Here is a 126,425-nt window from a genome sequence, read left to right on the forward strand (position 1 = left end):
CTGTGAGCTAGAGAGAAGAGGAAGAAGAGTTGATTTTTATACTCTACTTTTCTCAGACTGGCTCACAATTGCCTTCCCTTCCTAGATTCCTCCAAACTAACTGTTGGATTAATTATCTGCTTACAAGGCTGCAATTTTCTGCCTACTCACCTGGGAGTAAATCCTGTGGAATGCAATGGAATTTACTTCTGAGTAGATTAGGCTTTTACTCAATGTCTTCCCCCAAATTGCAAGTAGCTGTGATGGTCTATGGGGGAGGGGGACCGAAGGCATCAGCAGAAATGCGTGTGGAATATGTTGGACAAATTATCAGATTAGATTAGCAAGAAAAACCAAGTGACTGCAGATGCTTTTTACACTGTTTGGAATCTATTTATATCTTTTGCCAGCCAACACTCCACAAACTCTTCATCTTCCATTTAATACTAGGAATTTATAGAAAGATGTGATCTAATAAAGAATCCAGGCATAGGCAATTAAGTTGTAAAAACATCTTCCATAACTCTAAAACAAAATGCATTGCAGTAACTGTAAATGTTTAATTTTTGTTCTTTCGTTTCTCTCTGTTTAATGATTTTGTTTTGCGCTGGCGTTTTTTGGGGGGTTTATCTTTTCCCTTTGGTTAACGTGATTATGCGTAACTGAATAATAAAATTTAAATTAAAAATCTCACAAATTGTGAGCAAATGCTGTGGTCCTCAGAACTATTATACAGCTTAGATATGAAGCATAAAGGGGGAGAGAGAGGATGGAAAAGCCCTCAAACTCTGTAACAGTTTGAAGAGGGAGGTGATGCAGATTTCATTAGATTAGATGCTGCTGGGTGCAAAATAGATTTTAGGTTGCACCAAGGCCTGATAGGGACAGAGAAGCAAGAAATGATGGCTTCCTTTGAGAAATATAAAACCCAGCAGTACTTCAGATCTGTCTCCAGCACCTAATCGACCATATGAATCCTTCAAAAAGCGGAGAGGAGACAAAGAAAACGGTGACACTCCTGAGCTGGTGTAGTACTGAATAAGCGGCTGACTGAGCTATAATCCAGGAGGTCCCAGGTTCAAATGTTACCTCTGTTACAAACTTGCTGGGTGATCTTAGGCAAGGTTTTCTTTTTAAAAAATTCCAAGCCTCCTAATTTCTAATATTATTTGCCTCTCTTATACATAAATACTGAAACAAGATAAGGTGTGTAAAGTGAACACTAAAAGTGCCATATAAATGCTATATATTTCTTTTTATTTGCAGAACTGGAGGTTGATTTTATATGCACCAGGTAAGAAGAAAAGCCAATCTGGGTAGCATTACCTAGTTCCCAGAGAGCCTATAACCCCCATAACCAAAGTCCCATCACCCTACATCTCCATTTCTTTGAACACATGAAGCTGTCTTCTACTGACTCTTGGTCCATCAAAGTCAGTATTGTCTACTCAGACCGGCAGCGGCTCTCCAGGGTCTCAGGCAGGGGTCTTTCACATCACCTACTCACCTAGTCCCTTTAACTGGAGATGCTGGGGATTGAACCTGGGACCTTCTGCATGCCAAACAGATGCTCTACCACTGAGCCACGGCCCCTCCTCTTCCTTCTGCCTTACAGAGGACCCATGTATCCCAGTCTTCTAGCATCTGTAGCATACACCGGCATTGATTCATTGGCACTGATAGAAGGCAAATATAAAAAGATCCCTTTTCAGGAACTTGGGTGCATTTGCCAGGATGGTAGTGTAGAGACAATAGAACATGAGATATTTGATTGCAGGATTTACAATCCAATTTGGCAAGAACTGATACTACCCATTTTGGCTGGCCTTCCAACTAGTCAAAGATCCACCCAAATAAAGATAATACTTTCAGCCAGGAATACTGAGACAATTCATAAAGTTGCCAAATATGCAAGGTTAGGAATTAAGTTCAGGAGTACTTGGTCAACTCTGATAATGGAAATGGAATATACCTCTGAATGGGTAATATTAATGTAAATATTTAATTTTATTGCAAACATTTTATTCTAATTGATGTTTTACATACAGATATGTTGTTATGTTTTCACCTTTTAATCAGTGTTAATCCCTTGGTGGTGTAGTGGTTAAGAGTGGTGGACTCTGATCTGGAGAACCGGGTTTGATTCCCCACTCCTCCATGTGAGCGGCGGAGGCTAATCTGGTGAACTGGATTTGTTTCCCCACTCCTACACATGAAGCCAGCCACCTTGGGCTATTCACAGCTCTCTTAGAGCTCTCTCAGCCCCACCAACCTCACAGGGTGTCTGTTGTGGGGAGGGGGAGGGAAGGAGATTGTAAGCCGGTTTGATTCTTCCTTAAGTGGTAGAGAAAGTTGGCATATAAAAACCAACTCTTCTTTTTCTTCTGCTTTTTCTTCTGCTTCTACTTCTTCTTTGAATATCTTACGACACATATATTGTTACATTTTACCTTTTTAATCAGTGTTAATTCCTTGAATATTTGCTTTGCTGGTCAATGATCGTAATAAATTGAATTTATTAACTGATCTGCTGAGTGGTGCTGTCAAGGCTGGATTGGGGGAGTGGAAGGACCGGGCCTCTGCTCATGGGCTGGGATTAGGCTGGAGTTTTGCACGTTAAGTCTAAATTACCATCTAAAGCGAGGCCCCCATAACACCATCAGTCCAGAGTCCAAAATTAGCTAACTGCGTGGATCTGCTGCAGGCCCCCGTGTGTAAAAAGGAGACCTCAAAGTCCATCAGCAGGGCAGCGAGCCTCTTTTTCACATCGCATCTCTCTTTTTTTAAACAAGTTTTATTAATTCTACATATAAACGGTAATACAAAGAAAAAAAGACGACAAAAAAATAAAAAAAATAAAAAATAAAAAAGGGGGAAGGGTAAGGGGGAAGGGATACCCCCACTTTTTCTAACATCCTAATTGAGTTACAGATATATTCCCTTTTTCTGGTCATAGTTAATCTAAATACATTTATGCATACATATTTGCTTGAGTTTAAGGTTAACCTCCATCAAACATTGATTTAATTAACATTTATTCCCCATTAAACCAGTTTTGTGTTGTTCAAGAACTCCCCCCCTCCTATAGTTACTTATGAGTTTTTCTTACTCTTTTTTATTCCCTTGTTCTCCCTTATCCTCTCTGGTTTCTGCGTAATATTATATATCAAGGGTTTATCGTTTCATTGTTCACAACCTTTCAGGAATATATAAAAGGGTTCCCAATGTTTTTGATGGTATTCGTATGTTCAGTCTTTTAGAAGATTGGTGAATCTCGCCATATTTGCATATTCACTCGATTTTTCCAGCCAGGTTGTAGTGTCTGGGATACAATCAGATTTCCAAGTTGTCGCTATTACTATTCTTGCCGCTGTTACTAGATATTTAATCATGATGTGATTAAATCATGATGTAATCTCCATCCTTAAAGGGAATCATTTACTTTCTTCCACAGATGCTAGACAAGCAGCAAAGAGTGGCTTACCGTTCAAGTCTACGGTTGCCAGTTCCGGGTTGGGAAAGTCCTGGAGATTCGGGGGGTAGAGCTTGGTGAGGGTGAGGTTTGGGTAGGGGAGAGACTTCAGTGGGGTATAATGCCATAAAGTCCACCCTCCAAAGCTGCCATTTTCTCCAGGAAGATTAACGGATCCCTGTTTGCCTCCACTCTTGATACAGGTCAAAGGAACCCAAAAACAACATCATATGTCCAAGGACGCAGGCTACATAGCAAGCTGGTGGATTGCTCTGAAGGCAAACAAATTATACAAAACAAATTATTACCTAAAAGGACTGTTTACCTTGGACACTTTTGTACTTTGCATATAAGCTGTACAACTTTTGTACTTTGTATATAAGCTGTACTTTCTTTCTTATAATCCTGCACTTTATTGTTGATATACTTGTTGATAAGTCTGATAACCACGCTCATTTTTGGCATACTTTTTGTCGTTTTGCCCTTCTGTTGTTTATTATCCATTTTCTCCAAGGGAGCTGATCACTGGTCTTTTATGGATGGCTGTTTCCCTCGCTGTCACCCCTCTGACGACTTTGTGTCTTTGTTCTGATTATGCATGCCATTTCCGACCGTCAGAGGTCGCCTCGCTCCCCCCACTGCGTTTCCCCGCGTTTTGTCTGCGTTTTCAGGGACCTGTTTTATTCTGAACTTGAAAAATGCAGGCAAAACGTGGGGAAATGCAGGGGGAGAGCGAGGACACCTCTGACGCTCGGAAACGGCAGGCCTAATCAGAACAAAGACCCTAAGTCGTTGGAGGGGTGACAGCGAGGGAAACAGCCAGGCATAAAAGGCTGCTGTCATTTGAAGATCATTTGTAATTCCAGGAGATTTCCAGGCCCCACCTGAAGGTTGGCGACCCTCCTCAAGTCACAAGGTACAAGCCACGCCTTACACTTCCATTCTGCTTCCTTTGAGAGCCAGCATGGTGTAGTGATTAAGAGCGGTGGTTTGGAGCAGTGGACTCTGATCTGGAGAACTGGGTTTGATTCCCCACTCCTCCACATGAGCGGCGGAGGGTAATCTGGTGAACCGGGTGGGTTCCCCACTCCTCCACATGAAGCCAGCTGGCTGACCTTGGGCTAGTCACACTTTCTCAGCCCCACCTACCTCACAGAGTGTCTGTTGTGGGGAGGGGAAGGTGATTGTAAGCTGGTTTGAGTCTTCCTTAAGTGGTGGAGAAAGTTGGCATGTAAAAAACCAAGTCTTCTCTTCTTCTCTTTCGTTAAGCTCTGTGATGAGACCCTCCAATCAGACAAGTGTCCGAGAGTTTGTGTTTCTGGGATTCTCCCGAGTGCGAGGGACCAACCTGTGGCTCTTTGCCGTGGTCTTCTCCATGTACCTCATCACCCTGACAGGCAACGTGCTCATCATTACAGTCATCCGCATCGACCCCCGGCTCAACGGCCCCATGTACTTCTTCCTGAGCAACCTCTCCTTCCTGGACATCTGCTACACCACGAGCGTGGTGCCCCAGTTGCTGGCCCACTTCCTGACTATCCACAAGACCATCTCCTTTGACCGATGCATGGCTCAGCTCTACATCTCTCTGTTCCTGGGCAGCACAGAGTTCATCCTGTTGGCGGCCATGGCCTATGACAGGTACGTCGCCGTTTGCCACCCCTTGCATTACAAGGTCGTCATGAGCCCGAGAGTGTGCGCCCAGCTGGCGGTGGCTTCCTGGTCCGTCGGCTTCCTCAACGCGGGGGTGCAGACGGCGTTCACCATGTGCCTTCACTTCTGCAACCTCTACACCATCAATCACTTTGCATGCGAAGTCCTGGCTGTGGTCAAGCTGTCATGCTCGGACACTTTTGTCAATGACATTTCACTGATGGTGGCTGGCGTCCTTGTGCTGTTGATCCCCTGCATTCTAGTCGTGCTTTCCTACGTGTACATCATCAGCGCCATCTTGCGCATCCGCTCATCGGAAGGCCGGCACCGAGCCTTCTCCACGTGCACCTCTCACCTGACCGTGGTCACCCTCTGCTACGGCACAGCCATCTTCGCTTACCTGAGTCCCAAAGACAACTCTGCGCCTAACCAGGACAAGATGCTTGCTTTCTTCTACGCAGTGGTGACGCCCATGCTCAACCCCATCATTTACAGCCTACGGAACAAGGAAGTCAAAGGAGCCTTGTCAAAAGTCAGAAGGAAGCGGCAATGAAAGGCAATGGAAGGCAGTGAGAGGCAATGGAAGGCAGTGAAAGGCAATGATCCACCTGTGCTTTCGTATCACTGTGACTGGGTGGCAAAGGGGACATACTGATTTTGGGAGAGTCGGTTGGTGTCATCCTAAACAGAGGGTTACCCTTCTAAGCCTGCTGATGTCAGTGGCCTCAAAACACAATCAATCTTCTCTTCCCAAGCCTTATATGCCTGTATGTCTAGCTGACTTGACAGCAAAAAAAAAAAAAAAAAAGTCTTCCTAGCTGTGGTTCTGGTTTTCACTGGTTCTGCTTTGTGGTACTATGGCTTTTTTTTACTGTTGCTAAATGTGACCCTAGACGCTAAAATGACTAAACTGAGGCTATCCTACTTTGGTCACATTATGAGAAGACAAGAGTCACTGGAAAAGATGATCATGCTAGGAAAAGTTGAGGGCAGCAGGAAAAGAGGAAGACCCAACAAGAGATGGGTTGACTCAATAAAGAAAGCCACAGCCCTCAATATGCAAGATCTGAGCAAGGCTGTTAAAGATAGGATGTTTTGGAGGACACTGATTCAGAGGGTTGCCATGAGTCGGAAGCTACTTGATGGCACTTAACACACACAAATGTGAGTCTGTTTATTTATACTCTTTTACCCCAGGTTTTTTTTTTAATACCATTATTTATATCCCACCTTTCTGCCCTACTCTCTCCCTGACAAGGGCCACCAAAGTGGCCAAGAAATTAAAACATATATAGCAAAATCACATTTTAAAACCAATAAAACTAACCCCAGCCTCTAAAACAATTCAAAACAGAGCTAGAATAGATACAGACATAAAATCGATTAATTAAAACGTTGGTCAGGAAGCGGGAATCACTGAGGGAATGCCCAACGAAACAAAAGGAAGTCTTCACCCACGGGCAGAAGATGGCAATAGGAGGGGGCAGACAAGTCTCCCAGGGGAGACAGTTCCAGAGTTTTGGTGCCACGATAGAGAAGGCCCTCAGCTGGGTTGCCTTGCCACCCACTTAACCTCAGAAGGCGGGGGCACCTGAAGCAGGGCCTCTGAAGATGATTGTAGTGGTTGGCTGGGTTTATGGCGGTCCTTCAGGTAAGCTGGCCCCAAGCTGTATAGGGCTTTAAAGGTCAGTACCAGCACCTTGAATTGTGCCTGGAAGCAAATTAGGATCCAGAGCAGATGAGCCAAGACTGGAGTGATATGGTCCCCGTAACCCATTGTTTTCATACAGGCTGTTGTTAGCTCCTTTGGCTTTATTGATTGTGAATCTGTAAATTTTTTGCATGCCACCTCGAGAACTGTACAATTGTGAGGCAGCATAGAAATGAATCCAGCTTTAAAAACAAAACACAAAAGCCAATCTTTGAAATGTATGGGGAAGTGGATTTAGGAATGGCGTAAGGACTGGCCAATGAGTATTGTGCAAGTCCGGTTTCTGCACTAAACCGAAAGAACAGCCCTAAACCAAAAGAACACCAATCGGGAACTGCAGAAGACTGAATGTATGCAGACAGAGAACCTCCACAGCGGGCACACTAATGAAATGATGTACTACTTCTCCCCACTGTCTTGTTGGCCCAGAATGTCCATGTCTTGTTGGCCCAGAATGTCTATATCAAAAGAAGACAAACTCTGAGTCTACACAACAGCTCTAAGTGGGATCATGAGATTGGGAGGCCTGTAGGTACTCTATGCTTTGTATTTCAGATGAATTTCATATTAATTAATTCAGGGTAACCTATTACTTGCTGACTTTATACCCATAGTGCCCTGTTCTCCAGAGTGCTAATGTCATAGTTCTCCAGTAGGGTTGCCAGGTCCCTCTTCGCCTCCCTCTTCGTGGGAGGTTTTTTGGGCGGAGCCTGAGGAGGGTGGGATTTGGGGAAGGGAGGGACTTCAGTGCCATGGAGTCCAATTGCTGAAGTGGCTATTTTCTCCAGGTGAACTGATCTCTATCGGCTGGAGATTGGTTGTAATAGCAGAAGATCTCCAGCTAGTACCTGGAGGCATTGTATTTGTAAAGGCATTGTATTTGTTGGAGCCGGTTGGCCAATGAACTATTCTTGAGCCTCTTACGGCTTGGTCTTAAGCCCTGCGAGGCTATTACGTTTTTGGTTGGTTTGGAATGAATATAATTCTTATACCAAGACACTTTTGTTTTTAATATTATTGTACTTTATTATTATATTTTGAGCCACATGCTGCCTCTCTATACAGTTGCCACTATTTTCAGCATAGGTTCTTTAATCTCTATAGTACCTGGAGGTCGGCAACCCTATTCTCCAGGGCAAGATCCCATACAACTGCCTAAATATATAAATACTGGAAGTGCGTGGGTAGGAATTATCACGGAGGCCCTTAAAACCTTCAGCTCACTCATAAACATTTATTAAAGGGCATGGAGGGGAATTTACCGTTCTTAAGCCACCCTAGCCCTGACCTAGATAGCCCCAGGCTAGCCTGATCTTGTCAGTTCTCAGAAGCTAAGCAGGGTCGGCCTTGGTTAGAATTTGGATGGGAGACCTCTAAGGAATACCAGGGTGGTGGCGCAGAGGCAGGCAATGGCAAACCACCTCCAAATGTCTCTTGCCTTGAAAACCCTACGGGGCCACCCTAAGTCAGCTGTGCCTTGACGGCACAAAAAAACAAAAGCCACCCTAAGTTAACATATGACGGGATAGCTAAGGGGGGGAAAAGGCAAGCACCAGGTCATTACTGACCCATAGGGTGACATCACATCCTGACGTTTACTAGGCAGACTACATTGATGGGGTGGTTTGCCATCGCCTTCCGCAGTCATCTACACTTTACCCCCAGCAAGCTGGGTACTCATTTTACCGACCTCGGAAGGATGGAAGGCTGAGTCAACCATGAGCCGGCTACCCAGAACTGACTTCCGTCGGGATTGAACTCAGGTTGTGAGCAGAGCTTTTGACTGCAGTACTGCAGCTGACCACTCTGCACCATGGGGCTCACCTAGCTAAGGGAAAGGGGAAGATAAATTATCTTGAGTATGTCGTCCCTAGGAATCACTGGAGCAGATCTGCAAGGGGATCTCTGTATCCCAGACCTCAAAAAAGGGGAAAATCCTCTCGGAAAACGGATGGTTGAAGCTAAAGAGGTGCTCCATGGAGTCACCGTCGTAAAAGGAGAGGATGCCACGGTCATAGTTCAGGCACACTCTGATTTTCTGGGGTGACTTCCACAGGAAAAGGTTGGTGAAAGGGGTCGTCGAGACCCTGTACTCTCCTTCCGTCAGCCGTAGTACCCAAAACCCCTGTTCAGCTGTTATGTAGAGGTACCATTTTCTGTCAATTGATTCCCGGACAGCGCCGATGGACCAGCTCTTGGCCTTGCCCACGTTCACCACCCATTCCAGAGTCCCGGAGGTGATGCCTTCCGCTCCCAGAACGCACGGTGAAAAATTGAATCGCTCAGGGTTATCAGGCAGAGGCTGGGCCCTTTCTCCCAGATGGACACTCTTCCGGTCTTCGGAAAGGATAAGCGTGGGGAAGGCTGTTTTGGGATCCAGCGTTACCTCCACTGAAGAGACGGGGGAAAAGACAGTGTTTGAACACACATGAACACATGAAGCTGCCTTATACTGCCTTATACTGCCTTATATACTATATACCGTTGGTCCATCAAAGTCAGTATTGTCTACTCAGACTGGAAGCGGCTCTCCAGGGTCTCAGGTTTCCATGGTCATTAGCTGAAGAAACTATTGTTCACACATTTTCAACTCAGACCAGGAGACAAATGTACTATTTTAAGAGTGGTGGAGGTGTTTGATAATGCCAATGTTATCTTCAAAACATATCTTCAAATACCATCTTCAAGGCTATCTTCAAAACACTTTGTCTTTTTAAGCACGGCTGTTTCCCTCGCCATCACCCCTCCGACGACTTTGGGTCTTTGTGTCGATTATGCATGCCGTTTCCGACTGTCAGAGATCGCCTCGCTCTTCCCCTGCGTTTCCCCGTGTTTTGCCTGCATTTTCAGAGGCCTGTTTTGCTCTATGGAGGACTGGCATGGTTTCAAAATGGACCTGTTTTATCTCGAATTTGAAAACGCGGGCAAAACGCGGGGGAACGCAGGGAAAGAGTGAGGCGATCTCTGGTGGTCAGAAATGGCATGCATAAACAAAACAAAGACCCAGAGTTGTCAGATGGGTGACCGCGAGGGAAACAACCGTGCATAAAAGGCCATAGTCTACCTAGTAAACATTGGGATGTGATGTCACCCCATGGGTCAGTAATGACCTGGTGCTTGCACAGGGGACTACCTTTACCTGGTGCTTACACAGGGGACTACCTTTACCTTTACATTCAGAGCCTCTTCTGAACAGGGTCAGGTCATACCTAGAACACATTTTGACCTCTTGACAGTAGGAAACGGCATGCATAATCAAAATGAAGACCCGAAGTCGTTGGCGGGGTGACTGCGAGGGAAACAGCCATTCAGAAAAGGCCTTTCTCTCTTTCTGGAGGAAGCCTTAAAAAAAGCTTGTTGTATGGAGGATTGGCATGGTTTCAAAAGGGACCTGGGGAAAATGGACACCTCCGTTGTCGTTTGTAGAGTGGACATAATGAGCATTACTTGGCTAGCGTCAGTGCCATCACTAGCCCTCACACGCACTCCCCGCTCCATGAAGCAGATGTTTAAAAAAATCTTCTTGTAAGGTGGAGGAGGAATGTATATTTGCATAAATGTATATATGCACCTTTTAGCAGTGTGAATAGCCCTGAGTAGCGCAATCTCGTCAGAAGTTGGAAGCTTACACAGGGTTAGCCATGTTTAGTACTTGGATAGGAGGCCACTGAGGAAGAATGGGGTTGCCTTGCAGAGGAAGGTAATGGCAAGCCCCACCTCTGCTCATCTCTTGCCTTAAAAACCCCATAGTCCTGGGGTCGCCATGAGTTGGTTGCAACTTTATGCACCTTTAAAAAAATGTTCTTCCTCACATACTGAAGCATTTTAAATGCTGGCCATTTTGGAGGGAAAACATTTGTTTTTCTTTGTTGCTTGCTTGGAGGCATTGTGCTTGTATGGAACGGGGGCTTTTCTATGGTGGCAGCACTCTTCCCACCATTATACACCTGAGACCCCCACTGCTGTTTTAGGTGCCAAACACCATCAATCTTCTTTTCCCAGGCCTTAATGTTCTTGTATGTCTGGCTGACTCTGCTTCTGGCTTTCACTGGTTCTGCTTTGTGGTTTTACTGCTTGATTTTTTTTTTACTGTTGCTAAATTCAACTTTACTTGAGAGCCAGTGTGGTGTAGTGGTTCAGAGTGGTGGTTTGGACTGGTGGACTCTAATCTAGAGAACCGGGTTTGATTCCCTACTCCTACACATGAAGCCAGCTGGGTGACCTTGGGCTAGTCCCAGCTTTCGTAGGGCTCTCTCAGCCCCACCTACCTCACAGGGTGTCTGTTGTGTGGAGGGGAAGGGAAGGTGACTGTAAGTCAGTTTGATTCTTCCTTAAGTGGTAGAGAAAGTCGTCATATAAAAACCAACTCTTCTTCGTAATGTTCCTGTATGTCTGGCTGGCTCTGCTTCTGGCTTTCACTGGTTCTGCTTTGTGGTTTTACTGCTTGATTTTTTTTTTTTTTTTTACTGTTGCTAAATGCTTCAGCAAGATGTCCAGCAACCTGTCTTTTTCTCAGCTCCACCATGAGATTCGGATTGTGTGTGTAAAGTGCATGCAAGTCGTAGCTGACTTCGGGTGACCTCAGCAAGGGGCTTTCAAGGCAAGTGAGAAGTAGAGATAGCTTGCCACTGCCTTCTTCTGCAGAGCCTTCCTTGATGGTCTCCCATCCAAATACCAACCTTGCTTAGCTTCCAAGATCTGATGAGATCGGGCTATCTGATTCTCATAATGGATGGCTAACAGCGGTGCATTTGGAAGGACAAGCTGCCTGTAGCCTTCCCACAGTGGCCAGCAGACCTCCACCTAGAAGCATCTGAATTTCCCCCTGGAAACAGACCTTTCTTTGAAGTTCCAAAGAACCGGTTGTACATATCTGACTCTATCTTCTCTTTCTGTTTTTGTTTTTCTTCCTTGGTCAAAGGCACTGGTTTTGCAGGCTGGAAGAAACCTGTCAGAAACAAATGGCTGTGCTTGTTAATGCAATAAATATAATACATAGGGTTGCCAACCTCCAGGTACTAACTGGAGATCTCCTGCTGTTACAACTGATCTCCAGCCGATAAAGATCAGTTCCCCTCGAGAAAATGGCTGCTTTGGCAATCGGACATTATGGCATTGAAGTCCCTCCCCTCCCCAAACCCGCCTTCCTCAGGCTCCACCCCAAAAACCTCCTGCCAGTGGTGAAGAGGGACCTGGCAACCCTAACAATATACAAATAATATAAAAATATAAACGCTGGCGCTTTGGAAGTTTGAGTGCTACAGTGGCCATGGTGATGCGGAGCTTCCTGGGGTAAACCCAGAAGTGACGTAATCGTGCCGCGCGCACCTGGGCATGCGATACCCACTTCAGAACAGCCTGGTGGATTGGCGGGCACCCACCTGGCAACCCTAGCGACCGGGCTCCTTCTACTTACGTGCTGGCATCTCCTGTTTGATTTTCGCTGACAGATCCTTCTTGTTTATCCTGTCCAAGATTTTGACTGTCATCTGCAAGGCCATGGCCTCCTCATACGCTCTGACCATGAGCCGGGCAATCTCGATGGCATCAGCCTGCTCGGTCTTACAGCGCCGTATGGGCTTGTAGCCTTCATCGAGCGGATATTCTTCAAGGTGCATCTTAAATTTCTTGAATTCCTCCTCCATCAGTTCTTCCAAGTAGTCCACCAGTTTGCAGCAAATGCTGTCTGCCATCTTGGGCCCTGGCAGATGCTTCTGGAATGGAGAAAGGCACCAATGAGTGCTCCAAAAAACTGGATTCAGTGATACTGGGAAATGTTTTTAGAGGAATGCCTGCTACCTCATTGTTGGAGTCGTCCTTGGGGGCAAGAACAAAAGAATGAGTACCCCAAACTCACAGGGTCAATTGTAATGATGGTTAATTTGCAGGGCTAGGGCTGCTTCCACATCCCCCCTCTGCATGAATGGCAGGAAGCCCCTCAAGCCTTTTTTTTTTTTTGCTTTTAAAAATGTATATAAAACTCTAATAATACCTCTTCAGCATTTCAGGCAGAAGCTCTGTTTAACAGGATGCCTTTTAATCTGCACAGCTGACCATTCATTTCATTTATTACGGTCATTTGACCAGCATTATAAAAATACACTAAGGAGCCCCGTGGCGCAGAGTGGTAAGCTGCAGTATTGCAGTCCAAAGCTCTGCTCACGACCTGAGTTCGATCCCGATGGAAGTCGGTTTCAGGTAGCTGGCTCAAGGTCGACTCAGCCTTCCATCCTTCCGAGGTCGGTGAAATGAGTACCCAGCTTGCTGGGGGTAAAGGGAAGATGACTGAGGAAGGCACTGGCAAAACACCTTGTAAAACAAAGTCTGCCTAGGAAACATCGGGATCTGACGTTACCCCATGGGTCAGGAAAGACCCAGTGCTTGCACAGGGGACCTTTATCTTATAAAAATACAGCAATGCATACCATAAGCCCTATCAACAAAAACAAGGCAGATTTAAGGACAAACCAGGTAACGCTATTAGAATAAAATATGACAGTTAATAAAATAGATAAGTTAAAAATTGTTGCTGTGATTTCCAAGCCCTACTTATTACCATGCAGTATCTAGCAACATATTTCGAGATCTAGGGATTATTGCCTTCTAACAGGTGGTCCAATTTGGTTTTGTCAGATTCTCCCGAGTATTTCTTTAGCAAAGGATCTGCACAGCCGATCAGAAGCCCCATCTAGCCCCACCCACTTTCTCAAAGCACTTGGCGGGCCCCAATTAGGGTTGCCAGGTTCCCTCTTTGCCACCAGCGGGAGGTTTTTGGGGCAGGGCCTGAGGAGGGCAGGGTTTGGGGAGGGGAGGGACTTCGATGCCATAGAGTCCAATGGCCAAAGCGGCCCTTTTCTCCAGGGGAACTGATCTCTATCGGCTGGAGATCAGTGGTAATAGCGGGAGATCTCCAGCTAGTAGCTGGAGGTTGGCAACCCTAGCCCCAAGAAAGATGTTGGCAGGCACCATGGCACCCATGGGTGTCAAATTGGGGACCCCTGGTCTATTCCATTGTTCAGTGAATGTACGGTTCTTACCGCATTGTTTTCTATTTTTGTGATACCATTTCCCCCAGTGTTTCCTGTTTCTTATGTCTTATGCAGTTTTCGTTTTCATCCCCCCCCCCCAGTTTGTAATCCTCATCCAATTGCTTCGTGCATTGGATGCCTTATGCCGTCTGGTTGTGTTGTTTTAAAATTGTGTAATTTGTCATGAATCTCAGTGAGAATGCTGGGATGTCAATAAGATAAACAGGAGAGTTTCTGTGAAGTGCTAAAGTGGAGCAGGGGGTTGGTGTGTACAAAGCTGGAAGGGTTTTACCATAGTCTGAGAGTCAAAGGGGGATACTGCTTGGGCATAAACTACTGCTAGAGAGCCAGCATGGTGTAGTGGTTAAGAGCGGACGGAGGACTCTAATCTAGACCAAAGCTTCTTAAACTGTGGGTCATGACCCCTTATGGGGTCGCGTAACTGGATGTTAAATTTGGCAACAGTATACATTTCTTTATGATTTAGTATCAGTAAATGTTTGATTTGTATACCTATTTTATATACCTATAAAATATAAAATGCAACCCGGGGTTGCATACAAATTTCTTGGGCGCAAGTGGGTCGCGAGTGGAAAAAGTTTAAGAAGCCCTGTTCTAGAGAACCGGGCTTGATTTTCCTCTCCTTTACATGAGCAGCGGACTCTAATCTGGTGAACCGGGTTGGTTTCCCCACTCCTCCCCATGCAGCCTGCTGGGTGCCCTTAGGCCAGTCGCAGTTTTCTCCGAACTCTCTCAGCCCCACTTACCTCCCAAGGTGTCTGTTGTGGGGAGAGGAAGGGAAGTTGACTGTAAATTGCTTTGAGACTCCTTAAAAGCAGAGAAAACCAGGTTATAAAAAACCCCTTTGTGAGAGAGAGCCAGCAAGGTGTAGTGTTTAAGAGTGAGGGTTTGGAGCGGTGGACTCTGATCTGGAGAACCGGGTTTGATTCCCCACTCCTCCATATGAGCGGCGGCGGCTAATCTGGTGAACTGGATTTGTTTCCCCACTCCTACACATGAAGCTAGCTGGGTGACCTTGGGCTAGTCACAGCTCTCTCAGCCCCACCTACCTCACAGGGAGTCTGTTGTGGGGAGGAGAAGGGAAGGTGATTGTAAGCCAGTTCGATTCTGCCTTAAGTGGTAGAGAAAGTCGGCATATAAAAATCAACTCTTCTTCTTCTTCTTGGCAGACAAGAGCGTCAAACAAGGGAGTCTCCTAGTGAGTGTGGGAGGAAGGAAGCTTTCGCCCCCCTCCCCCATGCACTCCTTTTCACGCCCTAAAGAGATGTCCCACCGCCCATTGTATATGTGAACAGAGAAGATGTGAGAAATCCACCCACAGGATGTGAGAATCCACCCACATCCACCAAGCATGGCTGAGTTCATAAAAAAGCAGCATTGGTTTTTATACCCTGCTTTCCTCTACCTTTAAGGAGTCTCAAAGCAGCTTACAGTCGCCTTCCCCTCCTCGCAACAGACACCTTGAGAGGTAGGTGGGGCTGAGAGAGTTCAGAGAGAACTGTGACTACACTAAAAATAACTTTAAAGGTAGAAGAGTGTTTTTATATCCCGCTTTTCTCTACCTTGAAGGGGTCTCAAAGCGGCTTACAATCGCCTTCTCCTCCCCTCCTTGCAACAGACACCTTGGTAAATACGTCTGAGAGAGTTTGGAGAGAACTGTGACTACACTAAAAATATCTTTAGAGGAGGAAGAAGAAGACTTGGTTTTTATACCCAGCTTTTCTCTACCTTTAAGGAGTCTCAAAGCTTAATGCAGGATCAGCCTAAAGCATCCCTGACAAGTGTTTGTCCAGCCTCTGCTTGAGGACCACCGGTGAGCAGGAGCTCCCCACTTCCCTAGGTAGCTGATTCCACTATCGAACAACCCTTACTGTAAAAAAATTTTTTCCCTAATATCCAGCTGGTACCTTTCTGTCCGCAATTTAAACCCATTATTGCGAATTTCAACAGCAGCACATTATTCCTCCCGCAATTTAAACCCAGTATTACCCCCAGTGAGCTGGGTACTCATTTTACTGACGTCGGAAGGATGGGAGCCTGAGTCAACCTTGAGCCGGCTACCTGGAACCGACTTCCGTCAGGATCGAACTCAGGTCGTGAGCAGAGTTTGGACTGCAGTATTGCAGCTGACCACTCTGCGCCATGGGGCTCCTGATCCTTATAAAGGTAAAGGTCCCCTGTGCAAGCACCGGGTCATTCCTGACCCATGGGGTGATGTCACATCACGATGTTTCCTAGGCAGACTTTGTTTTACAGGATGGTTTGCCAGTGCCTTCCCCAGTCATCTTCCCTTTACCCCCAGCAAGCTGGGTACTCATTTGACCGACCTCGGAAGGATGGAAGGCTGAGTCGACCTTGAGCCGGCTACCTGAAACTGACTTCCGTTGGGATCGAACTCAGGTCGTGAGCAGAGCCTGGACTGCAGCACTGCAGCTGACCACTCTGCGCCACGGGGCTCCTAGATCCCCACAAACTGGACATGCTGGGCATTGAACTTGGGGAATCTTCTGCACGCCAAGCAGATGTTCCGCCACTGAACCAGGGCCCCCCTCTTTTAAAATGCTCTCCAGCCCAAGTTTGGAAGAAGCCTGGGGAAAGTCTGGGATTTGGGGGACACTCACCGCTCCCTTAGTGCTGTCCTTCTCCCTCGGCTGCGCTCAGAGAGTGAAAGTGAAATTCCCATGAACTGGAAAAGGGAGGGAGGAGGGAATCGCTTTCTCTTCCCCCCCCCCCCCGCCTTCCTTGCCAAGCGAGAGACTGAAAGCAGAATATCTTTATCGCACAGAAGTGAAAGCAGTTGACAGATTAGTGGAGGGGGGCAGCTCTGCCAATTCCTCACCGTACAGGATGTTGGTAGAGGTTGCAAAGAGTTGTGTCTGTCCAAAGAAAATTAAAACAAACAAACAAACAAAAAACCCAGAAGAGGTCTTTTTGTTAGGACCAACCGAAAGAACACAAAACAGGATGTAAGCTTTTGATGTGAAAAGGAAGGGGTGTTGAAAAGGGTTCAGGTCCTGATCTTAACATCCACAGAAAACTCGGGGTTGTTGTTTTTTTTTGGGGGGGGGTGAATGTTACACACCGCAAGCAAACCGTTTCCTACCGGTTCTTCAAAATGGTATGCACTTGAAAAGTGAAAGAGAAAAAAAAAATGACCTTTGCAAATAATGGCACTCCCTTTGGACGGACTAACAGCTCGGAACGCCTAATCGGCTTGACTGGGCTCCACTGAAACACCAGAAAAGATGCCATTAAATCAATGAAAGTCTCAAGGGAAACGGTGGAATGGATCGATCGCATGGTGTAGTGGTTAAGAGCAGTAGTTTGGAGCAGTGGACTATAATTTGGTTACTGGGTTGGTTTCCCACTCCTCCACATGAAGCCCGCTGGGTGATCTTGGGCTAGTCACAGCTCTCTTAGAGCTCTCTCAGCCCCACCTACCTCACAGGGTGTCTGTTGTAGGGAGGGGAAGGGAAGGGGGTTGTAAGCCGGTTTGAGTCTCCCCTAAGTGGTAGAGAAAGTCGGCATATAAAAACCAACCCTTCTTCTTCTCCTCCCCTCTGCTTTTCTCCCCAGTGGAGACCCAAAGGGCCTTACAAAGTTCCTCCCTTTGCCTTGTTACCCACACAACAACCCTGTGAGGTAGGTTAGGCGGAGAGTGTGTGACTGGCCAAGGTCACCCAGCAGGCTTCCGTAGCCGAGCGGAGATTCAAACCTGGGTCTCCTGGCCCCTGAGAGTGGAACAAAAAAGAAAAAAAAAAGCTTCAAAAAACACACACACCCTCTCTCCAGCCTTGTCTACTTTGCACCCCCAGCATGGTTTGGGTGTTCAAAGCACTGCACATAGCAAGCGCATTGGGTGGTCACATAGGTTAAATCCCATCCATCCAAGAATTGTTAACAGTAAAGGGACCTGGGTCATATACCCTTTAAAGGCAGTGACGGGAATACATGAAGAGCCGGCCTCCCTCCTTCCCTTCCCCCTAGCCCTTTCCTTAAATTCCTTCCCTGACGTTTCCTTCCTTCCCCTCTTTCCCCTTCCTTGTGTGACATCGCCTCGTTTTAATGTCTTTTCTGCTTCCATCCTCTCAAGGATTGTAAGGCATGATAAGAGGCATGGGTGCACAGACACCTGCAAATAACATCCCCCCTAATGTGGAGTAGCCGGCTCAAGGTTGACTCAGCCTTCCATCTTTCCGAGGTCGGTCAAATGAGTACCCGGCTTGCTGGGGGTAAAGGGAAGATGACTGGGGAAGGCACTGGCAAACCACCCCGCAAACAAAGTCTGCCTAGGAAACGTCATGATGTGATGTCACCCCATGGGTCAGGAATGACCCGGTGCTTGCACAGGGGACCTTTACCTTTTTTAATGTGGAGTAATTAGGAGCCATTGGAGTGGGATTGATATTTAGTTCTAATTTTAGACTGTTTAAATTCTAATGTATTATAATTTTGTAATTATGTGTATTTTACATGAAGTTGACTGCCCCGAGGCCAGCTCACCAAGGGATGGCAGGATACAAATAACATTATCATGATTATTAGCTGTACCCCAGGCCCCATTACTGGGGCATTGGTTTTATTCCCCTAATCTGTCCTTTGGATCAACTGCCTTTGGATAGTGAAAACAAGTGGTCCCATGGGACCTTAAAGGCTTAGGTCTTCTGGGACCTAAGCAGGGCTTCTCAGAAGCCCCAATTTATTCAAATACCTTTACTTTCAGGAAAGTCCCCCCCCCCCGATATAGATATATCCTGCCCTTTACCCTCAGTGAGACCCCAAAACAGCTTACAACATAATTCTCCTCTCTTTCGTTTGAACTAACAATAACCCTGTGAGGTAGGCTATGCAGAGGGGGTCACCAGTGAGGATTGCTGCCCGGTTGTTTGTAGCTCAAGTAGGAACCCATTGTTTTTTCTCTTTTTTTTTTGCTGCTATGCTGTGGCCAAGGGAACAGAGGAGTCAGGAGGCTATGGGAGGAAGCCAGGCTGTTTCGTAGCAAGAACCCCATCGCAGCCTTATCTGGATTCTCTAATACAGTGGATGCCAATCTTTTTTCACTTGTGTTGGCAGCCTGTCCCCATAAATTGAACCCCTCATATTAGCAAAGTGTTCGTAATTAATATAGCTGCTGCCATTTCAAATGCCTTTTCTTGCCATCATTCCATTACTTTGCATACCCCTAAACGTCCTGGTCTAAAAGAACAATTAAAACTCAGGAAATCTATTGCTAGAGAAGCAACTTCTGTGCCTTCTGAAAAGAGTTCTGCTTTCCCCGTTCTCGTCCGTTTCTGGCTCGCCTTGTCAGTATTTACCGTACCCCACCTCGCCACCATCAGTACTAGTACACACAATCCCGCTTCACGGATTGACTGAACAAAGGCACAGGCCTCGCCTTACACTTCTGGATTGCCCAAAACACTATCAACGTAAGCCAAGCCTCCCTTTCCCATTTCCTATGTTATGTTGCCCTCTCGTGGGTATTTCTTGTCATTATGTTTAGGCTCTTTCGTTGGTTTTTCGATTCCATTATTTGCTATTAAGGCTGCCAGTCATCTGGGGTGGACGGAGTTTCTGGTCCTTGAAGAGCTGCCCAGCAGGCAGAAATGTAGCTGCTTTCCCATTGTTTCTCCTCTGTGCCAGGAAAAGTTATCCGCACACTAAATTATCCGCACACCAGGTAGTTCTGAAAGGCACTGGAATCCTGTCGCTCCTCACATGAACACATGAAGCTGCCTTCTACTGAATCAGACCCTTGGTCCATCAAAGTCAGTATTGTCTAGTCAGACTGGCAGCAGCTTTCCTGGGTCTCAGGTGGAGGTTTTTCACACCACCTACTTTCCTAGTCCCTTTAACTGGAGATGCCGGGGATTGAACCTGGGACCTTCTGCATGCCGAGCAGATGCTCTAACACTGAGCCACAGCCCCTCCCACACACACACACCAGCTGGCAACCTGAATTTCCATCATGAATAGGCTGGTTAACTGCCTGGAGGGAGGGGAAATATGTCCAGTCTCTTTAATAGAGGCTTGATGGAAGTTATGTACCTGGTGATGCTATGTACCTCCATGCCCTGAAAAGCTTCAGCTGCAAACTTCCACACATTAAGCCTCTGTTAAAGGGACAGGACATTTTTCTCCAGGCTTGTTGGCAGTCCTAAGTAGAGATTAGGCACATCAATGATGAAATGCAACCTCCATGTTCAGAGGCAGTGTACCTTGGAATGCCAGTTTCTGGGGGCAGGGGGTTGAAAGAATAGGAAAGTTTTGGCATCTGTGCCCTGCTTGTTAACAGGTATTTGGTTGGTGCTGGCTTAGGTGGACCATTGGTCTGAGGGGGATTCTTATTATGTTAAAGTTCTTATGTATCACAAACATATAGAAGGTGCGCTGTGTGTATCTTCACTTATGTAATTTAAATATTTTCATTTATTATTTGTACTCCACCTATCTGCACAATGGAGACCCAAAGAGGAGTTGGTTTTTATGTGCTGACTTTACCACTTAAGGATCAGATCGGATTACAATCACCTTCCCTTCCCCTCCCCACAACATGTCACCCAGCTGAATTTTGCCTCCTCGCTCTTCCCTAGGAACGCCCAGGCCTGACTCCCTCCATGGAGTACATTTTGCTTCACCACCAATTCCATTTAAGCACGGCTTACAGCTTTGTCGCTTAAAACCGCCTGACCTGATTTACTGAGACTGCTTGCCAGAGGGCACTGCCACCTCTCAGGCACCTCTGCTCTTGCCCAGCCCGTCTGGATGACGCAGATCGAGGAGCCAGTGTTCACCGGCGTTCTATGGATGCGTCTTCGTATGGGGAAGAGGATCTCCGAGAAGGAAGTGGCTTCATAGAGCCTCTGTCGCAAAAGGAAGGTTCTTTTCAGGCCCTTACAGATAAGGTTGAGCAGCTGGAATTAAGAGGCAGAGGACAGGAACTACAGGCCCAGGGAAAAGGACCTGCTGGCTGCTTCTCTCTCCCCCTTGCTTGCTTTGGCAACCAGTTTCCTTGCAAAATTAGGAGGGAAAAGGAAGGACAAAAATGATCTGCTAAAAAGAGAAAGGGAACAGATACAGCAAGGCAGCCAGCTGCTTCTTTGGCACCGGACACCTGTGATTTCCATCCCCCTTGATGGAAGACCCTTCAGAAGTCTCACCAGGCTGAGGATGCTGGAGCTGCTCACACACGGCAAATGTAACACATAGAACATAAGGCCATGCTGGATCAGACCAAGGTCCACCAAGTCCAGCAGTCTATTCACACGGTGGCCAACCACATGCCTCTAGGAAGCCCACAAACAAGACTGCAGCATCATCATCCTGCCTGTGTTCCACAGCACCCAAGATAATAGGCATGCTCTTCTGATCCTGGAGAGAATAGGAATGCATCAAGACTAATATCTATTTTTACTAGTAGCCATGAATAGCCATCTCATCCATGAAAATGTCCACTCCCCTCTTAAAGCCTTCCAAGTTGGCAGCCATCATCACATCCTGGGGCAGGGAGTTCCACAACTGAACTATGTGTTGTGTAAAGAGATACTTCATCTGTTTTGAATCTCTCACCCTCTAGCTCCAGCAGTTGACCCCACGTTCTGGAATTATGACAGAGGGAGAAAAGCTTCTCCCTGTCCCCTTTCCATACCATGCACGTAGATAGGCTCGAAGCACCGTGGCTTTCTTGCCCACAGTCTGCCCATCACAGCTAACCTGGATTCATCAGCAACCGAAACGGTCTTTCCTCCTGGGCCGAGAGCAGCCAGTCATACAAAACAATCTTTATTTACAGACACCAAAGAAACAGAAATGGTGACGGGGGAAGAGGAGGGCGGGTGCCAAGCAGCGGGCGGGCTTGGAGGGCCTCAAAGCCGCCCAGCACGCCGTTTGGCCGAGGGAAACCGTCGTGTAGCCAGCGGCTGAGACGGCTCCCAATGGGGGAGGGGGGGAAGGGGGGCTAGCCCCCCCATCCAGAGTCACTCTATGTCGTCGAGTAGCTGCAGCTCGAAGACCTGCAGGTGTTCCTTCAGCCGCCGGTGGGCGTCGGCCCCTTGTGGCTGCTGGTCGCGCTGCAACTCGCAGATGCGCAGGCGGAGCCGCTGCTCTCGGCGCCGGCAGGCCTGCAGCTGCCTCTGGGCTTTGCCCAGCGCGTCGAGGGCCGCCTCTGCGCGCCGCTTCCACAGCAGGGCGCTGCCCACCTGGTAGCTGTGCTCGTTCTGGATGTAGGCCCCGGCCGGGGGAGGGAGGCGCAGCATGTAGAGGGAGAGGGAGTCGGGGTGGGCGGGGTGCCCCACGGGTTCGGGGAGCGCCGGAGAGGGAGAGGCTTCCTCTTGGCCCGTGGCGGCTGGCGACTGGTCTGGGGAAATGTCTGAGAGGGGGGCCAGGCTTTCCGGCTCCGGCCCGGGAAGGACGGGCTGGCTTCGGGGTTCCCTGCTGGTGGGTGCCGCCACAGGGCTCGGGAGCTCTTGCGTGGGGAAGCACGAGATGTCCATGGGCAACGGGGTCGGGTCCTCCTCAGGGCAAGGGCCGCAGCTGCAAGGAAGGGAAGAAGGAGAAGAGTTGGTTTTCGTATTCCGACTTTCTCCACCACTTAAAAGGAAATTCAAACCAGCTTACAATCACTCTCCCCAACCCGCAACAGACACCCTGTGAAGTAGGTGGGGCTGAGAGAGTTGTGACTGGCCCAAGGTCACCCAGCTGGCTTCGTGTCTAGGAGCAGGGAAACAAATCCAGTTCACCAGATTAGCCTCCGCCGCTCATGCGGAGGAGCGGGGAATCAAACTCGGTTCTCCAGATCAGAGTCCACCACTCCAAACCACCGCTCTAAACCACAACACCATGCTGGCTCTCGGAGAATACAACCAGGGTCAGGCGGGAAGGCAGAGGGGGCGATTTGCTCCACGCAGAAAAGCAGCGATGCGTGCGGACCAAGAAGAGAACCAAGAAAAACTAGGCTGATGCCAAAGGCCAGATGGCTTCCCCCAAGATGGCAGTCTGCCAGCACGGAGCAGTGGAAACAGAACCGGGCATGGACACAGGAAACTTTGGGTGGTCTTGAAGAAGAAGAAGAGTTGGTTTTTATATGCCGAATTTTTCTACCACTTAAGGAAGAATCAAACCGGCTTACAATCTCCTTCCCTTCCTCTTCCCACAACAGACACTTTGTGAGGTAGGTGTGGCTGAGAGAGTTCAGAGAACTTAAGGTCACCCAGCAGGCTTCATGTGGGGAAACCAACCGGGTTCACCAGATTAGAGTCTGCCGCTCATGTGGAGGAGTGGGGAGTCAAACTCGGTTCTCCAGAATAGAGTCCACCATTCTTAACCACTACTCTTAACCACTACACCAGGCTGGCCAAATAAATTCTCACAGCCTTGCAAGGCTGGTGTGAGGATGAAATGAGATGATTTACTGCCACTTTTCTTGCACCTACGGAATGGGTCTGGAATGTAATTTACCCCACTGCCACCCCTCCTGCACTACAATTCAATTTCTGGGTATTAAGCGATATGTACTATGTCAGCGATTTCCCTCCCTCCTCCTCTTTTTCCCCTCTGCGCCTAGCCTCAGGCGCTGTCAGGTTCACCTATGATTGTCCCCGGCGGCCAGTCCTCTATCCCAAGCCTGCCGACACGTGTGGCCGAGAAACTACAAAGGGAGGAAACGGGGCCATGGAAGACAGAGAACGGCAACAGCTCACCTCTGCTTCTGCCGACGCCTTGCCAGCTTGGAGCTGCCCAGCTTCGATTTCCGTCGCGGCTTGGCATGGAGCTCGAATATAGTGGGGACAGCGCCTTCCTTGAGCCGATGGTAGCCACTAGGAAGGAAGCATCGACATACAGAGGCTGTTACGAGCCAGCACTTTCTGAAACGTGGACCGAAGTACAGGGGGGCGAGGTTTTGTGTGAGCTCCGGGACCCTTTTCGGCCCTGGCTCCGGCCTGGTGGAATGCTCTGCCTAGTAACACCAGGGCACCGCGGGACCTGAAAGAGTTCCGCAGGGCCTGTAAGACAGAGCTATTCCACCAGGCCTACAATTGAGGGCAGCTGCAGGTGGTATTAATGCTGGCCTCCCTACGCTCCCTCCCCTTTTCTTTCTTTTACAACTTACATTACAGGGGGGCAACCTGCCTACTTGACTCAGGCACTTATTATGCTGCAGCGGGCACAGCATTAATTGGTACGTCATCTGTTTGAACAATTCAGGAGACTGAATTTTATGGTTTTAGATGTTTTATTGTTAATATATATATATATTTGTGATTTTAATGTTGTTGCCTGCCCTAAGCCTGGTTTTGGCCGGGGAGGGTGGGTTATAAATTCAAACAAACAAATACATACACACATACATTTTTAAGGCTCTCAGTGAAAGCTCTTTAAAAAGATAAAGTCTGCAGCTGGGCCTGATTTTCCAGTTCACCAATGCCAAGTTGTGACTGTAGACTAGGGGTGGGGAACCTTTTTTCTGCCAAGGGCCATTTGGATATTTATAACATCATTCGCGGGCCACACATTCTGGCCCTGCCCCTTTTAACCCCTCCATTTTTGCCGCTTCCGCCCCCAGCCCTCTTGTAATACAGAGGAAATACGTTTCTCCACAGCCCAGGTGGAAAAGGGTTAACATAGTTTCTTGGGCGGTCCTAGCAGCTCTATAGCTAACGACTCTTCTGCAAGGGGGAAAGAAGGTTCCTTTTCTCGGCAAAACAAACTCACATCCGCCTTGAATAGAGGCTATTCCTGGCCACGGGAGGGGGCGGATCGCCAGTCGTAGATCCTTGTGAGCTAGAGATCTGCCAGGACCCACGAAGGGCCAGACCAAATTATTTTGCGGGCCTTATATGGCCTGACGTTCCCCATCCCTGCCATAGACAACCACGATATATATATTTTTTGAACCAGGCCCTGTCAGACACCAATTACCTACCTGGTGCCCACCAGTTCAAAGCAAGTCTTCTCAAAGTGCTTGGAGCAAAAGTAAACATACTTGGAGGCAGGGTCCCAAAGACCTTGGCCGCTCATGTCCTTCCGGCGACAGTTCTCCAGCCATGTGGCCCGCCGGGGGTTGTCCTTCGGCAGTCTGTGAGAGAGAACACACCTGATGGGAATCACAATTATTCTGGTAAAGGTACGACACAACGGGCAAGACGATGGATGCCCTCGGCCTCAAGCACGTTTGCCTAGAAACTCTTCCCACAAGAACGTTTGCCTGGAAAGTCTTCCCACAAGCAGACTAGTGACAATTTCAATCTGTCCAACCCATCCCCCATATCATTCCCTCATGGTACTGAGAGCAAGCCAGCATTACATAGAGGTTAAGAGTGGCGGAATCTAATCTGGAGAACTGGGTTTGATTCCCCACTCCTCCACATGAGCAGCGGATTGTAACCTGGCAAACTGGGCTGGCTTCCCCACTCTTCCACATGAGTGGCGGATTCTAATCTGGTGAACCGGGTTGGTTTCCCCACTCCTCCACATGAAGCCAGCTGGGTGACCTTGGGCCAGTCACAGTTCTCTCTGAACTCTCTCAGCCCCACCTACCTCACAAGGTGTCTGTTGTGGGGAGGGGAAGGAGATTATAAGCCGCTTTGAGACTCCTTAAAGCTTTCCGCAGGGTCTGCAAAACGTCATTGTTCCACCAGGCCTACGGTTGAGGACAGCCTTGATTTTCCATCATCGCTGGCCTCCCCATCGGAAGAGTGGGGAAACCATCCCGGTTCTCCAGATTAGAGTGAGCCGCTCTTAACTACTACACCATGCTGGGGGTTGTGCTGAAGAGAGAAACAAATCCAGTTCACCAGATTAGCCTCCGCCGCTCATGTAGAGGAGTGGGGAATCAAACCCGGTTCTCCAGGTCAGAGTCCACTGCTCCAAACCACTGCTCTTAACCACTACACCACGCTGGCGGGTCTAAGTTTGACAATCAGATCACATCAAAATTAGGACAGAGGTGTGGAATAATGTGGATAATTTGAGATGCGGAGCTCTCTACCGTCTAGTCCCATCCAACAAGTTCGACTAATCAGAATTCTGACTGGGAAAGTGGAGGATGATGCTGACACTCACCGATGGAAGGAAATGCCACGGTTGCGGGTCTCGGGAGTGTCACGGGTGCAGCAGCCAGTGGCGGAGCAGTGACGGGGCATCTGCAAGAAAAAGCAGGGCATTTATCATGCGGTCAATCCCAAGGAACAGCCTGCGAGGTGTAGAGGTTAAGAGGGGCGGACTCTAATCTGGAGAACCGGGTTCGATTCCCTGCTCCTCCACACGAAACCTGGTGGGTAACCTTGGGCCAGTCACAGTCCTCTCAGAACTCTCTCAGCCCACGCGGAGGCAGGCCATAGCAAACCACCTCTTGCCTTGAAAACCCTACAGGGTTGCCATAGTTATGACCAATCAATTGACCTTTATTGCCATATTCTCAGAAATATAGCATAGACAGTACACAAGAATCCTCAATCCATAAATTTCCCATATAAATATGATTTAAACTTTGATCCTAGTCTTGACAACTTCCATCAAAAATCCCGCCACCGTTAATGTGACTTCAGGAATAGAGTAATTCATTAAAAACCGACATACAGCAGTTTCTTGTCTAGATTTCATTTTATCAATCAAGGGTAATATTGTTTTCTTACGAGGGCCATCATGCAGAAGACAATTTATGATTATATGCTGAAGTGTACTATGTTAAGTTAGTTATGACTTGACAGCACACACTGTCCCAAGGATTCAGGTTAAGTTACAGAAGCAGTTACCACTTTACCTGAAGAAAAAAAAACACAAGTCAGGTATGGGGAAAGGCCAAGGGTTGTGGGTTCTTTGCGCTAAGACAGCCCCAACATGTTGCACAATTAGCATAGATTCTGCAACAGTACGAGCTACTGTGGAGTTCTACCCCAAGACTCCCAGAAGCATATTTTCAATTGCCTATTTACCCCCTCTCTGCCCCACACAGTTTTGTGTGTAGCTTAGGCTTCACCACTGGCCCAAAGTCACCCAGTGAGTTTTATGGAACAGATCCGAGAGCCAGCGTGACATAGCGGTTAAGAATGGCGGACTCTAATCTGCCGAACCGGGTTCAGTTCCGCGCTCCTCCACATGAACTTTATTTATTTACTTCATTTATACACCACTTTCCTCCCCAAAGCAGCTGACATTGTTCTCCTTGCCTCCATTTTATCCTAAGAACAATAACCTTATGAGATTAGTTAGACTGAGAATGTGTGACTGGCCCAAGGTCACCTAGAGAGCTTCATGGAAGAGTGTAGATGTGACCCTGGGTCTCTCAGATCCGAGTTCGGCACTCTAACCACTACACAATACTGGCTCCAGGTTCAACTCTCAACTTTTTCAGAAGTCCACTGGATTACCTGAAGACAGTCACTATCTCTCAGCCTCACCTACCTCACAGAAAAAGAGTTGGTTTGTATATGCCAACATACTCCACCACTTAAGAAAGAATCAAACCGGCTTATAATCACATTCCCTTCCCCACAACAGACACCCTGTGAGGTAGGTGGGTCTGAGAGAACTGTGACTAGCCCAAGGTCACCCAGCTGGCTTCATGCGGAGGAGTGGGGGAACCAACCCAGGTCACCAGAGTCCGCCGCTGACATGGAGGAGTGGAAAATCAAACCGGGTTCTCCAGATTAGAGTCCACCGCTCCTAACAGGACTATTATGAGGGTAGAACAGAAAAGCAGCAGCCCCCATCTGCTGCACTGAGCTCCTTGGGAGAAAAGGCAGGATTATTATTATTTTAATACACCAAATACTTACAATAGGCATGTACAAGCTCCTAGGTCTAACCTTGAGCATCTCAAAGCCTCCCAAGTAGCTGGTGGTGGGAAAGACCTCTCTACCCGAGACCCTGGAGAACCACTGCCAGCCAGAGCAGGCCCATCTTCAGATAAATGTGACAAACTTGTCACACACGCATAAACCCACAGGATCAACCCCAGTAGGAATCAGATTGTGGGAAGTTTCCCTTGCCCAGGAGTGCAAGAGGATGCGACTGTCTGGCAGGACCTGACCGGACCAGAGAGGGGCTGTGGCTCAGTGGCAGAGCCTCTGCTTGGCATGCAGAAGGTCCCAGGTGCAATCCCCGGCATCTCCAGTTAAAAGGCACCAAGCAAGTAGGTGATGTGAAAGACCTCTGCCTGAGACCCTGGAGAGCCACTGCCAGTCTGAGTAGCCAATGCTGACTTGGGGAGGGGCTGTGGCTCAGTGTTAGAGCATCTGCTCGGCCTGCAGAAGGTCCCAGGTTCAATCCCCAGCATCTCCAGTTAAAGGGACTAGGCAAGTAGGTGATGGGAAAGACCTCTGCCTGAGACCCTGGAGAGCACCAAGTTCAACTGCCAGCATCTCCAGCTAAAGGGAACAAGCAAGTGGGTGATGTGAAAGACCCCTGCCTGAGACCCTGGAGAGCCAACTACCAGTCAGAGAAGACAATACTGACTTTGATGGATTAAGGGTCTGCTTGGCATGCAGAAGGTCCCAGGTTCAATCCCCGGCATCTCCAGTTAAAGGGACTAGGCAAGGAGGTGATGTGAAAGACCTCTGCCTGGGACCCTGGAGAGCAGCTGCCCGTCACAGTAGACAATACCGACTTTGATGGATTAAGGGTCTGCTTGGCCTGCAGAAGGTCCCAGGTTCAATCCCTGGCAACTCCAGTTAAAGGGACCAAGCAAGTAGGTGGTGTGAAAGACCCCTGCCTGAGACCCTGGAGAGCCAACTACCAGTCAGAGAAGACAATACTGACTCTGATGGACCAAGGGTCTGCTTGGCATGCGGAAGGTCCCAGGTTAATCCCCGGCATCTCCGGTTAAAGGGACTAGGCAAGGAGGTGATGTGAAAGACCTCTAGGCTGAGACCCTGGAGAGCCGGTGCCAGTCTGAGTAGACAATACTGACTTCGATGGACCCAGGGGCTGACTCAGCATAAGGCAGCTGCATGTGTTCATGTGTGTTCTTTTAGGGGAGAGGCCGTGGCTCAGTGGTAGAGCCTCTGCTTGGCATGCAGAAGATCCCAGGTTCAATCCCCGGCACCGCCAGTTCAAGGGCCTAGCTTCCAAAGGTTCGGGACTGGGTTGCAAAAAGACCCCGGGGGTGGGGAGGGCGCTGCTCAGCGCGCGAGGGGGGGGGCGGAGCGACGACCGCGGCGGCTCCCTCCCGGCCCCGCGAGGGGAAGGCGGAGGGGCCGGCTCCGCGGCCGAGGGGGCTCCGCGCCGGACGGGGAAGCGGCTCCCGGGGACCCCCCGCTCACCTCCCCGCTCCCATCGCTCAGCGAGCCCCGCCGACGCGGCTTCCGGGACTGCCTGGGGTGAGGGGAAAAAGGAAATCTCGCCTGCTCCTCTCGCGAGAAGTGCGGGCGGGCCCCCCGGCGCACGCGCGATGTTTCCCTGCTCTCGCGAGACCGGCAGCCCGGACCGATCTCCGGCCCCTTCCCACGCGTGTGATGATGACGGTTTTATTGCGATGGTTGGACGTTGATTGACACAACCTCAAATCACTGTTTTTTTTTTTTAAAGAGAGGCTCTTTTTTTAATTTTTTTTTCTTATTAAGTCACATTCAATTTCAACATTGTCATCTTCAAAGTTACATAAAATAAAACCATTCCAAACTAATCAGCCTAATCAGTATTGACTTTTCTGACTTCCCCTCCTCTTATCAAATTAATAACTATATAATCCCCTCCTTCCTCTCACCTCCTCTATCAAATTAATAACTATATAATCCCCTCCTTCCCCTCTCCCCTCCTCTTATCAAATTAATAACTATATAATCCCCTCTGTATTTGTTTTCCAATTCATTATATCATTTCTATAAACTACATATAATCATCCTATATACTTTAATTATTGAATACTTCATTCTTTCAACATTGATCAGCTGAATTAGATTAAATCATCGCCTTTAACAATTCCCATATTTAATTCGTTTTCAAAATATGTTATCCATGCCTCCCGTTCTCTCACATATTCTTCATTGTCTTTTTGATTTACTAAAGCAGTAGGAAGAAAACAGATTCCTTTGAAATGTGTTGGAGGAGAGGGTTACGGATACCATGGACTGCCAAAAAAACAAATCAGTGGGTTATAGATCAAATCAAGCCTGAACTGACCCTAGAAGCTAAAATGACTAAACTGAGGCTGTCGTCTTTTGGTCACGCCATGAGACGACAAGAGTCACTGGAAAAGACAGTCATGCTAGGAAAAGTTGAGGGCAGCAGGAAAAGAGGAAGACCCAACAGGAGATGGATTGACTCAATAAAGGAAGCCATGGCCCTCAAGTTGCAAGATCTGAGCAAGGCTGTCAAAGATTGGATATTTTGGAGGACTTTCATTCATAGGGTCGCCATGAGTCGGAAGCGACTTGACGGCACTTAACACACACACACACAAAGCAGTAAGTTTAGCCATTTCTGCTAGTTCAAACATTTTATTTATCCAGTCATTCTTGTCTGGTATCTCAGACATTTTCCATTTAGCTGCATAGACCAATCTTGCAGCAGTGGTGGCATATATAAAAAAAAGATCTTTGTGTCGAAATATGTTCTGGTATCATACTTAACGGCATCATCTCCGGTGTTTTTGGGATTAAAGACAGGCTAACATGACGTGCTCTCCCAACCTCTGATCTACAACCCAACGGTCCACTCTTTTAACTTCCCTTTTTAACTCGTTTAACATAAGAGATGGATGGACTCAATAAAGGAAGCCACAGCCTTCAGTTTGCAAGATCTGAGCAAGGCTGTCAAAGAAAGGACATTTTGGAGGACTTTCATTCATAGGGTCGCCATGAGTCGGAAGCGACTTGACGGCACTTAACACACACACACAAACATAAGAGGGTGACCATAGAGACCTGACGCTTAGAGCGACGCTACTTCCGGTTCCCTGCAATGAATCATCGGAGAGGCTTTCCGTTTAAGACCGGAAGTCTAGGCTGCTTGTCATATGAGTGTTTTACCTACCTCCATGAAGCAGCTCCCCCTTGTCCTCTTTGGTTTTTTTTTTTTTTTGCCATCAAGTCACAGCTGAATTGTTTTTGGGGGAATGGGAGGCGTGGAGAATTTACTGTGAAAATCAATTTTTAATGGGACCGTTTAAAGGATATTCTTTGGTTTAATCCCTTTTTTATACTTTGTATGATGGCTATATTAAGGTACTGAAATTACAGATTTTAACAAGATAAGACAAGTATATTTTAATTAAACAATTTGTGGATTAATTTTGTTAGCAAAAGTATATGCAATTTATTTTTAGATGGAAAAGCGTGAGGGGGAAGTCCTTTTAAGTTTTAAGTTTAAACTATTATTTTCGTTGTTTTTTACCACTTTATTAATTTTTTAGTAATTAGATGTTGATGTTATGTTGTATATTAAATGAAGAAAATAATTAAAAAAATTATTTAAAAAAAGTCACAGCTGACTTATGGCGACCCCATAGGTAGGGTTGCCAGCTCTGGGTTGGGAAATACCTGGAGATTGTTGGGGCGGAGCCTGATGAGGGTGGGATTTGGTGAGGGACTGCAGTGCCATAGAGTCCAATGGCCAAAGTGGCAATTTTCTCCAGGTGAACTGATCTCTATCAGCTGGAGATATTAGCTGGAGATCTCCAGCTAATACCTGGAGGTTGGCAACCCTACCCATAGGGTTTTCAAGGCAAGAGACGTTCAGAGGTGGTTTGCCATTGCTTGCCTCCACGTCACGACCCTGGCATTCCTTGGAGATCTCTCATCCAAATACTTGCCAGGGTCGAGGCTGAGGGTGTGTGACTGGCCCAAGGTCACCCAGTACGTTCCCATGTCAGAGTGGGGATTTGAACCTGGGTTTCCAATATCCTAGTCTGACACTTTAATCACTACACCATCCTGGCTCTAATATAAATTAGTTGCAGCCAATGGCCACTCTTGAGGTCACATGCTCGTGGCCCTCAGCCAATCACAAGCTTTGCTCAAAGGCAAATAGTTGGAAGGCGTGCTTGAGCCTGCCAGTGTAGAAAATTAGAGAAATGGCTGTTTTCCTGTCAGTATAAAGATAAAGGTCCCCTGTGCAAGCACCACGTCATTCCTGACCCATGGGGTGATGTCACATCCTGACGTTTCCAAGGCAGACTTTTGTTTGCGGGGTGGTTTGCCAGTGCCTTCCCCAGTCATCTTCCCTTTACCCCCAGCAAGCTGGGTCCTCATTTGACCAACCTCGGAAGGAAGGAAGGTTGAGTCAACCTTGAGTCGGCTACCTGAAACCAACTTCCTTCGGGATCAAACTAAGGTCGTGAGCAGAGCTTGGACTGCAGTACCGCAGCTTACCACTCTGTGCCACGGGGCTCCTGTCAGTAGCTGTTCTGTACTAAACGGACGAATTCATTAGCAAGCCAGGGTTTTATTATGACCGTGGTTGAACGGGATGAGCACAGATGCCATAAAACAATATGAAATTAATAAATATCATCCCTCGGCCTTTAAAAGAAGTAAATAAACGTACATTTCCATCACCCTAGAAAATACTGATTGTTCCTATTTAATATGGGCAATTTTTATTATTGTGTTACCTACACAAGGTAATCACTATTCCTGTTAAGTCCTCTTGGGAAGCCTTAGTAAAATTCTGTGATTGCCCTTTTTCCAGGTTCAGCCACTCACCTCAGCTTGAATGCATCCTGCCTCTAATAAAGTATTCATGACCATCAAGGTGCTTTGTGTCACATGGCTGACCATTTCACAGTCCTGAGTTTGTTTTGAACTGAATAACATGGATTTCTAGAATTTGTGGTTAACAATCCTGATCCTTTGCCCACCTGCACCCGAGGATCTGGTAGGAGGAAATGGATGTTAGCATTGTACTGAACATAAGAAGAGCCTTGCTGGATCAGTGGCTCATCTAGTTCAGCATCCTGTCTCTCACAATGGCCAACCAGTTCCTTCGGAGGTCCAACAACAGGGCATAGAGGCAGAGCCCTTCCCCTTATGTTCCCTCCTGGCACTGGATGTTTAGTCACCATGGCTAGTAGCCACTGATACACCTATTCTCCATGAATTTGTTTAATCCCCTTTTAAACCTGTCTATGCCTGTGGCCATCACGAGGGATATGCATTTGGATATATCTGGTCCAAATATATATATAAAAAATACCTTATTGGTATTTTCTGGATATATTTGGCTCTCTGAATGGTATCCAGGATTTTCCAAGATACTGGGAAATGGATCCTGAAAAATCCTGGAAATGTTTGGGAGTAATCAGGAATATCCAGAAAGAGCATTTTAAGGCTTCCAGGATTTGTTTGTTGCTGTCTTGAATGTTCAACAACCTTGAATGTTTCTGTCTCCCTCTGTCCCCTTTCCAGGGCTTGGTTTCAGTTTGCCAGGTTAATTTGGCTTAGATTCTGTGCTTTGAAATTAGTTCTGTGGCTCTTGCAACATTGTGTTCTTTGTGCAAATTGGTGTGTCATTGGTGTTGGATTCTCTGTTTTGACATTGCATTAGATTCTGAGTTGCACATTGGGTTGGATTCTCTGATTTTTACATTTGTTGGGCTTGGCAACAGCCTTTTAATAGGTTTGCCTTAAAGGATTCTCTGGTTTGCCATTGGCTTGGATTCTCTGGCGGTACATTTGTTGTGTTGGGCTTGCCTCTTCACCTACGCTTCTGCTGGGATTACCTCATTCTGCATTGGTTCACTGCTGCCATAAGGGCTTGTTTTTAATATATGCATGAGCACTTTGCAATAAATATATTTCATTGTTTAATTGAACTTTATTTCACCCACCCTTTGGGTGCCCAATTTTGTTTTGAGGTTGTGTCGAGGTTGTGTCATTTCCCCCTCTGTTTTGTCCACTAGACACCTCCTTCCATTCTTCAGGTAGCCACTAAGAGGAAAGGACACTTGACTGACACACCATTGCTGTATAATACTTGTGCACATTTTTTAAAAGCACAAATACTAAAAATAAAAGACATGGTCCAGCTAAAAATGTACTTGTTTCCCACTGAAATCAATGGTGTAGATCAGTGGTTCCCAAAGTGGGCAGTACCACCCCCTGGGGGGCAGTGTGATTACCTAGGGGGGCACTAAGAGGAGGAGAAGGAGAAGAGTTGGTTTTTATATGCTGACTTTCTCTGCCACTTAAGTGAGAATCTAACCGGCTTACAATCACCTTCCCTTCCCCTCCCCACAACACTCTTTGAGGTAAGTGAGGCTGAGAGAGCTGTGACTAGCCTAAGGTCACCCATCTGGCTTCGTGTGTAGGAGTGGGGAAACAAATCCAGTTCACCAGATTAGCTTCCACTGCTGATGTGGAGGAGCGGGGAATCAAACCCAGTTCTCCAGATCAGACTACACTGCTCCACACCACGGCTCTTATCCACACCACCATGCTGGCAAGGGGGCAGCAGGGGGGTGCTAAAGGTGGGCCCCTTCAACTGTGTTGTTGGATAGGGTAAGGGGCGCTGGGGTTGAGTTTGTGGAACCAAGGGGGCGGTGGCCCAAAAAGTTGGGAACCACTGGTATAGATAAAGAACATTAATTTATACCAATCTAATTAAGCACTTAAGTTTTGCCACACCATGCCTAAAATTTGCACAGTGTCATCTCCACGGAATAACAGTAACCGTACAAGGCGCAGCGGACTTATGGCAACCCAGTTGGGTTTTCAAAACAAGAGACTAACATTGCTGCTTTCAGAAGGGGTTCCTTGCTTGTGACCTGCTTATCTTTGAGGTAAGATACTTTTATAGACTCATGCAATTGCTCTCCTCTAATTATCCATGTAACTAAACCTTAAAGTATACTTCTCACCAGGAATTAAATGATCTGACATAGGAAAGCTAACTGGATACCTAAAAGGTAAAGGTCCCCTGTGCAAGCACCGGGTCATTCCTGACCCATGGGGTGACAGCACATCCCGACGTTTCCTAGGTAGACTTTGTTTACTGGGTGGTTTGCCAGTGCCTTCCCCAGTCATCTTCCCTTTACCCCCAGCAAGCTGGGTCCTCATTTTACCGACCTCGAAAGGATGGAAGGCTGAGTCAACCTTGAGCCGGCTACCTGAAACCGACTTCCGTCGGGATCGAACTCAGGTCATACGCAGAACTTGGACTGCAGTACTGCAGCTTACCACTCTGCGCCACGGGGCTCTTAACTGGATGCCTAGGGTTTCTTAAATGCACACCTATATCTAAGTCCGGCCTGACCGGAGTCATCCAGAACAGTATCAATATTGCCGGGGGGGGGGGGGGGGGAGAGAAACATTTTGAACATCAACAAAATGCATTTCTGTTTTATTAGGAAATACAATATCATCACACACAGATTGAAAATCAAATCAAATGAATAGACCCTGAAGTGAAAACCAAGAACTGTGAATTATATTCCACGGCAGGCTTCAGTATTAGATACCTTTGGGTTATTTCAGTGCTCCAATTTGATAATCAGAGTGGGGTTGGGGGGTTGTCTCCGGACTTAGGATTTTGCGTTCTCCTGATGAATACAACTTTGAGGTGCTTTTCGGTCAGAAACACAACAGTGACCTTACAACACAAATACTTCATTTGGAGAAAGAAAACCAAAATGCATAAGGAACTCCAAGTTCTCTCATGCATACGGTACGTTAGAAGTTGCAAATACAGGTGCAGGTGAACCATGTGCTCTAGTGGTTAGATTGCTGGATTCTGACCAGAGGGACTTGAGTTCAAATTCCTGTCACCCGTGAAGCTCTCACAGTGGCTTTGGACAGCTCAAAACGGGCACAATTCAAAGGTAAGGGACAAGCGGCAACAAATGAGATTTTTGCCATGCTTCACACTGCTTCATCTAAATACCCAGCCATCACAGGCACTGCTTTTTTATTACATGAAATATCTGCCCCTTATTAGTTGATAACCATCCTTTCAGTGGAGTAGCCCTGATGAAGGAAATCGGGCAGAGGTAAAGCAAGTGAATTTTAAAGAGAGAGAAAAGGGAGGGAAGAATAGGGAAAAAAGAGAGAAAGAACGAGGAAGAGAGGAAGTAGAAGGAAGAGGAAAGAGGAAGAGGAAGAGGAGGAAGAGGAAAGAGGAAGAGGAAAAAGAAAGGAAAAGAAAGAAAAAAGATGAAGGAGAGGAAGAGGAAGAAGAAAGAGAAATAGGAAAGAAAAAGGAAGAGAAAGATGAAAGAGGAAGAGGAAGAAGAAACAGGAAGAGGAAAGAGGAAGAGAGGAAGTAGAAGAAAGAGGAAGAGGAAAAAGAGAAAGAGGAAAGAAAAAGGAAGAGAAAGATGAAAGAGGAAGAGGAAGAAGAGGAAGAGGAAAGAAGAGAGAAAGAGGAAGAAGAAAGAGGAAGAGAGGAAGCAGAAGAAAGAGGAAGAGGAGGAAGAGGAAAGAGGAAGAGGAAGAAGAAAGAGAAAGAGGAAAGAAAAAGGAAGAGAAGACGAAAGAGAAAGAGGAAGAAGAAAGAGAGGAAGAGGAAAGAAGGAGGAAGAGAAAGACGAAAGAGAAAGAGGAAGAAGAAAGAGAGGAAGAGGAAAGAAGGAGGAACAGAAAGACGAAATAAAGAGGAAGAAGAGAGGAAGAGGAAAGAAAGAGGAAGAGAAAGAGAAAGAAGATAGAAAGAGGAAGAAGAAAGAGAGGAAGAGGAAAGAAAGAGAAAGACGAGAGAAAGAGAAAGAAGAGAGGGAGAGAAGAGAAAAAGAAGAGAAGCCATTTTCAGGCAACCATTGTGGCAATGTGCCACATACACTGTCTTTACTGCTTTGTGCTGAGTTGGCCACATATAGCACTAGGCACCTACACTGAGGAGCATTGACTGTGGCATGTGGGGGGGAGAAGCAATGCTCTTCATCCACTTTATGGCTGCTATTTCAAACAAGATTACTGTGGTCGCCCCCCACCCACAAGTGCTGAGAAGGGAAAAAAACAGTGAGAAGCATACATGTAAGTGGGATTGAAAAACCGACGAAGAGGAGAGGATGCATGCACAGGCAATCCTGAAACAGGGACTCCAGAAAAGGCCATGTAAAAAGAATGGAAGAAGGAAGGGCAGGCAAGGCAGCAGGAAAGAGAAGAAAGGAGATTCAAAGAGGGGCCAAACGCATGAGAAGAGGCAGGTGAGCATGTGAAGGGGGGAGATTTAAGGGCGAAAACACATGGGAGGTTTTGCCTTGGATTTGCCGCTCTCTAAATGCACATTTTCCCCATCTGAATTTTCAAAACTCTGCATGGGGGCTTATTTTTGAGTTTTGAGAATTTGGCTGGGGAAAATGTGCATTTAGAGAGCGGCAAATCCAAGGCAAAACCTCCCATGCATTTTTGCCCTCTGGGTGCTTTCACACATACTGAATAATGCACTTTCAATCCACTTTCAATGCACTTTACAGCTGGATTTTACTGTGCAAAACGACAAAACCCACTTGCAAATGATCATTAAAGTGCATTGAAAGTGACTCAAAGTACATTTTTCAGGATGTACTTTGAGAGAGAGAGAGCACAACAACATTCAGAAAGCAGCGGGGAGAAAAGAGGAGAATGCAAAAGCAGAAGGAAGAGAAAAGGCATGGGCCAGGTCAGAAAGAAGAGAGAGGTATGCAAGGGAGAGAAAGCCGAGACGGGCAGAGTCAAACCAAGAGCCAGCCAAGCGAGGGCATTTGCATATGTGCCCCTCCAAGTGATGCATCCCAGCCCCTCTTTTTGGAGTGTCACATATGAGCGAGGCAATGTGTTCAGAAATCATCTAGGCAACCTAGCCGGAAATCCCAGTTCAGAAATCTAACCAGCGAGCCTAGTTCAGAAATCGTCTCGTTCAGAAATCTCAATAGAAAGCCTCGTTCAGACATTGTTGGATGCAGCCTAGCCAGTTCGTATTTACGTCCTGCTTCTGGAAAGACTTAAAGAAACCAGGGGCCAAGGAAGCACGTTACAGCACAAGGAAGAGAAGGAAGAAAAAGGAGCGAGAGAGAGAAAGGGACAGTTTGTGTACAGAGGATCGTTTTGAAGAACGGTAGCCATTTCCCACTTACAAATCTCTACCAGGATACTAGTACAGGGCAGTCAGCACTGGTGGCTTGATGTTGGCTACCAACCTTGTGCAGGGAGGAGGGGGAAAACCTTGCTGAGGGACAGTTCCTTAACTCTTAATTGTCCTTGCTTCCCCGGTCTCATACAAAGTGATGGTGCACTGGAACTGACCAGTTTCCAAGCAGCTGCTGGTCCAATCAACTTCTGAAGGAAGGAAGAAAAAGAGAAAGAGAGAGAGAAAGAGAAAAAGAGAAAAATAGAAAGAAAAAGAGAGAGAAAGAGAAAGAGGAGAGAAAGAGAAAGAAAGAGAAAGAGAAAAATAGAAAGAGAAAGAGAAAGAGAGAAAGAAAAAGAGAAAGAAAGAGGAGAGAAAGAGAAAGAAAAAGAGAAAGAGGAGAGAAAGAGAAAGAAAAAGAGAAAGAGAAAGAGGAGAGAAAGAAAAAGAAAAAAGAGATGAAAGAAAGAAAAAGAGACAGAGAAAAAGAAAAATATAAAGAAAAAGAGAGGAGACAAAAAAAGAGAGAAAAGAGAAAAAAGAAATAAAAGAGGAGAGAAAGAAAAGAGAGAAAAAGAGAGAAAGCAAACAAGCCAATCAGCCACAGCTTTAGAGAACTATTCAGAGACAGAGAGTGCGAATGGGACCCAAGGGGCCCAAGAAAAGAGCAACATCACTGAAAGTAAGTGAAAGAAAATGTGCAAGATCACATGTGCAAGATCACAGGATGTGAGAAAGAGCAGTGAAGGATGCTAGATGAGACATGAAGGTTGCTTGGGGAAAGTGAAAGCACCGCAGGCAAAATAGAAGGAACCAAGAGCAATAGGGAACCAAGAGCAATAAGGAACCAAGAAGTAGTGTGAAAAAGGAAGAGAAGGACAAGAAATGTGCATAAGAAAAGCCATGCTGGATCAGACCACCGGGCTCTTCTCCTACTGCGAAATGGGGATATTGCCCCAGATGCTCCTCCAACATAGGGGCAATCTCTCCACTTCCCAACAGGAGATGGGCTGAAAGAAAAAGCCGATCCCTGGCTTCATCGTAGACCTGTGGGGACCAGGGGCTAAAGAAGTTGCACGGTCAGCACAGCTACAATTGGTGGTGCAGCGTAGAGGAAGCAGGTGTCTGCGTTGGAGGAGAAGGAGCAGAGAAAAGAAGCAACAGATGAGCCTACAGAGGCAGAAATGCCAAGTGCGGAGGAAAGGACAAAAGGAACACACGAGAGGGCAAAGGAGAAGCCAAACAGGTCAAGAAATAGAGGGAAAGCCTGAATAAAAGAGGAAGAAAAGAGGCGAAGGCAGGAGAGACAGTAAGAAGTAAGTGAAGAACATGCTGAGAACACTAGCCAAGCGTGAATGTAACACAGGCAATCAGGATGGTAGGGGAAAAGGAAGGAAGGAAAGAAAGAAAGGAGGAAAGCAAGAAGGAAAGAAGGGAAGAAAAAATGAAGAATAAGGCTAAACCACAAGCCAAGCGTGAATGTAACACAGGCAATCAGGGTGGTAGGGGAAAAGGAAGGAAAGAAAGACAGAAGGAAAGAAGGGGAAAAAAATGAGGAATAAGGCTAAATCACAAGCCAAGTGTGAATGTAACACAGGCAATCAGGATGGTAAGAAGAAAGGAAGGAAAGAAAGAAAGGAGGAAAGCAAGAAGGAAAGAAGAAGGAAAAAAGGGAAGAAAAGAAGAATAAGGCTACACCACAAGCCAAGCGTGAATGTAACACAGGCAATCAGGATGGTAGGGGAGAAGGAAGGAAGGAAGGAAGGAAGGAAGGAAGGAAGGAAGGAAGGAAGGAAGGAAGGAAGGAAGGAAGGAAAGAAAGAAAGAAAGAAAGAAAGAAAGAAAGAAAGAAAGAAAGAAAGAAAGAAAGAAAGAAAGAAAGAAAGAAGGAAAAACGAAGAATAAAGCGAGACCACAAGCCAAACAAGACGACAGGGAAAAAAAGAAAGAGAGAGAGACAGATAAATAAATAAATAAAAGCAGGCAGAAAGACAAAAAACACAAGAAGCAAACAGGGAGAGAAGCAAGCAAGAGTCAAGGCAGAAAGTGAGCCAGTGTGGAAAGCCAGAGAGAGGGAAAGCAGAGAAAGGGAGCAAACACAAGAAAATGAAACCAGCAAGAGGCCGAGGGTCAAACTAGATGTGACACAAATTTACGGACTCCCCCTTCCTTCTTTCAGCTAAGAAGCAGGCTGGGGAAGATTGTGAGTTTAAGTGGACAAGCGGCTGTAGGGGAGGGGCTGCTAAACCTTTCTCCTGGGCTAGCCCCCCCACACACACACACACTCAAAGTCTACCCTTCAATTGCTTTCTATGGGGAAAGGATATCTTCCATAAGGGGGAAAGACCAGGGGTGGAAGAGGTTAACAGAAAAGGAGCCAGAGGAAAAAGGATCAAGCAGTCCCTCTTCCCTGCTGATTCTCCACTTAAACTCACAGGCCTCCCTCCAGCCTTCAAAACAAAACAAAAATCTTAGTGGTGGTGGGGGGGATACATGTGTGTGGCTTGTCACATCTGCTTTAGACCCCAGTGGAAAGGAACGGGTGGCATTGCTGAGAGGGAAAGACATGATTACGGGACATCTCGGCAATTCCCAACAAAGCAGATATACGAAGAAGAGGAGGATGGAAGCAAAGGAAGCAAAGGAAAGACTAGAAAGCGAGCAGGCATGCAAGTCCGAAAGCAAGTGTGTGTGTGTGTGTGGGGGGAAACACAGGCGCAGCAGGAGAATCGCGAGAAGCAGAGGAAGCGAGAAAGGAGAGCCAGGGAAAGGAATGCGCGAGCAAGCAGGCGCATGCAAGAGCAGAGAAGCAAAGACGAGAAAGTGCGGAGGCAAGCCACGGAGAGAGCAAGGGTCGCTAGAAGGCAAGTGCAGCCCTGTCCTCTATTTCAATGAGGTGCAAAACATGCCCACCCTTTCTACTCTAATCTGCCTCCCATCCGCCTGTTCCTTCTGGGTTAGATTCAAGTCGATTGCTACCTGCTATCATGAAGCCGAGCTCAATCCTAAGCCCTTCACAAGATCTCAGCTCACCCCACGTCTCAAAAGAAGCACCAGCGTTGCAAGGAAGTCGCGCACGAGCCAGCCCAGATCAGAATCACCAAGCAGCGACAAGTCGCAAAAGGACAGGTTGCGTTTACCGCGGAGGAGAATGGATGAAGCGTAATATCAAAAGTACCCTTACGAAGAATAACTGTTTTTTATACCACGCTTTTCTCTACCGCAAGGAGTCTCAAAGCATCTTACAATTACCTTCCCTTTCCCTCTCACAACAAGCACCTCGTACGGTAGTGGGGCTGAGAGAGTTCGGAGCGAACTGTGACTAGCCCAAGGTCGCCCAGCTGGCTTCATGCATAGGATTGCGGAAAACCACCCGGTTCACCAGATTAGCTTCCGCCGCTCAGGCGGAAGAGTGGGGAATCAAACCCGGTTCTCCAGATCAGAGTCCACCGCTCCAAACCACGCACCGCCTTGGAGTAAGCGATGGTACGAAGTCATGGGCCTGCCTGGTTACTTGTAGATATTCTCCTCAGAGTTCCACAGGGGTTATTTCCTAGGCAGCACCAAGTTTTATTTTGCCAGCCTTTTTTTGTCGCAGCCAGGGATGCCAACCTCCAGGTGGGGCCTGGTGCTTTCTTGGTTTATGACGATGGGTAGCTGTGATAGACTGTCACTAGCGGTAAAAAAGAGCAAGTGTCCAGTAGCACTGGCAGGGTGTGAGCTTTTGTGAGCCACAGCTCATTTCTTGAGAAAGCTCATACCCTGCCAGAAATCTTGTTAGTCTTTAAGGTGCTACTGGACTCTTGCCCTTTTCTATCCTTGGTTTATTGCAACTGGTCTCCAGACTACAGAGATCAAGATGCCCTGGAGGAAATGGCGCCTTTGGAAGGCGGACTCTGTGGTGTTGCACCCGGGCCGAACTTCCTCCACCCTCCAAACTCAGCCCTCCTCAGGTACCCCCCCCCAAATCTTGTGGAATGTCCTAAGCTGGATTTGGCAACACAGTTTGCAGCCCTAGCCTCCCCAGTCTTACTTCCCGGTCTGAAATAGGAGTGAGAGGAACAGGGGGAGCGTCCCTGGAAGTAGCCTACACTGGGGGGAGGTGGGGGGGAATGAGAAGGGGACGAGCAAGTGGTATGAAGGCACTTACCCCCCTCCCCCACCAAACACGTCTCATGGCCCAACCCTAAACTGCCCCAACAGGATGCTGTTGCCTTCCTCCAAGAGACAAAAAGGGGCATCTACACCATAAATTGGGCTTCCCTATGAAATCAAATCAGTTTTAATTAAGGCCAACCATTCTCTGCTCTGCCAAAGTCAGGCTTATCCTCAGATATAAGATAATTACCTAAGAAAAGCCTTGCTGGATCAGACCAAGGCCCATCAAGTCCAGCAGTCTGTTCACACGGTGGCTAACCAGGTGCCTCTAGGAAGCCCACCAACAAGACAACTGCAGCACCATCCTGCCTGTGTTCCAAAACACCTAATATAATAGGCATGCTCCTCTGATATTACAGAGAATAGGTAAGCATCATGACTAGTATTTATTTTGACTAGTAGTCATGGATAGCCCCATGAACATGTCCACTCCCCTCTTCAAGCCTTCCAAGTTGGCAGCCATCACCACATCCTGGGGCAGGGAGTTCCACAATTTAACTATGTGTTGTGTGAAAAAATACTTCCTTTTTACCCCTTTTTGAATCTCTTGCCCTCCAGCGTCAGCAGATGACCCTGCATTCTAGTATTATGAGGGAGAAAAGCTTCTCCCTGTCCACTCTCTCCATACCATACATAATTTTATAGACCTCTATCATGTCTCCCCGTAACCGCCTTCTTTCCAAGCTGAACAACCCTAAGCGTTCTAACCCCTTCTCATAGGGCAGTTGGCTCTATCCCCGATCATAATGGTTGCTCTTTTCTGCACCTTCTCAAGCTCTGCAATATCCTTTTTTAGGTGTGGTGACCAGATCATATTGTCTTTACAGGTGACCACCAGGGAGATTCAAATCATGCAACGAAGTGCAGAGCAGAGCCCCACCGTTGATCTTTGGGGTGTTCTATTCATCCTCCTGTTTGGCTTTCACGATTTCAGCTGGCATTGCCCAACTGCTTCCAATCTTTCACAGCCACAGAGCCTAGAAGCTCTCTTTTTAGAAGAACAAGAACATTCTCAGGTTGGCTGAACTGACAGCCGGCCGCTACCTTCAACACTTGCATAGCACTTCACCCCGTTCATTCGTTGTAACAGAACCCAGGCCCTACACCGACAGTCCATGGTAGTGGGATGTGGGGAAAAGTTCAGACCATTTCATCAGGGGGGCTGGACAAATCAAGATGTCTTTTCAGGAGGGCCCTGGAATCATAGCCAGCTGCCTTATACCACTGACCCATCTAGCCTAGCATAACCTACTCTGGCCAGGACTAGGGGACGGGCTGTGGCTCAGTGGTAGAGCATCTGCTTGCCGTGCAGAAGGTCCCAGGTTCAATCCCCGGCATCTCCAGTTGAAGGGACTAGGCAAGTAGGTGATGTGAAAGACCCCTGCCTGAGACCACTGCTGCCAGTCTGAGTAGACAATACCGACTTTGATGGACCAAGGGTCTGATTGAGGATAAGGCAGCTTCATGTGTTCAGGAACACTTGTCCTGAGTCTCAGACAGGTCAAGTTTTAAAACTAGATGGGACGTTTTAAAACAAGTTGGGTCTGGGCACCCCATGGGAACTAATTTTTAAAGCCCCACAGGGGCCCGATTCAGATTGGGACCCCTGTGCGGAGGGAGGAGGGGCTTCTTCTTCCTCCTGCACCATTTTCCTGATGCAAAGGGGCATTATTTACCCCGTTCCGGAGCTGCGGGGAACCTGGACCCAACTTATTTAAAAACATCACTTCTTGTTTGGTCCTCAGGCAGAGATCTCCCCCAGCCTTCTTCCGTGAGATCCGACAAAGGGCATTGAATCTGGGACCTTATGCATGCCACGCACAGTGCCCATTCCCACTGAGCTATGACCCCCCCACCCCGTGCTTAGATGTCCACCCTTTGCCTCAGGAACAGATGAACTCAACTACTCCAAGGCTAGAGATGGGCAATATTATGTTTAAACAGCTGAAAGTGGTATCCACTGTTGTGGATACACCACCCCTTTTAAACTCTCTTTTCCCCTCCGTTTCAAACCAGTTTAGGTTTCTTTCCAATATAAAAACTTGCCAGATCTGGGCTGTTTCCACATGGCAACGATTCTCCATTGTATATTCATTGCTCCTGCAAATGTTCTAACGTTGTAGCAAGCTACCGATATTTTAAAAAATCCTTCCAGTGGGGGTGGGGTGGCCATGAAAGAATGGCATGTCGAATACCACTGATCTGGACAGGAGGCTTGAAAAAAAATAAACCAGTACCTTCCCATCCCTATGGTGTGCTGACCTTCTTTGACTGTGATGTTTCTGAAAAGATCACAGACAAGCAGGCTTGGAAAGATCGCAGCAAAGCAGGTGAAAGGTAAAGGTAGTCCCCTGTGCAAGCACCGGGTCATTCCTGACCCATGGGGAGACACCATATCACAACGTTTACTAGGCAGACTGTGTTTACGGGGTGGTTTGCCAGTGCCTGCCCCAGTGGTCTACACTTTACCCCGCAGCAAGCTGGGTACTCATTTTACCCACCTCGGAAGGATGGAAGGTTGAGTCAGCCTTGAGCCGGCTACCTGAAACTGGCTTATGTCAGGACTGAACTCAGGTCGTGAGCAGAGCTTTTGACTGCAGTACTGCAGCTTACCACTCTGCACCTCAGGGCAAAGCAGAAGAAGAAGAGTTGGCTTTTATATGCCGACTTTCTCCACCACATAAGGCAGAATCAAACCAGCTTACAATCACCTTCCCTTCCCCTCCCCATAACAGACACCCTGTAAGGTAGGTGGGGCTGAGAGAGCTCTAAGAGAGCTGTGACTAGCCCAAGGTCACCCAGCTGGCTTCAGGTGGAGGAATGAGGAAACCAACCCAGTTCACCAGATTAGCATCTGCCGTTCATGTGGAGGAGTGGGGAATTGAACCCAGTTCTCCAGATCAGAGCCCACCGCTCCAAACCACCGCTCTTAACCACACCACCATGCTGGCTCTCCAGCGTGGGAGGTCAAAGAGCCCACAAATGAAAGATGATGATGTGCGGACGCGCGAAGAAAAGACCGATCTTGTTCGGGAGCCAAAGTGGAGAAACCCAGCCATGTGGAAGCAGCACTGTTGATTCCACCCCCCCTCCACAAGCAGCAACCCCCCACTGAAGCCACCTTCAGCTCCGGGGAGGGGACACCTGTCTCCATCTCAGGTTGTCCCCCTGGCCCTGCAAGCCAACAGAGAGCTAGAAGCAAGCAAGTGATCCTGACAAGGAAATGAGGACGGAAGGAGCAACAGAGAGGAAGGAGGAAGGAAGGCAGAAAAAGAGGCAGAGGAGCAGAAATTAGCCAGAATCCAGGATTTTATTACAACAAAAAGGAAACAGTGGAGAGAGGAACAAGCAGCAATTCAGAAGGGGTTTTCCCTGAGATATTGTAACGTGACCTTGGGCAGGAGCGGCCACACATTCCAGCCCAGACAGAGCAGAAACAGAATACTAGAAACAGAGAATGGCTTCTGCTTTGGGGTCAGCATCCAAAGGATGAAAGTGAAGCCCAATGGGGGGACAAGACACTTTATTCATTTATAGACCTTTATTGCTATTAAAAAGCCACAAGCAGCAGGCTTGCGCTAAGTCACACGCAACCTATGCCAATTTCCTTCACTGGGACCGTCTGCGAGGGAGTGAATGAAACGTTGCAAAATATGAATATCTGAAGAAGTTGTTGCGACTAATGCGCAGGTCCCAGAAACGGGAGGCCATGTTCATAGTTAAAACTAAATTACCGCGCTCCCCCCCAAGTTATAAATTGTCAGCATTAAAACAAAAAAGGAAACCTCTTGCGGGTTTTAAGGGAAGAATGTAGCCAAGTCAAAAATACTGTTTAATCCCATTGGTTGACATGGGAGAGTGTTTAGCACGTGGAAACCAGTGGGGCTTAGATTGTATTCTAAGCTTTTATCATGCATTTTGAAAAGGCTTAATGCAGTGCTAACTGCTACCCAGAAGATTGCACGCTTCTGCGCGTATACCAGCGCACACAGAGAAGTGCGCGTGCTTCACGCAAAGACGCGCATACCTCCTGCACAAGCAGTCGTACAACACGGCGTGCACAGGGGAGCTATGCAAACACAGCTTCTGTGTGTCAAACGCTTCCACGTGAAACTCATCTGAGCAATCTCAATTTTGGAGGAGATGTTTCACTAAGTAATTCTTTTAAAATGGGGGGGAGTAGACTCTACAGACATTTATGATCTTCTCAATTCTTTACAAATAATAATAATAATAATTTAAAAACACACACATTCTGAGTGTTTTCACAGAAAAATAAGAGGCTGCCTTCAGCCGCTGCCTTTTCCTGAGCTGATACCCAAAGCAGATCTGAAATGGGGAAAGCACACAGTGATTAAAAGTGGGAGGCACACAGCATGAAGGGGGGGAAAAAGATCAAGAGAAGGAAAAGGACAGGCAATGAGAGAAGGAAGGCAATGTCTGCAAATGACTGCTGTAGACCACAGATGTTAACTGGTACAACAGCCATTCCCACTCTCCAGATATCTTCAGGAAGCCGAGTCTGGAGAGAAGGGGACGGGAAAGGGGTCTTGGACAGAATCCTCAGCATCTTTGAACTACAGTTCCCAAGACTCTCAGGGAAAAGCTAGACCAATCAAACTGCAGCACCGGCGTGCCCCTGGAAGCACCAAAATCCCAAACGGCTCAACCTCCTATTTTCTGCTAAGGCTAAAAAAATTAAATCAGCCATTACACCGAGCATAACTTCGTTATATCCAAAACTGGGCTTATTCTGGGGTGGCTTTGCTGGTTTTTTAAAAAACCTCCCCGTGCCAGCCAGAAGCACCGTGGCCCCGAGTCTGCTACAAATCAAAACCCAAACTGGATTGTCTTGCCCTCCCCCCCTTCACAAATTCTCCCCAAGAACGGTAATTCCGGGCAGGTGCGGGGAGTTTCCATTAGAGAAGCCTACCTCATTTCCATAAGTATGCTAGGTGACAGCTAGGGTTGCCAGCCCATGCCTGGTAACTGGTGGGAGCTTGCGAGGGGCGGGGGGTGGGTAAGGACATGGGAACGCCAGCGTTGTGTGTGTCCTGATGTCACTTCCAGGGAAAACCGGAACGGACGTCATGTCACTTTAGGAACTGCCAGAAACTATGGAAATACCATACAGTTTCCGGCAACTCCTAGAGTGACATGACTCACTTTGGGTTTCCCCTGGAAGTGACATCATGCTACACATGACGACATAATTTTGGGGTTTCCCCCCCCCCATGCTGCTCGGAGTGACAGCAGGCAAAAAGGGTTGCCAGCAGGATGTCTCCTGCCACACCGGGAGGCCAGGTAACCCTAGACCATCTCGACTTTCCCTTGGTGTCCTTTTACCCTGGGGGCTTTGCTGATCGCAAGAGGTGTACCCCTAGGAGCTGTGATCACACCTTGCAAAAGCTGTCCTGCATTTGAATTTGGTTTGCCCCGCAACCTCTCTACCCCACAGTAACACACAGGAGAAATCAGAATTCAGAGTGAAGGTCATTATGGGGTGGGCGGAGAAGTCCAGAGATGTTGATATGGGCGTCCCCAGCATCTCTGTACACTAGGTGAGAAGAGACAGCCCCAAACGTCTGCCTGCCTTTCTTTTTCACACAGAAGGGTCTCAGAGCAGGGTCCTGCCACGCTGATCGGCAGCTCCCAACCTCCTCTCAGCCGTCATCGTTTGGTCCCTCAGTACGGAGTGAAGCGGTTGCATCCTCCGCGGTACAAACTGGCCTGCCAGGAAGAGAAAACACGGGTCCTTCGATTTTTTTAAACCCTCACAACAGCCCTGCATGGTAGGTTAGGCTGAGTGGAAAAAAGGACTGGGCCAGGTCAACGTGGGGCAGGCCAGGAGAACACTTCTGGGCCCACCCAATTCTTGTGACTCAACCATCGATGCGCAAGATGCCCTGCCCACTGATGCAATGGCTCACCATGGCACTGACTCCATAGGCGGGGGTCATCGCATGATGATAAGGCTCAGCAGTAGTGTAGACCCGTCCATACCTATAGGAACACACAAGAACACATGAAGCTGCCTTATACTTATATCGGGGAGAGGCTGTGGCTCAGCGGTAGAGCATCTGCTTGGCATGCAGAAGGTCCCAGGTTCAATCCCCGGCTAAAGGACTAGGCAGGTAAATGATGTGAAAGACACCTGCCTGAGACCCTGGAGAGCCGCTGCCGGTCTGAGTAGACAATACTGACTTTGATGGACCAAGGGTCTGATTCAGTATAAGGCAGCTTCATGTGTGTTATTCCTGAATCAGGCCCTTGGTCCATCAAAGTCAGTATTGTCTACTCAGACCGGCAGCGGCTCTCCAGGGGCTTAGGCAGGTGTCTTTCACATCACCTACCTGCCTGGTTCCTTTAACTGGAGATGCCTGGGATTGAACCTGGGACCTTCTGCATGCCAAGCAGATGCTCAACCACTGAGCCACAGCCCCTCCCCAAAGGAGGGCAAGACCCAAGAGGCCACAGATGACATGGTGGAAGGCCGCTGGAACAGATGCCCTACGGACCCTCCTGGTTCAGACTTACCCGTCGCTATAGGCGGCTGCCGTTGCTGCAGCTGCTGCAGGGGTCTGGGCCACTCGGTAAGCTGCAGGGTAGCCCTGCAGGGCAGAAAATGGAGAAAATCAGGCCAAGATTCCGTAATGCACGAACATCCACGGCACACCCGCTCACAATCCTCCACATGGACTTCCTCTAGACAACTTCGGACCCCTTTCTGAACGACAGCCAAGGCAGACGTTGGGCAGGATCCTGCCAGGCTGTTCGCTCGCCGACCAGGAGGGGACAACAATTTCCATGCTCACACGAGGACAGCTTTTACATTCGCCTCCTTTTAGCAGATCAGGTAACCTCACTGCTTTAGTAGCCTCCTTTCTGGCTACAGCCCTCACTGAGAGAATCTCCAGATATCATCTGGTTTAAGAGAGCTTAAGTATGTTATAAGCTTCAATTTTAATTGATAAATTATCATTACGAATGAATAATAAGAATGATTTTAACCTATTTTTGCCAGCTGTTCTGAGTATTTTATTATTTCAAGATGTCAATAAAGGTATTGTATTGTATTTTATTGACAGCTTTTACACCACCAGGGGTGTCAAACATAAGGTGGACATGTTCATGGAAGAGAGGGTTATTCATGGCTACTAGTCCAAATGGGCACTAGCCATGATGCATACCCATTATCTCCAGGATCAGAGGAGCATGCCTATTATATCAGGTGCTGTGGAACACAGGCAGGATAACGCTGCTGCAGTTTCTTGTTTGCGAGCTTCCTAGAAGCACCCGGTTGGCCCCTTTGTGAACAGACTACTGGAAATGATGGACCTTGGTCTGATCCAGCATAACCTTTCTTATGTTCTTAAGGCCCAGGGGCTGGATCGGGCCCTTTGAGAGCTCTTATCCAGCCCACAAGGCAGCCCCCCCACAGCTCCTAAGGGGTCAATTATCAGACTGTTAAATAAAAGAAAATACTGTAAGTGTGTTATCGTTTTAAGCATGTTTGTCTTTTAAGTAAAACATTAAGTAAAAATAATATCATTAATGGTCTTTGCCTGTGTCTTCTATAAAGCTTGTATCTCCGGTACCTGGAATTAAATTTTATGGTACACATGGCCCGGCCAAGTGACATTTATGTCATATCCGGCCCTTGTAACAAATGAGTTCAATACTCCTGCCCTAGACCTTTATTCCAAGGCTCAAACCCACGGGTTCCGTCCATTTTATTGCAAAATTTGTGCTGCCCTTTTAGATCCTTTTCTACCAAACTATGCTAATCAAGCCGACAATAGTAAGATTAACTTGTTATCCTTCCGAAGTTCTGAGATTATTGAATCTGTAGCCAAATTTCTTGGTGATGTAATTAAGAGGTGAGGTAAAATGATGTATAGTGGCTAGGTTTACTGTTTTTGATTGTCCTTGGTATGCCAATAAAGGTACTGAAACTGAACCCACGGGTTCCTCCTTAGTCGCCACCCTCAGGAGACTCCAGCTGTCTCACCTACACCATCTTGAGGTTCCTCCAGACCATCCCATCGCCCCTCCCAATAGCACACGGCCACCAATCTTCACAACAAACGCATCGCTCGAGTGCTGCCCCAGAGCTCTCTCTTGGGGCATTTTCTTTGCAATAGAAGACCCAGTCCCCTCCACCTTCAGACAATTGGCACCAGGAAACGCATGGAACCCTTGGACCCTAAACCCCGAGGATGCCCAGACAAAGACTTACATAGAGGTCAGAACTGTAGAGACCATCCGGATACAGCACGCTAGATGGAAAAGCGGGGAGAAAGAAGTCAGTGCCGACGGTCACCCCTTTTCTTTGCGTCCTTTCCCCCATACACCACCCATCTTAGTCATCCCATTACCAATCTCCACTCAGTCCTCAGAGCAATGATTTTCTGCAGAGCATCTACAGATTGCCTTTCTCTCACCATTCAGTACCTGCTAGGGTTGCCAGGTCCCTCTTCGCCACCGGCGGGAGGTTTTTGGGGCGGACCCCGAAATGGCAGGGTTTGGGGAGGGGCTTCAATGCCATAGAGTCCAATTGCCAAAGCGGCCATGTTCTCCAAGTGAACAGATCTCTATCGGCTGGAGATCAGCTGTAATAGCAGGAGATCTCCAGCTAGTACCTGGAGGTTGGCAACCCTAGTACCCGCAGAGAGCCACCATTCATGTGGGATAACGGGTAAGACTTTTAAAAATCAAGCTGGAACTTGGGGGCAGGTTTCAGCCCTAGCCTGACTCTCTCTGCACAAGAATATAAGAAAAAGCCCTGGGTTTACGTCAACCAGTATCCTGTGTCCAGCAGAGGGCACCCAGATGCTTCTAGGAAGCACACGAGCAAGCCATAGCCTGTTGCCACTGCTTGTCTCCCAGCAACTGGTATTCAGAGGTACACTGCTCCTGAGCTTGGGGGTTCTATTTAATTGTTGTGGATAATAGCTCTAACCTTTTAAAGCCCTGCTAGGCCAGCGCCTGTCACAACATCCCATGGTTTCCCCAGCATTCCAATCTCAGAGAGCCAGTGCGGTGTAGTGGTTAAGAGTGGTGGTTTGGAGCGGTGGACTCTGATCTGGAGAACTGGGTTTGATTCCCCACTCCTCCACATGAGTGGCGGAGGCTAACCTGGTGAACTGGATTTGTTTCCCCACTCCTACACACGAAGCCAGCTGGGTGACCTTGGGCTAGTCACAGCTCTGTTAGAGCTCTCTCAGCCCCACCTACCTCACAGGGTGTCTGTTGCGGGGAGGGGAAGGGAAGGTGATTGTACGCTGGTTCGAGTCTTCCTTAAGTGGTAGAGAAAGTCTGCACATCTTCAACATGAGCTCCATTTATTATATGAGTCTGCTACTAAGACATGCTCACCTCTCCACCATGGAATATTCCCTAAATCTGGTGAAACTGCCACGTATTTATATCAACTGTATACTCCAGAAAGGTGCAGGGCTTTTTCTCTAGCCAGACTTAATGTATTACCATCAGCCTTACTAACTGGCCGTTATACTGGTGCCCCCTTCCCGATAGACTGTGTCCTTGCTCTATGGAAGAGACGGAAACTATTCAACAGGTTCTTCTTCGGTGCCCTCCGTATCACAGATTACGATTAAAACTCTTAAATACTAGTCTGATTCAGTTGGAGGGGTTTTCTAACTGTTCAAAGGTTCTCACCCTTCTTAATAACCAGGACCCTAAAATCATAGAAATTGTGGCTAATTTTTTTGTTGGTGTGATGGCAATTCGCTCTTCCTTTTAATAAGTTATGTTATGTCCTTACTTGGATGAATGTTGGATATGCCAATAAAGGTATCTGAACTGAACTGAAGATTGCGGGGGGGGGGGTGTTCTTTGGGGGAATAACCCCCCCAACACTTCATGACATTCACGCACCTCCTAAAAGCGAATAAAAGGTAACCCGCTTCTCATAAAACAGGCCGCCCCCCTCCTTGCCTTGTGGATGCTCACCTGCCGTAGGCTGGAACCGGCGAGGGGGCAGGGGCTGCTCGAATGGGATTGTAGATAGCGGCTCGGCCACGTCCCCGGAGAGCCCCGCGATAGGCCAGGGCAGCCGGGGCCATCATGGGGTAAGGGATGCTAGCCACTGGGACCCAAAAAAGAGAGAGAAAATTCCATTAGGAGGTAGAAACGGGGAAGACGAACGTGAACAAAAACGAGGTGAGGCATACAGTCACAGAATCACAGACTTAACGACTACTAGAAGATAGTAACACACAAACTTCGAGATGTGTGGCCAAATTTTGTGCTGCTATATATAAGGCCCGAAAGGATGTAATGTACAAATAGATACAATTTGATAGATAAACGTTTTAGAAGCTAGCTTGCTTACCTTTTTAGATATGGGATTTTATTGATATATTTTATTTTGTGGACTTTTCGATTGACTGATACTGTTTTATTACATATTTAATAGATGTGTTCTATTTTTGGTGAAATGACCGTAAAATAAAGATTGATTGAATCACAGAATCATAGAGTTGGAAGGGACCAGCAGGGTCATCTAGTCCAACCCGCACCTACACATGAAGCCTGCTGGGTTACCTCAGGCCAGTCACAGTTCTCTCAGAACTCTTTCGGCCCCACCTCCCTCACAAGGTGTCTGCTGTGGGGAGGGGAAGGTGATTGTAAGCCTGTTTGATTCTCCTTAAAAGGTAGAGAAAGTCAGCATATAAAAACCAACTCTTCTTCTCCTCCTCCTCCACCAAAGCCTTAAAAATGCAGCACACAGCAAATATGAATCCGAGCTAACATTAATCAGTTGGCTGGTGGCCATGAGCGCATGCCTCTGCACCCTATAATAAACACTGTGTAGCTACATAAATAAAGCCTTGTCAGGAGTGCAGTTTCCATAGCCTAATTTCATGTGAATGCGGGAGGGGATCAGATAATACTGCATACGTGGGGGAGGGCCAATGGCAGGCGCCATCACTCGGGTGCAGCAATGCGGGACTCCGAGACGTCACTGAGCGGAAGTTCTCCGCCCAGAACAGGTTCACTTCAGCATGCTCTCAAAACACTGGAATGAGTACCTCTCCTAAAGCCCTTCCCCAAACCGCCGCAGTAGTCCCATCTGAATGGGGACATACCTGGGCTCTTTCATAAGCCTAGCACCACAGGCAATTCCGCCTATGCTGAAAAGCCTCCCCAGAGATGTCCTCGGCAGCAGAAGTACCGTACCCAAAAGCCAGGCAATGGGGCCAAGGCATCTTCCATCTCTTACCTTATTAGAATTGGGCTAGCTCTTTGAAATCTGAGTGAGAAATCTCCCTTTGGCAAGGAATATTCTGAGAAGCCAGTAGCAGAGATGCCATCTCTGGCCTTCAGACCTGGACTAACTGGCTGGAGGGGCTGTAGCTCAGTGGTAGAGCATCTGCTTGGCATGCAGAAGGTCCCAGGTTCAATCTCCAGCATTTCCAGTTAAAGGAACTAGGCAGGTAGGTGATGTGAAAGGCCTCTGCCTGAGACCCTGGAGAGCTGCTGCCAGTCTGAGTGGACAATACTGATTTTGATGGACCCAGGGTCTGATTCAGTATGAGGCAGCTTCCTGAGTTCATGTGTACCTGGCCAAATGCCAGACAAGGAGCCCTGTGGCGCAGAGGGGTAAGCTGCAGTGCTGCAGTCAAAAGCTCTGCTCATGACGTGAGTTCTATCCCGGCGGGAGTCGCTTTCAGGTAGCCGTCTCAAGGTTGACTCAGCTTTCCATCTTTCCAAGTTTGGTCAAATGAGTACCCAGCTTGCTGGGAGTAAAGTGTAGACGCCTGGGGAAGGCAATGGCAAACCACCCCGTAAGCACTGTCTGCCTAGTAAACGTTGGGATGTGATGTCACCCCATGGGTCAGGAATGACCCGCTGCTTGCACAGGGGACTATCTTTACTTTTTAAAAGTCAGAGCCTCTTCTGAAAAGGTCATACCCAGAGCACATTGTGAAAATTTATTGCCACCTTTTCAGCATGGCGTAAGAACATAAGGCCCTGCTGGATCAGACCGCGGTCCATTAAGTCCAGAAGTCCGTCCACACAGTGGCCAATCAGGTGCCTCTAGGAAGCCCCCAAACAAGACGACCGCAGCAGCATCCTGTCTGTGTTCCACAGCACCTAACAGAATAGGCATGGTCATGAACACAGGAAGCTGCCTTATACTGAATCAGACCCTTGGTCCATCAAAGTCAGTCTTGTCTACTCAGATTGGCAGCGGCTCCCCAGGGTCTCAGGCAGAGGTCTTTCACATCACCTACTTGCCTAGTCCCTTTAATTAGAGATGCCGGGGATTGAACCTGGGACCTTCTGCATGCCAAGCAGATGCCCTACAAACTGAGTCACGGCTCCTCATCTGATCCTGGAGAGAACAGATATGCATCATGACTAGTATCCATGGCGAAAGTCTTACTCTGCCTCAGCACAGGTCACTAGCCCAAAATGGGTCTGCCTTGAGGTAGATTTTAACAATGGATCAACTGCGCCCTAAACAGGGACAGCTAGAGTGGCATAGAAAGGGGGAGAATAAGAGCAGAATCCCAGCAGGTTGAATTTTCACAGAGGGGAAGGAGGGGATAAAATTATCACAGGGATAGGCGACTCACCTGTGTACAGGTCAGGGGCATACACAGCACCCATAACAGGATTAATCTTCCATCCTAAACACCACCAGACAAAAGGAGAGGTCAGAGAAGACACCACCCTCATTAATATCCTGCCCACCCATCCATAGAATAATAGAATTGGAAGGGACCACAAGGGTCATCTAGTCTAACCCCCTGCACAATGCAGAAAATTCACAACAACCTCCCCACCCACACCCCCAGTGACCCCTACTCCATGCCCAGAAGATAGCCAAGATGCCCTCCCTCTCATCATCTGCTTAAGGTCATAGAATCAGCATTGCTGACAGATGGCCATTTAGCCTCTACTTAAAAACCTCCAGGGAAGGAGAGCTCACCACCTCCCGAGGAAGCCTGTTCCATGGAGGAACCGCTCTGTTAGAAAATTCTTCCTAATGTTTAGATGGAAACTCTTTTGATTTAATTTCAACCCGTTGGTTCTGGTCTAACCTTCTGGGGCAACAGAAAACAACTCGGCACCCTACTCTATGTGACAGCCCTTCAAGTATTTGAAGATGGTTATCATATCACCTCTCAGTCTTCTCCTCTTCAGGCTAAACATGCCCAGCTCCTTCAACCTTTCCTGTGTATTCACAGTATGCATGTGACTTTACAAGTCATGTTGATGATCAAGAAGGGCTTCCCCTCCAAGTCACATGGTTGGCTCCTTCTAGCGGGCTACAGTATCCCCCAGGACCATTTCAGGTCAGGAGAATGGCACGGAGGGGTGGGAAGACTTAATCCCCCACCCCATGTGCAAGATCAGAGGGCGGTGGCACACACTGGTATTTGAGCCCCGGCACCTCTCTTTTAAAAACAATATAAGGAACGGAGTTTTGCTCTCCCTTGGCCACATACCATTCACCACAGGTGTCGCTGGGGGTTTCTTGGTGACTAAACGGGCCGTGGCGTTGTTGACCTGGGTTGGGAACAGAAAGAGGGTATATGAAGGGACATGCGGGATTGGCCCCAGTGAGCAGGATGTACATTAAAAGCTGCAGCTTTCAGGGTGGAAAGGGACACGTCTTCTTCTAAGGATTGCCCCATTTCAGTATTACCTTCTCTGGCACTTGCACTTGATACTCTTTTATATGCACTTGATACTCTTTTATATGTGTTATGTTATGTAAGAATATCTGGTATGTTTTTATACTGGTCTTGGACCATATAAAACTCTTTTCAATACTCTGGCACGGCCAATACACCAGAGGGCACTGAATACCTCTCAGCGGTTTTCGTCTCTCCTCACTTCCTGCCAGACAGGTAGTTAGGTCCCTTTCCTATCTCTCTCCCTTTCCATGCAGCAACGTTACTTCCTAAAATAAACTTTGTTTTATTTAATTGCCTCTGTGCACTAAATAGGGACACTGCCAAAGGGGTGCCAACTTTGGGTTGGGAAATGCCTGGAGATTTGGGGGGGGGGAGACTGGGAAGAGTGGGGTTTATAGCTCAGCAAGGTATACTGCCAGAGAATCCATCCTCCAAAGCAGCCCTTTTCTCCAGGGGAGCTGATCTCTGTCATCTGGAGACTAGCTGCAATTCCCAGAGGTCTCCAGGCCCACCTGGAGGCTGGCAACCCTACCCCACACCTGGAACCTACACACATGAGAATCCAAGGAAATTCTTACCTCAATTTTCCTCCCTTCCACAATGCTACTGTTCAGCTTCTCCCGCGCCTGGTCGGCATCCTGGCTGTTTTCAAAAGTGACAAAGCCGAAGCCCTGAAGGGAAAAGTCCTTTGTTAAATTGGAAGCCAGGGATGCTGCCATTCTTTTAAAAAATATTTACAGGCCCGCCTTCCCCTGCAATAAACGGCAGTCAAGCCGGGTAACAAAATAAATAAATAAAACCATTTAAAAACCAACCAGAAAACGGAAATAGCCAACCAGCTCAATAAACAGCCCCCTCCAATCCCTGTTGTCCTGACCGAGTATAAGAAGAGTTGGTTTTTATATACTGACTTTCTCTACCGCTTAAGGAAGAATCAACCCGGCTTACAATCACCTCCCCACAACAGATACCCAGTGAGGTAGGTGGGGTTGAGAGAGTTGTGACTAGCCCAAGGTCATCCAGCTGGCTTCATGTGTCGAAGTGGGGAAACCAACCTGGTTCACCAGATTAGCCTCTGCCAGTCAGGTGGAGGAGTGGGGAATCAAACCCGGTTCTCCAGATCAGAGTCCACCACTGCACCAACCATGCTGATTCCGGCCGTCAGAGGTCATCTTGCTCTCCCCCCGCATTTCCCCATCTTTTGCCCACTTTTTCAGAGACCTGTTTCATCTCGAAGTTTTAAATGCGGACAAAACGCGGAGAAAGGCAAAGGTGAGAGCGAGGCGACCTCGGACGGTCAGAAACGGCACGCCTAATCAACACAAAGACCCGAAGTCATCAGAGGGGTGACGGCGAGTGAAACAGCCATGCATAAAAGACATAAGCTCTCAGGATGCTGAATTTGGTCCTTGGTAGCCAGGAGCCTCTTGGGACATCTTGCAGCTCACAAAATCCACACCTTATGCTTCAAGAGATGTGCCCCAGAATCCCTTCCAATGTTATAGACGACGCTGGGGCATTGCTTTAGAGGCAACTCGTAAGAACACTGTGGCCTCAAGTACTCATAAGAACACTGTGGGGAGGGGACCATGGCTTAGTGGAAGAGCATCTGCTTGGCAAGCAGAAGGTCCCAAGTTAAATCCCTGGCATCTCCAGTTTAAAGGATGAGGTAGAAGGTAGTGTGAAAGAACTCTGCCTGAAACCCTGGAGAGCCGCTGCCAGTCTGAGTAGACAATACTGACCTTGATGGACCATTGGTCTGATTCAGCATAAAAGGTAAAGGTCCTGACCCATGGGGCAACGTCACATCCCGACGTGTTCTAGGCAGACTTTGTTTTATGGGGTGGTTTGCCAGTGCCTTCCCCAGTCATCTTCCTTTTACCCCCAGCAAGCTGGGCACTCATTTTACCGACCCCGGAAGGATGGAAGGCTGAGTAAACCTTGAGCCGGATACCTGAAACCAACTTCCGTCGGGATTGAACTCAGGTCATGAACAGAGCTTGGACTGCAGTACTGCGGCTTACTACTCTGCACCACGGGGCTCATATAAGGCAGCTTCATATGTCCATTTTTTTGGATTGTGTGTACAGTACAACCAACACCAGATCCCACACTCCCACAATTGGATCACATGAACACACAGTCCAGCTATGGAAGCTCTCTTCCTCCTGTCTAACCTTCCTGGCCACTCCATACCTTAGAGCCACGCTCGTTGAAGATGATCTCCACGTCCAGGATTTTCCCAAATTGCTAGGGAAAGAGGGAGGGGGAGTCTGGTCATTTACCCAAGCAACGAGCCACCCCCTGCCACCCCAGAGGCCATGCAAGATTTGAGGTCAGTGGCCCTTACAAATCAATGGTGCTTTCACATCTTACTGCGCATTGCCTTTTATCTGCTTTCTCCACATCAGACATCATTTTCCTCCTCCCAAATGCTTTAGGCACCTGCTTCTACAAGAGACGGGGCACCATTTCCTGACCCAAATGTCTTAAGGCTCACCCCAAACATCTGCCGCAGGTCTGGATCGCGGAAACGGAAGGGGATATTGGAGACATGGAGGCGTTTGGGTTGGGATTTGTTCTCTCCGTTCTCGGCATCCTCCACCTCAGGGGAGAGCTCAGGCGCGGGGACTTCTTCCGGCTGCTGGGGGAAAGGGCAGAAGGGAAAACAAAGCAGGATCAAACCACACACGCCACTAAGGCCACCCCCGCCTGGCATCCCTACAGAAAGGCCATGCGGTGTAACGGGTAGAGTTCTGGGGGCTGAGAAGTCCCTGTTCAGCCACGAGCATAAGACAGGCCAAATTAGGGGATTCTCCAAAGTGGGTATCATCCAGTCCATGCTCTAGGACAAGGGTGTCAAAGATAAGGCCCGTGGGCTGGATCGGGCCCTTTGAGGGCTGTTATCCGGCCCGTGAGCCGAGGCAGCCCCCTGCTCCTGATTCTGGGTCGCAAGGGCATTCCGATTCACGGCACATGCCGGGTTGGACCTCCACGTGGCGGTCCAAGCCTACAGGCAGTGGGGATCGGAAGGCGGGGGCTCCAGCCCGGCGCTTGGATCGCCATCCACTGTGGCCCCCAAAGTCGGGGGCTGCCGGGGAGGGCAATGTACACACTGGTTCGACAGACGAGGCAGCCACCCCCCTTGTTCCTGATCTGGGCTGGTGAGCCCGCTGCGGGCTGGGGCACATGGCCGATCTGGGCTGGCACACATGGCCCGGACCAATTCAATGACATTTATGTCCTATTTGGCCCGTGTTAACAAATGAGTTCGACATCTCTGCTCTAGGAGGTCTTGAAGGAGGGTACGGACATTCCCGGCAGGCTGCCTCCAACCTACAGGGCCCAAACACACCTGGGTGGAGAGGAGACCCATTACCATGGGGTGGCCATTTTCCAGCAGCATCCCCATAGCAACCGGACTCTTCCTCCTGGCTATGGGCCAGAGGCCTGGTGTACACGGGCAGTGGAACAAGGGGATGGAACGGTCAGTCGGTGGAATGGACTACACCACTTCAGGCTGCAGACAGGGGAGGGGGATCGCGTTTTTGCATGATCCCCTGTGGCAGGAGGCACCTTCTCCCTGCAAGCGGAAAAATAGCACAGCGCATTCTCTTCCCAAGATGCTGGCTTCTTACTTTCAGGGATGGCTGGCTTCTTTAAGCACAAGGGAAGCTTTGCAAAATCATACCTCCCCCAAGCTGCAGTTCGAAGTGGCACGGTCTACCCTTACCTCTTTGCTGGGCTGTACACATACACCAGCCCCCTGCAAGCAAGACCTTTAGGCAGTGGGAGATGAACCCAACCTCAGCCCCAGATACAAGGGACATCAGAGCCGGATCGAGTCCCTTTCACAGACTGGCAGAGTAAGGAGGAAACAGAGAGCCGGGCTGGGACAACGGACACCCCTGAACAAGACCTCCGCTCACCTTTGTGCCGTTTGCTAGGCATCCTTGGAAAATCCCAAGGAAAGAAGGAACTTATCTGTTACAAAAGGCATAGGACTCAGAGAAGTTGGATAAATTTACGGGTTGGATCCAACCAGATTTTTCGGCTGGTGAAAAAGGGTCCCCTTTGACCACCCAGAAAAGATATGCCGTAGACAATGGGACCTGCATGGACAATAGGGTTTCCAGCTCTGGGTTGGGAAACACCTGGGGATTTTGGGAGCGGAGCCAGAGGAGGGCGGGGTTTGGTGAGGGGAGGGACCTCAGCAGGCTATAATGCCATACAGTCCACCTTCCAAAGCGGCCATTTTCTCCAGGGGAACTGATCTCTGTCGCCTGGAGATCAGCTGTCATAGCGGGAGATCTCCAGCCACCACCTGGAGGTTGGCAAGCCTGATGGATAAAAGCCACGCGGAACGGAGACTGCAGGAAGGAGGGGAAGTGGGATCCAGCGAAAAAACCGGCTGGATCCAACCGAACGTCCAGCTCAGCCTCTCTGTGTGGCAACCAACCTACACGACCATTGTTTTCTATATGCTGAGATGGATCCGCAGGTGCAGAGTTTTTATGTAGGTCCATGCAACTGGCACACAACCATCGGGCATTTGAAGCCATTGTTGCCCTTTGGATCTTTACCACATGTGAACAGGGAAAGAACAACAAGAAGAAGAAGAGTTGGTTTTTATATGCCGACTTTCTCTACCACTTAAGGGAGACTCAAACCGGGTTACAAGCACCTTCCCTTCCCCATAACAGACAGCCTGTAGGAGTGGGGAAACAAATGTGGTTCACCAGATTAGCGTCTGCCGCTCATGTGGAGTAGTGGGGAATCGAACCCGGTACTCCAGATTAGAATCCACCACTCTTAACCACTATACCACGTTGGCTCTCCCTTCCCCTCCCCTCCCCACAACAGACACCCTGTGAGGTAGGTGGGGCTGAGAGAGCTCGAAGAGAGCTGTGACTAGCCCAAGGTCACCCAGCTGGCTTCGTGTGGAGGAGTGGGGAAACAAATCCAGTTCACCAGATTAGCCTCCGCCGCTCATGTGGAGGAGTGGGGGAATCAAACCCGGTTCTCCAGATCAGAGTCCACCGCTCCAAAACCACTGCTCTTAGCCACTACACCACGGTGGCTCTCTCTCTATTTGCTACCTGAATAGCTAGTCAGATTCAACCTGCTCTTACCTAGCAAATTTTAGTTTGCCCAAGGGGGAATAACACACACACCCAGGGCGAAAACGCATGGTCGCTTTATCCTCCTTTAATCCCTGTTTCAGCCAGGATTCAGGCTGGATCGAACGCATGTGTTTCGCCTTATGTGCATTCGATCCTGGCTAAAACAGGGATTAAAGGAGGATAAAGCGACCATGCGTTTTCGCCCCCAGAGTCACCCTGAGATATTACGGGGGACGCTTTGTGAAGACAACTGTCCTGCCATTCGTTTATAGAGTCAAGCCATGAAGGTTCTGACCCGATATGGGCAAACCACAAAAGACAAGTTATTTTGAGAAGCAAGGAGAGTGGGGGGAACCACAGTCCCGAGCGACCGAGGCCTAACAGCCTTCCTGAAGACTTCCTTACACAAAGGGGCATTTGGAACATGCCCTCCCAAGCGATACCATCAAGCTAAAGCAGTGGTACTCGCTTCGCTGCTCCTGCTGAGCCACATTCACAAGTACCCTGAGCCAAAAGAGCCACCATTTACTACCATCCCTAGCATGAGGCCACAGCTGACTTATGGTGACTCCGTAGGTTTTTCAAGGCAGAAGACATTAGGAGGTGGTTTGCCATTGCCTGCCTCCACGTCACGACCCTGGTGTTCCTTGGTGGTCGCCCATCCAAATACTAACCAGGGCCGACCCTGCTTGGCTTCTGAGATCTGATGAGATGATGATGATGAAGAAGAAGTTGGTTTTATACCCCACTTTTTCTCTACCGTTAAGGAGTCTCGAAGTGGCTTACAATCACCTTCCCTTCCCCTCCCCACAACAGACACCTTGTAAGGTAGGTGGGGCTGAGAGAATTCGGACAGAACAGTGACTGGCCCCAGGTCACCCAGCAGGCGTCATGTGGAGGAGTGGGGAAACCAACCCGGTTCCCCAGATTAGAGTCCGCCGCTCTTATCCACTACAACCACGCTGGCTCTCAGCTTACCTATTTCCACCCCTGGTGGCAGTTTCAAGGTGGGAACCAGCCACCAACCACAAGCTCCACTAGACAAGAGCCTTGCCCACTTTCCTGAAGCATGGGGCAGGCACCACATTGGGGAATGGGGCTCAGAAGAGCCACAGGCGGCGCAAAAACCACAGGTGGCTCCCGAAGTACTGAGCTGAATCTTTCCCCAGACGCTCTTTCTGCAACCGGGCTGATTTCCTCAATAGATGTGCAGGCTCCAACGAGAGAAGACCCAAGAACCAAGACCCTTCTTTGTTTCCACCAGTTACCAAAATGACATCCGCTGCCTATTTGAGGACGACTCAGTCTTTCTTCTTCGTTCCCACCGTTTCCCAACCGAAGGTAGGCATCACAGTACACCAAACAAACATTTTGTCTCAAGTTAATAAACCGGACCAATGTACACTAGCACGCACAACAACGTTAGTGAAGAGAAGCACGACACAGGGTGTGGGGTGGGGCAACTTCTGGGAATGCTGTGGAGAAGATCAAAGACCAAGAGGCACAACGAATCACCCCCCTGCGCCCCGCGCCCCAGGTGGATCCTCACTCCTCTCCATGCAGATGGCCCACCTCGGCTCACAATGCAAACACCAAGATGCAATATTCCAAGGGCATCAGCAAGGTGCGGTCGGCCTCTCTTGCAGTGTCTGGAGTGCTAAGGGGGAGGAACCGGGAAGAACCTGGGGATCAGTTAATCCCGTAAGGCAGGGGGTGGGGGCAAGTTGAACTTGTCTTTGAAATCCCTACGGCGGCTGAGCAACGAGGAGCCGGGAGATGTGTGAGCACATACGGATGGGGACAGCGGACAAGAGGAAGGAACAGAACGGCTTGTGCAAGTCTGTTAGGAGGAGGAGAAGAAGAGTTGGTTTTCATGCGCCGACTTTCTCTACCACTTAAGGGAGACTCAAGCCAGCTTACAATCGCCTTCCCTTCCCCTCCCCACAACAGACACCCTGTGAGGTAGGTGGGGCTGAGAGCGCTCTTAATAGAATTGTGGCTTGCCCAAGGTCACCCAGCTGGCTTCGTGTGTAGGAGTGGCGAAACAAATCCAGCTCACCAGATTAGCCTCCGCCGCTCACGTGGAGGAGTGGGGAATCAATCCCAGTTCACCAGGTCAGAGTCCGCCGCTCCAAACCACCGCTCTTAACCACTATGCCACGAGTTTCACTGCAGCAATGCCGTGTGATCCGCCGAAGCTGCAGCTACCACCACACAATAAGCTCACGGCATTAGAATACTGGCAGGCAGGGACTGCGGCTCGGCGGTAGAGCATCTGCTTGGTACACAGAAGGTCCCAACTTCGATCCCCGGCCTCTCCAGGTAGAAGAATCAGATTGTGGGCAACGTGCAAGACCTCTCCCTGGGACTCTGGAGAGCCAATACCAGCCAGTACGGTTGCCAGGTCCTCCCTCGACACCAGTGGGAGATTCATTGTGGTGGGGATGGGGGGTGGGTGATCGGCGCAATAACGTCACTTATAAAGTAAACCTGGAAGTGACGGGGACGCTCTAGAACAGTCCTCCAAAAACTCTATGATTTCCATAGAGTTTTTAGAGGAATGTGCTAGAGCTTCCCCGTCACTTCCAGTTTACTCTGGAAGTGACGTCAATCGCCCCCTTCAGCTGGCCTGCTTTCCCCGCTGGCCAGCTGAGGAACGGCGGGCAGCCCCTTAATTAGAGGGCAATTTCCCGCCATGACCTGGTATCTGGCAACCCTAAGCTACAGCCTTTCTCAGTGATACTTCAGGGCCTCTTCCTACATTAGAGTGTACAGACAGGGGGACCGCCCCCACCCTGTGTCAGACGCCACACGATCACACAGAAGGTGTGGGTTCTCCCCAATTCCTGGCCGTGGGGTGCCCGATTCCAATCAGAATAGAGGTGCATGTGGAGAGGGGGCGTCAGCCTCCACCCCCACCCCACACACGCAATTTTTCCAACCTGAAACAGACCCAGAGATATACTTAGGTTTCCCCAACAGCCCCCCTCTGGGTAGGGTTGCCAAGTGCCCGGTGGTGGCGGGTAAAATCCCGCCAATCCACCGGGCTGCCCGCCGACCGGCTGAGGGCCGGTGGGCAACACACGCCTGTGTGACACGCCTACTTCACTTCCGGGTTTACCCATCAGTGACGTGGTCACTCTAGCAACCTCTGCCGAAACACTATGGAAACCATAGAGTTTCGGCAGAGATTGATAGAGAGTCCGCGTCGCTTCCAAGTAAACCTGAAAGTGACGTAGGCACGTCGCGCGGGACGCGCACATGCATCGTGTGGGACGTGCGCGCAGATCGCGCCAGTTGCGCGTGTGTGTCCCGCGCTGCTGAAAAGCTCCCGCCGATGGAGCTACAGTCCTGGTAAGCCTACCTCTGGGGCTGTTTCAGGATCTAGGACAATCAACGCTCTCCGGGTAAACAAGCGTCTATGCGCAGGCTTGAAGACTGTGCAAGGTGCCCGTGCCGGCCGCAAGGAGCCCCGAAATGTTGCTATTAACACAACACACAAATCCAGCCACTCGCAAGCGCAAACAAACCACCAGGCAGATCCCCCTCTATCTTTCCACCTCGGCCTCCCTTGTCCCGTCACGCCTCCCCATAATATGCCGTTGCCCCCCCACCACCACCACAAAAGAAAAACCCTCCGGGATGCATCACTTAAGTGCTACAGACTCTCGGCTGGTCAAGACAAGTTCAACAGAGATTAAACTCCCCACCACCACCAGGGAGGACTAAATGCATGGGGCGGTGGGTGGAAGGTGGTATCAGGCTCAGAAGACAGGCAGGTGCGGTTGCATGGTGAGTAAGGGGTTAACTAGTCGCGTATTAAGGAGACTGGAACAAGAGAAACGTGGTGGAGTCCAAGATGCCTGGGAGAAAAACCTGCGCTCGACGGGTGGTCCACGAACGCCGCTCTTAACACCCGGGGAAGGCCCTAGTCCAGGAAAAAGACAGTCGTTGGGGGGTTATGCCACAAAATAGGAACTCTTGTGCGGCTGGTCCTCGGCAACAGCTTTCCAGAGGGAGAAGGGGGGGGGGAAGGACACACCAATTACAGACACACCGTCGGTCCCCGAAAACTTTGTTTAGCCCATGAAGGCAACTGGAGATAGCTGGAGAAGAAAAACAGTGGGGTAAGAAAATGCGACCAAAACCAGGCCTGCTTACAGGGAACCCTAGCAGCAGGTTTTCGGTAGGGCTGCCAACCTCCATGTACTAGTTGGAGAACTCCCGCTATTACAACTGATCACCAGCGGATAGAGATCAGTTCACCTGGAGAAAACGGCTGCTTTGGCAACTGGACTCTATGGCATGGAAGTCCCTCCCCAAACCCCACCCCCTTCAGGCTCCGTCCCCAAAACCTCCCACCGGTGGTGATGAAGGACCTGACAACCCAAGTTTTCAGAAACTCTACAATGCAAACCATGGTTAGAAGGGAACCCTGGGATTAGATCTAACAAGATCTTTATATGCCATTAAAGGTTTATGAATGAATGAATGATATAACAAGATTTTCTGGTGGTAGGGTTGTCAATCTCCAGGTACTAGCTGGAGATCTCCTGCTATTACAACTGATCTCCCGCCGACAGAGATCAGTTCCCCTGGAGAAAATGGCCGCTTTGGCCATTGGACTCTATGGCATTGAAGTCCCTCTCCTCCCTAAACCTCACCCTCCTTAGGCTCCACTCTCAAAATCTCCCACCCTTGGCGAAGAGGGACCTGGCAACCCTATCTGGTGGTGAAATAGGAAGCTCCCCCTCCCCGCTTTGACCATCATGGGAATCAGAAGACCGGCTGTCGTAAGATTTAAAATTGAGCAAGGCTGATTGAAAAAAGCTAGCTGGACCAACCTCTAGCACTGAGGCAAAGCCTTGCAGGACTTCTCCCGGAGCCAGGAGAAAGCAGGAGAAAATGGCTCAAGACACGATCATCAATATTATGACTGTATCGAATAGCATCTGGGCAGCTCATGCTATTCATCAGCGCAACAAAACCTGGTGACCCACCGACAAGGAAGGGGTTTCTAGAGTCAGGGGACTCTCCAAATAGGCAGAAAAATATGGATTTAAGTTAATCAAAAGGAGGGATCCAATAATGGTGTAATGCAGACCAAATACGCCTAGGGTTCCCAACCTCCAGGTACTAGCTGGAGATCTCCTGCTATTACAACTGATCTCCCGCCGATAGAGATCACCTGGAGAAATTGGCTGCTTTGGCAATTGGACTCTATGGCATTGAAGTCCCTCCCCAAACCCCGCCCTCCTCAGGCTTTGCCCCGAAAACCTCCCGCCGGTGGCTAAGAGCGACCTGGCAACCCTAAATACGGCCCAGGAAGCACAGGAAGCTGAGCGTCGATTAAAGGGTGGGAATAAGATAGGGAATCTCCAGCCACCACCTGGAGGTTGGCAACCCTATGCATTTGGCAGGCTGGGGTCTTGGGCTCAGTGGGAATCCAAAGATGCTGCTCTTTCAAGGCAGCTGAAGGCGGAGCAGCTCCCTCTTGAACTTCAACCACTTTTAAAATTCATAAATCATAGTGGTTAAAGCGTGACCGGAGAATGGATTTCTCCCCCTGGTCCGGAATAACGGCTCTAATCTGCATTAACGATTGCAAAAAATCAAGCTTGGGAGTTATTCCGGGAGAATAAATCTAAATGGTAAGCGTGGAGGGATCAGTGTTTACACGGGTGAATGAAGATTAGGGGGGTTTGCTCGGCTTTTTAATGGTCTGCCGTGTTCTATGGGTAATTTTTATGTGGCTTATGTCTAACGGCTCATGTTTTTTAATGGCTTGTGTTTTAATATTGTGGTTTTTTTTAATTGTAAGCAATCTCAAGCGGGGCTCTGAAGAGGCAGATTAGCAATATTCTAAACAAATAAATGAGACACAACTGCAGTAGAAGTACCAAAAGGAAAATAAGGGATTGCCACTTTTCCCCCTGCTCTGCGCCGGCATCTTTAACAGCTGCCTGATGCGCAGCCACGAGGAAGGCACGCGTTTCTTGATACGGAGGCCGAGTTAGGAAAATCTTCCTCTGCTATGGGACAGAATAGCCCGCTGCTGTTAAAGGAAGAGGAGCGGGGCTAGGATAAAAGATGGCAACAAAGGCCCATAGCCGAGGGGAGCTGGAGACCATCGGCTAATCCGGCCGAGAGCCATTTCGTTTGAGGCATTTTGTATGCCGGTTCGTACACAAGGAAAGCGAAGACGAGAGACTGCCTGGGTGTAGAGCTGACAAGCACTAGATTAGCTTGAGCAGTCATCTTCAACGTTTTCAGAGCTCTGGCGGCAATACAAGACCCGCTTTTGAGTCAATCGCGCGGGGCCATCTTTTTGTGGAAGTGCTGCGGTTCAGCGGCAGGGAACATGCCTCCTATGGAGGAAGTCCTGGTTTAATCCCCAGTACCTCCCGTTGAAAATCAGGTCGAAGAAGAAGAGTTGGTTTTTTATATGCCGACTTTCTCCACCACTTAAGGAAGAATCAAACCGGCTTACAACCACCTTCCCCTGCCCACAACAGACACCCTGTGAAGTAGGTGAGGCTGAGAGAGCTCAAGGAGAGCTGTGACTAGCCCAAGGTCACTCAGGTGGCTTCATGTGTAGGAGTGGGGAAACCAACCACCAAAGGGTAGCAAGCTGTCAATGGTTTCTTTTTAATTAATCTCTCGATTTTCCCTGATCGGGGACTCGAAGCGGCTTCTCACGTGGTTCCCTCCTCCTCCACTTCATCCTTACAACGACAACCTTGTGAGGGTAGGTTAGGCTGAGAGACTGTGGCATGCCCAAGGGTCACCTAGCAGGCTTCCATGGCTGGGGTTGCCAGGTTCCTCTTTGCCACCAGCGGGAGGTTTTGGGGACGGAGCCGAAAGAGGGCAGGGTTTGGGGAGGGACTTCAGTGCTATAGATTCCAATGGCCAAAGCGGCCATTTTCTCCAGGTGAACTGATCTCTTGTCGGCTGGAGATCAGTTGTAATAGTAGATCTCCAGCTAGTACCTGGAGGTTGGCAACCCTATCCATGATGGAGCAGGGGTCTGAAACCTGGTTGTCCCAGGTCCTTATCCAACATTCTAGCTACTACACCACCTAGGGTTGCCAGGTTCTCTTTGCCACCGGTGGGGTTTTTTGGGGGCGGAGCCTGAGAAGAGTGGTGTTTGGGGAGGAAAGGGACTTCAATGCCATAGAGTCCAATGGCCAAAGTGGACTTTTTCGCCAGGTGATCTGATCTCTATTGGCTGGAGATCAGTTGTAATAGCAGGAGATCTACTATTACCTGGAGGTTGGCAAGCCTAGCACCACCCCAGCCCTCAGCCTTCTATTATAATTATTTTTTTAATCACCGGAGGGGCTGTCTTTTTTGATTTTCTGCCTCATGCGCACCGAAACCTCTCAGCCGTGCCTGTTTTTGCTTCTCGAAGGACACGGTGCCCTTCAGATACAAGATTCAGCAACACACCACTTGTCCCCGGGTGGAGATAAACAGCTGCCAGGGAAGATGGAGTGGTTGAGAAGGGGAACAGGGAATCTGATAGGGACGCAGCTGTCTCTGCTGGAGAGAAAAAAAGCGTTACCCAATATGGACACAGAAACCTGCTCCTAAGAGTCACTGGCTGAGGAGAAGGCCTTGCAGGAGGGGGCAGGAGGGAGGGAGACGCATTTGCTTTTTTCCGACCAAAGAATTAGCAGCTGCCTCCTCTGGAGCCCAAAAATCCCAATTCGGAGCCTTCTGACTATGCCCTCTAATAGACGTAATCTGTTTTCTAGGCTGCGGCGGCTTGAGAGAGAGAAAGGTGATAGAATACAGAACTGTCAACGGGGATTTGGCCGATCGGCTGCAGCAATCAAGAATATGCTCCAGGAAAAGAACCCTTCCAGAGATGGGTGGCACCCCGCCCCTTGGTTATTTTAGCCAAAAGGTAGCCCAGGTCTCAAGTCACAGTGAAGGCATGTACAAGCCGCCGTACACTTGATTTTTCTTCGTACATGTGTTGAATCATTCTCAGGTTTCGTTCGACACAGTTCAATGTATGACTCAAATTTCAAACACATTTATCGAGATTGCCTCCGGTGGGATATTTTTGGGGTGGAGCCTGAGGAGGGCAGGGTTTGGGGAGGGGAGGGACTTCAATGCCATAGAGTCCAATTGCCATTTTCTCCAGGTGAACTGATCTCGATTGGCTGGAGATCAGTTGTAATAGCAGGAGATCTCCAGCCACCACCTGGAAGTTATGGTAAATGTAACCACCTGTGCTGAACTAGTATCGCCTGGAGAAAACAAACAGCACGAAGGCTCTATTATTATAACACTAATAAGCTGAAGTATAACGGGGAAAAAACGATATATAAATCCTTAATTCTGTGGCATTACACTCATGCCTAAATTTTAATATATAATTTCTAACTTATTGGCATTATACTCATGCCTAGGCCATTATACTCATGCCACAGCATTAAGGATTTATATATCTTTTTTCCTGTTATACTTCAGTTTATTAGTGTTATAATAATAGAACCACCTGGAAATTGGCAACCCTAATCCAGATACTGCTCCTCTGCTTCATCTGTAGCGTGAACATGAATAAGCACGTTCTCACAACAAGATATATGCAAGATGAACTGCATGTTCATTGTAACGTGTGAACAGGTCTGGTATGTGTAGATGCTTGTTTTCCCAGAGCTCGGACTCCGGTCCCAAGGCTATGGTTTTGGGGCTCATTTGCAGGGCCGTCTGCTCAGCTCACATGCTGGTGGGTTTCTTTGATGACCTCTGTGCATGTCTATTTGCAATTAGCACTGCACAAGTTAATTGGAGAGGGGAGGCAATAATCTGGCACTAGGCACATTCTGTGTTTATCCTATCAGATCCCACCAGGTTTTTTGCTGGTGAAAACAGGAGGAGGGAGACCCCTTTGACCACCCGAAGAGGCTATGCTGGGACCAGCAGGGACAAAAGCCATGTTTGTCAGGGGCTGAAGTTAAGTGGGGAATTGGGTGAGAGAGTGAAAAAAAACCTGGCTGGATCCAACCCATAACTCCCATGTTGTTTTTCTAGTGTGGTGAATACCCCATCTTCTCCACGGCATGAGATTGTGACTACATACATTCACACAGAACATGCGGTACAATCTCTAGTGATGGGCAGAAGTTGGAGTTTTTGTGTGTGTGTGCCGTCAAGTCAAAGCAGACTTATGGTGACCCCACAGGGTTTTCAAGGCAAAAGGCATTTGGAGGTGGTTCCACGTCACAACCCTGGTGTTCCTTGGTGGTCGCCCATCCAAATACTAACTAGGGCCGACCCTGCTTAGCTTCTCAGATCTGATGAGATGATGATGAAGAAGAAGGTTTTATATCCTGCCTTTTCTCTACCTTTAAGGAGTCTCAAAGCTGCTTACAATCACCTTCACTTCCCCTCCCCACAACAGACACCTTATGAAGTAGGTGGGGCTGGGAGAGTTCGGCGAGAACTGTGAATGGCCCAAGGTCACCCAGCAGGCTTCATGTGGAGGAGTAGGGAAACCAGCCAGGTTCACCAGATTAGAGTCCGCTGCTCACATGGAGGAGAGGGGGATCAAACCTGGTTCTCCAGATTAGAGTCCACCACTCTTAAACACTAAAATCCCTGTTTGATATGTGCAATGAAAGATTTTGATTTGAGTTTTTCAGGATTTGGCTGTATATTTCACTTTTTTATTAAAACATTTATATCCTGCCTTTCCTCTTGGTTCAATGCAGCTTGCAATATGCAAAAACCATGAGAGTTATGAATCTGGGAGGCAATGTCAGATAAAGGTAACAAATGTTGGCAGTAACGTTAAAGACAAAAAGATTCAAGAGTCTCCTCCATCATATGTAGGGCAGGGGCACCCTACTATGAACAGAGTGAGTATCCCAGAATTCCACACAGCACTACAAAGGATTCTGGGCACACTCAGTTGAGCAGGGAGCTGCCCACAACAGAACTGGCATAAACCCCGTTGTGCTCACCCCCTGGCAGAGCTAATGCAAAGAATTAACTAAACTCTTGCCCTGAATTAGGATCCTCCTTTAAACATTGCAGAATATTAAGGGATGCAGTACTTAATTCCCGCAGGGAACCAGTTATGTCAGAAGGAGAAAGGGAGCCGGGATCTGTCAGCTGCTTCTGGCATTAGGGGCATCTCCCTGTGTGGCGGAGGTGACCGCTTAAAGATGAAGGCATAATCCAGTTCTCTTCCCCTCCCTCATTCATTCCAGGAAGAAACTCAATGCTGCTATGCCTAGCGGCAGGAAGTGACCAATCCAACACAGCAGAGATATCCGTGCACTCTGGATACTCTCCAGGTATGCAGTAAGGTATTTCTGGGGAGCCAGCGTGGTGCAGTGGTTAAGAGTGGTGGTTTGGAGTGGTGGACTCTGATCTGGAGAACAGGGTTTGATTCCCCCACTCCTCCACATGAGCGGCAGAGGCGAATCTGGTGAACTGGATTTGTTTCCCCACTCCTACACATGAAGTCAGCTGGGTGACCTTGGGTTAGTCACAGCTCTCTTAGAGCTTTCTCAGCCTCACCTACCTCACAGGGTGTCTGTTGTGGGGAGGGGAAGGGAAGGTGATTGTAAGCCAGTTTGAGTCTCCCTTAAGTGGTAGAGAAAGTCAGCATATAAAAACCAACTCTTCTATGATTACGGGGTGGCTTGCCATTGCCTTCCCCAGTTATCTACAATTTACCCCCAGCAAGCTGGGTATTCATTTTACCCACCTCGGAAGGATGGAAGGCCGAGTCACCCTTGAGCCGGCTACCTGGAACCGACTTCCGTCAGGATCGAACTCAGGTCGTGAGCAGAGCTTGGACTGCAGCACTGCAGCTTACCCCTCTGTGCCACAGGGCTCTTCTACCATCTTTAGGAAGTATTTTATGGGAGCTCCCTCCAGTCCAAGTTTGGCACTTCCATGCTAAATGAAGGCCATTTATGCATGGCCGTTTCCTCACGGTCCCCCCGCCGACTTCTTCAATGCTTTGCTTTGATTATGCGTGCATTTTCCGACCAGCGTTTTGCCAGCGTTTTCTGGACGGTGGCTAAACACAAATTTGAAAATGGTCAAAACAAGGGGAAATGCAGAGGGAGAGCGAGGCGACCTCTGACAGAAAATGCAAGCATAATCAAAGCAGAGCCCCGAAGAAGTCAGCGGGGGGACCGCGAGGAAACAGCCATGCGTAAATGGCCAAAGTGTACAAGAACAGGTTTTCCTGCCCGCAGCGCAATAGTACCCCCATCTGCAGTCACCATGGGGCTGGAGGAGTCCGGATGCTGGGAGCTGGAACATCTCTAGGGCTGCCAGCTCTGAGTTGGGAAATACCAGGAGATTCTGGGGGTGGAGCTTGGGCAGTGCAAGGGAGGGACCTCAGAGGGGTATCATGCCATAGAGTCCACCCTCAGAGGCAGGCATTTTCTCCAGGGGAGCTGATGGCGGTCGTCTGGAGATCAACTGTAATAGGGGGAGATCTCCAGGTGCCACCTGGAGGTTGGCAACCATAAACATCTCTCATGTGCGCACGCATGCACACACACACATACACACTAAGGACTTATAGGGAATGGAACCCACTGAAGACCCCAGTGGTCTTATGACTGCTATGCCAGCTCCAAGCTTGCCATGAACATCACGTTCATCAAAGAGGAAGAGAGAGCCACAGTCCTCCAACTGGGGAGGGAAGGGAAAAGAGAAGAAAAGTACGCATCAGGGTGTGCCATTTTTAAATCTACTGCCTCAGCAAAGCTGCTCTGCTCCTCTCTAACTGACAGATAATAAGGGAGGGGGGGAAATGTTACAAAGTAAGGATTCTGCACATACTCAGAGGCACCTCCCCTTATGTTTCCAATTTGGCCACGCTCCTGGTAACCAATGGCAGGGTTCACTGGCCCTGAGCCCTAGCACAAGTGAAACCTCAGGCAAAGAACCCTTTTCTCCTTGTGGTTTGGGATGGGAGGAGAAGGAGGACACAAGGAACTTCTGTGGACGGGCAAGCCCTTTGCCTGGTGAGGAGAGACCTAAACTGGCTTAAAGGTAAGAGGCATCTAGGCCACTGTAAGAGGGGCTCTAAAGGAAATCAGTCAGTTTGTGGTACGGGCATGAGTTGAAAGTCTTGATGGCTCTAGGTTAAGAGACCCAAAAAGATCAACAGGAACCCAGAACAGAGCAGAGGCCTGAATTTTCGATACAGATCGTGGTCAGCCACACCACTAATTCATAGTTGTAAAACTGTAGGAAGAGCACATTCCAGTCCTCCCAAAACGTCTTGCACAATAGGAATCAGCACCACCCAACACCTAACTGGGGATGGGGGAGGAGGAGGAGGAGAAGAATAAGAAGAAGGATAAGCAGAAAGATAAGAAGGAGAGTTGGTTTTTATATGCCAACTTTCTCTACCTTTTAAGGAGAATCAAACCGGCTTACGATCTCCTTCCCTTCCTCTCCCCACAACAGACACCTTGTGAGGTAGGTGGGGCTGAGACAGTTCAGAGAGAACTGTGACTGGCCCAAGGTCACCCAGCTGGCTTCATGTGGAGGGTTGGAGAATCGAACCTTGTTCTCCAGATTAGAGTCTGCCGCTCATGTAGAGGAGCGGGGAATCAAACCTGGTTCTCCAGGTCAGAGTCCACCGCTCTTAACCACTATACCACACTGGCTCTCCCTGAAGTAAACATCAGTCACCTTTTCTCTTATTGATGCCAGACAGAAGGCCCAGATCCTCAGCCTCTCTAGCCCCTAGGGGACATCCTCTCCCAGTGAGGTCCCCAATAATTGACAAAGTGAGGCACGCCATCACTTACCGCAGGGGGTGGAGGCAACGGTTCCGGGGCAGCCGTTCCTTGCTCGGGGAAGAGGCGCAGGCCATGATCCGGTGCTGTTGGCGACGGGTACTCTGGAGGGGTGCTGTGGAGGTGGTACTGCGGAGGCAGGCGAGGCTGGGGAGGGGGTGGAGGGTACTGGGCCGGGAACGTCTGTGTCATGGCCTCGGCCGGCGGTACCGCAGCATCTGGGCTACCCTGCAAAAACAGGGAAGGAGGAAGAGGAAGACCGTGAAACCAGGCCCTGTAACAAGAGACTAGAAAGATGAACAGCTTCTTTTCAAGCAGGTCAGACCACCTCTCATTGGACAGACTCCCCCAGGGATCCCTAGGCCATCTTCTTTCTAACACACGCTTTTCCAGAGAGTTGGGCAGACTACAAGAATCCCTGGCCCTAAAGAGAACAGCTAATAATATTAGGCAGCATTTCCCCCAAACGTATGTTTCACGGCCAGGACCCTTACAACACCCCTGCAAGGTAGGGGTGGCCTCCATGTTACAGACCTGAGAAGAAGCAGCTCTTTTAGAGCATCCAGGAACAGCTGAACGGGGCATTTCCTTACCTTCAAGTCTCAGATCCAAAAACTTAGCTAATAGTAATTTGATAAACTTATTTAAGGATTATATATCGCATCGTTTTAGATATTGTATCTTTTAATTCTGTCTTGTAATTGATATGAATATTTTAATTGCTTTGCCATAGTAATAAATCTGTCTGAAGAAATTTCGCTCCCCCCAACTCCTTGCTCGCAGAAAAAGCCCCCCCCCATAGACTTTCCTCCCCCTTCCTTCCCAACAGCAGGCGTGGGGCCTCCCCTCCCAGATTGTTAATCCACACAACAACCCTGCGAGATAGGCCAGGCGAAAAGAAAGCGGCCGACCGGAGAACGAGCGCAGAGGAGCCGTGAAGGGAACCCGAGCCTCTCCCTTCCCCGTTCAGCCCTCCCTATCGCGTCGCCTCTTTCGAGTCCAACATCCTGCAGCCATAACTAACCAATAGTAGAAAAGGGCAAGAGTCCAGTAGCACCTTCAAGACTAACACAAATATTTTCTGGCAGGGTATGAGCTTTCGTGAGCCACAGCTCACTTCTTCAGGTACCCTACCAGAAAATATTCGTGTTAGTCTTGAAGGTGCTACTGGACTCTTGCCCTTTTCTACTACTGCAGACAGACTAACACGGCTACCCCACCATAACTAACCAAGCTGTTAAATTTTGGGGCTTTTTTTGCAAAGAAACAAAGAAAGGCTTCCAGTCCTCTGCCTTGAGCCCCCCCTCCTCCTGACAAGGCACCCAGAAGCCCTGCCTTGCAGCCCCGGCTCCTAACACCCCACCTCCCGTGAAATGCACCCACCTACACCAACGGGCCCCATCCCTGGCCAGCTCGGCCACCCTGCACCAGGATCCTCCCCGGACAAAAATGCACCCTCCTCGCCCCGCAGTCCCCGACTATAAAGGCATCCCTTGTGCTGCGCCTCCGCCAATGGGCGGCCCCCGAACGCACGCGGCGACTCCGATTGGCTCCCGTCCCCTCGCCTCTCCCCCGCCTCCCCGGACCACCTCTGTGCGCTTCTCGGGTCTCTTTTGTCTTGCAGCTGTTCGGGGCTTTGCAAGCGGCGCAGGGGGGAGAAACAGCTGCAGCTTCCCCTGGAATTCGCCTGCCCCCCCGAAAAGGCTCGGCCCTGCGGCCCACACACCTGCCCCACCTGCCCCCAGGGCGGGGAGAGGGATTAACGGGAGCCAGGGGGCCCTTCGTCCTGGAAGGAACTGGATCCAGTCCCATAAAAGACAACCGCAGGAAAGAAAAGGGCAAGAGTCCAGTAGCACCTTAAAGACGAACAAAAATATTTTCTGGTAGGGTCTGAGCTTTCGTGAGCCACAGCTCACTTCTTCACAGCTCACGTCTTCTCTGGACTCACCAATGTCAGCCATACTATCTCGGGTTTATGCTCCTGCTCATCTTCTAATGTGATTTATGCCAGCAATGCCCTTCCACAATCTACATTGGACAAACAGGTCAGCCTCTTAGATAAAGATTAAATGGGCATAAGTCTGACATCAGAAACCACAATATTCAAAAACCAGTGGGAGGACATTTCAACCTTCCAGGACATTCTGTTGCAGATTTAAGAGTAGCAGTTCTCTTACAAAGGAATTTCAAAGGGAGATTGGAAAGAGAAACTGCTGAATTACAGTTGATATTCAAACTAAAGTCAATGCATTTACCTGGGCTGAATAAAGACCTTGCATTCATGGCTCATAACCAATGCTGATTTCTCCACACCCATCTCTCCCCTGGACATCACAGACTCTTCTGCACACCACACCTAATCCCATCACGCCTGCTATTCACATTTACATACTGTTAACATTTACATACTAATGCTTGTCTGAATTCACTCTCCTCTACTTAAAGACAGATGGATTCACATTCTAGCTGTATCTGAAGAAGTGAGCTGTGGCTCACGAAAGCTCATACCCTACCAGAAAATATTTTTGTTAGTCTTTAAGGTGCTACTGGACTCTTGCCCTTTTCTACTACTGCAGACAGACTAACACGGCTACCCATTGTGAATTAACCGCAGGAAAGAGATATATGTCTGGGCATTGCGGGGGGGAACGTTAAGAAAAGTTAAGCCTCCTCCAGGATGCTTGCTAGATTGCTAGACGGAAGCTTGCTGTTAGCAAGGGTTGCCAATCCCCAGGCCGGGGCTGGAGATCTCAGAATCATAGAGCTGGAAGGGCCCACCAGGGTCATCCACTCCAACCCCCTGCACAATGCAGGAAATCCACAACTACCTCCCCCCGCACCCCCCCCCGGTGACCCTTACTCCATGCGAGAAGATGGCCAAGATGCCCTCCCTCTCATGAACTGCCTAAGGTCATAGAATCGGCATTGCTGACAGATGGCCATCTAGCCTCTGCTTAAAAACCTCCAGGGAAGGAGCACTTACCACCTCTCGAGGAAGCCTGTTCCACTGAGGAACCGCTCTAACTGTTAGAAAATTCTTCCTAATTTGTCTAGACGGAAACTCTTGATTTAATTTCAACCCATTGGTTCTGATCTGACCTTCTGGGGCAACAGAAAACTTGGCATCATCCTCCATATGACAGCCCTTCAAGTACTTGAAGATGAAGATCTCCTGGGATTTCAGTTGATCTGCAGATGACAGAGATCAGTTCCCCTGGAGAAAATGGCTGCTTTGGAGGGTGGACCCACTGTGTGCATGTGTTAAGTGCCATCAAGTCTGACTCATGGCGACCCTTTGAATCAATGTCCTCCAAAATGTCCTATGCTTAACAGCCTTGCTCAGGTCTTGCAAACTGAGGGCTGTGGCTTCCTTTATAGTCAATCCATCTCTTGTTGGATCTTCTTCTTTTCCTGCTGCCCTCAACTTTTCCTAGCATGATTGTCTTTTCCAGTGAGTCTTCTCATACCTTAGTTCATGCTTCTCACATTCTATGTTCCTACTGTACGCATCGAACAGCTTTGGGCTTTCCTGTTGCATCCATTCACATCAACCACTGAATGTCCTTTTGACTTTAGTCCAATTGCGCCATTAAGAACAGCGCTACTCATACTTGTCACATGAACCCATGAAATTGCCTTATACTGGATCAGACCCCTGGTCCATCAAAGTCAGTATTGTCTACTTAGACTGGCAGTGGCTCTCCAGGGTCTCAGGCAGGGGTCTTTCACATCACCTACCTGCCTGGTCCCTTTAACTGGAGACGCCCGGGATTGAACCTGGCACCTTCTGCATGCCAAGCAGATGCTCTACCACTGAGCCACAGCCCCTTTCCTCCCGCTCTTCCCCAGTAACTGATTGAGTGCCATCCGACCTGGGGGACTCATCTTCCAGCACTATATCCTTTTTTTCATTTTGGTTTGTCTCATTGTAGGGTTTTCAAGGTAAGGGTTGGTCAGAAATGGTTTACCGTTGCCTTGTTCTGCCAGCACTAACCAGGGTTAGCTGCAGTGGCACTGCCGTTGTCTACGGAAGATCCTCCGCCAGTGTCACCTTCCACTACTACAGCTGCCGAGCAGCTGACCTTCAAGGATTCCTTTGCCCCCATCCCCATTGGAACTGCCTGTTCTCTTCTGCTGATGTGATCCTCGAAGTGGACCCACTGAGGTCTCTCCTTTCTCCAAACCCTGCCCTTTCTCCCCACACATTTCCAGGTATTTCCCAGTTGGGACTTGGCAACCCTAGGGTGCAGCCTCACCTGCCTCACAGGGTTGTTGCGATGACATGCATTTGTCATGTATTTGTATTTATATATAAAAAGGTAAAGGTCCCCTGTGCAAGCACTGGGTCATTCCTGACCCATGGGGTGACGTCACATCCCGACATTTCGTAGGCAGACTTTTGTTTACGGGGTGGTTTGCCAGTGCCTTCCCCAGTCATCTTCCCTTTACCCCCAACAAGCAGGGTACTCATTTTACTGACCTCGAAAGGATGGGAGGCTGAGTCAACCTTGAGCCGGCTACCTGAAAACAACTTCCGTTGGGATCGAACTCGGGTCGTGAGCAGAGCTTGGACTGCAGTACTGCAGCTGACCACTCTGCACCACGGGGTTCTTGCTGTGTTTATATATATCCTGCTTTTATTTATTTATTTATTTATTTGTTTGTTTGTTTATTTATTGTCCACCTTTCTCAAGGGGACTGAAGGTGGATTACACAGAGTGAGTCGAGTACAGTCAACAAAATGGGAACCCAAAGTGGCTCACAGGACCGTTTATCCCCTCTATTTTTTGTGCACAACAACCTTGTGGGGTACCTTAGGCTGAAAGAGAGTGTGATTGGCCCAAACGGAAGAGGGGGGAATTCGAACCCAAGTCTCCCAGATCCGAATCTGTCTCCTCTGTCAAACTGGAAATGGAAAAGAGAACCTCGTGGGCTACCATGAGCTCCTCGGAAGAAAGACAGAATGAAAATGCAGTAGATAGTTGATTAATGGGGGGCGGGGAGCTTGAGAGTTAAAGTTGTCTTCATTCATTTTCATTTTGACAAGGAAAATAAAACTTAATACAGCATTTGTAAACATGGGAGCTTCTATATTTTTGTCCTTACCACAAGCCTGCAAGCACAGTTGGAACTCACAAAAATGGGAATCCAACACAGACTGTGTTAGGGTTGCCAATTCCAGACTGGAAAATTCCTGGAGATTTGGTGTTGGACGCTGAAGAGGGACCTCAGCAGGGTATAAATGCTGCACGTCCACCCTCCAAGCAACTATTTTCTCCAGGGGATTTGATCTCTGTCATCTGGAGATGTTGTAATTCCAGGAGATCTCCAGGCCGCACCCGGAGGCTGGCAACCCTAGCGTGACTCAGTGGTAGAACAACTGCTTTGTGTGGAATGTCTCAGGTTCAATCCCTACCATCTCCGGCTAAAAAGATCACATAGAGGGTGATGTGGACTTGAGACTTGGAGAGCTCCAGCCGGCCAGCAAAGGCAACACTGGCCATTACAGACCAATAATGGATAGCAGTGGCCTAGTAGCATCTCTTTTGGTCCCGAGTTAGAATTCCATCTCGGCTGTACACACACACACACACACATGCCATTAAACAGATTACAGACCATTGGCTCCGCACATATTTCTACTCCATTTAATAATGTTTGTGGATACGAAGTTGCATAAAATATATTGATTAAAACATAAAGTCAGCCAAGTTTAAATATTAACACTTCTACTGCTTTCTGTTAACCTAACACAAGTAAAAAAAATTAATTGGGCCACCCTGAATCTCACCCCTGCCTATCAATTAGGTCAGTAGTATTACCTCCATATTGTGGATAAAGGAAGGCATTATGGCTTTTTGAAGACCCCCCAGAGCCAATTTGAACCACTTGCTCACCCAGGCCCTGGCCTTGCAGATTCGTTGTCCCTGTTCTTTCATTTTGTGGATGCCTTGTTAAAAAGCCATCCAAGTGAATCAGGCTGTCATTCCTCGGGGTTTAGCTCCCCGCCCAGAACCCCTAGAAGCTAAATCTGTGAGTGGGTGGTGGATTGATCCTGTCTCAGGCGCCACATGTACGTAAATCCATCAGTGTGTATGAACACTAAGGCACAGTCGGCTGTTTTGCACGCTGCAGCTGTCGAGGTATATTTTGGATAACGTATCACAGGACAATTATCCTTTTTTAAAAGTCTAAACATCATCTTAGCATTTAAATCTGCACAGTGCTAAGGCAGGGTAAACAAAACAGACAGCCATGGGTCATAGTGAAGAGCGGGGGTGGCGCCGGCAGTGATTTTCCTCTGAGAAACATCAGAAGGTGCGCTACCCACAAATTAGGAAGCTGCTAGCCATTGTTTTGAGACAGCTTGGGTCCAGATATTTTCAACTAAATAGAGAGTTGAAAGCAGGTGAAAAGCTCGATGCAAAATCACTCTTGATTTTGGAACTAGCAGTTTTGATCTTGACATTGCTGAAGTCTGAAGAGTAGGGTTGCCAGGTCCCTTTTCGCCACCGGCGGGAGGTTTTTGGTGCGGAGCCTGAGGAGGGCAGGATTTGGGATGGGGAGGGACTTCAGTGCCATAGAGTCCAATTGCCAAAGCAGCCATTTGCTCCAGGTGGACTGATCTCTATTGGCTGGAGATCAGTTGGAATAGCGGGAGGTCTCCAGCTAGTACCTGGAGGTTGATTCAGCATAAGAACTAGCTCAGGTGCAGTCCATGTTGAATCCTGATGAAGAAATCCATCGAAACAGGAGAGTACCGGATCCCTGTCATGACGGGTTCACAGAAACCACATTGCCACTGAGGAAAGTCCACTGATGGGTCATTGAACCACGGACTTAAGCCCAGCACCTAACAGTTAGAGCGGTTCCTCAGTGGAACAGGCTTCCTCGGGAGGTGGTAAGCTCTCCTTCCCTGGAGGTTTTTAAGAAGAGGTTAGATGGCCATTTGTCAGCATTGCTGATTCTGTGACCTTAGGCAGATGATGAGAGGGAGGGCATCTTGGCCATCTTCTGGTCACTAGGGGTGTGGAGGGGGGAGGTAGTTGTGAATTTCCTGCATTGTGCAGGGGGTTGGACTTGATGGCCCTGGTGGTCCCTTCCAACTCTATGATTCTATGATATTTGTTCACTCCGGGGAGATCATACTTCTGGAATATTTGGAGATCTCAAGGATTTTTTTTAACACTTGCTGGACTTTAGCTTTGCATTGTTTTGCTGTGTATTTCCCCCTGTAATATTGGTAATATTCGTTTCACATGCACTTTTATATTGTTGTGACATTTTGGTATATTACATAATATTTTGATACGGGGTATAGCGACTCTGACAATCTTCTTTCTATGTTTTGTGCCCCTATATGTTGTTTGCTACTGCTGTATTTCACTTGCTGCAGTACCGGGAGGTTGGCAGCCCTACTGAGGAGCGGGACCACCAAAAGGGACTTCCGATTTAGGGAACAGATTCCTCTGGGATGGACAGTCAGAGACTTTGGAGGGCCACCTGTTCCTATAAAGCCGTTTGCTCCTTCAAGAAACAAAGGGGGTCGGCAGGCAGTTGAAATGTTCCAGCCTTGCATCCTGTTCCCAGGGCTTTCTGGCTGCTCCGCTGTCTCGTCGGCAGGAGAAACACACATATCTGGGGCAGTTGGCAAAGGACTCCTCGGAAGCCATTTCTTATCAAGGTTGGCTCCGCTTTCTGTTTTTATAAATAGCGCCACTTTACTGCGGCGCTATCTTGTCACTCACCGCTTGAGAGGGGCCCGGAGGAGGGGTGGGCAGACACAAATAGACTATGCCCTCGGTCCCAGGGGGTCTCTCTCAGACCCAGGAACTGACGAGGTGCTTTGAGCAGAAAGCCAGATCAGCTCCACTTAAGAGGCTGGATCCAGCCGGCTTTTTCATTTCATCTTGCCCAATTCCGCTCCTTGCCATTTCCATTTATTTACTAGCTCCTTTGACCAAAGGTCTTGCTTAACCATGACAATAATACATAATACAACAGCAAATAATCAATTTACAATAATGAACATGTACTTAAGGTCAAAACACAGTAAAATATAATTACTAAGCATAGTTACTAAACATCCTTAAAACTATAACAATCAATATATTCCCCTGAACACCTCATTGAACTGAGATCATTCAAATTTCTGCTCCTTCCTACTCCCCTCCATAGAAAAACTGCCTGGATCCGACCTAGGGTTGCCAACCTCCACGTGCTAGCTGGAGATCTCCTGCTATTACAACTGATCCCCAGCCAATATAGATCAGTCACCTGGGGAAAATGGCCGCTTTGGCAATTGGACTCTATGGCATTGAAGTCCCTCCCCAAACCCCGCCCTCCTCAGGCTCCCACCCCAAAATCCTCCCACCAGTAGTGAAGAGGGACCTGGCAACCCTAATCCGACCCAAGGTCTTCTTTTTCTTCCTCTCTCCAGACCCTTTGCACTGGGAAAACGAACCCAACAAATTGAAAACCACACCGAGATCTATAACACTTCAGCCTAATGTCATAGCCAAAGAATAAAAAAAATAAACCGTTTCCAATTTTCGTGTGCCATCTAGTTTATTGGGCATCAGAATGAAACTGTTTTGCTCTTTCCGCTTTTCTGAGCAGCAGAAATTTTGTTGCCGTTTCCGAGCTTAATAGACCACAAAAACTGAGCTGGATTGTGGGGAAGGATCTCCCACATCCAACAGGAACTCCCTAGGACTTTAAAAACCAGCGCTGGGGCCCCTAGTCAAAAGAGACCTGATTTTCTTTTTAAAATAGTGGACCATTGCAGTGGATTTGCCCATGTGAATTTGATCTTGTGAAGACGCCAGCTTGAGATCTCCACTGTGTCACGTTTCCTTCCTTCCAAACCTGCGCAAGCGTGACCATTGCAATCTGAACGTATTTCAAATCACTAGCGAGATGCATTGCATATATGCTTATCTATTAGATGGCTTTGTACAGGGAGGAGTTGTGCAAGGCATCCAACAGTGCTTTTATGCTGTCCTGCCAGGGTAGGGTTGCCAGGTCCCTCTTGGCCATTGGTGGGAGGTTTTGGGGCGGAGCCTGAGGAGGGCAAGGTTTGGGAAGGACTTCAATGCCATAGAGTCCAATTGGCACCCCTACCTGGAAATCAGTTGTAATAGCAGGCAATCTCCAGCCAACACCTGGAGGTTGGCAACCGTATCCCCAAGATATGCTTGTAATGCTATACAGTTCACCCTGCAAAACAGCCATTTTCTCCCGGCGAACTTATCTCTGTCGTCTGGAGATCAGTTGTAATTCCAGAAGATCTCCAGGTCTCACCTAGATGTTGGCAAGCCTAGTTCAGAGAGTATTGGGGGAGGGCACTCCTTACCAATTGTTCTGGGTCCAAGGGAGGTTGCCTTGTCAATACGGTTGCCAACCTCCTGGTACTAGCTGGAGACCTCCTGTTATTACAACTGATCTCTAGCCCATAGAGATCAGTTCACCTGGAGAAAGTGGCCGCTTTGGCAATTGGACTCTATGGCATTGAAGTCCTTCCCCTCCCAAACCCCGCCCTCCTCAGGCTCCACCCCAAAAACCTCCCGCTGGTGGCGAAGAGGGACCTGGCAACCCTACTTGTCAAATGCTTGGGGAACTCTTATTTTAGAGAGTGTGTGCCCAGCCACAGGGAAGGGATGTGGCACTGATGGCCCTATCAGTTCTCAGCTGGAACAAAACAATCACCTGCTTTCAGATATTACATTTTTATCTTGCTGGAAATGTATTGTATGTCAGTCATTAAACTGCTCACCGTCGGATCAAGGCAAGCGAGTTTATCGGCTAAGAAGCAATCCTTTTCAGCCGGCTGATAGCCCTCGAAAGATTATTCTTGAGGCCTGCTTCCTGTGTTAACACAACATGGGCTGGATCCAACCAGATTTTCTGGTGGTGAAAAAGGGAGGAGGAGGTCCTGTTTGACAACTCCCCCCCCCTCAAAAAAAAAAGGCTGTGTTAGGGTTGCCAACCTCCAGGTGAGATCTGGAGCTCTCCTGGAACTAATCTATAGAGAGTCCCCTCAGTGTGAGGGGCACTTCCGCATAAACCGATGACTAGGGTTGCCAGGTCCCTCTTTGCCACCGGCGGGAGGTTTTTGGGGCGGAGCCTTAGGAAGGCGGGGTTTGGGGAGGGGAGGGACTTCAGTGTCATAGAGTCCAATTGTGAAAGCAGCCATTTCCTACAGGGGAACTGATCTCTATCGGCTGGAGATCAGCTGTAATAGCAGGAGACCTCCTGTGGACTTAACTTGAAGCAATGTTGGATTGAATATTGAAGGGAAATTACCATGATTTGGATTTTATAACAGGATTTTGATTGAACATGGGGCTGAAGAAAACATCTTGAAACGGCCGTCCCCCATCTCATTCTTTTTGGATTATACCATTCTTTGGATATCCTACTTGAACTGGACTTTTCAACCATACCATAAGAATAACTGCACAATTGCATAATTTGCACTAAGAATATTTGTACACCTTGTATGGCTGACATTAAGAAGATCTTGTATATATGTAATATAGTAGTAGGATAGTATATGTCGTTGTGTTGCACTTTTTGTAATTTGTCCTAATCACCAATAATATTTTGTAATTTTGTGCCTTGAATGTGCTGATTTCCAAACCTACAAGGTATAGGCACGGTGATGCCTTTATTTTGCTTGATGTACTAGTACCTGGAGGTTGGCAGCCCTACCGATGACGCCGATCACTGCCCCCAACCCCACCTCCCTAAACCTCCCACAGGTTGCAAGGAGGGACCTGGCAAATGGCTGCTTTGGAGGGTGGACTCTATGGCATTATACACCACTGTAGTCACTCCCCTCAAATCCTGCCCCTCCCAAATCCTACCTCCCACCTCCCGCCTAGGGTTGCCAACCTCCAGGTACCAGCTGGAGATCTCCTGCTGTTACAACTGCTCTCCAGCCGATAGGACTGGCAATAGGACTCTATGTAGGGTTGCCAGGTCCCTCTTCGCCACTGGCAGGAGGTTTTTTGGGTGGAGCCTGAGGAGAGGGGTTTGGGGAGCGGAGGGACTTCAACGCCATAGAGTCCAATTGCCAAAGCGGCCATTTTCTCCAGGTGAACTGATCTCTATCGGCTGGGGATCAGTTGTAATGGCAAGGACATCTCCAGCCACCACCTGGACGTTGGGAACCCTAACTATGGCATTGAGTCCCTCCCCTCCCCAAAACCCACCCTACTCAGACTCCACCCCAAAAACCTCCCACCAGTGGCGAAGAGGGACTTGGCAACCCTACTCCCGCTGGCAACCCTAGCTCTACCAGCAGTGAGGCCTGGTGCCTGGTTGGCACCCTACACCATTCAATACAGCATATTAAGGCTTCCATGAACCATTTATTGACCCAGGCTTTTAACTTAGGGCATCTTTGTTTATTTTTTTTTATGCTCTGTTCCTAGCCTGAGGACTGTTTTATCAATATCATCTTAGACTGCTACATTTTATGTGCTTTTATGCCCCAGCTTGCTTTTATTGGCATGTTTTTTTTTTTTTATTGACTTGGATTGTTTTATTGGTATGATTTGTCTCCATCATTTGCTTGGTTTTGTTTTATTGGTATTAGCAGGCCTGGAGAAGTGGCATACAAATTTTCGAAATCAATTCATATATCAAGGTGCCTCAGCATAATATGAGAGTGGTTCGAATGTTGGACAAGGATTCGAGAGACCTGGGTACAAATCCTCATGCTGCCGTGAAACTCGTCGGGTGAGCTTAGATCCGTCTCATGCTCTCTGCCTCGCCCACCTCACAGGGTTGTCGTGAGGATAAAACACAGGTTTCTTTCTGTGCTCCTTGGGGGAAGGGTAGGAGGAAAAGGTGATGGGTATGGCATGAATGGATTGTGAGGGGTGGGTGAAAAAAGTCTGTGGATGAAGATAAACCTTGATTTCCCCTTCCTGATCTAGGGGATTTGCTAGAAGAGAAAACCGCTAAATCTGTACAAAGAGAATGAATCACTCCTCCTTATATAGAGACCATTTTGGGTGTACCTGTAAACCATTAATGTGCATTCACCAATCCACAGATTGCCGCTGAAAATCAAAACAACACAAGAGGAGGCAATATGACAGGGAGTAATGTCTGTCTTCAGAGTGTAAGCAACTGCCCAAGCCATTTGCAACGACATAAAATATCGGAGGCAGCATGGTGTTACTGAGTGATGCCAGCCTCCAGGTGGGGCCTGGGTATCCCCTGGTATTACAGTTCATCTCCAGACTACAGAGCTCAGTTCCCCTGGAGAACATGTATGCTTTGGAGGGTGGACTCTATGGCACTGCACCCTACTGGGGTCCCTGGCCTCCCCAGGCTCCACCCCCAAATCTCCAGGAATTTCCCAACCTGGAGCTGGCAACCCTACCCCCTCCCCGCCAGTTGCTGGGGGGGGGGGGGGTTTGGCAACCCTAGAAACCTGGCCCAGGAGCCCAGCAAAGCCCCAAGATGGAGTCAGTCTACAGAATCCGAGTAATTCGTACTCCCTTCAATCCCTTCTCCCTTTGGTGGGTTTCATTGGAAGACCTATGAGATGGTGGTAACAACAGAAAGAAATCTTGCTTCACTGCTACCATTGCAATAGTTAATAATAAGTTGGGAATTTCTATGTGGCCTCTCCGTTTTAACCTTCTGAGCGGTGCTTAATGCAATCTTCGTCCGCGACTGTCCTGTAACGGAGTCTATCTGGCTCGGCACCGCAGAGAATTCACAGAACCAGGTCAAAAAAACCGGACCGCTCTCTCCGTTCCCGCAGGAGCTGTAAATACCTCTCCCCTTACAAGGAAGAGACTTTCTCTCTCAGAGAGGGATTCTGTAAAAATAACTCAGGAACGAAGGGAATTATCTGCGGGGGTTGGCGTTATCAGCTGTCCCCCTCAAGACCACCAGCCGGACGCAGCTGGGCCTTGTCAATGACATGGCGATCACGCCTGGCGCGCGCACTCCCCCACCCACACAAATCGACGTACCTGAACCAGCCCGGAGTAACATTGGGGTGCCGGCGGGTAGACGGGCAGGCTGTAGGGGTGCAGAACCACAGCCGGAGGAGACAGCATGGCACATAATCAAGGCCGGGGCCGACCACCCAGTCCCAAAAGGAGTCGCGCACCCCTCTGCCCGAGCAGCTTTTGGCACCAGCTGAGGGAGCGTTGAGTGGCAGATGGGACGGTGCCATTGAAAGACGCCAACAGCTGCTGAGAACACAAGCGCCTGTCACAAGCCGCCTAGGCGAGAGCATCTGCACGGGGATGGGGGCTCACCAGGGGACACATAATGTGCGACAAAGCAAACGTCGAAGTATTCGCACAGAGAAATGTGACGGTTTCCACAGGTTTACTGCCATCCCCTCACCATCGCGCGTGTGGCTGTGTGCCACGCGATTACGTCACTTCTGGAGGTAAACACCAACCTTGCAACCCAAGTACTAATGGCTGGTTCACACATGCATGTCCATCACTTGGTTTCTCATCCCTCTATTACAAGAGCCAGCGTGGTGTAGTGGTTGAGAGCTGTGGTTTGGAGCGGTGGAGTCTGATCTGGAGAACCCCACTCCTCCACATGAGAGACGGAGGTTAATCTGGTGAACTGGATTTGTTTCCCCATTCCTACACACGAAGCCAGCTGGGTGACCTTGGGCAAATTACAGCTCTGTTAGAGCTCTCTCAGCCCCACCTACCTCAGAGTGTGTCTGTTGTGGGGAGGGGAAGGGAAAGTGATTGTAAGCTGGTTTGATACTCCCTTAAGTGGTAGAGAAAGCCGCCATATAAAAACCAACCCTTCTTCTTCTTCTTCGGGGTGGTTTGCCATTGCCTTCCCCAGTCGTCTACACTTTACCCCCAGCAAGCGGGGTACTTGTTTTACCGACCTCGGAAGGATGGAAGGCTGAGTCAACCTTGAACCGGCTACCTGAAACCAACTTCCGTGGGGATCGAACTCAGATCATGAGCAGAGTTTTTGATTGCAGTACTGCAGCTTACCACTCTGCACTATGGGGCTCTTTCTTATTTATTTAGGTATTTTTATTTCCCACTTTTCAGTTTCAATTCAAATGGCTTACCAAAAAAAAAAATTAATTGGAGAGTCAGTGTGGTGTAGTGTTGGACTAGGATCTGAGAGGCCCAGGTTCAAATCCCCACTCTGTGAATGAAGCTTAGTGGGTGACCCTGGCCTAGTCATTTGTTCACTTATCCTGACCTACCGCACAGAGCTGTTTTTGTGAAGATAAAATGAAGGAGAGGAGATCAGTGTTGTAAATGGCTTGCTTAATTGGGGGAAAGGTGGCCTAAAAATGTTTTAAATAAATAAATGAAGGTATAAAACCCAGAAGGAATAAATAATTGAATAAAGAAAGCCCTCAAAGAATACAATGGATGCACTGGGCCAGCTCAGTCAAAGCCACAGGCTGCCAAGCCATGGACTAAGAGCCAAGGGCTAGGAACACTGGTTCTGGCCCTTCAGCTCATGCCAAAAAGCTTGATTCCTTGGCCTCCCCCAGGCTTCAATACCTGGCCTTTCATGCGTGGGTTGATTCCACTGGATATGCTGTTCTCAATGCACAGTATTTGCAGTCGAATTCTCAAATCACTTTGCACAGGGGTCTGAAACTGACCAATACTCGCTGTGAAACTGACCAAATAAGCAGCCACATAGGTAATTTGTGATTATTTCAGCTTACTGGCTAGATGCAAACAAAAAAACTTGGTGGATCAGGCTGAGGTCTGAAACTGACCAGCTTGCTGTGAAACTGACCAATAAGCAGCCTCATAGTATTCCGGGGAGGGTTGAATGAGGGTAAGGCTGCCAGGTCCCTCTTTCCACTGGCAGGAGATTTTGGGGGTGGAAGCTGAGGAGGGCAGGGTTTGGGGAGGGGAGGGACTTCAATGCCATAGAGTCCAATTGCCAAAGCAGCCATTTTCTCCAGGTGAACTGATCTCTATGGGCTGGAGATCAGCTGTAATAGCAGGAGATCTCCAGCTGGTACCTGGAGGTTGGCAACCCTAAATGAGGGGGGAGACAAGTGGGAGGGAGAAGCGAGAACGGGCTTGGGGGGGGGGAACCCCAAACGACAAGTATACACAGGACGAGCTTTCGATTGAAGATCAAGGCAGCCATTAAACTCGGGGTAAAGCAGCGTCTACAAAATGTGGGGGAAACGTGAGGGGAGAGTGAAGCGATTTCTAAAGGTCGGAAAATACATGCATAATGAAAACTAAGCCCCAAAGTACTCAGAGCTTGGCAGAGATGAAAACAGCCCGTGCAATCCGCTGAAGTAGTTGGCATCCCCTCTGCCAGCAACAGGGATGGCAAATGGAGGGCTCTCCAAATAGATCCTCATGAACTCGGGCCCATCCCACTCAGTTCAACCTACCTTACAGGGCTGTTGTGATAAACCGGAGGGTAACTGTACACCAGTCTGCGCTCCTTAAGGGAAAGGCAGGGTGAAATGTACAAGACAGATAGGGCAATTGTTGGATGCTATCATGACAGGGTCACAAGGAACATCAGAAGAAGAAGAAGAGTTGGTTTTTATACGGCGACTTTCTCCACCACTTAAAGGAGACTCAAACCGGCTTAAAATCACCTTCCCTTCCCACAACAGACACCCTGTGAGGTAGGTGGGGCTGAGAGTGTGACTAGCCCAAGGTCACCCAGCTGGCTTCATGTGGAGGTTTCCAGTTCACCAGATTAGCGTCCATCGATCATGTGGAAGAGTGGGAAATCAAACCCGGTCCTCTAGATCAGAGTCCACCTCTCCAAACCACTGCTCTCAATCACTACACCACGCTGGCTCTCAAAACCATCAAAATGGCAAGACATTCCACACATTCCAGGAGCCCTTCCTTACACTCCAATCCTATGCAAAATAGGGCGTGCATGAGCCATTTCGAGGGCCCAAGGGTGACACAACTCTGCCCAGGTTTGGGTTATAAATTTAAACCACACTACAAAGGCAAGGCATGTGCCATAAAGTACGACACAGCAGACATTGCACTGGGGGAAAAAATAATGTATAAAGATTTTTTAAAAGACCTTATAAACTGCACACATCCAGCTTTGTGAGGAAGTCAAATCAATGGGTCTTAAGTACTGCTTTTTTATAGTTGTTCTTGCCTGGCTGAGGTTGCTCATCTCTCTCTGGAGGGATGAAGGAAGAGACGGGCATGAAAATGAAGGGCAATGTTGTACTAGGGTTGCCAGGTGCCTCTTCGCCACTGGCAGGAGGTTTTTGGAGCCTGAGGAGGGTGGGGTTTGGGGAGAGGAGGGACTTCAATGTCATAGAGCCCCACTGCCAAAGTGACCATTTTCTCCAGGTGAACTGATCTCTATCGGCTGGAGGCCAGTTGTAAAAGCAGCAGATCTCCAGCTAGTACCTGGAAGTTGGCAACCCTAGCAAAGGCCCCCTTTGCAAGCCTTGCATACCACTTGGGCAGTACCTTAGGCCCATTTCCTCCAGGAAGCAAAGCAGGAAAAGCTTGTTTGGCTAGTCTTCCTTTTGCCTTGAGGGGCACTTATGTGTACAGCCAGCTTGGCATTGTGGTTAAAGCGTTGGACTAGGATCTGGGAGTGTGTGTGTTAAGTACTGGCAAGTCGCTTCCGACTCATGGCGACCCTATGAATCAGTACCCTTGGCATTTCCAGTTAAAGGCACTAGGCAAGTAGATGATGTGAAAGACCCCTGCCTGAGACGCTGGAGAGCTGCTGCCAGTCTGAGTAGAGAATAGTGACTTTGATGGACCAAGGGTCTGATTCAGTATAAGGCAGCTTCATGTGTGTTCATGTGTTAAGTGCTGTCAAGTTGCTTCTGACTCATGGCGACCCTATGAATCAGTGTCCTCCAAAATATCCTATCTTTAACAGCCTTGATCAGGTCTTGCAAATTGAGGGCCGTGGCTTCCTTGATAAGAGTCCATCCATCTCTTGTTGGGTCTTCCTCTTTTCTGCTGCCTTCAACTTTTCCTAGCATGATTGTCTTTTGCGGTGACTCTTGTCTTCTTATAATGTGACCAAAGTACGACACCCTCGGTTTAGTCATTTCAGCTTCTAGGGTCAGTTCAGGCTTGATTTGATCTATAACCGACTGATTTGTTTTTTTGGCAGTCCAGCGTATCCGTAACGCTCTTTTCCAACTCCACATTTCAAAGGAGGATCTCTGAGACCCGGGTTCAAACCCCTACTGCAGTCCTGAAGCTCTCTGGGGAACCCTGGGCTACTCCCTCTCTCCCTCTCAGCCTCATCTACTTCACATTGTTGTGAGGAAGGAGTTGGTAGAGGGGAGATCGATGCATGCCACCCTGAGCTCCTTGCAGGAAAGGTGGGATTAAAATGTACTGAAGAAATAAAATATGTGACAAGATGGGCAGGAATAGAGAATAAAACTGCTGCTGTCATACTGACTGCCCTTGTACAAATCTAAGGTGAGACCACACTTGGGATACTGTGTACAGTTCTGGTCACCACACCTAAAAAAGGATATGGCAGAGCTTGAGAAGGTGCAGGAAAAGAGCAACCAAAATGATCAGGGGGCTAGAGCAACTGCCCTATGAGGAGCGGTTAAAGCGCTTAGGGCTGTTTAGCTTGGGGAAAAGGGGAGACATGACAGAGGTCTATAAAATTATGGATGGTATGGAGAGAGTGAGCAGGGAGAAGCTTTTCTCCCTCTCTCATAATACTAGAAAGCGGGGTCATCTGCTGAAGCTGGAGGGTGAGAGATTCAAAACAGATAGAAGTATTTCTTCACACAACGCAGTTAAATTGTGGAACTCCCTGCTCCAGGATGTGGTGATGGCTGCCACTCTTACTACTCTGCGCCACGGGGCTCTTTAAAAAATCTTTATACCCAGGCATTCATAGTGTAATCCTGAATAGAGGCATACCCTTCTGAGACCACTGAGTTCAGTGGCCTTGGAGGGTTGTCGTTCTGCTTTGGCAGGCACTGCTAATTACCCGCCTGGTTTCCCCCAGCTCCTTATACCTGCCATGATATCCCCAATCACCACCCCAGCACGACTTTGAGGCAAACCCTCATCCCCCACACTTATAGGGGGTTACCGCATTATGTATTCCCCGCGACGTATTAAGAGTTTGAAAACGTTATAAAAAATACTGTTCGCACTTTCTATGTATTCCGACCGATGTATTAAGAGTTTGAAAATGTTGTAAAAAATACTGTTCGCACTTTGTTTGGCCCCTTTAGCTGTGAAGACATCTTCCAACCATTTTTTAGCCGTAGCATCCAAAAACCCTTTTAAAGCGATGTTTTTTATAACATTTTCAAACTCTTAATACATTGGTGGGAATACATAATGCAGTAACCCCAATAGTCATGTTAATGCTGCCCTACCGACACTTCTCATGAAAGAGACTTAAAGGTAGACCTCCCCCCCACATACAAATTCCACGAGACAATGAGCCACAGAATGCTGGCACACATTTTATTTGGCGTTGCATGTCAGCTATGCGAAGAGCTTCAGGTTTGGTTCTTTTCCAGGAAGGAGGCGTGCAGCAGGGGAGTGCAGGTGGCCAAAAGACACAGAAATCACAGCCCCACTGCCTGGCCGCACCAGAGAAGCCGGGCCCAGCCTCCACGTTTTTTCAGGCCGTTCACAAGATACCCCCTTTCCTATTTCCACGAAGAACTGGTTTTTACACCCCGATGTTCTCTACCTTTTCAGGAGACTCAAACTGGCTTACAATCGCCTTCCCTCCCTCTCCCCACAACAGACACCTTGAGAGGTAGGTGGGTCTGGGAGAGTTCAGAGAGAGCTGTGACTAGCCCAGGGTCACCCAGCTGGCTTTGTGTGGAGTGGGGAATCGAACCCGGTTCTCCAGATTAGAGTCCACCGCTCCTAACCACTACACCAGGCTGGCTCTCATGCTGAGTTCCCTCCTCGTGAGGACTACAATCGTGCTTTACTTATGGGGGATGAAGCACCAGAGCCTCTTGAGTAGTTAACCAATTTATTTTTAACCCTTTGGGGGCTTTTGTACTTAAAAAAAAAACAGCTGCACAACTGATAAAAATTCAACTCACGCAGCTTTGCTCCACAGAGGCTTTGCCTGTTGAATTTCCAATAACCTGACCATTAATGCCCTGCTTAGGATTTGCGGATCTGAGTTCCACCACTTGGAGACAGGGTCAGTAGTCTCCCAATTCCCCGCTCTCCATGACCCATTACCCTTCCACCTTGCGCTCACACCTTATCAGCTGGCTTCTTCCTTCCCCATCCCAGAACAATAAAAACATCTCCTTCTATTCTTTCTCGCGCTCCACTTGTAACTTCTCCACATCTCTTCTCGATCCCATTTTCTCTGCAATCAGCTGGAGAACGTCCCTTTCAAATGCCATGATGTGCCGGGATAATTGGCGAGTTTCTCGAGAACGTGGATCTCGCTCTCCCGTGCCTCCCCCTTTGCCCCTTGACTGTTAAAGCACCCTCCACCATTATAAGCCCAAAGATGTCTGGCCGACTCGTAGGGCTGCAGCATTCCCCTGACTCGTTCAGACCAGCCTCTCTCGAAATCTCCAGATGCGCTTTGAGTGTCGACCCTGAAAGGAGCAGGCAGCAGGTTTAGAAGAGTTGGTTTTTATATGCCGACTTTCTCCACCACTTCAGGAAAAATCAAACCAGCTTACAATCACCTTCCTTTACCCTCCCCACATCAGACACCCTGTGAGGTAGGTGGGGCTGAGAGAGTGTGACCAGCCCAAGGTCACCCAGCTGGCTTCATATGTAAGAGTGGGGAAACAAATCCAGTTCACCAGATTAGCCTCCGCCGCTCATGTGGAGGAGCGGGGAATCAAACCCAGTTCTCCAGATCAGACTCCACTGCTCTGAACCACCGCTCTTAACCAACACACCACGCTGGCTGGGTTTGTTAGGGCAAACAAAGAAAGAAAAGGGAAGTTCTTGCTTAGGCCATGGAACTTCATGCATTAGCAGAAACAGCTGTTCCAAAAGAATCACATAAATATACAGAGAAGAGGTCCGCCGGGGAGGACTAGCTTTCACAGCTAGAAACACAACCTCTGCATTCAGACACACATTGATACAACAGACCGGCACACTCTGGAGATCAACAGGGCTGGGTTATCGCCCCCACGCCCTGCTTACAAACCCCTCCTTGCCCCAGATAGGTCACTCTTGGAAGACCCAGCGTGGCTATTCTTATGGCCTAGCTCACTGTGCCAGCAGAAGACCACCCTCCACCGTTTTGTACCGCAACCTTTATTCCACACTATCCCAGGACAGGCCGAGTCTTTTGAAAGCAAGGGGAAAGCCGGGGAGGGGGCTTATATCCCGGAGGAGAGGGGAGGCAGCTTTCAGGAGGTCAGCTCCGAGACTGGCAGCGTCACGGGGGCGCGCTGCCCCCTCCTCCCCACGCCACATGCAGCCATCGCGAGGAGAGGGATGCGGCAGGTGGCTCCGGGCACAGGCGGGCTTCTTTGGTGCCATGATTCACTTGACGGTGCTTAGCCAGCTCCCGGCTTCTTCTGCCTCATGGGGCACGACCAGTAGCAACTCGCAGGGGCCCTGAGAGAGCACCTCCTGGAGGAATAATCTGTGAGGAAAAAGAAAGAGGATCAAGGAACGGCACCTCTTAAAAGAAGAAGTTTTTTTATAGGCCGACTTTCTCTATCTTTTAAGGAGAATCAAACCAGCTTACAATCTTCTGCCACAGAACTCAAGGTGGCACACTGACCTTGAGTTTACCATCCTGTGTCCCTTACGCATCGCGCTGTCTAGAAACAAACCAAATACGTTTGGAAACCAGAGCCTGGCTCATGACAACCAAATTCTGGTTACGCTGGCATTTCAAATCAGAGTTCAATAGCTTTGCCCAACATATGCTAACCGAATTTGAACGAGCTAGTTAGACAAACTATATCAAAAGCAAAATTAGATCAATTGGAATCCCTTTGGACTCTCTGCTCTGTCTTACAGAGAAATCAGCTTTTGAGCTGATTAAGAACAGACTTTTGACATAGATCTGCAGGAGCTTAGAAGAGCAGCATGCAGTAGATGCTCCCCTATAATTGGGAGCCCTGGCAATACAATCAGTCCTTGGCATATTACCTCACATGCTTAACCAACCCCCAACAGAGAAGGCTTACATGAGTGCTAGATTTAATGCCCTTCCTTCCGCCCTGCTCTATGGAAGATATACAGACAGGGCCTGTCCTTGCGGGGAGGGCGTAATAGAATCAGTTCCTCATGTCCTTCTTAACTGTTCGTTTTATTCTAGGGGTTGTTCTCAATTTATGGACCCGTTATTTGTGGACAGGGAATGGTTACCCACCAAAATTAAGGCATCTTTCATGACCACTCAGGACCCAATAAAAATTGAATTGGTGGCAAGATTTCTACAGTTTGCAATCCAAGAACGTGAGTGCTTGTGTAAGGCTGGCCTAGTACAATAAAAATTTCAAATTGGATGGGAGACCACCAAGGAAAACTGACCTTTAGCAAAGTTGCGGTGCCTTCCAATTGTCCCCTGGGATCACGTTTGGCATTTGTGTCTTGGCTGGCATACGCCAGGATGCGTCCCCCGCTTTCCTACCATCTTTCCTAGCCCATGAAATTGGTTCTCGCCTGTGACCGCAATAACCCAATGCTCTCTGAATTGGTATGTTTTCCATGGAAAGGTAAGGCGTGAATGGTCAGGCTCTCCACATCAGAGTCCACTGCTCCAAACCACCACTTTTAATGACTACACCAAGTTAGAATCTGGGAAACCCAGGTTCGAATCCCAACTCTGCCATGGAAACTTGCTGGGTGACCTCGGGCCAGGCACACATTCTCAGCCCTGACCCTGGCTAGTATTTGGATGGGGGATACCAGGGATACCAGGGCACACCGGGGAGGCGGGCAATGGCAAACTATCCCTGAATGTCTCTTGCCTTGAAAACGCCATTAGTCAGCTGTGACATGATGGCAAAAAAGCAACAACCATCAAATACAATCTTGTGCAGGGATCCATTGACAGATACCCAAAAGAGATTTCCATCTAGACATTAGGAAGAATTTTCTAACAGAGAAGTTCCTAGGTGGAACAGGCTTTCTTGGGAAGTGGTAAACTCTCCTTCCCTGGAGGTTTTAAAGAAGAGGTTGGATGGCCATCTGTCAGCAATGCTGATTCTATGACCTTAAGCAGATGGGGGAGGGGCTGTGGCTCAGTGGTAGAGCCTCTGCTTGGCATGGAAAAGGTCCCAGGTTCAATCCCCAGCATCTCTAGTTAAAGGGACTAGGCAAGTAGGTGATGTGAAAGACCTCTACCTGAGACCCTGGAGAGCCGCTGCTAGTCTGAGTAGACAATACTGACTTTGATGGACCAAGGGTCTGATTCAGTATAAGGCAGCTTCATGGGTTCATGTGATGAGAGGGAGGGCATCTTGGCCATCCTCTGGGGATGGAGTAGGGGTCACTGGGGGTGTGGGTGGAGGTAGTTATGAATTTCCTGCATTGTGCAAGGGGCTGGACTAGATGACCCTAGTGGTCCCTTCCAACTTTATGATTCTAGCCAGCATTTCCCCAAAGCAGGCTTCACCCTTTAGCTCCCTCCATTCCCCTTAATTTATCTCAGGACAGGAGCCGAAAACAGCCATCGCGCCACCAGTACCTGAGCTCAGCTTCCCCTCCGATCGGCATGGGAGCCTTCAGCTTGGAATCCAGGTTGTAGTAGGTGCCGTCCAGCTGGCGCACGGCGATCCAGTGCCGCCGCCTCATGGGGAGAGACAGGAAGCCCAGGGAGACATTGGACGGGACGTTGACGATGAAGCCAAGGACCCCTGCCAGGGACAGCTGCTCCAGGGGCCTGGGACACACAAAGAGACGCCGGGCATCGGGACGGTTCGGGAGAGAGTCCTGCTTCTGGCCCGAAGGCAAAAACCACTCTGCTCAAGCTAAGCAAGTCTCAACCTGGACGGAAGACTCCTTGGAAGCCCCACATCAACCATTCGAGGTAAAAGGTAAAGGTAGTCCCCCTGTGCAAGCACCGGGTCATTACTGACCCATGCGGTGACGTCTTACCCTGACATTTACTAGGCAGACTGTTTACAGGGTGGTTTGTCATCGCCTTCCCCAGTCGTCGACGCTTTACCCCCAGCAAGCTGGGTACTCATTTTACTGACCTCGGAGGGATGGAAGGCTGAGTCCGCCTTGAGCCGGCTACCCGGAAACCGACTTCCGTCGGGATTGAACTCGGGTTGCAAGCAGAGCTTTCAACTGCAGTACTGCAGCTTGCCACTCTGCGCCACAGGACTCCTAAGCCACTCTAAGCCTTCTACATAGGTATGTAGAAGGCTTGGAGTTGTTTAGGAGTCCCGTAGCGCAGAGTGGACTGACCGACTGGATCGTCATTTTAAAAGGTGCCTATCAGTTGCTTGCCCTGACCTGGATGGCCCAGGCTAGCCTGATCTCGTCAGATCTCAGAAGCTAAGCAGCGTCAGCCCTGGTTAGTATTTGGATGGGAGACCACCAAGGAATACCAGGGTTGCTGTGCAGAGGAAGGCACTGGCAAACCACCTCTGTTAGTCTCTTGCCATGAAAACCCCAAAAAGGGGTCGCCATAAGTCGGTTGTGACTTGACGGCCCTTTACACACACACATCAGTTGCTTGCTGTCCCCAAACAAAGGTGCACCAAGGGGATTCTAGATCTGTACATCCTTTTATACTTGTATTTATGTATTTTATATTTTTATATTTGGAATTTCTGCTTTTAATATCGAGGGGATTTCAGTCAGCTGTTGACGATTTTATTCTTTTGTATGTGACTGGCTATGTGCCATAGAAATAAATGACTGACTGATCTGAACATCCATCACAGCAGTTAAAGTGTCAGACTAGGACCTGGTATTAAAACCAAGGTTCGGACCTTCTGAATGTCCATGCCTTCCCAGGTGGTGGGCTCCCCTTCACCTGCAACTCACCTGCGCTTGTCCCACCAGATGGCTACCAGCCCGACGCTCTGCAGGGCCGCCATGATGACGTTGACGTCATAGTTACCCGTGCCCAGAAAGCTGCGGTGGGGATTCCACCTGGCGTCCGGAGCCAGCCTGTTGGAGAAAGAAAAGGAGGGGCTCGCTACATGAGGACGCCAAGGAGCCCTGCCGGGGATAGCTGCTCCAGGGGCCTGTGACACACAGAGAGGCGCTGGGCATAGCTAAGCTGGCATAGCCGCCAGTCAGAGTAGACCATGCAGACCTTGACAGATCAAGGGTCTGACTCACATGAACACATGAAGCTGCCTTATACTGAATCAGACCCTTGGTCCATCCAAGTCAGTATTGTCTTCTCAGACCAGCAGCGGCTCTCCAGGGTCTCAGGCTGAGGTCTTTCACACCACCTACTTGCCTACTGCCTTTAACTGGAGATGCCGGGGACTGAACTCTACCACTGAGCCACGGCCCCTCCGTAGAAGGCAGCTTCATATACGTAGCTCACGACAGCTCTCGGTCTTACACCATAGAGCGCCACCCTTGAAATGCATCAGGAATAATGAAAATAATATACAGGCTTGCTCAAGGTCAGATCCTTCATCTCCCAAGGCCTTTACTGCCTATTCTGCCTGGCAGTGGCTCTTCAGGGCCTTGGTGGGGGGGGGGGGCTCCAAGGCCTGCTAACTGGGATGCTGAGGCTGTGATTAGGAACCTGAGGCCTTCTGCATGTGGGACATAAAAGGTAGCTGGGTGAGCGGGCATGGTGTAGTGGTTAAGAGCGGTGGACTCTGATCTGGAGAACTGGGTTTGATTCCCCACTCCTCCACATGAGTGGCGGACTCTAATCTGGTGAACTGGGTTGGTTTCCCCACTCCTACACATGAAACCTGCTGGGTGATCTTGGACTAGTCACAGTTCTCTTTGAACTCTCTCAGTCCCCCCACCTCACAAGGTGTCTGTTGTGGGGAGAGGGAGGGAAGCTGGTTGTAAGCTGCTCTGAGACCCCTTAAAGATAGAGAAAATCAGCATAACAAAACCCAACTCTCCTTCTTTTCTTCTTGGGCCAGTCAATCTTTCTCAGCCTCACCCATCTCACAGCGAGGTGGTCACAAGGACAAAATGGAAGAGAAGAACAATGTTGTAAGCTGCTTCGGGTCCCCATTTGAGATAAAAGTGTGTGTGTGTGTGTGTGAGGTATAAATAAATAAATGGTATTTCAAATCTGTAAAAATCACATGACATTACATTTGATCCTGGCTCCCTCTCCAAGTTCATTCCTCCAAACCACTCTACGTAAATCATGCTGAAATCACAGGATTGGCACAAGGTCACCCAGAGGCTTAATAATTAGGGAGGGGAATGAGCCACAGGAGAGCAGCTGTGGTTCAGCGGTAGAACAACTGCTTGGCACACAGGATGTCCCAGGTTCAATCCCTGGCTTCTCTAGTTAAAGGGAGCAAACAAGAGGTGATGTGGAAGACCTCCGCCTGAGACCCTGGAGAACCGCTGCCAGTCAGAGTAGACCATGCTACTGATCAAGGGTCTCTCAGAAGAAGGAAGCTTCATATACGTAGCCCACAGTGGCAATCGGTTTTACACCACAGAGCGTCACCCTTGAAACGCATCAGGAATAATAAAAAGAATATCCAGGCGCCTTTGAATGCAGCAGACATCTTCTTCGTTTTCCTCCACCGAGTGAATTAAAGGGTCACCAGATCTTACAAGGCTCCTACTGGATCAGGATCGCATAAGTGAACAATGAACCTACTGATCGGTAGATCATGATGGGTAGCCGTGTCACTAGCAGTAGAAAAAAGGAGTCCAGTAGCACCTTAAAGACTAACAAAATTTCAAGCAGGGTATGAGCTTTCGTGAGCCACAGCTCGATACAGCTAGAATGTGATTCCATCTTTCCTTGGGTAGAGACGAGTGAATTAGACACAGATTCTAGCTGTACCTGAAGAAGTGAGCTGCGGCTCACGGAAGTTCATACCCCACCAGAACTTTTGTTAGTCTTTAAGGTGCTACTCTGGGGAGCCCCGTGGCACAGAGTGGTAAGCTGCAGTACTGCAGTCAAAAGCTCTGCTCACAACCTGAGTTTGATCCCGACGGAAGTCGGTTTCAGGTAGCTGGCTCGAGGTTGACTCAGCCTTCCATCCCTCCAAGGTTGGTAAAATGAGTACCCAGCTTGCTGGGGGTAAAGGGAAGATGACTGGGGAAGGCAATGGCATACCACCCCGTAAAACAAAGTCTGCCTAGTAAACATCAGGATGTGACATCACCCCATGGGTCAGGAATTACCCGGTGCTTGCACAGGGGACCTTTACCTTTAAGATGCTACTGGACTCCTCTTTTCTACTGCTACTGATCGGTAGGGTGGCACAACGCTCACCCAAACAGCTTACTCTGCTCCAGTAAAATGGCTGTCGAACGCCAGATACCATCAGGGCTGTGCTCATTAAAAGCGGGCGTGCCATCCCAATGGCTTTAAACAAATGAATGAAACAGAACCAATGAGTTAATGAGGGCTGAAACAGCTGGAAACAGGAAGGCGCCTATTATGCTGTGGGATCACAAAGCATAAACTTCCTCTTGTGGGCACATCTCACCTAAGACACGTTGGGAGGCGCCCGTCCCAACTGTCCATCATCAAGGGGGCATTTGTATTGGTTGGGAGCCTGAGGTCTTTTTTGCAGGGACGTTTCCCCGAGGTCACCCTGCTTCGGGGTTTCCCTGTGATTATCTGTGCCTTTTCTGCCCTTCAGAGGTCGCCTCGCTCTCCCCGCGCATTTTGCCCGCATTTTCCAGATGGTGTTTTAGCCCGAATCTGGAAAATGTAGGCAAAACGTGCGGGGAGAGCGAGGGGACCTCTGACGGGCACAAAAGGCATGAATAATCAAAGGGAAGCCCCGAAGCAGCCGGCAGTAGGGTTGGCAACCTCCAGGTAATAGCTGGAGATCTCCTGCTATTACAACTGATCTCCAGCCGATAGAGGTCAGTTCGCCTGGATAAAATGGCAGCTTTGGCAATTGGACTCTATGGCCTTGAAGTCCCTCCCCTCCCCAAACCCCACCCTCCTCAGGCTCCACCCCAAAACCTCCCGCCAGTGGTGAAGAGGAACCTGGCAACCCTAGTCGGTAGGGTGACCAAAGGGGAAACGTCCCCGCATAAAAGGCCTGAGAAAGCTCCTGCCCAGCTTCGCGAGATCTGCATCTCTCAAAGAGCAGCAGGTATGAGCTAAGCAGGAAAAGAGGTGCGGTGTTCAGCTGGTGACCTTTAAAAACAACCAGTTTAAGGCAAATGGGCAGGTTCTGTCAAGGCCCATAGTACTATCGACACAACCAAGCCTGTAGATGAGCTGGCAAAAAAAAAAGGGTGTGGAAGTTTGGTTGTGGTGGCAAAGCTGTCTCCTGCCCTGTAGGAACACGCATTTCTCTTTGGCAATGCAACACGTACACTCAATTTGGATTGCCTCACCTTTCCGTTTTTTTCTCTCTCTCTCCAAGCAACAACAAGATAACAGTCAGCCAAGCTTCCAGTCCTCAAGATTGTGGAGACAGATAAAAGTCACAGGAAGCACATGCGTCTTCCAGGTCACCCAAAACCTCCATGGAAACTGCAATGCAGGCAGTCCTGATTCCTCCTCTCTTTTCCTTCCACATACCGAGTCCATAGGGTTGCCAACCTCCAGGTACTAGTTGGAGATCTCCTGCTATTATAACTGATCTCCAGCCAATAGAGGTCAGTTCACCTGGAGAAAATGGCCGCTTTGGCAACTGGACTGTATGGCACTGAAGTCCCTCCCCAAACCCCACCCTCCTCAGGCTCTGCCCCAAAAACCTTCCGCCGATGGCGAAGAGGGACCTGGCAATCCTACGGGTCCAGTAGAAACCAGCCGATGAGAGCAAATTACCTGCAGGTGGGTAATATAATTTGCCCGCCATCGGAACCTGTCTACTTTCACAAGGCAGCCTAGTGTGTACACGGGCCCCCTCGGATGCCAGTTCAAACTGTACCTGCAGCCTCCTTCACCCATCAAATCCCAGAGCGCCTTTCTGCCACCATTCATTTTCCAAGCCTCACGCTCGGCCTAACCTACCTTGCAGAGTTGTCGTGAGGATAAAATGGGGTAGAGGAGCCTGGTGTAAGGAGGGCTATAAACCAAGTACATTATAAAACAAATACATTTTGCACCCTCTGAAAGGATGAGGTTCAAACTACAGCATCTGAATCCAAGTCTCTCGATATAACAGTTGTCCTGTTGGCGTTAACACGATTGCACAGTTGATTTTCAGCCAAGGGGCTAGACCTTCACATCATTTATTTCCTTATTTATTTATGTCATTGATAGTCTGCCCTTCTCACTTGGACTCGAGGCGGATTACACAGAGCGGGTGGATACAATCGACAGGGTGGGGTATTCAATAAACAATACAATAGGATAAGGGTTGTAGAACCAATCCAAAATCTAAAAACGGAACTGAAGCAAAGCATTGGAGAAGGGGAAAATGCATTTCAAGGGGGGGTCACTTGGTGGTGTAAGACTGAAAGCCATTGCGGGCTACATCATACATTAAATTATGCAAAAATTGCATAGCAGGACGCCAGTTTTAGCCAGCTAAACACAGTAGTATTGATCACAATCCTTAACAATCTAAGAAACTTTGTGAATCATTTGCTCTATTTCTTTTGCACTAAACACTGGTGTCACTCATGAAGCAGAGCAGTTTACATAGCTTGAAGGGCCAGGGGGAAGAAGTAGAAGAGTTGGTTTTTATATGGTGACTTTCTCCACCACTTAAGGGAGACTCAAACTGGCTTACAACCACCTTCCCTTCCCCTCCCCACAACAGACACCCTGTGAGGTAGGTGGAGCTGAGAGAGCTCTAAGAGAGCTGTAACTTGCCCAAGGTCACCCAGTGGGCTTCGTGTGTAGGAGTGGGGAAACAAATCCAGTTCACCAGATTAGCCTCCGCCGCTCATGTGGAGGAGTGGGAAATCAAACCCGGCTCTCCAGATCAGAGTCCGCCGCTCCAAAAGTAGAGATGTAAAGGCTCAGAGGGAGAGAGAAAAAAAAACAGAAAAAAACACATCTCCCCCCAAGACTGTTTTCCAATTTTACTGATGGAAAAAAATGGAAAATTTTGGGGAGTATTGAAAAAACCCTGCTACGAACCCCCCCCCCCCTTTCCTGGAATGAGTGAAATGCTAAAGGAGACAAAGACCTTTTCCCCACCAACCTTTCCAGAGGAAAAACTGGTAAACCTGGGAGTAGGCTGAAAATATTGGAAGACAGTCCGTACAAAGAGATACACAAGAGAAACCGAGTACAGGAAGCGCCTGTTCCACACCTCTTGCAGATCTCATCAGCCGCCTCTTGGGTGAAGAGTCGCTCCTGGAGGACGTTGTTGAGGGCATGGACGGCACACAGTTCTAGGCGCTGCCGCTCGTGGTAGAGCCCGGACGCCTCACTTCGCCCTGAGCTCCCCGACATCGTATCCACGCAGGCCCCAAAAGTTCCTCCTCCATGAGGTCACCCCTAGAAAGAAAACCCAAGCATCACACGGTTAGAGAAGGTGGACAAACTGCCATTTGCATCAGAGGGCTGTTTCGGAGACGTGAGACTCGGCGTGGTAGTTAGACTGTCAGATTAGGGAGACCAGAGCTCACTCAACCGCTAAGTGCCCATAAGCAGTCACTCTCTCACCGCCTGATCTACCTCACAGGGTTGTTGTGAAGGTAAAATAACAGAGGAGGGGAGAGAGATGCACACCGCGCTGAGCTCCTTGGAGGAAAGATGGATAACACACAGATGTGGCTGGTCATGTCATCACACGGAACATTCACCGGCCCCTCTCATCTCTGTACCTCCTAGCAATACACACCTCTTCGAATTGCCCATTCTGCTATGGTCTTTTACACATGCCTGTTTCACTCGCCGTCACTCCTCCGATGACTTCGGGTTTTTGTGTTCATTATGCATGCTGCTTCCGCAAAGTTTTAATGTCTAGTTTGGCTCCTAGTCTGATGCTTTAACCACTACCCCAAGTTGACTAAGGTCTTTTATTCAAGGCTGCTTCCCTCGCCGTCACCCCTCCGACAACTTTGGGTCTTTGTGTTGATTATGCATGCCATTTCCCACTGTCAGAGGTCGCCTCGCTCTCCCCCTGCATTTTGCTCGAGTTTTCAGAGACCTGCTTTATCTCGAATTTGAAAACATGGACAACACGCGGGGAAAGGCAGGAGGAGAGCGAGGCGACCTCTAACTGTCGGAAACGGCATGCATAATCAACCCAAAGACCCGAAGTCGTCAGAGGGGTGACCGCGAGGGAAACAGCCATGCATGAAAGGCCAAACTGTCTTCACTTTGGTCCCTTTCGTGGTGGAAAGTGCCGTCAAGTCCCAGCTGACTTACGGCGGCCCCCGTAGGGTTTTCAAGGCAAGAGGCGTTCGGAGGTGGTTTGCCATTGCCTGCCTCCGCGTGAGCCGAGAGAGTCCGGAAAGACCTGTGACTGGCCCAAGGTCACCCAGCAGGTTTCGTGTGGAGACAACAGCCATGCATAAAAGACCTATGCTTTTCCTTCCCCTCTCAGACTCCTTCCTATAGCCATCTCTTTTCTCCCTCATTCTTCTACACCAGGGCTTCTTAAAACTTTTTCTACTTGTGATCCCTTTTCGCTGAGAAATTTTTACGCGACTCCAGGTATATAGCTATATAAAACAGGTATACAAATCAAACGTTTACTGATACTAAAACATAAAGAAATTTATTTTAAAACAATTCTTTGGTATACATATAATTTTACCATTTACTGTTTCCAAATTTTTCGCAATCCCCACATTCAGTTACGCGACCCCAAATGGGGTCGAGACCCCCAGTTTAAGAAGCTTTGTTCTACACCAGTGGCAATCCCCCTAAACGTCCCTTGTCCGTCCAAGCACCTTCTGTGCCCCTTGCCTTCCTTTCCACTTTCTCAAGCCCTCCTGCCCACCGTGCCCCCTCTCTAGGATTTCAGCAGCTCAGCCAATGACAGCGGCCTCCGTTATCACCCACACAAGCCCCCTTCATCATCAATAACAAACTGGCCCTGAACACCTCCTCGGACTTCATCAATCTCCCCTCTTCCCAAATCCAACGTACCCCTCAAATCTGGGCGAGAAGGGGGGACAAGAAGGAGTAACCCAGAATAAAACATTCCACACTGCCACAAACTGGCCAATACAATCTCATTGGAGAAGATTTTTTAAAAAGAGCTATATACTCTTTTTAATCTTCAGTTTGCAAGACCTGAGCAAGGCTGTCAAAGATAGGACATTTTGGAGGACTTTCATTCATAGGGTCGCCATGAGTCGGAAGCAACTTGACGGCACTTCACACACACACACACACACACACACAGGTCACAGAGGGAAGCCGTATTAGTCTAGTAGGTGCCGTTGGTCATCTTTTTTTTTTTTTTTAATTTTGCTGCAAATTTATTCCAGCACACGTTTTCATGAGTCAGGACTGACTTCACGGATCCGGTGAAGGGAGCTCTGAGTCACAAAAGCTTACCCAGGGATCAATTGAGTTAGTCTTTTAAGGTGTCCTCGGACTACTGTTTTACATTGACGGGTGGGATCGAGATCCTCCTTCACGGAAAAGGGACCGACAGTGGCCAAGATTCCAGAACAGCGCATGGCGAATGGGTATGAACCGATGGCCGGAAACCCCCGAAAGCCTTCTGTCCAAAACATTTCCTCCACAACCCCAACTGGTCCCTTTTAAACAAGCAAAGAATGAAAAAGGCCGGAGAAGCACTCAGTGGGGAATGGCTGTTATTTCCCAATCGCTACAATGAAGAAAGTATTACGGGGGGGAGGGGGGAAGGGGATAACTCATTTCACTATTGCTAAACGCACACCTACCTTCCCAAATGAGAAACTCCCCGTCTACCTGTCCAGGTGGTGTTAAGGAGAGCAAGAATCCAACCGAGCCTCAAAAGTCCCAAATAGTGCTTAACTTCTCCCAAACAGACATGTCCAGGACACCAGCTTCGAATTGCCATCAGGGGGGAAGGCTTTCCTGGTGGCAATTCGAAGCTGGTGTCCTGGATATGTCTGTTTGGGAGAAGTTAAGTACTATTTGGGACTTTTGAGGCTCGAGGGTCAGGGAAAGGAGGAGAGGGCGCTCTGTACGCGCTCTAAAGCAAGGCCTCTTAAACTTTTCCCACTTTTCCGCCCAAGAACTGTTTGTGAAACCCCAGGTAGGTGCACCAATCCAACATTTCCTGATAATAAATCATAGAGAAACCTTTCGCCATTGCCAAATTTTGACAAGGGGTCGCGACCCACAGTTGAAGAAGCTTTGCTCTGAAGTACTGCTCCTTTGCTCTAAAGTACTGATGCATAAGTGCTCTTTTTTTTTTTTGCATTTTTGTATTTTTTTAGGTGATCGTTTTCTTCGTGTTTTTTTATAATTTGTTTTTTTTTCTTATTATGAAAGTAATAAAAATTCACAAAATAAATAAATAAAGTACTGCTACTCGCGAGGAGTTGCACCTGCCCTGCCCAGCTCTCTCTTGGCTCTGCATCTCTTCCTCCAACAACCAGCCGAACCACCCGCTCAAGTGCCAGCCTGGGGGGCAACACCCTAAAGCCCTTTCCCGAGTCTTTTTAGGGTGGAGAGGGGCCGAGGAGGAGCAAAACACCCCCCGATCCTTCCCACTGTCCAAACTTACCTTAAAGATGCTGCAACTCCGCACCACCATCCTGTTTCTCCCCCCCGCCAGCAACGGCTGCGATGCCCAGGCTGACAGTGCAGAGGCGGCGGGACTACGATACCCAGGAAACGCTCGGGGCGGCGGCGGGACTACATTTCCCAGCATGCACTGCTGGAAGGCCCGGGTGGGGGGGAAAGAAAAAAAAAAACCAGGGTTGAACTACAACTCCCAGCACCACCACAGGGGAACCGCCGTCTCAGGACCTCAGCGTCTCTCGGGGCTCAGGGAATACTACAGTTCCCGGCATGCCACGGAAAAGAATTCACAGTGGGCAGCCGTGTTAGTCTGTCTGCAGTCGTAGAAAAGAGCAAGAGTCCAGGAGCACCTTAAAGTCGAACAAAAGTCTTTTTTTTTTTTTTGAATTTTTATTTTTTATTTTTGTAATATAAAACAAAATAAACGAATACAATAATAACAAAAAGTAAAAAGAAAATACAAAAGAGTTATCACTTATAAGATTATCAATTATAATTATACAAAGTTCTAAAATTCAACAAAGCAGAAATACCCTTTTGACCCTCCACCCACAAAAGAGCAAGAGTCCAGTAGCACCTTGTGTGTGTGTGTGTAAAGTGCCCTCAAGTCGCAGCCGACTTATGGCGACCCCTTTTTGGGGTTTTTATGGCAAGAGACTAACAGAGGTGGTTTGCCAGTGCCTTCCTCTACACAGCAATCCTGGTATTCCTTGGTGGTCTCCCATCCCAATACTAACCAGGGCTGACCCTGCTTAGCTTCTGAGATCTGACAAGATCAGGCTAGCCTGGGCCATCCAGGTTAAAGATGAACAAAAGTCTTTTTTTTTTGAATTTTTATTTTTTTATTTTTGTAGTATAAAACAAAATAAACAAATACAATAATAACAAAAATAAAAAGAAAATACAAAAGAGTTATCACTTATGAGTATCAATTATAATTATACAAAGTTCTAAAATTCAACAAAGCAAAAATACCCTTTTGACCCTCCACCCACAAAAGAGCAAAAGTCCAGTAGCACCTTAAAGACGAACAAAAGTCTTTTTTTTTTGAATTTTTATTTTTGTAATATAAAACAAAATAAACAAATACAATAATAACAAAAAATAAATAAAAAGAAAATACAAAAGGGTATCAATTATAAGAGTCTCAATTATAATTATACAAAGTTCTAAAATTCAACAAAGCAAAAATACCCTTTTGACCCTCCACCCACCTTAAAAAGGGACCCTTCACCTGACTTCCGCCGAAGTGTCTAAACAGTTTTGAAAATTGTTAATAGTAATAATAGAAAAGTAAGTGAACTTGTTTCTATAACTCACTAACTAAAATAGTAAAATCCATTTTTGCCATTTTATCCCAATATGTGATGGCCTTTGCCCAAGTTTTTTTGAATTCTTCCGTATCATTCTCATGTAAGAATTCTGTTAATTTGGCCATCCTCATATACATCTAACAAAAGTCTTTAAGGTGCTACTGGACTCTTGCTCTTTTCTACTGCCACGGAATAGTTTTTGTTGTTGTTAAATCTTTAAAATGTTCCTGGGCTCTTGTTTAATTCAGGGTGCGCTGTGGGTGGGTGTTGATGCAACACAGGAAAGGAACGGGATGGGGGGGTGGGGGGAGGCAAACCTATAGAATAGCCGGGAATGCCCAGATGGCAAAACAGGTCGCCAGATTTTGTGCCATAGCATAAGTTCGACCCCTAATGCTGGGCAATTGCAATTTGATTAAATCATAATCTGGTCGATTTCAGTCTATTATCAATTATTTGGAAATTTTAACAAGAAATGTTTGTGGTTGAACTGCTTTAATTTTTTTTACCTTTTCTATAAATGACACATGTGTTTTACTGGCTTAAAAAAGGTAAAGGTCCCCGGTGCAAGCACCGGGTCATTCCTGACCCATGGGGTGACGTCACATCCTGACGTTTCCAAGGCAGACTTTGTTTACGGGGTGTTTTGCCAGTGCCTTCCCCAGTCATCTTTCCCTTTACCCCCAGCAAGCTGGGTACTCATTTGACCGACCTCGGAAGGATGGAAGGCTGAGTCGACCTTGAGCCGGCTACCTGAAACCGACTTCCGTCGGGATCGAACTCAGGTCGTGAGCAGAGCTTTTGACTGCAGTACTGCAGCTTAACACTCTGCGCCACGGGGCTCCTTTTACTGGCTTAATGCTGTATTAATAATAAATCTGAAATTTATAGAATAGCATTTTTCTTTGGGTGAAGCCATAGAAATAGAACTTGCTCTTCCCCTCCCCTCCCTTATTTTTTTCAATGCTATTTACTGTTTTGTGCTTCTGTTTTGTACTTTTTTTAGCTATGTGTAGGACAAAGCAGGAGCCCCATGGTGCAGAGTGGTAAGCTGCAGTACTGCAGTCAAAAGCTCTGCTCACGACCTGAGTTTGATCCTGACGGAAGTTGGTTTCGGGTAGCTGGCTCAAGGTTGACTCAGCCTTCCATCCTTCCGAGGTCGATCAAATGAGTACTCAGCTTGCTGGGGGTAAAGGGAAGATGATTGGGGAAGGCATTGGCAAACCACCCTGTAAACAAAGTCTGCCATGGAAACTTCGGGATGTGACATCACCCCGTGGGTCAGGAATGACCCGGTGCTTGCACAGGGGACCTTTACCTTTTTTTTTTTATAGGACAAAGCACCCCCTCTCAATATGCACACAGAAAAAGAGCGAGAGCTGAATTTGCCAGCGTACCTAAAAAGCCGCAATAAACCAAGCAGCCTCCAGATTCTAGCACGCAAAGGCTCAGGTGCCCAGCAAGATGTGTGCCGGAGGGGGTAACGTTGTCAGTCAGGTGAAATGCAAGCAACAGAGTCTTGGGGTATCTAGAAGACCAAGAAATACATTATGGCATAAGCTTCTGTCAGCCACAGTCTGCTTCCTCCGAAGTATTTCAGTGCAAAGGGAGACAGAGAGAAGGCGCATATCTGAAGTTTGGTAATCCAGAGTAATCACATCTGGCTCTGTACACCCAATGATTGCTTTTAAGCTCCCTGCTTGATGCCTAGAGTGATGTGTCATTCAAATATAAACAGCCACTATGGCAAAAAATAAAATATAGACTATTGTATGAGGTTCCAGTAAACAATACACACACACACACAATAGTATGTATACATGTATGTATACATACAATAGTATGTATATGAAACACCAAAATAGAAATCAAACAGTTATTCAGTTAAACAACCATAACAAGACAGGCATTTGCTTTTCAAAGGTAAAAAAAGTGTAAGATATGGCATGCATGCCACTTCCTTAGCAGAATATGTTAAGGAATAAATAATTCCCCGGGGTCTTAGAATTCAAAAAGCCCCCCCCCCTTAAATTTGATGAGGCATTTAAAGGTAAATGGATAGAAATATTGAACAAATGTTCAAATGACCTAATATTTTTTTGTTTACTGGAACCTTTGTGAAGTAACAAGGTTACAACATATCCTTGTAAGGTAACAAGGTATTTTGGATTACAATATATTATATTTAAAACATCATACAATAGTCTATATTTTATTTTTTGCCATAGTGGCTGTTTATATTTGAATGACTTCTTAATACAGCCCAAGTATTGATTGTTTTGACCTAGAGTGATGTGCCAGTGTCAGGCTTCAGCAAATGCACGGCGATGTAGTATTTTGAATGAGCCCAGTTACAAGAGTAATAGGTTCAGTATTCCTGAAAGCATTAAGCAATAGCATAGACTACACTTCCTTTTCCATTTTTTAAAATGTATACCTCATTTTTCTTTCCCCAGGGAGACAACGCTGCTTGCAACGTTGTCCTTCCCTTCTTGACTTGATCCTCACAACAATCCTGTGAGGTAGGTCAGGCTGAGTGATACACTGTCGCCCAGAGAGGTTCCTTAGCAGAGGGGGATAGGAACCTGGTTCTCTTAGATCCGAGTCCTACATTTTTAACTTCTACAGCGCTATATGGGAGGAGTGAGAAAGGGAAGACTATGGAAATTATGTCATCTCGCAGGTGTTTGATGAAGGGCCACTGGCATCTTCGAGGTACGTTTTCTGTCTTGTGTTTAACATACCTTCTGTAATCTCCAGGCTGTGTCCTCAAATCTCCAGGAATTCCCAACCCATAGTGGGCAACCTTACCCTATCTGGAGGCTGTCACCCTGAGGTATAGTGCACTCATGAAGGACTAGGGTTGCCAGCTACGGTTGCCAACCTCCAGGTGGTGCCTGTGGATCTCCTGCTATTACAATTGATCTCCAGATGACCAGGATCAGTTCCCCTGAAGACAATGGTTGCTTTGGAGGGCTGACTCTATAGCATTATACCCTGCTAAGGTCCCTCCCCTCCCCAAACCCCACCCTCCTCAGGCTCCAGCCCCAAGGTATTTGGGGGCTCCACCCCCAGGTATTTTCTGACTGTAGCTGGCAACCCTACAAAAACCCCACAGCAACTGTGGTAAGGAAGAGAACTAGGTGAGGCTGAAAAAGATGACTGGATCTAACCCATCAAATCTAATGCAGGATGGAGTGAGATAGTGGAACTCCTAACCTGACATTCTGTCCATTATATCACACTGGTGAGAGGGTTAAAACTATCAAAAAGTATATGGCGCATGCAGTTGCGGCAGGTGCAACTTTATTATTGCATCTCCAGGCAAGCAGAAGCTGCCTCTGTTGAATTTCTGCCTGCCCAGCAGCTGTTAATGTCAGACCTGCTGGCGAGAGAAGCAGGGGCCACCTTTAAGAGGAGCTCCCTATTCCCAGTTCCTTATTCACATTTCCTAGTCCCTGGATGATGCTGAGGACAATTTAAAAGCTCTGCACCGCAAAATAAGGATTGGACCACCACATATCATACACCACCACCTTCAGGGGACTGTTCCCTCCGAGAGGGGGCATGCTGGGTCCTGGTCCAAAGTCTGGTTCTTGTGCCAGCTGCTCCCAAGTGGGGTGCCCCCAGGACCAAGGAGCTGGAAAATGTTGTAGGGGGGGAAGCAGCATCCTTTACCGTTTGACAACCTCATTACGAACTCAACGCTTCTTTAGCGCCAGCAATCTGGTAAGAATTGAGCAAAAATTTTTTCCTAATCTCCCCACGTCTTTGTAGTAGACTCCCTGTAGGTATCACTCCCCGTACTCTGCAGTGTTTGAAATAGGAGACATCTATTATGTTTTGCGGGACTGTGATTTGTTTTAATTTATAAGGCACGACTGTATTGACGTATTGCTGGCAACCTACGTGCACATTACCAGTACAAGAGAACCGCTGTGCCTTACAGAAACCCTATCACAGATGCTAAATTGCACAGTGCAAGTTGCAGGCTGCGCTCCTAAGATCAGGGCCTACTTCCGAGTAGCCCTGCCACTCAGGCTTGCTCCCACCATGTACCCACCACTAAAAGCAGCGCCTGCAGAGATCAGATTTTTAGGGTCCCCCCCCCTTGCAATCAACAAACAATCACAACACTTCTTGACGTCCCTCACCTGCCTTACAAACCCCGGAGATTAAAAATAAAATCGGGGCTGCGGTGTTCAATCAGTTAAATTAATCAATTAAAAAGCCTTTTGATCAACTCACGATGTCTTTAATCGGATGACAGCCCCGATCAAAATACCGCGTCAAGGCGAGAAATACAAATGCAGTTTAGAGTATAATGAGCTTTAAAAAGAAGAGGAGGGAAGAGAGAAAGAAAAGAAAAGGAGCAGAGTAATTCTGAGGTTCTTCCGGGGACTTCAGGGACGTCCGTGTTCAGGGAGGCATATTGGATTTGCATCCTGGTCTCTCTCAGTGAATAACAAAGATTTCTGTCCATTCCTCTTTCCCTAGAGCAGGGGTCCCCAACCTTGTTGAACCTACGGGCACCACCACGAAATGGCTGCCAGGGAGGTACAGCCAACCGCAAAATGGATGCCAGGGTGAAAGGAGCTGTGGCTCCGTGGTAGAGCATCCGCTTGGCCTGCTGAAGGTCCCAGGTTCAACCCCTGGCATCTCTGGTTAAAAGAATCAGGTCGTAGGTGATGTGAAAGGCTGAGACCCTGGAGAGCCGCTGCCGGTCTGAGTAGACAATACCGACTTTGATGGACCGAGGGTCTGATTCAGCATAAGGCAGCTTCATGCGTGCAGAGGCCTGTCCCAAAATGCTGGGAGACTCTAAACTAAATGCCTCTTACGATGGAGGCAGCGGTTTCCAAAGGGGAGTTCCTTGCAGACTCAAATGTGATGCCTCCTATGCTCTTCTTAAGCACCTCCTGCTCCAAGGCAGTGGAAGAAAGGCAGGATTAGCTTTTTACTCTGGGAAAAAAGGGATACGGACAGTGTTGTTAGATCCCTCCTGGCTAGGGTTGCCGGGTCCCTCTTTGCCACCGGCGGGAGGTTTCTGGAGCCTGAGGAGGGCAGGGTTTGGGGAGGGGAGGGGAAGGACTTCAATGCCATAGCGTCCAATTGCCGTCTGGACCAAAGCTTCTTAAGCTGTGGGTTGCGGGACCCCATATAGGGTCGCGTAACTGAATGTGGGGGTCGTGAAAAATTTGGCAAATCACTAAGGTCTTTTATGCATGGCTGTTTCACTCATTGTCACCCCTCCAACGACTTTGGGTCTTTGTTTGGATTATGCATGCTGTTTCTGACTGTCGGAGGTCACCTCGCTGACCCCCTGTGTTTCCCCACATTTTGCCCTCGTTTTCTCTTGAATTTGAAAATGCGGGCAAAAAAAGGGGAAACGCAGGGGGAGAGCGAGGCGACTTCCGATGGCTGGAAACTGCATGCATCATCTAAACAAAGACCGGAAGTCAATGAATATCTCTTCTGTTAATTTCCCTGTAATTTCCCTGCCTAAAAGGCATAAGAATGCGCTCTCCCTCCCTCCCCATGTCCACCTGCGCATGTGACGTGACATCTCCTACTGCCTCTAACTTCTGCGGATTTTCGATCTGTGAACTTTCAGTGTGCTAATGGTAACCTCGAACAGCCCTGATGTTTTGTTCCTTTCTTCCCACCAGCGAGTGTCTTTGATGCGCTGCTTCCTCCCGATCCTACCTGCCAAGGATTATCTATGATGCTTCTGCAATTTTTTTTTATGTTCTTAAAACTTAACCATAAATAATAAATATAACAACAGAATGCCTGTTGAAATATAAATGTCCTTCTTGGGAAAAGCGGGCTTTTTATTTCTATCACGGCGGGACCCAGGTGAGTGATTGGTGGGATATAAGATACGAAAGGTTGAGAACTACTGCTCTAGAGGATGCTTAACTTCCTAATGTTTAAGCTTAAACAAAATTGTGTTGCAGCAGATTTTGCCCAAAGTGCTGCTTAGATTATAGTAGCGTTTGGGGCCAAATTTGCTGAAACACCCTGCAAGGTTAAGCTTGGCTTTTTACGCATGGCTGTTTCCCTCGCGGTCACCCTTCCAATGACCAGGTTGCCTCGCTCTCCCCTTGCATTTCCCCGCATTTTCGAATTTGAGATAAAACAGGTCCCTGAAAACACGGGCAAAATGTGGGGAGACGCAGGGGGAGGGCGAGGCACCCTCTGACAGTCGGAAACGGCATGGATAATCAAAACAAAGGTCCAAAGTTGTCAGAGGGGTGACCATGAGGGAAACATAAAAGGCCTTTCTACCCACTTTCAAATTCAAATTTCAAATTTCAAATACCTTTATTGGCATAGTACAATCTGCAGTATATATCTACCCACTTTAGCAATGGTATGTAACGGGATTTTCCTGTGTGGCAGTATTCGATGTGTGTGAACCACAGTTCTGTGTGTGACCTCACAAGCATTTTAGAATCTGCACTGCATTTTGATTGCTGTCCAGGTCGATTCTTCCTTTTTTTATTTAGGTGAGTTTCTAGGCCTCATGGTTGCAAAGAGAATACTGGGGAAACAATGCAGGATATATCTATTCGAAGTCATCTTCCAGTAATCCTGGGCCACAGTTTCCAGTCCCTGTCCTCATTTCTTCAACTTTCCCTATCAATTGTTCCCATTCCTGCCCAAATCAACCCACATATCTTAAAAAATGCTGCTGCTTATGCGTCGGAGGGGTGACCGCAAAGGAAACAGCCATGCATAAAACACCTATGTTTCTCAGTTCTTGTAGGTTATCCGGGCTGTGAGACCGTGCGTGGTCTTGGTATTTTTGTATATGTTCGTATTAGAAGAAGGGATCTCTTGTCCCTAAGTTTTTTCTTTCCAAGGGTGGAGAAGAGGTTAGTTGGCTGGATGCAATAAGAAAGAGGGGTGTGGGTGAAGGGGAAAGACTATCTTTTAGGGAAATAGATGGCTGGGTTGCTAATCAATGCTTCTACACTTGATGGATAAAAGGCTGATAGCAAAAAATGGGGAAAATTTCCCCCATCCACATAACTGCATCTCCAGCACCAATGGGTATCTTCTGTGGATCTTGAGATGGATGCACCACAGCTCAGCAGAGATAGACCCGCCCTCCGTGGCCTCGACATACTGTTCAGAGGACAGCAAAAGAGACAGTCAAAGTCTGGATAACTTTCCCACCTCATTCACCCCCCAAAAGAATAGCTTTAGACATCCAGGTTCCTAAGGCTGGAATTGATCTTCAAAGCTGTCTTTAGCAGTGGGACCTGCATGGACAGAAGCCATGGAGATGCTGGTTAGGGTTGCCAGACGCATGACTGGAACCCCTGGGAGATTTTGGGAGGAGGGGCATGGGGAAAGGTCATCATCAACACATCAACATCATTTCCGGCTAAAACCTGGAAGTGATGTCACTGATGTTCTACGATTTTGCAGATATTGGCAAAATCCTGAAGTGGTGATGTCACTACTGGGTTTTAGCCAGAAGTAACATCAGTGACGTCCCTCCAACCCTCCCCCCCAATTTTCTACCACTGCTCATATGAGCTATGGTGAGGAACAAGGGTGCGTCGCCTGGGGTTTGCCTGCCAAAAGCAGCAAACGGCACCCCTACATAAGGCAAGGAATTGGGCAAGATTGAGAAGAAAAGCTGGCTAGCTCCAGCCCCACACTGCTTTTTAAGAAGCCATAGCAAAGGTTTCGAGACATGGTTCTTTTATTCATGGCTGTTTCACTTGCCATCACCCCTCTGATGACTTTGGGTTTTTGTGTTGATTATGCATGCCGTTTCCTACCATCAGAGGTCTCCTCTCTCTCCCCCTATGTTTCCGTGTTTTGCCAGCGTTTTCAAATTCGAGATAAAACAGGTCTCTGAAAACACAGTCAAAATGCGGGGAAATGCAGGGGGAGAGCGAGGCAACCTCTGACAGTCATAAACAGCACTCATAATCCAAACAAAGACCTGAATCTGTCAGAGGGGTGATGGTGATTGAAACAGCCATGCATAAAAGACCAAGGTTTGGGTCAGATTCACAATTAGAGCCGTCACGCCATCCGGAAGGAGAGTTCGGGGTTTCGTGCTCACCCAACAGGCTGCTCCAGAAAGCAGCAAAGGTGGCTGACCCCGTGACGGCCCCGCAAGCAGCTGGGTTCTTGCGCCTGGTGTGGACAGAGAAGCCGCCTGGCCCAGTTGCCTCCGTCTCCACCACGTGGTAGTCTGGAAGGCTGCAACACAGAACCGCAATCGGTTTGACTGAAGGAAAAACAGCACCGGATCAGCAGCTTGGGCCGACACCCCCACCTACCGGGCAGGAAGGTGTGCGACTCACGCGGGGTCGGCTACGAGGCACCCTTTCACACCGTCAAAGCCCAGACTGGAGGCAGCCATACAGGCTGCTGCCATGGTGTTGACGTTGTTTGGGGCTAGGGGGCAGAGTCCTCGAACGGGGCCATCATACAGCACTGTGCGCTCCTGTCGCGCATGCCGCGCAAGCTCTCCTAGATGCCCACCCAGGCGGAAGCTGTCAGGGTGTTTCACCATGGTGACTGTCAATGCCTAGAATAGGGAAAACAGGGAGTCAGAAAACTCACAGAGCTTAAGACTTCCATCCCTGCCATTCAGATGGGGAATGGCCCAGGGCCTGTGTTTTATTGCACACATTCCTCAGTCAAGCAACTTGTAAATTGATAATACTTTAGAAAGAATAACAACAATGATAATAACACATGCAACCCATCCAAGAGCCAGTGTGGTGTAGCAGACTCTAATCTGGAGCGGCAGACTCTAATCTGGAGCGGCAGACTCTAATCTGGAGAACCTGGTTTGATTCCCCACTCCTATGCATGAGCGGTGGACTCTGACCTGGTGAATTGGGTTTGATTCCGTACTCCTCCACATGGAGACTGGTGGGTGACCTTAAGCTAGTCACAGTCCTCTCAGAACTCTCTCAGCCCCACCTACTTCACAAGGTGCCTGTTGTGGGGGGGAGGCAATTGTAACCCGCTTTGAGACTCCTTACAGTAGAGAAAAGCGGGTTTTAAAAACCAATTTTTCTTCTTCTTCAAGAGCAGTCAGCCTTTGAAGAAGGGGTCTGATTTGAATGTGGGAAACTCAGATTCAAATTGCATGGCTGATTCTTGGATTATTTTTTGGGGAAGAAGAGTTGGTTTTATTTGGCGAGTCTGACTTGCTCTACCACTTAAGGCAGAATCAAACCGGCTTACAATCGCCTTCCCTTCCCCTCCCCACAACAGACAAACTTTTGAGGTAGGTAGGGCTGAGAGAGCTCTAAGAGAGCTGTCACTAGCCCAAGGTCACCCAGCTGGCTTCATGTGGAGGAGTGAGGAAACCAATCTGGTTCACCAGATCAGCATCCACCGCTCATGCAGCGGAGTGGGGAATCGAACCCAGCTCTCCAGATCAGAGTCCATCGCTCCAAACCACCGCTCTTAACCACTACACCATGCTGGCTCTGAAGCTCACACAAACTGAGCCTATACAAATTGAATCTGGCCCCACTGAAATACTATACTGCTGTGTGGATGGCCCTTGTTATTGGGGTAAGGAAGATAATTCAGACAGAGGGGGACACACGACATATCGTTCTTCTCTCCCTTGTTCCCAACCACTAGCAAGGCCAACCATCACCTCCTTTCCTACCATCCCTTCCACTCTCCATCCCTCATCCCTCTCTGGGACCTCACCTGAAGCATCCCTCCTTCGTCCATCCTCTGGATGTCTTGCCCACCCCAGAGAGCTCCGCTGGGGATATAGAGGGTGTGCCCAGATTGCTGTGCAACTGCGCGCAATTTCAGCTCTGTCTCTAAACCTGCCAAGGCTGTTGGAGACCCTACCTAATGGGCAAAGACATGTTGTCAGTGGCTGACGGTGGAAGCCCGAGGGAGCACTGCTGCAGCCAGAAGCACACGCTGTCCTCTCCCTTGATATTGATTTAGTGCCAAATAATTGCATTAGATGTACAGGACAAGATGTGGAGAGGTGAGTAGAGACAGTTGAGAAACGCCAGGAGGACAAGCAAGCAAGAACACATGATGAAGCTACCTTATACTGAATCAAGACCCATGGGCCCCTTATGCATGGGAACTTTCACTCACATTCACCCCTGGACTGACTCGGTTGTTCCTTGCAGTTATGCATGAGTTTTCCATCCATTAGATATAACCTTGCGCCCAGCCCCCCGAATCCCAGGTCTTCCCGTTCTTGTAAGAACCTGATTCTTCGATTTCCCTTGAGATCAGCCCGGGTGAAATCACCATGCATAAGCCAAAGCGCAGGACAGGGGAGCTGGGCGGGGGTGTGTGTGACATTTTTCTCTCGGTAAGCACTACAGCGAATGACAAAGCAGCGTTCAAGGGGCGGGGAATCAAATGCTTCTTGCTTTTTTTCTACCACATGGAGTTCTATTTTCTGAGCAGACACTGTCACATAAAAATGGGTTTTAAAACAACCATTGGGTTTCTTCCCCCCCCACCCCGTTCCTTTTAAAGAGCTCCATTGGTTATTAAAACGGCACTTGGGTTTCCGCCAGGGGGAGAGGGGAACTCGAGGTTTTTTTCAGAGTAAGCACTACAGCCAATGACAAAGCAGCGTTTCAAGGGGTGGGGACTCAAATGCTTCTTGATTTGAGCTTGGTTGCTTTGCTGGTGCATAGCTATTTTTGGATTCGCAACAGAAAAGTGTGGGTCAAGCATGGGTCGAACTCCCATGTGTAAACAACCATGGTCTCTCAATGTCAGTCTTGCCTGCTCGGTTTGGCAGCAGCTCTCCAGGGTCTAAGGCAGAAGTCTTTCGCATCACCTATTACATGATCTTTTTCATGAGAAATTATGTGGATTGAACCTGGGATCCTCCACCACTGAGCCACAGTCATTGCCCAAACAGGTGGTTGAACACTAAGCTGCCTCATAATGAATGAGTCCATCAAGGTCAGTACTGTCAGAATGGCGGGGATTGAACCTGGGACCTTCTGCATGCCATGCAGATGCTCTGATGCTCTTCCGCCAAGCCAAATCCCCTTCCCGAAAGCCCAATTCACCTTCCCCATCTGATTATGCAGGAGGCTGATTGGCTGGTGGGGATCCCAAAGCCACCCCTCCTGCCCCTTGCCCAGAGTAATGTGGCTTAAAAACACAGAATACACATGTTCATGGACAGATGTTTACATGGTGCCTAGGAAGGGTTAAAAAAAACCCTTTTGGAAGTATGAGAAAAGGGATGAAAATCCATGCCAGACAGGAAGACAGATGTGTATGTCAGAAGAGGAGTGAAGGTGGGAATAAACTGAAACTGACCCAAATCCAAAAAGGCCCATAACCTCCTCCTGGAAGGTATATTTGTTTTAATTCACTTGGAACCCTCACCATGAAATCTGCAGTTCTGAGAAAGGACTCCCCATAGGCCTGGGCAATGCAGGGATGAGCCACTTCAACAATGATATCAGCATGGCTTGGGAGAGAGCAAACGTGGGAAAAGACGGGATTAGCCATTACATTAACAGTGGCCTAGATGAGGATGACAACCAACAAGGGTACAAGAATGTAGTGATGAACCTTGGGCTTAAGGCAGGCAATCATTCTATGAAAGCAGCCCCCCAAAAATTCTGCATAAATTGGGGGAAAATTATAGTTATGCAAGTTATTTATTTATTTATCTCATTTATAATCCGCCCTCCCTAGCCAAGACTGGGCTCAGGGTGACTCACATAAAATAGATTATAAGATAAAAACATGTTAAACAAATTAAAACCAGAGTTAAAAACCAGCCCATACAGACACTAACGTAACATCCAAAAGGTGCCGCTAATGTAGGGTTGCCAGGTCCCTCTTCGCCACCGGTGGGAAGTTTTAGGGGCGGAGCCTGAGGAGGAGGGGGTTTGGGGAGGGGAGGGACTTCAATGCCATAGAGTCCATTTGCCACAGCGGCAATTTTCTCCAGGTGAACTGATCTCTATCAGCTGGAGATCAGTTGTAATAGCAGATCTCCAGCTAGTACCAGGAGGTGGGCAACCCTACGCTAATGTGAAATTCGACCACAGCAAAAACCTGTTGCATTCCACATCCCCCACAAATAAGGTGATTCCGGGGGGGAGAGGGTAAGCAGGGTAGGGAGGCCAGCATTGATGGAAACCAACCGTAGCTGGCCTTAACCATAGGCCTGGTGGAATAGCTCTGTCTTGCAGGCCCTGTGGAAATCCCTGAGGACCCTGGTCTCACCTGAGAGGCTATTCCACCAGACATGGGCTAGGGCGGTGAAAGCCCTGGCCCTGGTCAAGGCCAGACGGACACTCTTTGGGCCAGGGACCACCAGCAAATTTGTATCCAAAGATTTTAATGCTTAATTCCAGGAGAGGTGGTCCCGCAAGTTGGTCCTGAATAGGCTTCTCAGTTTTCCAGGCCCAGTGGGAAATTTCCCGTCCCCAGCCCATGTCTCCAGCCTTGAGAAATAGAGAAGCAGGAGAAAAAATGGCTTCCATTGGGATGTTCTAGGAATTTCCCCTAACACCTATGGTCTTTAACCATAGAGATTAATGGAAATTTCTGGGTCTCACCTAGAAGTGAAAATCTACCCTCCCCAAGCACAGCCCCCCCATATCTCCCAGAATTTCCCTAGGCAGTGTTGGGAACCCTAACCTTGAAGTGTGCGCATTGGGAACACAGAGTGGGTTGGATTTCCACATGTGCAACAGGTATTTTTTGTGATACAATTTCAGACACGAATGATATAAAATCATGCAAATTGCTTGTTTTACATCCCAATGCTCCAGACACCACATTGTTATTTTGTTAAAGATTGCCGCAGCCATCACACTGCGGCTTGCGCAAGTGAAACCACGCTAAGTGTGTTTTCCTTTCTGCATCACTGGATCCAACCCATTGTTTATTTGTAGCAATTACAAGTGTACATTGGGACACGCCTGCCCGTAGGTCTCTGGCATGCCATTCTGCCCATCCTGGCCATGCCAAAAGAGCCCTTGGCCAGGTCTGCCAGCTCACCGCTCCAAGAAATCGGTCAGCTTCCCCAACCGCAGCTCCGCTGGCACCATCCCCTTCAATTTGTCGGCATCCCGGTTCCAAACAAAGGCCAGCTCCAAGCCATGTCGAAGGCCGTCATCCCGGAGTCGTTGCACAAGATACTGACCTGGGTACAGAAATGCATCACAGATGAGAACATAAGAACATAAGAAAAGGCATGCCGGATCAGACCAAGGCCCATCAAGTCCAGCAGTCTGTTCACACAGTGACCAACCAGGTGCCTTTAGGAAGCCCACAGACAAGACGACTGACTGCAGCAGCATTATCCTGCCTGTGTTTCACAGCACCTAATATATTCAGCATGCTCCTCTGATCCTGGAGAGAATAGGCATGCATCATGACTAGTATCCATTTTTACTAGCAGCCATGAATACTCCTCTCTTGCATGAACATGTCCACTCTCCTCTTAAAGCCCTCCAAGCTGGCAGCCATCACCACAACCTGGGGCAGGGAGTTCCACAACTGAACTACACATTGTGTAAAGAAATATTTCCTTTTATCAGTTTTGAATCTCTCACCCTCCAGCTTCAACAGATGACCCCATGTTCTAGTATTATGAGAGAGGGAGAAAAGCTTCTCCCTGTCCACTCTCTCCAAACCGTGCATAATTTTAGAGACCTCTGTCCTGTCTCCCTTAACCGCCTTCTTTCCAGGCTAAACAGCCCTAAGTGTTTTAACTGCTCCTCATAGGGCAGTTGCTCTTCTGGACCTTTCTCTTTTTCTAATAGTCCTACAGAGACATGAAGGTGATCTAAGGAATCCTGGCACATTTACCTGGCGTTCTCATACTGTATCCACAGCTTTGGTTACTCAAATGTAAGAAAAATTAAAGGCTTTTCTCAAGAGGCGGTGGCATCTTTTATCTTTGGGTGGCATCTTTCGGAACCCCTGACAGAAAGGCTGCCAACTCCAGCTTGGGGGGTTCCTGGAGATTTGGGGATGGAGCGTAGGAAAGGCAGAGTTTGGGGAGGGGAGTGAAATCAACAAGTGAAATCAAGAAGCAGCAACAGCAGCAGCAGCAGCAGAAGAGTTGGTTTTTATATGCCGCCTTTTCTACCACTTAAGGGTAGCTTACAACCACCTAAGGGAAGCTTACAATCACCTTCCCTTCTCCTCCCCACAACAGATACCCTGTGAGATAGGTGAGGCTGAGAGAGCTCTAAGAGAGCTGCGACTAGCCCAAGGTCACCCAGCTGGCTTCATGTGTAGGAGTGGGGAAACAAACGCGGTTCACCAGATCAGCCTCCGCCGCTCATGTGGAGGAGTGGGGGAATCAAACCCAGTTCTCCAGATTAGAGTCCGCCGCTCCGAACCACCACTCTTCACCACTACACCACAAGGATGTGATGCCATACAGTCCACCCGTCGAAACTGCCATTTCCTCCAGAGGAACTGTTCCTGGTGGTCCGAAGATCAGTCGTAATTGCAGGAGAACTCCATGCCCCGCCTGAAGGCTGGCCACCCTACCTGGGGAAGGAGCCAACGCAAGCACATAGTTGGAAACAAAACAATAGACCAGATGCGGAGCCGGTTTTCATTCCACAAGGTGTTATTAGACATGCCAGAGAGTAGAGAATTGTTCCATTGGTCCTCAGTACTTATCAAAGGGGCAGTTAGAGGTACAAAGGCGCAAATCAAAGAATCAGGGCGACTTGGCACGCTGCCTCCAGATCAAATACTCTGGTCTTAGAACAGGTGTGTGTGTTTTGGGGAAGATTCCTCTAGCAAGCCCTCAGGGAAAGTCCCCATCATGGATTTCAGTCTCCCTTCTAGTACTGTTAAAGAGAATGGCCCAGTGAGAACTACCAACTGACTGCCGTCACGGCGCCATCACCCTCACAAGCTCCCTGAGTGCGGCGCGCGCAGCAGCTGGACAGGCAGCCGCGCCCGTGCCATGGTGGTGGCCCCTCTGCCCATGCCCAGAGCAGCTGTCCCCCCTTGCCCCCCATAGGGGACAGGCCGTGGCTCAGTGGTAGAGCATCTGCTTGGCATGCAGAAGGTCCCAGGTTCAATCCCTAGCATCTCTAGTTAAAGGGACTAGGCAAGTAGGTGAGGTGAAAGACCTCTGCCTGAGACCCTGGAGAGCCGCTGCCAGTCTGAGTGGGCAATACTGACTTTGATGGACAAAGGGTCTGATTGAGTGTAAGTCAGCTTCATGTGTTCATGTGAGATCCGGCCTTGCTGCTGCGGATGTGTGAACGGCAGAGTTTTTCATCTGAGCTCCAGAACTCGGATTAATTTCAGGCAATCTTTCATTCCTCGCAATGAGAGAAACAAAGCCTACTTGAGAAACAACTGTTAGGCATTCTCAACCAATTAACCACTCTATTATGATGTACATAATGAGCAATGCGTTCTGTGTTTCGCATAAATGATGACTGAAGGCATCGAGGCACGTACACTGACTTCCTTGTCGTTCCTGAACTTGTCTATTGCTAAATCTCACCAGAAGATTAGCTCTGCGTAACCCAAGAGCAAAATTAATGATCTTCCCAACTTCCAAGAGCCATATGGCAAACAAAGCTAGGAGGCCTTTTCTAGCTTGTTCGCAGCGGTTAAAGCCAAGAAGTTCCTAGAAGCAATCTCTGACCCCCTCAGAAGAAAGGGTAAGGGCCAGGAAGTGACAGATAGAAATTCAACTTGAAAGAGAAGGAAGGAGAAAAGCCTCTCTTTCAGGTGTGTCCCATCATTTATATCCCTCAACGAGTACCCAGTTCATTTTAAGTCACACTATAACCCCCTATCTAATCAAGTAAGAAATATCTCATAATACTTGAATGCGGGGTCATCTGCTAAAGCTGGAGGGTGAGAGATTCAAAACACACGTGTGTGTGTGTGTGTTAAGTGCTGTCAAGTCGCTTCCGACTCATGGCAACCCCATGAATGAAAGTCCTCCAATATGTCCTATCTTTGACAGCCTTGCTCAGATCTTGCAAATTGAGGGCTGCGGCTTCCTTTATTGAGTCAGTCCATCTCTTGTTGGGTCTTCCTCTTTTCCTGCTGCGCTCAACTTTTCCTAGCATGACTGTCAAAACACATAAAAGGAAGTATTTCTTCACACAATGCATAGTTAAATTGTGGAACTCCCTGCCCCAACAAGGCTGCCACCTTGGAAGGCTTTAAGAGGGGAGTGGACATATTCATGGAGGAGAGGGGTATTCATGGCTACTAGTTAAAATGGATACTGTTCATGATGCATACCTATTCTCTCCAGGTTCAGATGAGCATGCCTATTATATTAGGTGCTGTGGAACACAGGCAGGACAATGCTGCTGCAGTTTGTCTTGTTTGTGGGCTTCTGCGAGACACCTGGCTGGCCACTGTGTGAACAGACTGCTGGACTTGATGGGCCTTGGTCTGACCCAGCATGGTTTTTCTTATGTTCTTATGTTCTTATATCTCCTTATTAAGATGGACTGTTTTGGACGCTACCAATTCAAATCGGGGACTATCCATGGATTCATGCCATCCCACGACATTATAGCAACCTCCTCATCCCTCTCGCAGTTCGCAAGGCAAATGCATGATCTACAACAGTTCCACTGGTTGGAAATCCCCCCTTCATCCAGTCCCAAAACATCTCATCTTCTTATTTAGGGAATCGTTCCACTAACTCTTGAAAATCCCCCTCTTTGTCACATAACCCCACTTGATCTCAATCAGTAGGTGGCTCACTCAAACGGCCTTTCCTGTTTATCACTCTGATGAGCTTGAGATAGCTTAGGGACTTTCCAGCACACTTTCCCATCCGTCAGCCGAAATGGTTATTTTTACCAGCTGCGTCAGCCGTCACGCTGAAGCATGGAGAGAAGGCAAAATGGCAAAGGAAAAGAGCCACCTGTTATAAATAAAATCCCAACATATAGTACTCTTGAAAACTGTGTATTTATGAAGGTAAAGGACCCATGGCACAGAGTGGTAAGCTGCAGTACTGCAGTCAAAAGCTCTTCTCACGACCTGAGTTCGATCCCAATGGAAGTCGGGTTCAGGTAACCGGCTCAAGGTTGACTCAGCCTTCCATCCTTCCAAGTGCCCGGCTTGGTGGGGGTAAAGGGAAGATGACTGGGGAAGGCACTGGCAAACCACCCTGTAAAAACAAAGTCTGCCTAGTAAACATCGGGATGTGACATCATCCCATGGGTCAGGAATGACCTGGTGCTTGCACAGGGGACTACCTTTACCTTTAAAGGACCAAACAAAATACAACAGAGGATGTAGTACCACCAAGTTAGTGCACTGGTAAAAAGGTAAAGGTAGCCCCCTGTCCAAGCACCAGGTCATTACTGACCCATGGGGTGATGTCACATCCCGATGTTTACTAGGGTGGTTTACAGACTATGTTTACAGGGTGGTTTGCCGTTGCCTTCCCCAATTGTGTACACTTTACCCCCAGCAAGCTGGGTACTCATTTTACCAACCTCGGAAGGATGGAAGGCTGGGTCAACCTTGAGCCAGCTACCTGAAACTGACTTCTGTTGGGATCAAACTCAGGTCGTGAGCAGAGCTTGGACTGCAGTACTGCAGCTTACCACTCTGCATCCTGGGGCACTGGATAGATCCTTAATTACTGGATGAAAGTAGCATCGTAACAAGTGCTCCGGAAGCTATGACTTTCCCCCCCAAATGGGAGATTCTAAGATATTCTTCAAGGCATATTTAAACAAGAATGGTCCTTTTGATTGAAGAGATATCCTTGTTGGCATGGAACATTTACCAATCCTACCCACATATACTCTGTAAAGAATTGCTTGGTTTACTGATGAAGCTAGGGAGTTGGACGAACACATGAAATTGCCTTATGCTGAGTCAGACCACTGATGTGTCAGGGCCTGTATTGTCTACTCTGACTGGCAGCTGCTCTCCAAGGTCTCCTATCAAGCTCTTTCCCATCACCTACTACCTTATTCTTTTAACTGCATGTGCTGAAGATTGAACCTGGGACCCTCTGGAAGCCAAGCAGATCTACCGCTGAGCCACAGATAGGGTTGCCAGCTCCGGGTTGGGAAACACCTGTGGTTTTTTGGGGGTAGAGTATGAGGAGGGCAGAGTTTGAGGAGGGGAGGGACTTCAATGAGGTATAATGCCACAGAATCCACCTTCCAACGTGGCCATTTTCTCCAGGTGAACTGATCTCTGTCGCCTGGAGATCAGTTGTAATAGCAGGAGATCTCCAGCCACAACCTGGAGGTTGACAACCCTAGCCACAGATGACATAAGAGTGGCAAGTCCCATCTTAGAAGTGTGATGGCCAGGAAATGCCACTTACCTAAATGTCCGTAGCCCACAATACCAACTCGCCTCCTGCATTGGTCCCCAGACATTCTGCCTGCCGTAGATCCTAGTATGACGAGAAAAACAGATAATATACGTAAGCAATATTTTCACCATAGAGGAGAATGGGTCTGACATTTCAATTGTCTCAATTGTTTCAAATTGTATGGGTAGGGTTGCCAGCTTCTAGGTGGTTATCAAAAATATGTAAGCACGTGGGCTCATTCAATAACATCAACACCTTCCAGTGTATTCAGTTTTATATTTTTCTTAAACAGAATAAATTGCAACAAATATTCTATTGCCTATCTAACTTAACTATATGGTAACATCAAAACTGATACAGCTCAAAATTGATACAGCTCAAAATTGATACACACGTTCCAAAGATTGATACAAACGTTATAAGATAATATAAACGAGTTCTGCATGCAAGTGCAGCAAAAATGAAAGTCCCGGGCTGGAGAAAACAATTCAGTGCGAATCAGCCG

The 126,425-nt window shown here is 48.4% G+C and overlaps 6 protein-coding genes and 1 non-coding gene across 7 annotated transcripts; 2 read left to right on the forward strand and 5 right to left on the reverse strand.

Moving 5' to 3' along the window:
• The first annotated feature begins 4,727 nt into the window (after positions 1-4,727).
• On the forward strand, positions 4,728-5,657 carry LOC130490986 (olfactory receptor 2F1-like). The gene has a single exon (XM_056864810.1). It carries the CDS (start codon positions 4,728-4,730, stop codon positions 5,655-5,657), a length of 930 nt encoding a protein of 309 aa, XP_056720788.1.
• A 3,028-nt stretch (positions 5,658-8,685) lies between these two features.
• LOC130490796 (E3 ubiquitin-protein ligase TRIM39-like) lies at positions 8,686-12,524 on the reverse strand. Its single transcript, XM_056864603.1, has 3 exons — positions 12,232-12,524; positions 11,653-11,763; positions 8,686-9,206 (listed from the first exon to the last, which is right to left on the reverse strand). Exons 1-3 carry the CDS (start codon positions 12,506-12,508, stop codon positions 8,686-8,688), a joined length of 909 nt encoding a protein of 302 aa, XP_056720581.1. The 5' UTR covers positions 12,509-12,524.
• Positions 12,525-21,840: 9,316 nt separating this feature from the next.
• THAP7 (THAP domain containing 7) lies at positions 21,841-26,021 on the reverse strand. Its single transcript, XM_056864816.1, has 4 exons — positions 25,925-26,021; positions 24,786-24,938; positions 23,563-23,679; positions 21,841-22,396 (listed from the first exon to the last, which is right to left on the reverse strand). The coding sequence occupies exons 1-4, from the start codon at positions 26,002-26,004 to the stop codon at positions 21,841-21,843; spliced, it is 906 nt and encodes a 301-aa protein (XP_056720794.1). The 5' UTR covers positions 26,005-26,021.
• Positions 26,022-43,275: 17,254 nt separating this feature from the next.
• Positions 43,276-43,344, forward strand: TRNAG-GCC (transfer RNA glycine (anticodon GCC)). Its single transcript has one exon. It is a non-coding gene; the product is annotated as a tRNA-Gly (tRNA).
• A 4,334-nt stretch (positions 43,345-47,678) lies between these two features.
• Positions 47,679-86,723, reverse strand: LOC130490984 (RNA binding protein fox-1 homolog 1-like). Its single transcript, XM_056864809.1, has 12 exons — positions 86,590-86,723; positions 73,604-73,819; positions 58,178-58,318; positions 57,874-57,927; positions 56,256-56,348; positions 55,486-55,546; positions 54,610-54,663; positions 51,977-52,112; positions 50,241-50,280; positions 48,539-48,612; positions 47,932-48,004; positions 47,679-47,731 (listed from the first exon to the last, which is right to left on the reverse strand). The coding sequence occupies exons 1-12, from the start codon at positions 86,674-86,676 to the stop codon at positions 47,687-47,689; spliced, it is 1,074 nt and encodes a 357-aa protein (XP_056720787.1). The 5' UTR covers positions 86,677-86,723; the 3' UTR covers positions 47,679-47,686.
• Positions 86,724-94,045: 7,322 nt separating this feature from the next.
• Positions 94,046-106,297, reverse strand: JOSD2 (Josephin domain containing 2). The gene is made up of 5 exons (XM_056864815.1): positions 106,278-106,297; positions 102,909-103,096; positions 97,549-97,674; positions 96,239-96,433; positions 94,046-94,180 (listed from the first exon to the last, which is right to left on the reverse strand). The coding sequence occupies exons 2-5, from the start codon at positions 103,049-103,051 to the stop codon at positions 94,078-94,080; spliced, it is 567 nt and encodes a 188-aa protein (XP_056720793.1). The 5' UTR covers positions 103,052-103,096; positions 106,278-106,297; the 3' UTR covers positions 94,046-94,077.
• An 8,406-nt stretch (positions 106,298-114,703) lies between these two features.
• ASPDH (aspartate dehydrogenase domain containing) lies at positions 114,704-125,984 on the reverse strand. The gene is made up of 7 exons (XM_056864812.1): positions 125,930-125,984; positions 120,625-120,769; positions 118,993-119,077; positions 117,316-117,465; positions 115,941-116,167; positions 115,697-115,836; positions 114,704-114,741 (listed from the first exon to the last, which is right to left on the reverse strand). Exons 1-7 carry the CDS (start codon positions 125,982-125,984, stop codon positions 114,704-114,706), a joined length of 840 nt encoding a protein of 279 aa, XP_056720790.1.
• Positions 125,985-126,425: the final 441 nt, after the last annotated feature.

Source organism: Euleptes europaea, chromosome 18 (assembly GCF_029931775.1).
Source record: "Euleptes europaea isolate rEulEur1 chromosome 18, rEulEur1.hap1, whole genome shotgun sequence".
Classification (NCBI taxonomy): domain Eukaryota; kingdom Metazoa; phylum Chordata; class Lepidosauria; order Squamata; family Sphaerodactylidae; genus Euleptes; species Euleptes europaea.

What these genes read in the sequence shown, in the direction of transcription:
- ASPDH (XM_056864812.1), bottom strand. Translation starts at nt 125,984, where the DNA reads ATGTCTGGGGACCAATGCAGGAGGCGAGTTGGTATTGTGGGCTACGGA. An exon ending in CTGACCGATTTCTTGGAGCG is followed by an intron (nt 119,078 to 120,624) that starts GTGAGCTGGCAG and finishes CTCTCTCCCAAG; the next exon opens with CCATGCTGATATCATTGTTG. An exon ending in TGCCTCGTAGCCGACCCCGC is followed by an intron (nt 115,837 to 115,940) that starts GTGAGTCGCACA and finishes TCTGTGTTGCAG; the next exon opens with CCTTCCAGACTACCACGTGG.
- THAP7 (XM_056864816.1), bottom strand. Translation starts at nt 26,004, where the DNA reads ATGCCCCGTCACTGCTCCGCCACTGGCTGCTGCACCCGTGACACTCCC. An exon ending in CGTGGCATTTCCTTCCATCG is followed by an intron (nt 24,939 to 25,924) that starts GTGAGTGTCAGC and finishes TCTCTCTCACAG; the next exon opens with ACTGCCGAAGGACAACCCCC. An exon ending in AGGCGTCGGCAGAAGCAGAG is followed by an intron (nt 22,397 to 23,562) that starts GTGAGCTGTTGC and finishes CCTTCCTTGCAG; the next exon opens with CTGCGGCCCTTGCCCTGAGG.
- LOC130490796 (XM_056864603.1), bottom strand. Translation starts at nt 12,508, where the DNA reads ATGGCAGACAGCATTTGCTGCAAACTGGTGGACTACTTGGAAGAACTG. An exon ending in CAAACAGGAGATGCCAGCAC is followed by an intron (nt 11,764 to 12,231) that starts GTAAGTAGAAGG and finishes TGTTTCTGACAG; the next exon opens with GTTTCTTCCAGCCTGCAAAA. An exon ending in CTTTGGAACTTCAAAGAAAG is followed by an intron (nt 9,207 to 11,652) that starts GTCTGTTTCCAG and finishes CCGTCTCTTCAG; the next exon opens with TGGAGGTAACGCTGGATCCC.
- JOSD2 (XM_056864815.1), bottom strand. Translation starts at nt 103,051, where the DNA reads ATGTCGGGGAGCTCAGGGCGAAGTGAGGCGTCCGGGCTCTACCACGAG. An exon ending in GCTGATGAGATCTGCAAGAG is followed by an intron (nt 97,675 to 102,908) that starts GTGTGGAACAGG and finishes TTTCTCCAACAG; the next exon opens with GCTGGCTCCGGACGCCAGGT. An exon ending in GGAGGGGAAGCTGAGCTCAG is followed by an intron (nt 94,181 to 96,238) that starts GTACTGGTGGCG and finishes TTTTCCTCACAG; the next exon opens with ATTATTCCTCCAGGAGGTGC.
- LOC130490986 (XM_056864810.1), top strand. Translation starts at nt 4,728, where the DNA reads ATGAGACCCTCCAATCAGACAAGTGTCCGAGAGTTTGTGTTTCTGGGA.
- LOC130490984 (XM_056864809.1), bottom strand. Translation starts at nt 86,676, where the DNA reads ATGCTGTCTCCTCCGGCTGTGGTTCTGCACCCCTACAGCCTGCCCGTC. An exon ending in AGCGACACCTGTGGTGAATG is followed by an intron (nt 54,664 to 55,485) that starts GTATGTGGCCAA and finishes GGTGGTGTTTAG; the next exon opens with GATGGAAGATTAATCCTGTT. An exon ending in GCAGCCGCCTATAGCGACGG is followed by an intron (nt 48,005 to 48,538) that starts GTAAGTCTGAAC and finishes GTGTTCCTATAG; the next exon opens with GTATGGACGGGTCTACACTA.